The sequence below is a fragment of the Calypte anna genome, chromosome 11 (genome assembly GCF_003957555.1).
Source record: "Calypte anna isolate BGI_N300 chromosome 11, bCalAnn1_v1.p, whole genome shotgun sequence".
Classification (NCBI taxonomy): domain Eukaryota; kingdom Metazoa; phylum Chordata; class Aves; order Apodiformes; family Trochilidae; genus Calypte; species Calypte anna.
Genome location: NC_044257.1, coordinates 17,053,222 through 17,196,468, shown reverse-complemented (window position 1 = coordinate 17,196,468; position 143,247 = coordinate 17,053,222). Strand labels below are relative to the sequence as shown.

At 42.5% G+C, this 143,247-nt stretch overlaps 3 protein-coding genes across 5 annotated transcripts; 1 reads left to right on the top strand and 2 right to left on the bottom strand.

Annotated features, from left to right (window-relative positions):
* Positions 1–78,767: 78,767 nt before the first annotated feature.
* On the bottom strand, positions 78,768–89,300 carry LOC103535304. The gene is made up of 11 exons (XM_030457728.1): positions 89,049–89,300; positions 86,804–86,938; positions 85,586–85,710; positions 84,705–84,773; positions 84,155–84,268; positions 83,221–83,336; positions 82,844–82,899; positions 81,387–81,439; positions 80,659–80,786; positions 80,054–80,210; positions 78,768–79,023 (listed from the first exon to the last, which is right to left on the bottom strand). The coding sequence occupies exons 1-11, from the start codon at positions 89,217–89,219 to the stop codon at positions 78,900–78,902; spliced, it is 1,248 nt and encodes a 415-aa protein (XP_030313588.1). The 5' UTR covers positions 89,220–89,300; the 3' UTR covers positions 78,768–78,899.
* Positions 89,301–94,945: 5,645 nt separating this feature from the next.
* On the top strand, positions 94,946–115,306 carry ZDHHC7 (zinc finger DHHC-type containing 7). Its single transcript, XM_008501348.2, has 8 exons — positions 94,946–95,086; positions 100,074–100,159; positions 102,404–102,726; positions 105,443–105,567; positions 110,317–110,413; positions 110,863–110,944; positions 111,840–111,970; positions 113,050–115,306. The coding sequence occupies exons 3-8, from the start codon at positions 102,421–102,423 to the stop codon at positions 113,224–113,226; spliced, it is 918 nt and encodes a 305-aa protein (XP_008499570.1). The 5' UTR covers positions 94,946–95,086; positions 100,074–100,159; positions 102,404–102,420; the 3' UTR covers positions 113,227–115,306.
* A 3,550-nt stretch (positions 115,307–118,856) lies between these two features.
* On the bottom strand, positions 118,857–140,921 carry LOC103535303 (hepatocyte nuclear factor 4-beta). 3 transcript variants are annotated; one of them, XM_030457783.1, is made up of 10 exons: positions 140,734–140,921; positions 134,818–135,022; positions 132,936–133,030; positions 126,749–126,855; positions 125,602–125,757; positions 125,041–125,128; positions 124,080–124,232; positions 122,110–122,346; positions 121,351–121,464; positions 118,857–120,335 (listed from the first exon to the last, which is right to left on the bottom strand). In XM_030457783.1, the coding sequence occupies exons 1-10, from the start codon at positions 140,846–140,848 to the stop codon at positions 120,199–120,201; spliced, it is 1,407 nt and encodes a 468-aa protein (XP_030313643.1). In that variant the 5' UTR covers positions 140,849–140,921; the 3' UTR covers positions 118,857–120,198. The 3 variants fall into 3 exon arrangements, with proteins under 3 accessions (XP_030313643.1, XP_030313645.1, XP_030313646.1); XM_030457785.1 differs by having other exon boundaries at positions 134,818–134,989; positions 140,734–140,920; XM_030457786.1 differs by having other exon boundaries at positions 118,857–120,120; positions 140,734–140,919.
* Between the last annotated feature and the right edge of the window lie 2,326 nt (positions 140,922–143,247).

The following is a 143,247-nucleotide window of genomic DNA, read 5'->3' as shown; positions in this document are numbered from 1 at the left end:
GATTTTTTTTTCCTAATGTTCTGTACTTGAACAGTTCCCGTAAGAGTGATGCAAATGTAACAGCATTGACAAGCTTGAGTGACTTCTCTTTCAAAACCCTGATTGCACAAAGTGTAACATGGTTTGGAACTCTCACCCCTTTGCATATAATGATATTCCTTCTTTTTTTTTTTCTTCCTTTATTTTTTTTTTCCTTTTTTTCCTTTATTTTTTTCCTTTTTTTTTTTTTCCTTTTTCTTGAATCAAAGGCAGACGCAAACATCACTCTTTCCCTGCCCATCTGAATGCACACACACAAGAACAACTCCTCTGGGCAGTGTAGGATTTGGAGTTGGAGCTACAGCCTCATTGCAGACAGTGATTCGTAGGTAAAGACCCATTCAGGCCTCTCTTCCAAGGCCATCTTTTCAAGGAAATAACTATAGATGAAAAGCACACCATTTTATTTTCTCAGTGTATTTTGCCATCAGTACAAAAATAAATTGTGGTGGAGAAGCAGATGGGGTTGGAGAACAGGTGGTGCTGAAGCAGCCAGTGGAACCTGCTGGATGCTGAGAGGGATTTCAGTGCTGCCAACCTGTGAGGAGTCCAAGGCTCCATTAGGGCTGTGTAGCTTTTGGAGCTCCAAAAGGAAGTGTGTAGCAAATTCCTCCCATGTTGAATGGAGTAAGAGCAAAAATAAGGAAGTGTGGAGTGTTTGGTAGAGGAATACCTCTTGTCCCAAGCATAAAAAAGAAATCAACATGGGAAAAGTAGACTTGAGGCTTTGCATTTCAAAGGGAACTGTTGTAAGGCAGAGAGAGGGTGAACTATTGAATATTTCAGTATAAAATAAAGTTCTGTCTTGAAATTGACACCTGATGTTTAGTGTGGAGAGACTAAGTAGATAAAGCAAGAGGTGTCAAATCAGAGAGCTGCTTAAAAGACAGCTTGAAGGGTGCAGGTGTTGACAGAGGTGCTGCAAAGACAGAGATAGAAATGGGGCCCTGAGGGACAGGAGTTAGAAAGAGGTGAGTTTTGTTGTGTGACAGGTGACCAAGACTTCAGAAATGCTGGCTTGAAGTGAACAATTGGATATGATGAGCAGCTCCTGAATAGGAGGAACAAAACAAACCAAAAAAGGAGGAAAAGCACAGATTGGGATGTTTGTCAGAACAAGAGGAGGCTGTGTGACTGAGTGGGACTTCTAGGTAGGAAGCACATGGAGAAAAACACAAGCTTCAAGGCCTTAGCAAACGTGGCAAGGAATGCTAAATAAGTGATATTAAAAATCCTGGAAGACTCAAAAGGCTGAAGAGTTGGATGAGCAATTCCAAGAGAAACGAGCCAAAGAGGAGCTCAAGAGTATGGAGGAAAGGAAACGCCAGTGGTAGAAAGGGCACAAGAAGGAAACACCTCCATGTCCAATGTTATTTCTAAGAAACCCAGAGTGAGAGCAGAGCCAAAGCTGCACAATGATTACCTACCAAATATTATCTGTGTGGACAGTTAACCACAAACCTAGCAACTAGGAGATCTGAGATCCCAAACAATGTACCCACTGCTCTTACCTCACCATGGCCTGCTGCCCAGGGAAAGGCAGTTTCCCACTGCAGGATGCCAGGCAGACCTGGTTGTTATCCTTGAACATCTGGAAATCCCCAGGAGTGGTACTTGAGGGGTTAACCCCTCCTTCTGTTCTGGGACTGACTCAGTCAGCTCAGTTTATTCTTGTCCCCATCCCTCCCCAGTGGTCCTGTGGTGTGTTTATAAAAATGGCAAACAAATCATTTGGCGGCAAGGGTTGGAAGTAAAAATTAAAGAAAAAAAAAAAAAAAGAAAAGCAAGACATTCTTTCCCTATTAAATTTTGATGGCCTCCCAAAGGCTTTCAATATATTGCACACGTCCAAGCTCTACCACAGAATAACTGAATCATAAAGACTGAATCCCTTCTTCTTCCCTCTTCTTCCCCATGAGTCGGGGAAGGCTGTGGGAGGGTTGGAGAGTAGAGGAGGACATGGCATGGTTGGTTACCTTTGGGTTCCTCCAAGATGATGGGAAAACCATCCCCAATGGGCATCTCCTCTAAAAGTAAGGAGCTCTGCTATGGGTTCAATATTTTTAAAACTAAATTTTTGTTTTCACGTCTTTTAAGCTTCCCTAGAAGCCAGAGAAACAATTTGATCAGCTCACTGTAGGTTATTTTGGGGGGGTACTCTCAGATGAAGTGAGCTGGGACTGCACTGCATCCATGGGAGAGTGGTGATGGATCTATAAGCTACCCAGGGTTGTCCTCCAGTATTTCCTCTTTTTTTTTTTTTTTTTTTTTTTTTTTTTTTTTTTTTTTTTTGACATCATTCTGAGCTGAATTTCAGACTCTGGAAATCAGCATCTGGCTGAGCTCAGTCAACAGACACAAGTTCCCAGATCTGTAGAAGAAAATTGGCTGGAGTCAAGTATTTTTAGGCCTGGGCTGATGTGTGGGTGCTGTATAGAAGCAAAAAGTTGAAAATAACAACTGCAAAGTTATAAAAAGCTGCAGCAGCTGAGTAGAGTGATGCTGCTGCCAGCTCAGTGACACCAGTGGGAAGCCTGGGAGAGATGGAGCCCTCCACATCTTCCACTGATGAAAAGGAAAGCTCACTCACCCAAGCTCACTCACCCTCTTAGATGAACTTGTTGGCTCTGTAAAGGATGATAAATTAGAGAAAATAAAAGCAAGAAAACATCAGCAATTACAATACAGTCAAGAGGATCATTTTCCTTAAGTCCATGTTGGGTAGGTTACAAAGCCAATGGAAGGAGTGGATTCACTGAGACCCCAAATAAAGCCAAACATCTCCAGCTGATCCATCTTTGGAGTGGCTTTGAACTTTCCCTAAAGAAGGAGGGGGATGTCATTTTTACAGGCAGTGTAAAAGCTCTTCACATTAAAACATCTGAGGGAAGCTTTGGCTTCACTCTCAAAGCTTTGGTGCTTTATTCCAGAAATGACAACACCCAAATACAATGTGTTTGCAATAGCAACACTGCTGGTTAACAGGACAACCAAACTCTCTCTCTTTGGTGAGGTGACCTTTTTTCATTGATTTCACCCAGCTAAAAACATGGATCAACAAATGAATATTAATTTTTTTTTCCTTTTTTTTTTTCTTTTTAAAAAATGTATTTACTTATTTATTTACTTTCAATATTTCTGAATAGGAAAAGCCTGGACTTGATCCAAAACCTCGTAGAATCATTTTGTTGTTCTGTTTTGGTTTTCAGGTCCCTTATGAACTTTACGATCGTTTCAAATAAATTTCACCTGTAACCACACACTGCCCCAGGCAATAAATGTTGGATGCTCCATTGTATACAGGGTTAAGCTTTCCTACTGAAGCACTTAACCCTACTAAATGTTGAAACATAACCTAAACACCACCACTTTTCCCAATAACACGAGTGCACTTAACTGATTTAATTTCTGCATTTGTTATCATGAAGTATAAATAATTATAGCTCTGACCTTTTGGGCAGGGACCAAACTTTAAGTGTAAGAGGTAAACACAGTAAATAAATACACGTAAAATACAATCCCCCTGCTCTGAAAACAGTAAGTTTTTTCTGCTTTTGCAAGCTGGTTGTGAGAGAGTTTGCTGAACACTCGTGCACTTCATAGAGTCCCTGGTTTTAGTTACTAGAATAATAATGCAGGGACTGTAAATAGGGTTTATGACTTTTTATGAGAAAGCCATGTGATGCTTTTACAACTCTCACAAGTAATAAATGTCTACATCAATTTGATTGTTTTATGTGGGTTTTCTTCTTGCTTTTACACCACAGAGTGGGTTGAACTTCATTGGGAGTCCACTTGGAGTTCTGAGATTTGGAAATTTGGTTTTGTTCCAAATCAGCAAAAAAACTTTTGAAAGCCACATTTGCTCTTCAACCACATTAAAAAAAAATATTTGGGGTGAATTAAATTAGTCTGTGCTGATAAAACAAAATCAGAACAAAATGCCTTCCTTTTTAACATACATTATTCAAAGCATAAAATTAAATCAGTTTTGTTATGAAATGACAGTTAGTCCAAAAAATCAAGTCATTTCACCCCAGCCAGGCCCAAACACAATACTCCAACTTAGTCAAAACAGTTCTTTCTTTAAAAACTGAAACAAAACTTCACTGACAACAACATATTCTGATCGGAAGTCTTGATTTCCATTGGATGGCATTTTCCAGTGAAACATTGACAGGGAAAGGTTTTTTTCCTGCTAGATCTAATCTGATGTTAACATGTACAGCAGCACTCAGAGTTTTGAAGCCCATTTTAATTCATAGAATCATAGAATTGGCTGGGTTGGAAGGGACCTCAGAGATCATCGAGTCCAACCCTTGAACCACCATTGTGGTTGCTAGACCATGGCACTCAGTGCCACATCCAGGCTCTTTTAAATTATCTCCAGACACGGAGAATCCACTACTTCCCTGGGCAGCCCATTCCAATGCTGGATCACTCTCTCTGTAAAGAAATTCTTTCTAATATCTAACCTAAACTTCCCCTGGCACAACTTGAGACCCTGCCCTCTTGTCTTGTTGAAAGTCGTCTGGCAAAAGAGACCAACCCCTCCCGGCTCCAACCTCCTTTCAGGGAGTTGTAGAGAGTGATGAGGTCTCCCCTGAGCCTCCTCTTCTCCAGGCTGAACAGCCCCAGCTCCCTCAGCCTCTCCTCATAGGGTCTGTGCTCGAGTCCCTTCACCAGCCTGGTTGCCCTCCTTTGGACCTGCTCCAGCACCTCAATCTCCTTCCTGAACTGGGGGGCCCAGAACTGGACACAGGACTCGAGGTGTGGCCTCACCAGGGCTGAGTCTCCCAGAACTTATTTTCTCTGCTGGGCTTTGAGATAGAAGCCTAAGCCATGGAAACTCTCTGTCAGCATCCCAGGTGCTTTCACAGCTGGTAAATTAATTGCTCAGCTACACTTTCCTGCCATGCTCTTAGTCCCACCATGGAATGAAGCTTTCCACGAGGGTCCATGTTTGGTTCCACAGAAGCAGATCACCTCTGGATCCTCTTTTCAGCCACTTCCACCATGCAGTTTTCAGGCCCTGATGTCTTGTCTTTGATATGGCAACGGAGAAGGGTTTCAAAATGGAAGAAGGGAGATTTAGGTGTGTAGAGAGACATTGTCAACCAGGTGCCTCGAATTGCCAGTGAGTGGGTGTGAGTCCACCTGTGCCTGATTAGGACAGGCCCCTATTGGGCATGAGCAAGACCAGGGGGCCAATAAAGGTGGGACACACACCCACAGAAGGCTCCTCAGCTCACTCTGGTGCAAGGCATGGAGAGGCCAGCAGCTCGTTGAGCCTCTGGAGCAAGAAAGGCTCTTCCTGCTACACTTCTACCCTGGAAGTGCTGTGTGGTGGCTGGAGTCCTGGAAGAGACCAGCAGCTCGTCGAGCTTCAGGAGCAAGAATGGCTCCTCCCGCTACATAGGTGAGACATTAGGAAGAAATTATTCACTGTTAGGGTGCTAAGCCTCTGGCCCAGGTTGCCCAAAGAAGCTGTGGCTGCCCCATCCCTTGAAGTGCTCAAGGCCAGGTTGGATGGGGCTTGGAGAAACCTGCTCCAAGGTGTCCCTTCCTGTGGCAGGGGTTGGGAACTTCATGATCTCTAAGGTTCCTTCCAACACAAACCATTCTATGATTACCATGCTTTGCCACAGCAAAGTTCCCATAAATAACTGGGAAACTGGACCACAACCTCTGCAACCAGCAATACAACCTTCCTCTTTCCTCCCACTGGGTGAAGCCCATGAGATCTACCAATAGGGCACTGTGTGGATGGATGATGAGTGATCCTAGAAAGGTTTTACCTCTCATTGCTAGAAACTGAGCCACTGGTTTGCATCAGTGCTTTGCATCTCTGCACTGGCTGACCAGAAAGGGGCTTCACCTCTAAATGGCAACTCATCAAAACTAGTGAGGAGCCTACACTCGTGCAGACAGATGTGAACAGAGAATCATCAGGGTCTATACAAAGATATTATTATGATTATACCAGGGAAAGTGGAATCAAAGTAGGGTTTATACTCTGGACCAAGACCAGTAGGGTATTTGGTGGTTCTTAGCACTTGTAGAGTTCTAACATTGTATCACTCATCACTGGAGACATCTGGCTGGGAAGGAGGCACAGCTGTTTTTATAAGCACACTGTTGCATTGCTGAAAAAAGAATCCAGGAATCTGCAAACCTCTGTGCACCTCTGAGTGCTCACAGAATGTGCTCCTGGCAGTGCTGCTCCTGTGTCTCCTTCCATGCATTAATCTGAGGCTGCATCATGCCAGGTTTGAAACAAGAGTTTATTACTACAACTTGAAGCCTTTTCCCACAGGAATGAAACTCATCCATGCCCACCAGGAGCTGAAGCTGCTGTTTGTCTTTTGGGATCACAGTTTTCTGTGCAAAGGGTGTTAGATGAGGTGACCTTTTGGTGCTGGCACAGCTCCCTTGGCCTCATGGTGAACCTGCTGCTCCACAACATCCTTCACTCTGCTCAAAGGCTCAAAGATGCTTGGAAACACCACAGTTGACCTGGATCACTTGATGAAGCAACTATCCAGAAGAAATATTTGAAAAAATTTGGTAGTCCCAGGTGACCCATTAGATCCCACATTTTCATTAAAATCTTGAGCCCTTGCTCAAGCTTGAGCTCTTAAGATGCCATGAAAGGTACTGAAGGATCACAGGGAAAGATGAGCACTGTGGAGAAGAGAAAAATAGCCCAAAACAAATGGAAAAAAGTGTCAAAACATTTACAGACTCCCTGATAATTAAGCTAAGGTGTGAAGGATCAATTTATAGACAGTGCTCTTGCCTCTCCTCACTTCTCCCTGCGAGAAAATAAATGAGGAACCGAAAAGGAGAGCGAGGGAGAGAGTAAGTTTGGGAGAGAGTAGTCAAGAGTTTTATTACAAGCCTGTTCCTCATTAAAGCCTTACCAGCCTCACACACAAAAGCTAATTACTGTTTTTATGTCATGTTATTTTGATTCATATTTCCTGTCTGGAAAACAGACGGGAGTTTTGGGCAGCTGGCCAAGGCGAGGGCCACAGTATAGCGCAAGCGGGAACCTGCCCCAGCCATGGAACAGAGAGGAGACAAGAGCCTTATTTTTTTGCAATTTTTTTCTTTTTTTTTTTTTTTTTTTTCCTTCTTGTTTTCAGGAGGAAATGGGAACTTTCCATGTAGGCGTAGTTTAATCCCCCCAAATTGTTGTTCTCCAGGGGTAGTGGAAAGAGAGAGATGTCAGGAAGTGTCCCTGCAGACAAGGACGTGGGGATTTTCAGTCCTGGTCATGTCTGGTGTTACCCAGGCTTGGATAAAAGATAAAGTGATAACAACCAGTGCAGTTTTTAGAAAATAAGTGAATTCTCCATGCTATTCTTGTCCCTCTTATCAACACGGGGACACCATGCAGTGCTCTCCACAGGACTTGTGGCTAAATGCTGCTGGGTGAAAAACAAAGCTCAGTTGCCACTGCTGATGCCACAAGTTTCCATGAGGTGGCAGCAAGGAAAAAAAAAAGTTCCTTGAATTACTTCTCCATGAGAAATTCATCCCAGAATATATTCAGAGCAAATATTTCACCCTTATTTATACCCTCACCCAGGTGTTTCCCAAGCAGACCTGAAGGCAGCTTCTTTCCCTGCCTTCAGGGAGCACAGCAGAGTTAAATCAGAATTTGGGAGAGAAGGAACAGATGAAATGAGTTGGCCAAGGCCACATAATTTTGCTTTCCATCCCATCAATTAAAAAACCATCTCAGCCTCAGCAGCACTGGAGCTCTTTTTCTGCAAAATAGTACTCTAGGTAAGTGCAAGATACTGTGGATATGTTTAGAGGCACAAACTGAGAAATAGTGATGTCTAGGAAAATACTGGTTGGAGCTCTTACAGGTATCTGCTTTAAATGGGTAACAATAGAAAAAATCTACACAAATAAAAAGGTGTTGCAATCTTTTAATCCACTGCTGAATGTCACCTCCATTGCTGTTTGCTTATTTTCTGCTTAAGTCTTGCTTAAATTAAATAATTCATTACTCCTGCTAAAAAAAAACAAAAAAAAAACAACCCAGTTGAAACATACAATTCAAAATTTATGGAGTTTTAACTGGACAAATAGATCCCAAGAAAGCTTTGGTTTTGCTTACCTGAGCAGCAGACTTCTAACTCAATAACTTTTAGGTTAAACTTTCCATGGATGCATTCATCACCAGCTCTTACCTTGCAGGATGGATGGCTTGGAAACTCATCCCTTAGGCTTGTGATGAAAAGCAGGCATATGAACAAGTTCTGGTTTAAAAATTTACCTATTATGGACATTTTTCCTTTTTTTTTTTTTTTTTTTTAATGCTAACACTCCATGTCAGAAACTCTCTCAGACTACAGCAAGCATATTACAATGCTTGAGGCAGAAGTGAGCTTTGCTCAGCAGATGGAGGATCAGGATGAAGCAAAACCTCAGAACAACTCACCACAAAGTATCTTGAATCTTCCCAGAGTCTCCTACAGCTTCTTTCTTGTTCATCCTAGGAATGGTGGTCAATGGCATCCTGGACTTTTTGACCACTCAGTTGTGTTGCCCTCATTCCCAGTGTACATCTCAGTGGCCCTGCCACATTTCTACCCTCCTCTGCCCAGCATATGCCAAGATGAAAAAGGTGACATCCAGAAAGGACCTTTTTCTGTAATCTGTCTGTTTACATGTCAGAGTTCATCTCTAGAATTAAACCTTTTGGTTGGTTGGGTTTTTTGCATCTCCCACTGAAATGCTTCAGCTCTGGGGTGGAGCACCCCATCTTTTTCAGTAGGTCCTAGGACAAGCATCCAGCAGAAACCATCAGGCAAATATTTGATGGCTAAAATATCAAATTATCCACCTGGCCAAACATCAGGTGCCATAATCTCACACTCACCCTAAACAACCTGGGAATATTTATTGTTTTGTAGGAGACTGGGGTATGAGCTTTGTTTCCAACTTGAGGCATGGGGATGCAATTGATGGATCACCTCACCCTGCTCCCCTATCAGGGGTGCAATGCTGTCTCTGGCTCTTGTAGATGAAGCTCATCCTTCTTCTTGGACCCTTAAATCTCATGCCTGCTGCCTACCAGGCTCCTGCCAGCAGAGAGAGGTGGTTGCCATGTGTAGAAGAAACATCCCAAAGAGGGAATCTTGGGGAAGAAAGGGTAGAAACAACAAAAAGCTACAAAAGAAATATTGCAGAGATTAAAGCTGCAAAGGTTGCATTGTAAAGATTAATATTTGACCCTTGTAGCTTTTTTTTCTGGAGCCTCTTTTGGAGACATCAAGCTATCTCCCCTGTGAAACCTGTAGGGATGCCATGAAGCTTAATGTGAAAATTGGAATGTTTTACACCAGAGGAAGAAAATAGACTTTTTTTTTTTCCCCCCAGCTGTTTCTGGTGCTCATTCCTCCTTTCTCTTCTTGCTATCTCCCATCTTGGCAATCCTCAACAAATTGCATCACCCTTTCCAGCCTGAGCCCTGCCACCACACTGAGTAAGGAAGTTGCTTTACGAGCAAACTCCAACCCAGTGGAGCATTGGTCTGCAGAAAGAGAAAACTCTGGGTAACTTTAATTAAGTTTGTATTACTTTTCCCAGTAGGACCTCAAATTTAATGGTATTACGTTTTTAAGCTGTTTGGCAAGTCTTGAGAAAACAGTTTAGTGCATTTCACTAATAAAAACAAAAGCTGTGTAATAAACCAGGCCTCTGTTGAACCAAAAGAAGACATTGATCCTTTTGAGAGGGCAGAAATTTCTTCTGAAAGATGACTCTGTTGACTGTGTCCCTGGACTGAGGGCTCCTTGCCCTCTTTGTCCTTATTTTGTCCTGACCCAAGCAAAGTTGCCATACACTTCATTGGGAACCTGACTTGAGAAAGTGGGTAGGGATTTCACCAGCACCTTAGAAAGACCATCTTTATTTTATTTTATTTTATTTTATTTTATTTTATTTTATTTTATTTTATTTTATTTTATTTTATTTTATTTTATTTTATTTTATTATTTATTTTACTATTTATTATTCCCAGCCCTCTAAAAAGTATCCTTTTCCTTGGGATCATGATAAAAAGGGGATGAATAAGGAAAGATGCACTGCTTGCAGCTTTTCCCCCCCCCCCCTTCTTCATACTGGGATGTGAAGAGTAGCTCCTGGAGCTGCTGGACTGGGATGGAGGAGCTCATTTAGAGGTCAGAAATGTAACCACTGGATGACACCCCAGCTATCACCACTTACCCTATACTGGGAACAGGAAATTGCTGGAGGCTTCAGATATCACTTCTGGTAAATGCTGAGTGGATAATGGTGAGTAAGAACCTGGTCTGAAGCCCACTGAAGTCAATAGAAAAGGTGTCCCCTGACTCCAGCGACCTTTGGATGAGTCTCTGAAGTTCTAGAGCTGTAACTTCTGCAACTCTGTTGGAGAGAGAAAGGAGATAAAAGCTCAGCATGAGTGCTGCATCTCTGGCAGTGCCTGGGTATAGAGATTTATTGACCTTGCCAGCAGGTCAGAATGTCTTTATCTGTTGGAAAAGGCAGAGAAAGAGACTTCAGAGCATCACACGACATCTGAAAGTACCCCAGAGTAGTGGCAAGGCAAGGTGAATGAAGATGAAGCTTAGATTTCCCTTCTCCCTGTTTTTTGTCCCTGCTATGCAAGTGCCTCCTGGTCCCTGGGATGCACCCCCTCAGCTAATGCTGGGTTAAGGGAGAACATTTTCTCCTGCAGTGACCTTGGGTCCATCCTGTGAAATGAGATACCCAAAGCTGTGCGGGGCCTGATCCAAAGCTCACTGAAATGAAGAGGAATGTTTCCATTGGCTTGCCTGGCCACTGGATCTCTAAATATTTGGTAACTTAAATCTAAAATGAAAGCTTTTTCTGAAGCTTTAATTAAATTCCTGTGCTAATTCAGAAAAAGGATCATTTCAAGGTCAAGGACACTGCAATTATTTCTTTAAAATCTTGTTGTGGCTGATGGTTTATGGGACTGATTCTTCCTTTTCTCATTTTTTTTTTTAATTTTCTGCAAAGATCCTTATTTAAACTATAAATTGAATTAAAAACTCGCATTTAATATTTAGTTATGATGTGGTTAAAAATTTTATGTGCCAGGCAGTTGCTCTTTTATTTGCTTACAATGTTGTCTTTAATGAATGCCAAAACCATGCAGCTCAAATGAGCAAGCAGATGCCAAGTTATTAACAATTATTACCTTTTACAGTAATTTTTGGCAGCCTTTCACTTTTTTGGTGGTCTAATAATTTCAAAACAGGCAACTTTGAAATATTACACCAAGACCAAACAGCACAGTGGATTGGTTGACTTCCTCTTTTCTGACTTATTCCAACTTGTTTCCTATTGTGAAATATTTTTCCACCCAACATTTGCCCAGCATGGGGTGAGGTTTACCCCTGCAGCTAAAAGCCATCTTCCTGATGAAAAATAACAACTCCAGAGGTCCACAGACCATGTCCAACTACTGTGTACAGCACACAGAAAGGACACAGAAACTGAAAAAGCACAGAGCAGAACTCAAAGGGAGCCCTGAGCTCACTCTCAAAGTAAACAAAGGGGCATGAAATTCAGGAATCCAACTCTCCACCCAAATCCATCCCTCTGCTAAATCAAAGGCCAGAATTTAGAACCCAGGTGAGGTCCTTTTATTCAGCTAAAGCAAAGCAAAATGGCCCAAGGCCAGCACTGGGGGATGCTGCTAAAAACCTGGGTGCTTTTCAGAGGACGAGGGGAGTTTAAAGCTGATCACTGCTCACAACTTTGGTAGAACTGCATCATCTGCAGAGGTCCTGAGGGTTACTTCTCCATCCCAGGTCTTCTAATGCTCTTTATATGGTTTTCAGAACCATTTTTGATAGTCCATTGGCTGGAAGGGGATGAGGACAAGTCAGGCTAAACCCAGAGGTGATACATAGCTCATTTATGTTGCTGTTATTCTCCCCCATGCTTCTCAGTTCCTCACTAGCAATTCCTCCAGTTTTGTTGTCTTTTCAAAGGTTTTTCTTGGGTTGTTTGTGGTTCTTAGATTTTCTTATGGAAACAATGATGAGGGTCCTTAACATGTCTTCTGCTTCCTTTCAGTTTTTCCACCTTCCTCAGATAAATGTTTCATTTTTCATTTCTTCTGGAAAAAAAAAGAAAAAAAAGAAAATTGCTTCCCTGCATTTATTAAATTACAGGCAAACCCACTGGCAGTGGCACCATTTTTAAAATTATATTGTTGATAATGGTCAAAACCCACGAAAAAACTGGAAAACCCCTGGAAGGCTGTGGTGGTGCCATGCTCACCCCTAGGGGGGAGCTCACACGTGTTTGGGTGGACAGTGGTATTTAAAAAGTGGCTTTTCCTTTCTCTCTCCCTTCCATCCTAAATAGCACTTAACATCCCCTCCTTTTGGGACCTGTGCCCAGAAACCTTGCCCACAAAACCACAGCAGAATGAAAAGCAGGATGGAGTGCAATGCTGAAAGTCACCAAAATAGTGGCATTCCCCCATGGATGGCTGAAGAGCTGGTGTTTACTCCTGAAAAACTCAAAAATTGTGGTCAAACCCAAGCGTGGTCCTTATGGGGGCTTCTGAGGTTTGAATTGGGCTTACAGTGTTTCTGAACCTTGGTGTCAGTGATGCTTTGGGTCTGCCAATCTTCTTTGTTGTGACACCAGTTCTTCTCAGTCTTGGGTTCCATAGGTTCCCATAGGTTTTCCATTTCCCTCTGGAGTCAGCACAAACTCCTGGTTCTCCATGAGGTATTCCTACTAGCGTGGCCATTGCCCTAAACAGCTGTGGTAGCAGTCATGCAAGGCAGGATGGGCTCATCCAAAACCTCCAAATTTATCACCATATTGGCAGAAGAAGCTGTTTTAAGTCCTGGTCCATGTTCACAACAGGACTGACAGAAGGGCACAAAAGGAGACCACAAAACAAAGATCACATAAGGGGCTTTTTGGCTTTGGGGCTTTCTGTTTCCACCCATCTTCAGGTCCTGGCCTCTGATGCTTAATGGAATTCTCTTTCTGGGTGTGACTCTTTTATCACTATTGAAATATATTGATTCTATTTTCTTCCTAATGCTCAGACTAGAAGATTTCAGGGAAAAACAATTTTTTAAGCCCTTCACTTTTTAAAGTTAATTTGTCATGACCACAGAGACTAGATTTTTAAGACAAAAACCAGATCATGCATAAAATGAAAATGAAATACTGACCCCTTTTTATCAGCTATCAAAGCTGCTTGTCTCCCTTTTGTCTGTGTCATATTTCACTCTGAAGAGAGGGCACGTTTTATTTATTTATTGCACTTTAAAACAACTCGAGGGGATGAAATTCTGTTCCTCTAACCTAAACATCTGAAAGATGTTTCCTACTGCAAGATGAGGTTGCGTAACCAAAGCAAGATTTAAAAAGTCACCGGGGTAAGTCTGTAAAATTTATGGTGTAATTTATTAAAGGGACACAGTCTGCTACTTTTTATAGTGGTGTGAGTGTGTGCTGTGTACAAGGGTAGCAGTGCCCCAGTGAGCAGCTCTGGGTGGGTATGGAGCTGGTAAACAGTTAGAATTTACATATGGTAGCAGTTTATTAGGAAAGTAATTTATTAGGGAAAGAGATTCAGATATTTAAAGTTCCACTGAGGGTAGCTCTGAACAACCCTTTGCCAGGTTGAGAAGAGGCTTGGTTCCTGGGCTATTTTATCCTATCTGGACTGGATATTTTCCATGAAAATTCATCCTTCCAACAAAAACCTTGTAGGCATCAGCAGGAGCATCCTCAGCAGATCTGTCTTCTCCACAACGTGACGGGACCAACACAAAGCCTTTAAATGAGATCCCAGAGGAAAAGCAGAAATGGAAGCCACTGGGTTCATGGTGTATCCCTGGACATGGATTTTTCTTTTTTTGTTTCCTGTATATTTCTGGAAAGCACACGGCCTGATTTCCTGAGAAACCCTTTCCAAGGTGAAGCTCTTCTACTTAATAACCCCTAACTGACATTGGGATTTTTTATTATCCTGATGCTCATTAATAATAATTCTCTCACACATGGTGTAATTAGTTGCTGTGTTACAGTAGCACCTACTTAATCCAGGATTAAGGCCTCGTTGTGTGAAATGTTGCACGGACAAAAAACAAAGAGGTCCCTTGTAAGAGGTCCTTTGAAAACAACATTTCCTGTTTCCACGCTGAACAGAAATGAGACCACACAAGATTTACAATGAGGGAAGAATTGATTACAGAGCTTAGCAGCCATTTTCATTTGGGGGTTTATTTTTATTGTTATTGTTTTTATTAGTCCGAGGCTAACTAAGTCAGGGGGAATGTACCAAGTCTCACTTGGACTTCCTAGCTCACAAAGAGCTTTTCATCGTCCTGATAATTTGCAGAAGTTAAAGAACAAGCCATACACAGTAAAATACCTACACTTCTTTCACATGTGGTGTTTGCACCCAACCCTGTACCCACTGGAGACTTGCAAGAGGTCAGATTTGGTCCTGGGTAAATTCCTGAGCTTTCCTAACCACTTACAGCTCTGGAGGACACCAAGATTATAGCCTTGACAAGCCTAGAAAATATATTTTAGACATTTTTATTGAAATTGCTCTTGCTGTAATTCTGAGCTCTGTATACTTATGGAGTCATGAACTCCACTGCAAGAATAAAAAAAATAATTTACCACTAACTTCAATAAGGGCAGTATAAAATCAAAGGTTATTGGGGGTGTTGTCTCTCTTGGCAGGGTTAAATGAGAAGGAGTTTCAATAGCTCTGCAGCAACCTTTAAAAGCCTTCTTGGAAACATCCTGCTGAGGATGCATGTTGGTTTTTGCTGTGCTGTGGGAAAGCTCTGTGCCTTCCAGATCCCTCCATACCCCCTGGATGGTTTCCGTGTCTTCCCATGCATTTCCATCCTCATCCCACCAAAGTGCCAAACCCACAGCCTGGTGTTGCTGTGTCCTTCCAAATACCTGGTATCCATTCTCATCCAGGAAGAAACACAGCTTATGTCTCTATGGATATATGGGAGATCCATACTATGGGAAAAAAACTATTTGTGCTGCTACAAGAATGTGAGTTTTTATTTTAAATTTATATTTTCCTGATGAAAAAAAAAAAAAAAATGGAAAAGAAGAAAAAGTTATTTCTCCCACTCTGATCTTTGGGTTCTCAGCAGACAAAGGAATCCACCACACAGCCTGAGCTCATCAAATTTGCTTGAAGAATTGAAATATGGGATGTTTCTACTTCGAGAGACACAGATTGAATTCCCTGCAACAATATAGGAGGATTTGTAGCCTTACCCACAGGGGGTAAATGGCACAAGGAAATCACTACTAATTACTTATTCGTGTCCCTGGCATTTTTCAAAACCCTTCAGAAATGGAACTGCTTTAGAAAGTCACTTGTTTGCAACAGACAGACATATTTAGTGAAAATTGTCCTTCTGTGTCCTGTTCCCAGGTCTGGACAGGAACTTTCTGTCTGAATTGCATTCTTAGGCTGAGCAGCCACACTTTGACTCCACTTCCTTCTTCTTGTCCTGGTTCTTCCTTTTTTTTTTTTTTTTCTCCTCTTGCTTATTTTTGCCCCCTTTTCCAAGGGGAGAGGATAGGAAGGAGAAAAATCTTTTCCAGTGAGCCAGCTATGTCAGATTACAGGCAGAAAGGGAAGCAAAAAGACCGAGTTGGTATTTTTTATAAAGCTGCTTACAAGAGGCAGAGTCAACCTTCCAGGTAGAGTGGGACCCATGACCCCATCTCCCTCCAGTGCTTGGAGGATGTGAAGGGGGATTTCTCCCATCTCAGCAGCTAGGAAAGAGGGAGAGAAGTGAAAGGGCAGCTCTTGAGGAGCCTTACAACAGATTTCTCTAGGGCTGGGTGGTAAATGTCTTATAATGCTGCCCAATGGTGGAAAAATGTGGGGGGAGCCAGATGGAAACATCCGACTGGCTGCATTCAGAGCTTTAGCTGCCAGATGGAAAAGGCTGGCTGCAAATGTACCCAGGCATTTCAAATGGAATAAGAATTCCATCCAGACTGTTCTATCTGTGCAGATTATCCCTGCAAATGGGGAGGAGGGAACTGTTCTGCTGTAAGGGACGTGTGAAACAGCACATCCAGGGTGAGCTTGCAAGGGCAGCTCTGGGTTGGCAGAGTTTGGGACTCTGTTTATGGGACTGGTTCTTCCTTTTCTCGTTTTCTTTTTAAATTTTCTGCAAAGATCCTAATTTAAACTATAAATTGAATTAAAAACTCGCATTTAATATTTAGAAGAAGGCAGAGATGCTGCAGTGATGGGATGTTAACAGGAGCTTGACCTGATGCTAACTGGGAGTATTAAAGTAATTTCTTTTCCCCTGTAAAATGGACACAGCACATTAAGGTTTGATTTTATAGCAGCACTGGTAAAGATTGGCACCTCTGTAAGCAACAATATTGGCACAAACCCACAGGTATTCCAGGCCTTAAATGCTGCACTTAATCTTCTGTCTCTAAAAGATAAAAATGATAGAGAAAAAAAATGAAATAAATTTAAAAAGTAGTGTCAGCTCATTTAGAAATAGGAGCAGAGAGCAAATAAATCATCCAAATGTTCAGGTATCTGAAATCTGTGTGCAGTAGACATTTTTAATAGCAATGCTTGCCTTTGTAAATGACTTCTAAATGACAAATAAACAGTTAGGAGATTTTTAGGTGAAAATAGCAAACATGACTCCAATGTGTCAAACATCAGTTAGGGAAGTGCTTGAAAGAGTCCAGCGCAGAGCTACTAAGATGATTAAGGGAGTGGAACATCTCCCTTATGAGGAAAGGCTGAGGGAGCTGGGTCTCTTTAGTTTGGAGAAAAGGAGACTGAGGGGTGACCTCATCAATGTTTTCAAATATGTAAGGGGTGAGTGTCAGGGAGATGGAGTTAGGCTTTTCTCAGTGGTGACCAGTGATAGGACAAGGGGTAATGGGTGTAAATTGGAGCACAGGAGGTTCAAGTTGAATATCCAGAACAATTTTTTTACTGTGAGGGTGACAGAGCCCTGGAACAGGCTGCCCAGGGGGGTCGTGGAGTCTCCTTCACTGGAGACATTCAAAACCCACCTGGACACATTCCTATGTGATGTGCTCTAGGTGGCCCTGCTCTGGCAGGGGGGGTTGGACTAGATGATCTTTCAAGGTCCCTTCCAACCCCTAGGATTCTATGATTCTATGATCAGTTAGAACCTATCAATCCCCTTTTTACCTGGCAAGTTCTGTGCCAAGTCTTAAGACTCCCAAATTTGCACTGCTGGGGGATAGTTGGGTATTTATGCCTGGTCAGAATAAAACTAATTCCAACTTTTAAGGATTTATTCCCCCTGGGAACAAGGGCCAAACCCCCTCAGCTGCTGTGTTTTTGAGCAGCTCTTGAGTGTTTTTGCAGTGGCTGCAGAGGAAGGGCTGTGGGTAGGAGCTCACCCGTGTATTTCAGGGCATCTTTTGCCTCTCCCTAACCCCCCTCGTGATCTGGACAGCAGCCTAAAGGTACATTACCATTGTTTTGAAGTCAAGTTTTATTATTTTTTTATTTTTTAAGGACAGGCTACTTGAGAGCTCACTTGCTTTTGAACTAGACCCCATCTGGGAAGTAAAAAGATACCATAGATCACCCTGCTAATAAGTTTTCCTCAGCAGTTGTTAAAGTCAAGTGTTAGACTTCAGCTGGAGGCTCATTTAAAAAAAAAAATTATAAAAAAAAAAGAATAATAAAATAAATAAATAGATACCATTGGCTAGGAGATGAAAAGTGTCCTTTCAGCCACATTATAAACTTACCTCCTACCCAAAAAAAGAATTAATACTTCAAGTCATGCAGCAAATGGATTTCAGGGCTGCATGTGGTAGAGGAGGAGGGGTTTGTAGGGGGAATTTAGGTCATTTTAGTTCCTCAATAAAAATATCTTTTAAAGGCAATTCTTCCCAGCAAAGCAATTAAGTCTGTATTAATGCAATTGCTTCTCCTGCAAATCTATCATGTGAAATAACAAAGAGAAAACAGTTTTATGATGAGCAGCAGCCTCCAGTTGAAGGGGGAGAATAGGAAGGTCACTGAGTGAGTATTTTCTTGGAGATGTTGACACATTACAGGTTGGACACCGGTAAGAGGAAAAGATTGAAACCTTTTTTCTTCCAAGGCCTTTGCCACCATCTGATTTCTGATGTGAAAGCAAACACAGTTTTGATCTGTTTGATATCTTTTTTTTTCTCTCCTCCATTTTCTTTGAGGAAAGTCCAAGTTTTTAGTGCCGAGCTGTGAATTCAGTCTCCATTGTTATGGGAACTGCAGGGAAACCTATGGAAAGACTTAGTGAAGTCTCCAGGGTCATAAATCCCCCTCAAACCCATCTTAAAATCTCCTGGTCTTAACATCTTACGCTTCACAGGTTCCCAAGGCACAACTTGGACCCCCTGGATATGGAGCACATTTCAGCACCCCCATAGCTGAGATGATGTCCTTGAGCTGGCTGCCATTCCCTGCTTGCTCTCACTGCTGGTTTGCAACTGAGAAGTGAAGGTTTTAATTATTTTTTCAGGCATTTCAGGAGCTGGGGAGGACTGAGCTCATCTTGAAGAGGAGTTTTGGAAAACAGGATTAATATATAATCATATATAGTAATATATAATACATTATATTAGGAAGCTGAACATGAGCCAGCAGTGTGCCCAGGTGGCCAAGGCGGCCAGTGGCATCCTGGCCTGTATCAGGAACAGCGTGGCCAGCAGGTCCAGGGAAGGGATTCTGCCCCTGTGCTCAGCCCTGGTGAGGCCACAGCTTGAGTCCTGTGTCCAGTTCTGGGCCCCTCAGCTCAGGAAGGAGATTGAGGTGCTGGAGCAGGTCCAAAGGAGGCAACTGGGCTGGTGAAGGGATCCAGCACAGATCCTATGAAGAGAGGCTGAGGGAGCTGGGGCTGTTCAGACTAAAGAAGAGGCGGCTCAGGGGAGACCTCATCACTCTCTCCAACTCCCTGAAAGGAGGTTGGAGCCAGGGGGGGGTTGGGCTCTTCTGCCAAACGACTTTCAACAAGACAAGAGGGCAGGGTCTTAAGTTGTGCCAGGGGAAGTTTAGGTTGGAGATGAGAAAGAATTTCTTTCTGGAGAGGGTGATCAGGCATTGGAATGGGCTGCCCAGGGAAGTAGTGGATTCTCCGTGTCTGGAGATCTTTCCAAAGAGCCTGGATGTGGCACTGAGTGCCATGGTCTAGCAACCGCAACGGTGGTTCAAGGGTTGGACTCGATGATCTCTGAGGTCCCTTCCAACCCAGCCAGTTCTGTGATTCTATGATTCTATGATTCTATGATTCTATGATTCTATATTGCATATAATAAATAATTATCTAACACACATAATATAAATCATATAATATATACTATATAATATATAAATGCATAAAAATATATAGTATATATTATGTTAATGTTCACACACAACCTCTTGAGAAAAGAACCAGGTATTGTCAGGGCTGGAACACAGCTAGAAATTTTCTTTAGGGATCACCCCCAGGACCACCCCAGCATCTCAGCAGGCAGGTTTCAGACATCCTTGAGCATCATACTTCCCCCTTTGAGGACTCCCAGGTTGCTGGTACAGAGAGTTTTGCAGGCTGGGACTTTTTATTAAGCATTTGGGGATTACTATTCGCAGATCTTCTTGAGGATGCCCTTAAATTGAGGCTGGAAATTTCTAGCAATTACAGCAGGAGCCACCTTTCTGTGGAACACTCTTGCCCTCCTTCCCAGATGACCTTGGTATTAAGGATGGTGCTGAGTAAAAAGTGCTGTGTGTAAAGGTCTCCAGAAGGTTTGGACTTGTTGAGTCTAAAGAGCAGCAGATCCAAGGGGCTTGTCCATGGCTGAATTAGGGCTGTAATTAAAACCCAACCTCCTGTGCAAGACAGGCTCATAATTACTGCTTACAGACACATTTAGCCACGGCTCAGGATGTCAAACACGTAACACACACAAACCCCAGCAATCACAGGAGGCCTTTATAGCAACTTGTTTGGCTTTGAAAATGGAAGATGTTGGGTAAAACCATCTCTTCCCCCCGTGAATGGAACAAAGCAATAAATAACATGATGAAAGGATTGGAAAGCTTTCTGCTGGGACATGGCATCCATCGGGCACTGGAACAGGATGGGCTTTTCCCCCTGGTGGGGGGCACTGAGCTTTCTGGGCAGGAGTTTGTATGAAAAAGGATTTGTTTGTATGGGCAGGCTGGGGAACCCTCCTCTTGGCTTAACACAGGGATTTCTGTCTGCTGCAGACAGGTTTCCAAGCCCTGCCTCCATCTGTCACAGATGCTGCCCCAAGGGCCTGATCATCTTCTGAAACTCTTTTTTAGCTGGGGTGGACTCAGGGAAGGAAGGAAAAGAGCCATGCAATAGAAGGCAGACCTCCCAGCCCCAAAAGCATGGAAATCCCAGAAAAAAATCATTACTCCTCATGGGTGCTGCCTCTCTCTGTCCTTGGAAACGTGGCAGCATTCAGAGTACAACATCATTGGTGTGGCCAGGAGCTTCTTCCTTGTAGGTGGGCTATATCTGGGCAGAAATTAATCCTTTTTTTCCCATTTTTTGACAAGAAAAAGTACTAACATGGAGGTGAGCTCTGGCCCCAGTGGTTGTGATGTGGCAAAACTCATCCCAACATCTTCAGCCTCAGTATGAGGAAGGTGAAGGACAATGATGGGTGGCTACAGGGGAGGAAAGCTTTCTCAAGAAAATAATAGAATTCTTTTTTACCTCAATAAACACAGAATGGGTTGGGTTGGAAAGGACCCTTCAATGTCAAACATTTAAATTTGCTTTTCTCCTATGGAGCTGCCTGGTGAGAAAAGGTGAGTGGTACCATTCCCCCTCTGGAGTACCCCCAATTGTCATGGAGTTGCACATACATCAATAAACTTCTCTTTGCACCTTTAATGCTTATTTATTTGAATAGGAAGCCAGCAATATAAGGACTCAAAAAAACATCATCATCTGCACTGTTTTGTGCTGCAAGAAGGCCACCTAGCTCTTTTGGCAGGCTCCCTCTTGCTGTTGGCTGAACCCTGGGGTCCCTCTTAATAGGATATCTCTGTTTATTATCTTGCAGAGATCATTATAAATAGATGCTGTTAAAGATAATGCCACACTGTAAATAAAGGCACCATATGAAATCACAGTATTTAAGCTGCTCTTGAGGTATTTCTTCTCAAGAGAAAATATTCTTTGCTGAGGCAAAACCATCCCAACCAGCTTGGTGACAGATCCTTCATAAAAATACTTCTTTACACAAGAAATACTTCCTTGCACGGGTCTGTTTTTATCCAGTGCAGTGGATGTATTGATTTGGAACCGTCATCTGATAGAAAATCTGTCATTTTTAAAGCAAACCTTGTAATGTAAAGATTCTTCCTCAGACAGGAAAACTGAGGCACAGGAGACATAAACAGGTCAAGTTGGCACCATATTTTCTTAGCAGGCTGCACATTCAGATTTAGATTTATTGGTCGGGAGACAAATGTCTCTTTGGGAGGAATGGAAACCAAATGTGGCTGGCATTCACTGTAGAAAATAAAAACTTTGGAAAAAATAGGAAATAAACCCCCCAAAATTGCTGCTCCATTTATCCCAGAAGTGCCAGACTTCATCAGACTCCCTACACATATTTTTTCTCTTTCTCTTTGGTTCCTAAATGAGGAGAAACCCAAAATTACTTGCAAATTGCCCCTTCCCCAAGATCTGATGCCAAGCCAGGCCAGAGGCTGTGCCAAGGGAGATGCCAAGCAGCTTATTCCCAGGCAGCTCTTCACTTGCCAAAGACACAGACACGATGCTTCAGCATCCCCAGGAGTTCCATGGGATTTGAGGGGTGTAATTCCCACCCAAGGGTCCACAGATGACTCCAGGAAGTCTGATAACACAGAGGGGTTGCAGACAGGACCAAAGGGAGGGAAGGTTAACGCTTCCATCACCTGAACCAGCTCTAAAAACCTCTTTTGGGGTGAACAGAAGATGAAAGCTTGTTTGCATTCAGAGTTTTAACACTGAACTTGAACAGAGGTGGTGGTGCAAATAATGCTGGATTCTGCACTCCTAGCTCAAGTTTGTAGCTTTGGTGTGCAGTGTGTGAAGAAAGGGGTTGGTCAGTGCCTGTCATCTATATCAAGAACATTTTTATGACAAAGGAACAGAGCAAAGCCACCCTGGAACTTCTCTGTTGCTCAGTGAGGAGCTGTACATAGGTAGGACACATCTCAAACTTTTAACCTTGCCAAGTGTTTCCCATCTCAGCATCTGCAGAGACCAAAACCTCCAGCTACAATTCTCTGAGTTTTCAAAGCAGCCCTCAGCATCAGGATGAAGTTCTAATTATGCAGGATGAAGGATTTCACTTACCAGACCCTAGAGGAAGCCTGACTCAGGCAGAAGCAGCAGTATGATAAGTCAAGCAGGGCAAAAGGTCTGATTGCTATTTCCCTTCCAGAGAATGGGAATAGTCATCTGGGCAGGGAGAAGCACTTATTGTCCTGAGAGAGCCTGCAGTTTTTCCCTGTGAAACACCTACCCCAGCAAGAAGCAGCAGATGTTTCATGTAAATCTGCCATAGGACAGAAAAGTCCAGAAGGTCGGATGACCAGATGTACAGATAGGGATGGGGAGATGGAGGAAACTACCTTTTCCCTGGAGGAGCACCAGGAAGGAGTTTTCATTAGCACTTTGGATGCAGGAAATGCAAAGCCTGAGAGCTATTAATAGAAATAGCCTCTTCCATGGATGCTGGAGAAGAGTGGGCCTCCAGGAATGAGGAAATGACAAATCATGATATATCCACAGAGGTTGTTTCACCCATGAGTGGAGCTGCAAGAAATTCCTACCCATGTCCTTCCACCAAGAGAGACAGACAGACCAGGCTGCTGGCATTGAGGTCACTTTGAGAACTCTCCCACTGGTTGATGTCCAGGTATGGAGAAGAGGTCATTTGGCCAAGGAAATGCTCCTGGGAACATTCATCCAGAGCCTGGAGGGCTGACTGGGGCTAATGGAGTTAATGTATTTCCAGATAGGTGTTTGAGTTGGGGAGTGAAGAGAGATTTGGGAGGAATCAAGGATGGTTTTCAGGAATCTCACCAGGAACACTATGGTCTTGCTGACCCACATGCTTCCTACAGCTGTGGATTAATTTGAGCACCAACTGTGGATGGAATTTAATACAAGTTTTTACAAATGGAACAAACCCTTCTACTTTGCCATGAAAACCTTTGGAATGGCTGGGGCTGCAGAAGGGGTGGGACACAAGCAGGTTTGGCTACAGCTGAGTGTACCCTACAACCAATTATCCTGGGGATTTGTGGGAGCCTCCCATCCAGCCTCTCATTGCCTAGATTTCCCTCCAGAGAGATCCATGAGGAGAAATCCATTAAACACAGCCAGGTATTAATTGTCCACTGCTGCAGAGGACTCACCATGCACATTCAGCATCATCCCTGTAAAGGTCCTGATGTGGATTGATGTTGCTATGAAGCTGGAAACAAGCAAAGCCAAGAGAGTATTTTAGCTTACAAATTGTGTAAGGCAGTGGAGCATCCCTTGGGCTTGTTATTTATTCCTGCAGGGAACACTCTGTGCCTCCTCCCAGCTCAAGCCCTTAAGTTCTTTATGATCCCAGAGCTTTACTCTTCTCCTTACTTTCCTGTGAAATAGAGATAACATTCAGCTACTGCACAGATCCATGTCAGGCTACTGCAAGGATGTAAAACACTACTACTACTATGTAATTACATTATTATGGTCCTATAACAACACAGGCAAACCTATTCCATTTAAGTGCTGGCAAGGGGAACATCCCACTGTATGCAAAAGTTCATTGCATTTCTTCCCAGCCTGCTAGAATGGCAAAATAATTTTATTTATTCCCTGTGGCATCAGCATTTCGAGTTGTTAAAAATGGCAAAGTTGAGTGCAAAATCAGGAAAGCAGAGCATGATGTTTTCCCACTACCTACGTTGGTGCTGCTGAATAGCTGGCATTGAGGAAGAGAGAAAGGAAAAACAAAAACACAAATTGGTTGACACTGTCAGTAAAATGTAGATGTTAAAGACCTGCTTGGACAAAGTGTCATCTTTCCCTTCTTCTGTACACACAAGTTATTTCAGACACCTTGGCTCATCTGCTAAGAAAGAGAAAATGACAATTTTATGCCACTCCCAGATATGTCACCATTTCCAGTTGTCACCTGCCTCCCAGAACTGAGTCCACCCACACTAAACCCAAGTGGGTGTCGAAAGGAGGAGAAACATGATGGAGATAGAGAGACCTACACCTCCTCCCAGACATGGGTGGGGGGACACTGATCTGCCCATCACTGTCCTGTCAGCTGACCTTTGATTCACCCCAAGTGTCACCTAGGATGGAAAAAAACCCAACTGTGCAAAGAGGAAAATCTGAAGGCCAGGTTTGCTCAAGTTGATGAATGGAGGGCACCTTCTGCCTGGTTGGTGTGGTTACCTTCACAAATGCTCCTCTGTGCCTCCAGGAGAAAATGGTGACTCATCCAGAATGAACCAAATTTCTCCACCTCACAGGCTGACTCCAGAACAAATGCTCCTTATGGCATGAGAATAATTCCTGATGATTTTAGCAACTCCTTCCCTCGGAAGGGTTTGCGCCGCTCGTTAGCTGTCACCATCAATTAACTGGTCAGGAACAGTCATCAGCTGTCAACTATCAGCTGAATCAAAAGGTTTTGGGGTAATTAGTCAATAAATTTTTCTCTTCCTGATTATTATCCTGGTCATGGAGATGTTGGATGACATTACCCAGTTTGGATCACCTGGAGAAGCCAAATGCTTCTCCGTTGGTGCATAAATAATGCCTACAGGCATGGCATGGAGCTGATTTATTCTCTCCTCCAAAATGCCACCTCTACAGGCAGAAAGAAATAGGTCTCCTTCTCCCTTAGCCTGTTAAGTCTTACAGGGAAGGTTGTTGTTTGAGTTTCTTATTAATAACAAAGATTTATTTGAAGTTTCAGAGAAAAATCTTCTTTTACATCTTCTCCTCCTTGCTTCAGGCTGTGAATTACACTGATTTGAGTTGCTGGTTTCTCCAGGCTCTCTACCTGTTTGTCACCTCAGTCTGTGGCATCTTGAGCCTTTCCAGGGGTTCTCTGGACTTTTGATCAACTCCGTGAGTAAATGACTGAACTGCTTCTTTAGATGCTTCTTTAGATGCTCCTGGGTAAGGTCTCATCAAAACCCTGCTGGAACCAAGGATCTCTGAGGCAGGAAGTTGTTTGAGGAACACAAAGACTTTGGCATGGAAGCTGGGATATCTACAGAGTCCATTTGTGGAAAACCTTCCCAGGTCACTGAGGGATGGTGAATCCTTTCTCCAGAGGTGTTTGTCCACTGAGGGCTGCTGTGGTTTCACCTGAGATGGTTGCAGTTATGCATCACTAAAATATACCTGTAAAGTCTGAGCATTCTGCACTCCCATTCATGCCCTGGGGGAATAAAAAAAGTGGAGAATTATGGCTGATCTTAGGCAAAAAATAGACCAAGTATTTTTCCATCTTGGCCTGGCCCTCTTCAGAATGTGTGATTTTACTGGCCTATGCCAAGGGCTCATTTTTTGGGGGTTATTTTTGTTTGTATAAAGGAATTTATTTCACTGTTAATATTAGAGCAGCAAAGCAAGTCTTTTGGAAGAGACCTAACATGTTTGGTTGCTGGGCATTATATCTGCTTCTTTACCTTGCTTTCTATTTCTCAGCTCTCTCACTATGGGAAGCCACAACAGCTCTCATGCCACCACCCAGATTTCTTTTTCTCCTTCCTGAAGAGCTTGAAACCTTTTTCACTGTCTTCCAACAACTCAGTGCCACCAGAAGTGAAAAAAGCCTTTAATTATTTCCTCTGGTGGGATGATTGAAGAATGCTCCATTCAAAGAGGCATCACCCATCATCTTCCTTGGGTAGCTGACTGACATGGGCATTGTCAGCTCCAAGCTGGTCCCAGCTGGAAAAGCACCTGGATTCACCTGCACTCGAGGAACAAGCTTCAGTTCTTGACAGCTTCAGCCTCATTAGTGGAAGAAGGGTCATTAAAGAAGCAAACTGCTGGCTTGTTCTTGCCATGACCATGCTTTGCATGGTCCAACTCAAACAAATGTCCAAATGGACATTCCAAGCATAATAAAGAGGTTTCCATATCCGTTGCACTTTCATTGCACAACACCCTTCAATAGAAGTGTTCAGCTAATGGAAAACCTAAATTGCTCAGGGAAAAAAAAAAAGAAAGAAGGAAAGAAAGGAAAAAAAATCTCTTTTTAACATCCTCTTTGCTTTCAGATGAGGAAGAAAAGGAGGATGGAGAGAAGAATGTAAAGAGCAAACATCTTAAGATGCCAATGAGTGTCTTTTGGAAGCTGGTTAGAACCATTTGTGTGTGGTCAACAAAAAAACAAGAAAAAAGAAAACTGGAGTTTGAAGAAAATGGAAAGGAGACAACCTCTGCTCTGTTCTGAGTCACAGGGTGGGTGCCAGCATTTCTTCTGACTTTACAACTTTTTCTTGGCCTATCTGGGTGAGAGGCTGATTAAAAATGGGGGCTGAGATTGCTTGTTGAAAAACCTCCCAGCTTGCAATCCCAGCACAGGGGCAAATGGAGACTTGCAGTAAATAATTCCTGGCTGTCTGGATCACTTATCAAGCACAGGGAACAAAGACAGTCATGGCCATAGGAAATCCCACGTCCCACAGCATGTTCCTTGCAAGGGGCAAAGTTTTGCCTTGTATTCAGTGGGAAACAGGGAGTAGAAAATAGACTGAATTACAACTGGAGGGGGAAAAAAAAATAAAAAAAAAGTAAAACCAAAATTTTTCTATTAAAAAAAACCATAGGCATGGATGGAAAGAGATTTATCTACTCCAAAACCATTTTTCCTTCAGTGGTGTCTTAGGTAAAATGAAATAAACCAAAAGGATTGAATTTCACTGGGAGAATGACTGTGAGGTCTGCTCTGCAAGCCAGATTTTCCAACCATACATTTAAAAGTGGTTACTCAAGTTTGGGTAAAAAAAAAATAAAAAAGAAAACACAAAACAACAAAAAAAACCCCAACCCAAAACAAAACACCCAATTTCCGAGCAGTCTGTGAGGTTCAGAGATGCAGAGAAACAGAACATTTATTTACAGCTCTCACAGAGATCTTTCCAAAGTATGATGGTGGCAGGAGGTTTTTTTTGCTGACCTCCTGACCTCTCCAGGGGGTTTGTGTTGTGCTGGGTTTTATTTTGTCACCATCAGAGGCTTTAGAGAACATCGAATTCCTTTCCCCATTAATGCTCCCAAGAAAAGTGGGCAGCCAAGACGAGCTGCCAAAGGTCTGCCTGGTGCAAGAGCCATGAGTAGTCTGAATTACTGGAGTACCAGTTAATCAAAGCAGCTCAAACTGGAAATATATGTGCTCATGGTAAATTTAGCATCCCTTACCCCCACTAGTAAAACCAGCAGCAGCTGGGAACACTGGAGAGGGAAACTTAAACTTCAGAAACCAAGGAATCTCATTCAAGAGGAGCATCTTTTATAAATGCAAGAGGGTTGACACCTGGAAAGGGTAAAGCTGAGTGCTCCAGGAGCATTGATTTACAAGCTGAGAGACCTGTGGAACATGGGTAAAGGAAAAGCTTTTTTTATGCTGTTGATTCTAACAGGATTAAAGAAGATAATTAATTTGCTACTACTTCAATAAAAAGACAAAAATTAGAGATTTGGCCTTCAGAACTGGAGATGACAAAGAGGCTGGGAGCTAATAGTGATCCAAGGCTCAGACATTAAAAATTACCTCTGAGGTCTATGAAATTTTTCATGAGCAGTTTCTAGGAGCAGTAGCTCAGTCACACTGGCTAAATATTGACCCAAAAATGGAATGGTTAAAGCCCTGATGGAGATTTCAATCTATGAAACCTTATTAGCTGGAATCTATTTTAATCTGGCATAACAATTCCCCCCAGAGCATCAGTGTCTCTGTGTGGACCAGTAAAAAAATTGGATTAATTTTTCTGGGATGCTTTTTCCCACCATACCTGGTTTTTATATTTAACCTGACCTTCAGCAGCATCACCACAGGTTTTAATTTTTGTGCTGAATGTTTATAACTATTCAGCACACCATAATCTCTTGGCACACCCTAGGGCTTCTAAATAGTACTAATATAAATCACTCTTTAGCCTTTTTAATTCAAGATGCTTCAGGACTTGACCTGAAATAATGCAGTTGCTCAAACTACCCAGTGGTACAAAGCAAAACTGGAGAAGGGGAAAGTATTCTTCATGTGCTCCTGTAATATCTTGTCCCTGATTCCTGAACTGCTTGAAAAATAACCAGAATGCTTGAAATTTGTTTGCTATGAGCAGAAACCTAGCAAGGAGAAGTTCTCAAAACCTTTTCAAAAAGCTTTCAGCAAAACCAAAAAAGGTTTTCAAAAGGTTCAGCAAAACCTTTTGCTCCCCAGATTCTAACACTTCTTAAAACTTCCCTTAAAGAGTGGTGAGACAACAGATAGGCTTATCAGACATCTTATTTAACTTATCAGCATAAGTTTAGATGCTTTTCTTAAAAAAAAAAATTAAATTTAATTTTAACATAGCAAAGCAGGAGTAACCTGGTCATTCTACAAGCAGGGTTTTTTTTTTTTCAAGCAGAGGCAGAGCCTTTTATTTGTGGAAAATCCCCCCCCCTGTGTCAGACTGACACCTGGAAATGCTTTAGATGGGAGGACTGTCCCTCACCAGTCCTAAACCCCCACAGATCCTAATTTCTTTCATCAAACACAGCCTGGCATCAATGTGCCTTACTGAAAGAGCAGGTGGGGGGGAGGTTTGCAAAGTAATTGCCCCTTGCACACAGCTGCATTCATGAGGAAAAAAAAAATATAAATAGAAATCAGGGCATCAGCTTTCTGCTTTTTCTCCAGAATTTCCAGCTCCTACATGTGGACAGGGTCTGTATAAATTTGCTCAAGTCTCTCTGCCCAAAATAGTGGGGATGAAGTTGTGCTGCTCCAGGGTTACCTTAGTCAATACTGAGTTTTTTTGGTTTTTTTTTTTGTCTGAGACTCCCCTTAAATTAGTGCCAGGTGCCTTCTCCAGGCTCAGCTGATGAGGAGCTCTCAGGAACTGGGTAAGAACCCTCTTTTCCTTCTTCTTCTGACACAGGCACCACTTCTACTTTCTGTCTCAAAGGAGGAAGCTTTATTATGATGTAGGAAAACTATAGCTTCAAGAAACTTTATTTTTCTGGAGATATTTTGTCTGTCTTTTCAGTTCAAACAGGCTGCAGCAATGCTCTAACAACCCCTAATGTCTTCAAAAAGAATGTTATTTATTTCTTTTCCAAGATTCTTCTCTTTTGCTGTTAGGGGAGTGGGGACAGAACTCAAGCTGTATCTCTTCATCTTCACTCGAAGGAAAGAAATCAGACAGATAAATTACAATTCTTATCTTCTTCCCTGTGTTTCACACGTACAAGATGGGAGGGAAATTTCAGTTCAGGGAACGTGCTAAAAGTTAAAGGAGGATAAATGTGCCCAGGGGACAGAGATGAGATGAGGTCTCAGCTGGTGGCTGCAGAGAGGCACAAACCCAGGGCTGGAGCAGGGATAACCTCAAATGATTCTCTTTTTATGAAAAGGAAAGAAGCAGCTGCCACTTTTACTCTTTCCCCTTTTCCAGCTAGGAAAAAAAAATTGCTTTTTCTCTTCTTAATTCACTGTGAGTGCAAAACAAGGCCTCTCAGCAAATAAAATGAGGGAAAATATTGACTTCCCCAGAAATTCTGCTGATAGGCTCACCTTTGGTGATGAACCCTAGCAACATCCTGTTCCCTTCTTTTCCAACCTTTTGGCTACAGAATTTGGCTTCTATTAAATGGACATGTGTGAGGCTTGCAGTGATCCTGGAAAACAAGTTCTGTCCATTGTCTTAATTCTACAGCATAAAACCCCTCCAATGCTGTGTGTTTAAAGCAAGCCTGGTATAAAAAATAAAATAAATCAAATTTTTTTGGCATGCTTTAGGATTGTGGCATTTATTCTGCCTGCCAGCTCCAAAACACCCTGATCTCCATAACAATACCCTCTCAGCACTGTGTATCCTATACACCAGGTTTACTCTCCTGAGGACTGATATCTTTGTTGCTGCCTTTTTTGAGGAGAGAAAAATATTTTGCTAAGAGATGCTAAAGTTGAGCCTCCAGTGTTTTTTTACTCCCTTGCTGAGAATTCAAGAGACTTTGTTACTGCTGAGGGTAGGGGGGGGGTGGTGGTGGTGTCACAGACATAAACTGCAAAATTATGCCAATGTTGGAAGGATTACAGGGTTTCCACCTTCTTTTTCATACCCTGTTACTTTTGGAGTCTTCATATCAACTGTTTCAGAGCAATTATTCTAGAAAGGGGGTGAGAAAGTGGCAGGAATTAAAACACCCGTGTGCAAAAAGAAGGCTGATTTTAATCTATAGGAGGAAAACCACATCTCATGTGAGTTCTTGCTTACTGAGCTCTGTGTTATCATGTAGGAACCTGATGGAAAACTTGGGATTTCTGCAACAAAGGTGAGACAGTTGTACCAGATGAGTATTGCTGCTCAGTATCTGGTTTGCTTCCAGCCAAGGTGCCCACAAGTTTTCCCTTCCTCTGATCTCATCCTCTTACTGAAAGGTGGATCCATCCATATTCAGCCTCCTGTTGGCTCCTTGGAGTCTCAACTTCCCACCTTTGGCAGGAGCCGATCCTGCTGCCAACTCTTGCATTGACACAGATGGGAGCTGACAGCAGTGGTGATAATTTTCCAACCAGTTTGACACCACCCATGTTTGCAACCAGCTGAGACTGCTCCCCATCCTCCAAAGGCAATGAGATCCCTTTTAAAACAACTTCTTGGGCAGTAAAAATCCTTTCCTGTGTTTATATGGTACCTGAGATAATTACCTTGAGACTCCACCTCCTTAATGTGCCAGCTGCTGACTGCTCTACCCCTTTTTATCCCTTTTCTGGTTCAGGAGTTTTACCAAGATGTTTCTGGTCTGTAATCAATATAAACTTCCCATAGAAAATCTGGTGGAATGTTCTGATTCCTGACTAAAACACCCAGGGCTTCATTGTCTGCCTAATTTAACATTGCCCTGCTTTAGCTACACCCCTGGAAATGAGAGGAGTTTCACAGCATCTTTTGTCATCTCACATTTCACATAGGATGGAGCTGGCAGGTATCAAACAGAGGCCAACCAGCACAGCTGGAGGATTTAGGAACCAAAATGCTCCTCACAGCCTTATCAACACGGGCAGCATCTCAAACATGTTCATAAGATTCACTTTAGGATTCTCTAGTGCCAGAAAGCTGTCAGTCTCAGAGGGTCTGAGGCACAGGAAAGAAGTTATTTTTGTGCATAAATCCTTCCAAATGAGCCCCTCTGTGTGGACACAGATGATGGGGTTTGGTCTTGTTGTCACTGTCAACAAATGAACTAGGAATTAAGCAGCATTAAAAGTATATATTGGTGCTGCCCTGTGTTTATCTACAATTTCTTACAGCACTTCAGCATCATTTTATTGGTAGACACACTGGCTGTTTCATGGGGTGGTTTATTTGCTGGTATTGCCCAGCCTGACCTCTTGGTGTTTGCAGGTGTGCAAGGGTGAGGTGTGAGCAAGGCATCCCTGCAAATAAAGAGCACAAATTCAAGCAGTGGTTTGGAAATGCTTTTGGCAGTGTCAGGAATACCAGGCTGACTTAAACCACAAAGCTGTCTTTGCACTTGACTCTTGGAGGATTTGGTGATGTGGATCAATAGACAACGGGGAGTTTTGTGCTTCCTCAAAGGAATAAATGCTCTCCCAGTTTAAAGGACAAAGGCACAGAAATGCTTTAAGAGCTATCAAGGTCCCTAGCAGTGATGGTCACCCAGAACTAGCACAAATTTGACTTTTTTTTTTTTTTCTCCTGGGTCTCAAGCAAAGCACCCAACCTTGCAGAAGTCTCTTGACTTGAACCCAGGCCTCCCAGCTGCAAATTCAATAGAAATTGCCTGGTTTTTTTTTTTTATTGAAAGCTGCTTAATTGGCTGCTGTTCTTGCTCCTCCAGCTGAATTTGCATTAAAACAAGACCTGCAAGCTTTGGCATCCCCCATGCAACAGCTCCACATTTAGAGTATGGAGCTGGCAGTTCTCTTAACGCCCACATCTGTCTCTGCTGGCCACAGCTGATTTATGTTTAATATCTCCAAGGCATGTGGTGCCAGTCCCACGTTGAGCTCTGGATTGTGGTGGTCTGTCTGTATTTGTTGAAATTGGGCCCAAAGAAGCTGGCTTGGAGCAGAGACTGCAAGGAATGTGAGCCAGTGGCCGGCCAGACAGCTCTGTCAGCAAGCTCAGGAAACTGGCTGAAAAATACTGGGAAGAGGCCCAGATTTCAAACAACCTGTGGAGCTCTCATGAGAACACACTGTTTTAAAACAGAAAGTTGAGTGATATTCTTAATTACAGGGTTTTTTTAAAAAAAAAAAAAAAAAAAAAGGAAAAGGGAAGGTTAATGATGCCCCTTGCAGAATGCAAGGCATGTTCCCCAAATCGTGCTCATCAAGCAAGCAGCCTTCATCCTCTTGCATGGAGATCTCATTTTCATGCACTGCATTAAAGACTTTTTAATTCCTAGGCAAAGAGAGAGATCAGGATGCTCTTGGGGTGCCCCAGCCATGGGCTGACCTCTTTAGAGCAGCATTTTCCTTCCAGAGAAATCCTGGGCTCCCTGTGCAATCCCCTGCCAGCTCTCAGTGGAGCTGCTGGTGGGTTTTGCTTGGTGAGGCTGCCATCCCATAAAAGAAAAAAGTTATCAGCATGAGAACTTCAAGCCCAAAGGGCTTTTTTATCCCCTGAGCCCCATGGTCTTATATTAGGGACAAGCTTTAAATCTCAGTATTGGAGTAATAAGGTGAAACACAGGAGATTGTTGTGTTTGCTGGGTGATCTAATGGTTCATCTTGCTATTAAATTTGATGAATTTAGGTCCTGGATAGAATCTGGCATATTGTGTCAGTCAGCATCTAGCCTGAGAGAATGAATTACTTACATGATTTCTCTTGAGAAATCCTTACTGGTTTTTTTTTTTTTTTTTTAATTATTTATTTCTTGTGATTGGGTCAGCACATCTGGACCTTGGGAAATTGCACGGATTTAATATGGGGCTGCAATTAATTATATCTGCACGTATAAACCTCTATATGTTGGGAGAAAGTTTCATTAGTTTCTCAAGTCAGGACGTGGCTCTGATGTATCCTGACTTGCCCAGAGCTTGCAGAGGAACATCAGTTCATCTTGAGCTTTCTGGGTTTCATTTGCAGCTCAACTGATTAGAGAAGATTTTATCTCAATTAAAAAGTACTCAGGAGATGAATTTTAAAACACTGAAATGTTCATAATATGTAAATTGGGAAAAACCAAAAGCAAACTCGGTTAAGAGTGAACTGTTTTATTTAATTTGAATATATTCCATATGAATGGAAAGTGATTTTTTTTTTCTGTGCTTAGAAACTGATCTTCTCTTTATTATCCCACGTGTCAGTGCTCTACAAGCTTTTTGGGATGTCAGTGATGACATTAGGAAGAGGAGTAAACAGAGAAGAACACATTAAAAATAAACTCTTGATAGTGACTCAAATGTAAACGGGATAAAGCCTTCCTTGTAGTATTTGTTGGAGGCTAACAGGTGGCTCCCTAAAAGTGTAACTATCCCTGTGTTTAACAAAAATTATCTGTTAAATACATGCTTCTTTTGGTCAGCAGCTTGGTGGCAATGATTTATGCCAACTGGCCCAGAAACAGTGAAAATCAGTCTATGGCTCAGTCCTGGTTCCCTCTTAAAAGTGTCTGTTTGAAAAGAGCAGGGTTGGGAGGGAAGGAGGGGACTTCAGAAGCTTCAAGTGGAATGAAAACCCAGAGCAACAGAGCACAAGGCTCTTTAATACCTATATTTAGTACCTCCTGATCCCTGATGGCTGTTATACAGACAGGTATTAAAACCTGGCCTTGGTGGAGAATTCTGCACAATTTAACAAGCTCTGGACAAAGCCTCAAATTACTGGTCCAGAAATAAGGAACTGCAATGAATTCCTGGGGTCTGTTTCCTCTTTTTAATTACTTTGCTCTTTACTCTGCTACTTCTGCAGGAAGCTGGTTCCAGAGCCTCTTGCTGCCAATGGAAACGACTTGGTCTGAAGAGACCACCAAATTCAGCAAACTACAGGTTTTTGGATCATTTATTTTCCTTTCTCATCCCATAAATACCTTTCTGGCCAGCCTGGGGTGTAGGTGCTAATATTGCTCTTTATCCAGAGAGTTTGTCCTCCTCACAGGCAGGTTTTCTTGGATGCAGTCTCAGGGGACAGTTGTGTTCCTGCTCCATCCCTGCTTTGCGAAGCTAAAGAGAGCAAGATCCCTATTCCACCAAACATCCCATTCCTTCCACTGAATTCTTTATTCTTTAAGGAATGGAATGGAATGGAATGGAATAGAATAGAATAGAATAGAATAGAACAGAATAAAATGAGTAAACAGTCCTGCAGAAATTCTCATTCCCTCAACTTCATATCTTCCAGTCTGTAAACCTAATATTTCTTGTATTACTTCAGCCTCCAGGGTCCTCTAGTTCTTTTTAGGTGCTATGCTGAACCTCTTTTGTAATGATCAGGCCTCCAGGCTTAATTTTGCTTTTTTGTGGAATCTTGTCTGGATTTGGGGTTTTGACCATGATGTTCTTGAGAACACCACATAAAAATGGGCTCCAGATGGAGCCTTGGGAATTGCCTGTAACCTCTCACCATCCAACTTTTCCAGACAATGCAATTGTCTCCCATGTAGCAGGTTATTTACTGGGTTACAATTTGATGCAGGTCCTCATCTCCTCCACTTCAACCAAGGACTCCCTCTAGAACTTTCTAAGCTCTGCTTAGAGAGTACAAAAAAATCAAAGGATGATTTTATTTGTGTACTACCCCAGGTAAACTCCCATTACACTTTGTTTCTTTTTTTACCTTGATGTCATCACTACCATTTTCTCCATTTTTCCTTTCCTAAAGCTTTTGAGAATACCCAGGACAGCTGCAGTCATCTGGAGTTGCTCAGGTCACCCCAGTTGGTTACATTTCTTTCTATCCTAATGGTCTGTGCCAGTTTTTCCACTATTCTGGATTTTTTTTTTTTTTATCCCTCTGTACACTGATTTCAGCACATTGGGTCCTCTGAGCTTCAACCCAACCCCAGATGTGGAAACTCATGAGATGTGCAGCTTTTACCCCATATTCTACCCACTCTTCCTTACTGAAGGCGTATGCAATGCAGTCATCTAATTTGGGGAATTAGACTCAGTTTCTTTTAATCTCCACACCATCCTTCTTGCACAGCAAACCTACGCCTTCTTTTCTGCCTCTCCTTTTATTCTTTTGCCTAAAGAACCTCTGCTGTTTATTTTAATATCCTTTGCAAGGTCTAACTCAGCTTGACTTTTGGCAATTCTCACTTCATGCCTATGCTTGCTGACCTCTAAAATGCAGTTGCCTTTGCAGATTAATTTCTTTTTCCATTCTTACCCCTAACAGACCCTATTTAGTGAGCCACTTAGCTCTAAATCCTTCAGATTTCCCCTTCCTTCTTTGCAATGTGAATCCCATGTCCCTTTTCCAAGCCTGGTGCAAAGAATTATCAAACCTCCTGCAAGGTCAGTAAAAGCTGAGCTGGAGCTGATTGCCCTAATTAAAGCCTTGAATAATCAGGTGTCACTCTTTGAAATAAAAGCCAGCAACCAAAAAAAGGTTTAAAATGCTTCTGACTGTGGTTTTCTGGTAAAGGGATCTACAGGTAATCACACCTCAGGTCTTGCCATTATTAGGAGATTTGTCCTCCCATTTGTATCAGTTGTGGTCTCACATATTGAGCCAATTCCTTGTGATGTTATATTTTCTAATCATATTATTTAAGATCTTTCTTCAAATCCTAAAACATGAATAATTTTCTGGGAATTAACAGATATGGTTAAGAGAATTAACAGATATGCTACCTGGAGCTTGACACTACTACCACAGGTAGCATGGGGAGCCTTAAATAAAGGACAAGGTACAACAAGGGAAGGAATTAGGGTGTTAGAAAATGAGGAAAATAAAATTATCTCTGGCTGAGGAGCTCACCAACAAAACTGAACAACACCAGCAAAATTGAACCTGATATTGTTCATCTGCTCACATCCACTGTTAACTTCAATCCCTCTGTTTAGAGAACAAACAAAGTTACTCTCTAAATCTCCCAGGCACACAAATACAGCAAGACCAAGCTGTGTAATTATTAACTTCAGAGGTGTTCTCACTGTCAGAAAGGCTGTCCCAATGTCTGGAAGCAGGAACAACTTTCTTTTTTTCTTTGCTTGAAAGAAATCTCTATGATATTGTCTAAGGGTTTGATGCTTAAAAGGAAGTAATTAAAGTTACTCACCACTTGCATGGCCAGAAAACATTTTTCCAGACCATTATTTAACCAAAAATTAAAGGCTTTAATTCAGTGAATTTTTCTAAAAAATGCCTGCTTTGGTTGCCTTCAGTTTTCATGAGAATCTTGCAAGGTTTCTGCAAGAGATTCAATGAAAACTGAAAGATGGGGGCTTTCTTAGCCATATTTCAACTTCTGCACTTCAATTTTTGCACAGATTTGTTTGTTCTTTGCAAAAGTTTCTAAATGCACGAGTAATTTTTTGGAAAACAATTTTTTTTTTTTTTTTCAAACATGCCCATGGGATAATAATGTGTCCTTACCCAAATTCTGTACTGAAACCAAGTGAATTGATACAAGCTCACACACTGCTGAACAAAATGTAGGAAAACATAAGAAAAAGCAGCTCCTGTCTTACAGAAACCCCAAACTGCAAATGGAATTGAACAACTGAAACCCCCATTGAGATCTATGGGGGCTGAGGTTGCACAATCATGACTTAATCCTATGTTCCTATTTGTCTTCTGCTTGCAAAATCAGAACAAATATCCAGAGATCATATTTATTCAGCATCTCTGCCACAGGATGGTTTGGAAGCCAAAAGAATGCATTTAGGAAGGGATTAGAGAAATTAAGGGTGGATAAAGTCACTGGTGGCCACCAAACAGGGGAGTCTGGATGCAATATCTGGTTTGCTTTGTTCCTAAGCTGCTGGAAGGACAAACAAGGGAAAGGATCATTCTGTTCTTGTTTTTAACCTCTTTTCCCAAACTGTCTGCTCCTCACAGAGCATTATTTTTACTACTAATATTGCAAATGGTCCATGTTTAATTTAAAATTAGAAGTAACTGCTGCATCTTCATATCTCATGGCTCTTGACCATCTGAATTCCTCCAATCAAGTCCACGTTCTTCAATCAAACATAATTTCATCAAGGAAAAAAAGAAAATCACTCTCAATAGCACACTAGATAGCATCATAATCCCATCTGACTTCAAAATATCTGTTTCTGGACCTTCATGCCACATAAATCATTTTCATCATTATTCACCCATGGAAGTGTTTAGATGAAGTCCCTTCCTAATTCTGATGTCATCCAAGCATTCTTGGAAGTTACCAATAAAGGACTGACTCCCACAGCTGTTATTTACCTCACTCCTTCTCTCTTATGACTGCTTCATTAATTTTACTTCCTCTAAGAGCTGTTTTGGGATGAATTTCTCCTTGTCCAACTTGGACAGTCACGTTACCATCACACTTCATTTTCAGCCTCACTTGGTTTGATCTAAACATCAGTATGCAGTGGAATTTGTTATGATGGTGAAAAGTCTCACCTTTTTTAAAAAGGACTCTTTAAGTTGGATAAAGGTGGCAAGCGTGTCATTGCTGTTTGCTTTTCTTTGTTATTCAGAAGCTGATATTAAATATGAATATAATAATTGTTATAATATTAATAATGTTAATATTAAAGAGGAATCAAAGTCACCAAGATGCTTTGGAGGGGGAAATGCCCTTTTTTCACTGGGGTAAGTCCTTTAAACTAAATTTCTACAGACATTTAAAGTGAAATATCTCTGAAGCACAGAGCATTTTTTTGAGGTTTTTTTTATTTTAAAAGGACATCCAATTAAGTGGGATTTTCCCCCCTAACTAGTTAGAAAATATATTTATCCCTTTACAACATTCTACCCTATAGCAACTCTGTCAACTAAAAAGTAGAGGCACTATCCAAACCCACTGGAACTGAGCAACAGCAATGCAGAACCCAAGGTAGTTTAACTATTCAAAATGGATTAGAAAAGAAAACAAAAAGGAAAATGCCCTTTTTAAGCCAGCCCACACAATCCTATTGGCATCAGTTTCATTCTTTCTCCCCAAACGCAGAAACTTTTGCAGCACATTACTCAAATTATTAAAACTGCTTTCAGACTGTATCATGAGTAAGTTGGTTTCTGGTTTACCAGATAAAAACAAAGGAGAAAGCAGCTCCTTCATTTCTAACCAACTACCAACCAGCCAGCCAAAACTGGATTGATGGCCACAAAATCCCATTATCATCAAATCTGAGATAAACAAAGATTTTTTTTATTTATTTTATTTGCTGTACACCACCAGTAATTTTATGCCCAGATGAAAATTAACAAGAAATACCTAATACATTTTGAAATGTTTTTTTGTACTGGTGCATGGAATATCTGAGAGCAGCTGGCAACACCCTTGAATCTCTTTGTTCCCCTGCTTTGGCTGATGCTGAACTATATGGATATTTTATTTCATCAGCCCCTAAGTTTCTGCAGAAATGTTGGAATTAGAACTTTGCTGCTCAGTGCTGACACACCACAGAGTATTTTTCACTGAAAGAGCACAGCAAGGATATTTGAACCTGCAAATTTAAGGTCTGGTTTCTATAATACCTTGCAAATTGCTTTCCAAAAATGTTTTCCCAGTGTACTTCAGTTCTTATCACAAAGCATTCAATTCTGAAGTTTAATTCTTAAAGCAAAGTGCTTAGGGATTTATTTATCTTTTTTAGATGCTGAACTCTGTTGATGACCAGGAGGTGGACTTAAGAACATGCTTAAAGTCGAGTGCATAAGTAAATACCCTGCTGAATAAGCCCAGATGCTTGCAAAGTGTAATATTTTTCCCTCTCTTAAATTTAAATGAATACTTACAGAAATATTTTGCATTCATTTCCTTCTGGGTGTTAGGACAAGCAAGCAGGGGGGCTGCAGAGCTGACTGCAGCTACAGGTAAATACTGCAAAGAAGGTTTCGTGCTCTGAACTTATCCTTCCCAGGGGAAAAACCTTTTGGGAATGGGGAGTCCAGAAGATTTTGGCACCAAGGGAGCCTCCTAATTCCTAATTACCTGGCAGTTGCTTGTTGAGGAACATCAGCTTGATCCAAAGAAGTCACATCCAAAGATTTCCATGTAGAGGAAAATGTAAATAATAAGAAGGCCCATATAAAATAATGGCCATATGCATTCTGAATTATTGAGGTTGCTTCTCTGGGAGCTAATTATCATATTTCCTAATGTTCCTGTTCTCTGGACCATTGCACAGGTGATGGAAAACTGTGCCCTAACAGAACTAAAATCTGTAAGTCAAAACTATGTGGTTCAGGGTGTAACTTGATGACCACAGGCTCTCTAAGTTCATTTTTATTCTGGTCAGTTTTCTGATGTCTCAGGAGAGTGTTTTGCCTAGGAAAAGAATAATTAAGAGCTTGAGGATCAAGTCTGGGGTTGATCCCAACCAGTTCAGTGATTCTTTTTTGGATGACTTTGTTTGCTGCACCAGCAGCATGGTGTTGCACTCCCTTTGTGGAAAGAGAGCAGGAGGAAGGATTTATTTCTTTTTTTTTCCAGAAAATGAAGGATTTTCTCCAATCTTTTTTGGGTCAGTCATGCCCAAAATCTGCCAGGTCAGCAGCTCCTGTGCTTTTGCTGGGCACTGGGTGTTCATTGCTTGATGAAACTGGAATCCATCCTTTATTAAACTGGAAACCGTGGTGGGCTGTTGGAAAAAAAAAAATAAAATGGGAAAGGGGTACTGGGGAGGGGAGGGTGAGCATGTAAGAGAACCACATGTTAACGTTGCCTGTGTATGAACAGCAAGCTTTCTGGCTTGACATTTATTGAAAAAATAGATCTTACACTGTATCCACCCAACACCTGTTGAGAAACACTGACCCCATTACAGAGGTTGGATTTACACTGGCTCTGTATAACACCCTATAAAGGAGGCCACTGGTGCAAAAGATTAAAGAATGCTGTTAAGTAAGTTGTTTTATTTCTTTTGAGACTGAAAGAAAGCTGCAAAGTGAGAGAAAGCTTTCCTTGGTTATTTACTCTTCATTACTGGGGATCTTGAAGGGCCTTGTATAAACTGCTCTAGTCGGGTCATGACAACACTTTATAAGGTGCAAATGTTGAGGTGGAGCCAGTGCTATACTGCAGGGGAAGCAAATGGAAAGGTCCCTCCCGACTAAATGGAAAGTTAGTGCTAATAAAAGCTCATTACTTTGGCCCAGCTTCCCAGGCACAAGGGGCCCATCAACACAGGTTTGCACCAGGACTGTCCAGCCCACAGCAAGTGCCCCTCTCCCAGCCAGCAATGGGGACACACTGCCCTTGGTGAGGTTTCTCCATGGGAACTTCATAAAGTCCTTGTTGGAACTAAAAATCCAATGTTTGAGGGGTTTTTGGGGAAAAAAAAAAATAAAAATCCCTTCTTTTTTACTAGCTGCTGTATAATGAATAACCCATTTCAAGGAATGTGTGAGTTCCTCTTAGGGCTGAGTGAATGCTGCAAAATATTTTGCAGCCAACATGTGTCCCAGTTCTCAAACAAATGGCTTTCTGTGTATTCACTTCCCTCTGCTCTCCTCCCTGGTCATTTGTGGCATCTGGTTCTACCTGGGCAAAGGAGATGGAGGCAGCTTGCCTGCCTGCACCAGCTCTGGGATAAGGCTGTGCCTTCCTCTCACCCCCTTTTCATACTCCAGATTTTTTGGGGCCAAGTAGACTGGAAAGTGAAGCCAGGATATGTCCAAGTAAGGCAGAGAAGAACTGACCTTGATCCAACCATAGACTTTTGGGGCTCAAATATATTGAGACATCCTGAAATATTTGGGGGACCTACAAGGGGCTGCCAGATTTCATCCAGAACCTGTGGGAGACACATATCCTGCTGGGGCCAAAGCAACCCCCTGAGGAGATCCCAAATTAAATTAAACAGCTCCATGTGGCTGATAACTTGAACCCTTTAATCATCCTCTGTCCCAGGACTGGCTGGAAGTGTGGACAGTCAGAAAATCAGCAAAGTTGAAGACTCCTCAGAGAGGTGAAGACCTCAGTAGGAGATTGTTTTGCTTGGTCATCATTCAACAGAAGCCTGGAGCTCTTCTTCATTGCCTCAGAATAAGCCTTTTGCTTCAGAAAAGATACCATGCAAAGCCTGAATTCCTTCTGAAAAAAAAAAAAAAAAGTTGAACCACAGCTAGAAAAAGCTCTGGAGAAGTGGGCAAAGCAGCTCAGAAGCCTCCAGAGGTTCCCTGCTGCCTTTGGGATGGCTTCCATCAAAAGGGACACTTTAGGCAATGGCTCCTCTCCCTCCCTGAGTTGTTTCTGTCACCAAACACTCTCTGGCTATGGGCAGGGACCAGTGGATAGTGGGCAGCAGACATCAGGTTGTGAGAAAGTCTCCTTTTAATCCAGTGGACCTTTGAGGAGAGCTGCTTTCTCATCCCACCTTTTCCACAGCTGTGTTTGGACACAAACACGATGTTTGTGGAGGAATAATTTCTTCGTAGGCAGGAAACACACCCTCAGTGAGACCTTCTTTAAAAAAAATAAAATTATTTAATATTTTTTTTCAGTCCCTCTGGGCTGGGAAGAGTCCCTTGTTTCCCATGTAGAGATGTAAGGGATGTGCTCTGCAATGGGCAGAGCAGCTGCATGGAGCTCATGGAGCACAGAGAACCAAGCCCTGCAGGTTCAGTTTATAGATTTTGGAAATGAACCAAGGCCTGACGATCCCCAGGCTTGTTTTAAGAGAAGGAAGGTGGCTGGTGGAGAAGAATTAGACCTGCCAGGGTCTTAATGCAGCTGGGACACCCAGCGAGAGCCTGGAAAGCCAAGAGCCTGGAACCTGTGCTCTGATGGCTGCCAAGGCAAGAAGTCCCTTTGCTGGGACAATAAACAACCAGGAATGGGCTGTGCAGATGAATGGCTGCTCTTTTGGGTTGCATGGGCTGTAAAATCCATCTGCTTCTCCAGTCACAACCCCCAGCATTTAGCTCTGAGGTCTTAAATGAGAAGGATGAACAGAAAGCATTTCAGAGAGGGGGGTTTATATATTTAATTTTTTTTTTTTTTAAATCCCCAACGGTGTTTTTCAAACATTTAAGGACTCATTAAATTAAAAAATCTTTCCATTACTAATTTCAGTTAATTACCATCTTAAACAAATAAAGACCTTGCTTAGCACGATCAAAAGCTGGTGCTTCAAACTAAGGCAAGTTCTCTTGAAGTCACAGATTTGGAAAAGTGCCTAAAAACACAGTGTGGAGCTGGCAGTGCAGAAGGCCAGGGAAGGTGAGGACCAGGAGAGCTGATGGGAAAGACAGATTCATCCCCACATCCCTTTACCTGGAACCTGGGCATGCTCCCCTGATGTTTCCACCATCCAGATCCAGAAGAAATCATGGGGCTCTTTCTCTGCTGCTTGTCAGCTCTGTGTTCCTCTTCCCATCCTTCCAGTTAAGCCTTTTGGCTCTAAAAAAACCCAAGGTCAAAGTAAAAGGTACTTGGTTGCTGATGACTGATGACTAAGTTGGGGTGAAAAGTCCTGCAGAAGGAGTTTTCCACCCAAAATCTTGAATTCTCCACTCTGGCAGTAGAAGTCCATTAAAAAAAAACCAAACAAACAGATTTCAGGATAAATCAATTGAGCAAGAGGATCCTGGTTGAATCTGTAATTATATCTGTACAAGCAGCAAAAAACTAAGAGGGGGAGGCAAGGAAGGAGGAACAGGAACACTCTGGGAGGACTGGGGAATGCACAAGGTTTTATTTACCAACTCTGTTAACTTTAAAATACATCCAACTGGAATGCTAGGTGAAGACATAAAAATTAAAATAGAAAACATCCTGGGCCAGGCTCTGAGAGGATGCAAATTGGCATGGGACTTCCCATGGCTTCCAGCAAAACCTCCTGCACTCACACCAGCTGCATTCACTTGCTTGCAATGAAGTCAAAGAAATTCAGCTCTGCTGGGGATGCTGCAAGGAGAGAGAGAGAGAAATGAGGTCTCTGAAGAACCTGGGAGTTGAAGCATTCAGGGCATGGAAGGGCTGAATGAGAGGAGAAATGAAGGAGAAGCCAACATGGGTCAAGGAGCACAGGTGTGCTCCAGATCTGAGCAGAACTTTGGGTCACTGCTGGTCCTGGGTGGTCCAAAGGTGTAGTCCCACCAAGGGCTCCTGGCTGTAAACCCAAGCCTTGCTTCCTGGACTTGCCATGGGCTCAAAGGAAGCAAGTTCAAGGGAGGTCAGCAGAAAGAACATGGTCATTGAGTGGTAACAATGCAGACAAAGTACCAACAGGCTGTGAAATCAGCCTCAGTCTGTTAAAAAAATGCTGAAAATGAAGGAAAAAAAAAAAAAAAGAAGAGTACAGTTCAACTTCAGCTGCCCAAGAGGTGTTGTCGAGGCCTTTCTTAAAGTCTGTGTGATATTTGTTGCACTTTATTTATCAGGCATTGATAGGGATAATCCTGTGTTTCCTTATTGCCAGGATTAATCCCTTGTTGATGCAGGGACCAGGCTGGGAAGGAGATCAGCAGGGAAGGAAAAATGCCCACAAATCCCTGATTTGGGTGACAACAAATGGTCAGATCTGCAACTGGAAATGCATTTTCCTTTCCTTCAAACAAGGAGTCTCCAAAGAAGCTCGAGGTGCAGAGAAACCATTTTCTGCAGGAAACTGGACTGTAAATCATGGTTGGTCCCATCTGGGCATTTCAATCAATTCATAAATAATTTGTTCTCCTAGCAAGGAGCTGGAGAGCTTTTTCCCAGTGAACACATGGATTTGTCTGGGTTATCCAGTATTAGCCAGGTGCCAGTGGCTGTGAAGAACTGAGATAGAGACCCAAAGTCCTTTCCCAAAGGAAGCCCCTCTAGTTTCTGGGTTGGGAAAGCAAAGCAACACCATTTAAAGCTGAACAAAGAGGTAAGAAATAGAATATTTACACTGAAAAAAATATAAAATACTCTCAAATGAAATTATAGTCAATGCACATTTGATCAATTCTTTCTGCTTAAGGCACCTCTGAAGAGAAGAGCCAGCCAACCATGCTTGCAAAAATACCATCACAGAAAAACACCCCAGTGAACTCTCTCTGAGATAACATCTTCAGTGATCTTTCCTCTGTTAAATAAACAGCCAGAAAGGAAAACAAGAATGGATCCAAACATTCATTTCTCCCTAGAAGTTGTGTTTTAGGGAGTGGAATGGTTCTGGATAGAAGATCCTCCATATGGCTTAGCTGATGTATTGTGCTCCAAGGGCAAACCTTCCAAAAGAGAATTTTAAAATGAGGGCTCAAAGAAGAGCCTTTCTTGTCATCATTTATGGGCTGGATGCTTGCTTGAGGAATGCAAATAATCTTTAGCAGACTTGACTGCCATTGACATCTCTGGGAGCTGGCACTGCAACAAGGGAGCTGGGGTTGGGCTGCTGAGAGAGATTAGAGAAGTGCAGAGCCATGTGGTGGTGCCTTTAAGGAATCTATTAGCTGAGGAAGAGAGTCCCATTTCTCTAATTTTATTAGTATTGGCCAAATCTGGGAGTTCTCACCTAGCCTTTAATTGGTAAAAAGATTTCTCTTGGAGTCAGCTGGAATTTGCCTGAGTTTGGGGCTCTGTAACAGCTGAAAAAGGTCTCCAGCACTAAAAGCCACTGCCCTTTCTTCTACCAGATGCTCTGATGAAGTGTCAAGAAGTCCCCACAAGGCAGTTTATAGGCAAAGTATCTGGGCTTCAAGACACACAACCACTGTGGCTGACAGGGAACCGTATTTTCCCCCCACATCTGAACATTATTAGGCAGAACCAGACCTGAAAATGTGAAGCACAAGCAGAAATGTAGATGGGGACATCTCTGGGTCTGCCAAGACACATTTCTTGGTGTTTCATCTCTGCTTCTACCATTTTCCATAAAACATGTTCACTTATTCTAGCCCTTGGGGGGGGGGGGTAAGGTAGAGAAATAACCTCCATGAAAACTAAGAACTAGAGGAGCAACAACAGTGTTAGTTTTTTGGCCTATTTTTTCATGTTTCATGTTTTAATCTCTGTGCTGAAAAAGCAATCCCTCCAAAGAAGGCCTTCAAAGGAGAAGTGTCCAAGAACATCCAGGACCTTATCTATATCCATGGTTATCTGCAGATGGAGCAGAGATTGCTGCTTCTTGGGCACATCTGTAGAAGAGGACAGCATGTGAGGTCCATGATACACCCAGTCCCTTCAAGGATTCCTTCTGAGCTGGATCTGGGTCAAGATTCAATATATTTAGGACCGAGCCAAACTCTCAGCCATTTCCCTAAGCAAGATGCTGAAGTGAGGAGTGTTGTGTGTAAGTGAAGGCTCTAAAATCACAGCACGAGTAAATAGAAGTTCAAAAGTGAAGAAAATTAGGCATGAAATGCCTACCAAAGAGAAAGCTTGACAAAGCCTGGAAAGAAGATTGGATAAAAATGATCAAGTTTTTCCTCTTTTCTCACTGGAAGCAGTGATAGTTACATATATATATATATAGTTATATATAGTTATAGACAGTTATAGTGCCTTCCTGGAAGCCACTCACATCTGAGATTTGAGGACCATGGAAAACAATCAGCAATGAATCCAAACAAACAAAATTTGAAGGGAAAATTCAACAGGTAGACTTTGGGACTTGTGAGGGAATTTTCTAAGATCTTTAAAATGATGATGGGTGCAGTTTTAACTCCATTAAGCTGTGCTACTTACACCACTTCCATGCTTGACCTTAGCAGCTGTTTGATAGTTCGTATTTCAGCATGTTTCATCTACTCTTTTTTCTTTTTTTTCCTTTTTTTCCCCATAGATCCTTGCTATAAAAACATTGGTGCATGTGTTTTGATTTAAAGAGCTAAAATGCTGCTTAACATTGGTTATTTGAAACAGTTGAGGCTTGTTTAAATACATGAAACTTTCATTTTCTATGGAAACTTGTAGTAAATGAAGAAAACATTCTTACCTTGGACTCCTTAAGCTTATATATGTCAGGGTGGTGGTCATGTATGGGTGTGTGGGCATAGATACATATATGTGTATGTATGTGTGTGTGTGACTGGAGAAGAACCCTGAAAATATTGGGAATTTCCTACCAAGAGAAGTGCTGGGTTATTTTTCTTAAGACTTTCATTGGGGTCTTTTTTTGGGGCTAAGGTGTGAAAATTGGCAGCTTCTTGCATTTTCTGACAGACTGCTGAAGATTGGCTAATTAGGAATAAAGTCTGCTTCCAAATCAAACAAGTTGAGGCCACTAAGTCTTCGTAGGATGTTTGTCTGAAAGGTTTTGGTGAGAGCTGACATTTTCAGCAAGAACAATATTGTTATCCCATGTCCACAAGTGCAATGCAGCACTTGTTCTAAAGCAAAATTGCTTTCAAATCTGCTTTATGTGAGTGATCAGTCTTCACACTCCTTCCAGCCAGGAAATAGAGCCTGAACCATATGATTTGTTTGTTATTTATGGGAGTGATAACATGGATTTAAGTGCAGCAGTTGGGTTTTTAGCAAGGGCTTGATGGTTTATTCGGTTTCCCAGCTGGGGGGGATTAAAGTGAAAGGATTTCCCAAAAGGTCACAAAATCCAGTGATCCACCAGCCCCTGTAAAAGCCCCCAAGCCTCCACCTCTTGCCATTCTGCTGACTCCTCTAACAAGCACCACACCAGTGATGCTGAGGACAGGATTTTGGCCCTGTTTCCTCCACCTTATTAACATCAAATCACTCTTCTCCTAAATACACACCACGGGCTTCACCAATCCACATTTCCACTCCAGAGACCTGGTAGACAGTGAAATAATTTTCCCCAAAGACCTGCTGGAAGCTTCATAACTCAAAGCAGGCAGAATTGGGTCTGACAAAGGCACTGGTGGGAACAGAGTTACTTTGGCAGAAGAAGCCAGAGTTGAGGACTTCACATAAAATGTGGTCTCATGCACCATTATTCACCCTCTGGTCTTCAGACCATTGGTGGTCCACGTGGCACCAGGGCATGGCCCAAATTTCTTTGGTGTGGGGTTTGGTTTTTGTTGCTGTATTTCTATTTTTCACATTCTGAAACAGAAATAAATGATAAGTGAGAAAATGCTAGCCCAAAGAACTTAAAACTTAACCTTGTTTTCGCTCGGATGTGAAACCCTCACACAAGATGGGCCTTGGATGTTACATCCTGCAAAGGAGAGGTTGTCCATGGATTTAAGGATGCTGAAAAGAGGCAGCAGATGATGATGAAGACTGGAATGAGGGAAGCCTTCTCCTTTCCTTCTGCACAGGGACTGCAAGCAAGTTTCCCAGATGATTGGATCATATAATTTCTCCTTTCTGTGTCATACCAAGGTGTTGACTACACTACAGGAGTTGGGAGTTCTGCTCTCTTCCCACCACATCTGCTTTCACCTGTCTTGTCATCCCACAGGATTTCTTGTGCCTCTCTCTGCTTGTAGTGAAATTGGGATCTTTTTAGTGAAGGTCAGATCCTTCTACTGTCTTGAGGACTGTCTGCATGGTGCAAACCATCTGCAGTTGCCTGAGATGCTCTTGGAAGGTCTTTATGGCCCATCACAGCTGTTTATGAATGATGCTGGATGAAAGGTTTGGGGTGAATCTCTGGATTTAGTGGCCACAGGATGGGTATTATGAAAAGTGGGATTCTTGTGAACAACAGCTGTGACAATTTACATTTTGCCACAGACATACAAAGAAATAATTTCATTAGTTGTGACACTACCTGGATTCACAATACCAGAGGAGGTTATCCTAAAGAATTTTAAGGATGAGAGAACACTATGGAAGAAAGCAAAGGGGGCAATTCTTTGTCTCTGAAATCAGCTATTTTTTATTCATTCCACACTGAGACTGAACCCCTACGCAGAAAAAAAACATCCATTTCTTTCTACTGCTCAGAACTGTTGGTTTCCTTAGGCTTTGTAGATGAGCATGATGTTAAAATGATATTAAAATGTCTGTGATTTCATGGCCACCATAGAGCCATGCTGAGGTGGCTTCAGAGGCAATCTGCATTCCCAAGCTGTGTGGTCTGTACCACGCAGACCTAATAATGCTCTTTGTGGTACAAAAGTGAACCTTAAGCTTCTTTTATTTATTCTGACCATTTAAACCATTGTCTCTTTTTGAACGTGGCCATTTTTTATAGGCTGTGGAGATCATTATGTCTCCAGCTAACTGCTCTCTTTTTTGATTTTAACTGTTTTTCTTATATACATACGAAGTCCTCGGGATCCAGCAGAGTTCATAGAGTACAAAGGCTTGTGCTGGAAAAAAATATTTGCCTTTCACTCATATTCAAGAGAAAGGTCAATAAAATAAAGCATGATGAGAAATCACAGGGTGAAATGCTGGCCCCACCATAGTCAATGGGAGCTTTGCCACTGACTTCAATGGGGGCCAGAATTTCACCCACGTTGCTTCAGATGCGGTGAATGACTCCTTTTTGGCCACATATTTTAAGCCTTAGGAGGCAAATGGAAGAGAAATAAATCAATATCCCATCAGAAAGGCAGATTTCACCTTGTCCTCTATGTTTCTGAGTCCATAAAACATAAATGCAGGGCAAACTTTGATCTCTGTGTTAGGAATTTTTTGTTATTCCTCTGCATTTCAGGAAGGTCGATGCTGACAGAGGTTGCCTGGATGGGCTCTATAGGTGGAACAACCTGAACAGCAGAAATGCAGAGAGTTCCTATAAGATGAAAGCATCCCTCATATAGATCCAGGACTGGACAGGCTGTCTGCTCCACACAGTAACAAAGACTCAACCAGATTGGCGTGGTGCCTGATATAACACTAAATGCTTCCCTGTGGCTTTCTACTCCTAGGGAGAAAGAGCAAAGAAACCAGCAGGGAGACCAGTGGAAGTCATGGTTTGACAACATCAAAGAGCAGCTTGGACCCTGTTCTTATAGAGAGAAAAAAGGTTGCCAGGATCCCATGAGTTGGCTGACTAATCAGTGAAGTGCTGCCAATGCTCGGATTCAGGATGACTTGGGGGTGACCCAGTGAGTGATGGCTGCTGCCAGTGGAAGAACCTAACAGGGGAAAAAAAGAAGAAAAAAAAGATCAGGGAGATAAAGAAAAATAACAAAGCAAATACAGGACTTGGGAACTCAACACAGGGGGAGTCATCACTCGAATCAGAAATGTCTGTGTTAGTAGGAAGGTCAAGAGGGAGTTCTGAGAAGGCATTTGCAGCCTTCCTTGCTGCTTCCGTCCCCTGACAGAGACACATTGGTGTGGGGGGATATTTGTCTTGTCCAGACTGGTCAGGATAATGGTCAACGTTGTGGGGGGAAGGAAGAAAATACATTATTTAAAAACCAGGATGGCCAGATGTACGTTTGCACTGGGATCTGACATCTCACAGCTGGGTCAACCCCTGCTAGTTATTATAAATGATCTCGTGCTCCTTTATGAAGACCAAGTCCCCAGGGAGGGCTGACTGACTTGATTTGCTCTTTTGTGTGAGAGAAAGCAGCTACAGAGTGTGGTGGTCCAAGATCTGCTGCTATGGATGAGGGGCAGGCAGGCTTTGGGCAAGAAAAGGCTTAGGGGCTGTTTGTTAAGGCCATATAGAAACTGTTTCCTAGTACTCCAGAGGTTGGAAAAAATCTATAAAATGGATTAAAAGTATTGTAATCTTGAAGTTTATTTTCCAAAAATGAGACATTCAGAGGAAGGAGATGAGCAGGGTGGCTCCTGGTTTGCTGTAAATCATTTCTCCTTCTGCTATCTGCCAGTATCTTCTGTCCCTGCAGCAGCTCCTGAGCTGCAGCTCATTCTGAACAACATTACAAGACTTTATTTTCTTCAAAGAGGATCCCAAGGAAATATTAAAATCAACATTTAAGAAAGAGGAATGATTTTGGCCACAGCTATGCCTTTGGCAGCTGGGTTTTGTCTTTAGCTGGATCATTGGGTAACCAAAAAGCAATGGGGAAGGAGAGCTGTTCCTAGGGTTTTTTTGTGTGGTTTTTTTTAAATTTTATTTTTGGCAAATCACTTCCCTGCACTTCCATAAGTCTGATTTTTGCCTCAGCTGTGTAAATTGCCAGAGAGGTTTTGTACAGCACCTATTACAACAGGACCCCCAATCTCTTCTAAGGCCTCTCAACACTGCAGTAATATAAATAATAAGAAAGCATTTATCAAAGCATACAAAGGAAACTCTCTGTGCTTTGATTTAAAAGCATGTAAAATGAGTCTTGGAAAACATTCCTCCAAAGGAACAGAGGATTAATTAACACTTTTCCAGCCCAGTGTGACCACAGATAGGAGATCTCAGCACCCACTGATGTCCCACCAAGATCAGCTTGCAGCAAGACAAGGAGCAGGCAGCCTGGCAGCTCCTTGCTTTAACTGGGCTTGCTTTTCTGCACAAGGATCTCAAAGAAAATAAAGGGCTACAAAATGATGTCATATTTAAAGAGATGAGGAGGGAATAGTTTAGCATCCTTGAGGCTTGGAGTGCTTATTGATAAACTTTGATACGTTGCTGCACGTTTGATTAACCATGACCCTCAAGAACTGAAATCAAGGACATTTCTGGAGTGAGGAGCTACCCAGGGGTGTCCAGCTGTGTCTTCCCAACCACAAGTTGGGAGACAGATGTCCCCATATGGTGACACTGAGCAGGGGGACATCAGGGCCCTCCCAGCTACCCAGAGCCAAGAGCCCCACCACCCTTTGGGACAAGTTCATCAGTCCTCTGAAAGTTGGAGTTTATCATCTCAGCTGGTTCAGATGGCAGGGCACAAGAAGGGAGAAGGGTTTTTCAGCTTTTAAGCCAGAATAATTTGTTACCTCATTTTTTATTTTTTATTTTTTAATTGCAAAATGGGTTTAAATCCATCAAGTCTCTCTTCAGAGTTACAGAGCTGCAATAAACCTTAATCTGCTTGGACTCAGTTTCTGATTATTTTTATTTTTTTTTTGCCCAGCACCCTAATAAAAGTGGATTAATTTAAAGCTATGTGGAGAAACTATATATAGAATTTTACAGCAGCTGTTTCTTTAGCTCTTCTTGTGTGTGTGTGCATGTTTGAATCATTATAATAGCAATACAAGGAACTGGTAATTACACTGCTTGTAAAAAACCATTAGCAGGGATGGAAATTTATCAAACTCCATAATTAGTGGTAGATGAATACACACACCCAGCTGCACATATGTAGTTGAAAAAACATTAATATAGAGGATAACTATGGGGAATGGGATGAAAAGGGGACTGCTCTGAGGTTTAAATGAGTGATCTAGGTCTGTGGGATCTTGAGGAGCCTCATAGGTTCCTTAAAAATGAAATTCAGGCTGTGCCACCCCCAAGCCCATCCCTGCAGCAGATTCCTGGCAAGGAGCAGTGTGAGGGGATGGATTCAGGGTGTCCTATGGAAGTGTGAGGAGCATCTTACCCTGCAAAGCTTGCTGGATGGGAGTGGTCATGTACACAGCAGACCCTGAGAGCTGGATAGATGGGTTAAAAAGAGAGGGAGAGGCAGGCAAGCAGTGGGTCTGAATGAATAGAATTATAGAATGTTAGGGGGTAGAAGGAACCTGTAGAGATCATCCAGTCCAAGCCCTCGGCCAAAGCAGGATCACCCAGGGCAGGCACACAGGAATCCATCCAGGAGGGTTTTGAAAGTTTCCAGAGGAGACTCCACAACCTGTCTGGGCAGCCTGGTCCAGTAAAGAAGTTTCTTCTCATTGCTCAGATTGCTAAAATGAACGTTATAGAAAGCTATGGATGCCAAGGCTTGACATTTATTGTCCACAGTCCCCATCACTGTCTCGGATCAGGGACAGCAAATAAACACTCCTGGCTTGAAGGAATCAGTTGTCTGCAGAGACCTGAGTGTCTCCCTCTGGGAGTAATAATGAAATCCAGAGTGACAGCTTCCCCAGACCAACAAAAACTCATCCCTTGGATAATCTGGGAGCAAACACAGCCTGATCCAGGCTTTTCCAGCCTTAGGGAAATTAAAAGTTGCCATCCTCATGGGTGCAGTGTTCCAGTGTGATCCTGCTGAGCCTCAATTCCTACTCTTCCATGGGGTCTTCCTGGCATCGTGGTGATGGGAAAATGCATCCCAGAGTTCCAGATAGGGTTCCAGGAGAGGAAGGTGGGAATCTTGGGAAAGAAGAATCGTTGTCATCTCTGCTTAACTATTCAGCTTCCATCCCTCCCAGAGAAACACGCTCAGAAAAGATGGGAATATGGATTTTAGGGAGGGAAACTGGAAAGAGATGGGATCCCATCACCTGGGAGCAAAGCAGGGAGAGATCACCAGGCTGCACTTCACACAGGTGGTGTGAGCCAGTCTGAGTGGATACATGAGAAACAAAAAACCCAGGGGAGAAAATCATCCCTGTTTCACTCAGCCACCACAGCACGAAGGGATTATTCTTAAATTTATGCTTTAAAAGCATTGTCAATCCTTAAGAACAATTATTAAGTTTTAAACAGAGCAGCAGAAGCTCAAAAGTTGAACATGGGGGTGCTTTTACACGTTCAGTTAAAAGACAATTAAAAAAAACCCCGAAACCCTCAAACTTCAAGAAAAATAATCTCAAACAAGCCAGATTTTCTTGCCAAATTAATTCAAAGGATTTTTTTTCCCCTCCTATCAGCTGCTCTTGTAATCCAAGGACAATGTTATTTTCCCTTTTTTGGAAAAGCTTTGGACTGCCATTTGTTTAGAAGATCTTATTAGAATTTACTCAAATATTTTCAGCATAAGACCCGTGGCATCAATTCATCTTTCCTCACTAAACCAATAAGCACCATGCCTTGGCCTTCCTGTTTACATCCACAGATGGCAAATGAATGCCTGCTCATTCCCCCCATGTATTAATCTCTCCTTTTCCCACATAATCTGCAAATCAAGCCCAGATGGAAAGAATTAGCTTGAAATCCCTCCCTCCTCCTGCAAACCCCCCAAAAAAATATTAGGAAGGGGGATTTGGTAGCACTGCAAAGTTGTTGTGTGATTCCTTGAGTTCCTACATCTATGACCATCTCCTAATAGCAATTTAGGATTTTACAGCTGGTATAATCCAGCCCATGATGTATTCTGCTCCCTCCACTACTTCTCTGCTTATAATTCCAGGCATATTAAAAAGACACCACTGAAATCTTTATTGATGATTTAGATGAGGGGATTGAGTCCATCATCAGCAAGTTTGCAGATGACACCAAGCTGGGGGGAGTGTGGATCAGCTGGAAGGCAGGAGGGCTCTGCAGAGGGACCTGGACAGACTGGAGAGTTGGGCTGATTCCAATGGGATGAGGTTTAACAAGGCCAAGTGCTGGGTCCTGCACTTTGGCCACAACAACCCCATGGGGAGCTCCAGGCTGGGCACAGAGTGGCAGAAAGGGACCTGGGAGTCTGGATTGCCAGGAAGCTGAACATGAGCCAGCAGTGTGCCCAGGTGGCCAAGAAGGCCAATGGCATCCTGGCCTATATCAGGAACTGTAGTGAAATGAGGCAACCAGGTGCCACTAATTGCCAGGGAGTGAGCATGAGCTTGTGTCAAGCCCACCTGTGCCCAATTAGGGCAGGCCCCCACTGCGCATGAGCAGGACCAGGGGGCCAATAAAAGGTAAGACCTAAGACACAGGCTCAGCCCACAATCTCAGCATGCTCAGCTTTAAGTGCTGCTTTCAGCACTGCACTGCCTTTATTGCTCCACTAGAGCTCGTTGCCGACAGGGTGAGGCTTGAGTGGTGAAGCTGGCTAAGCACGTAACTACACACCCCGAGCAATGCTGAGGGCCGTGGGTTTGAGACTCCTCAAAGCCTTGCCCTGTCGGCAATGAGCTCTAGTGGAGCAATAAAGGCAGTGCAGTGCTGAAAGCAGCACTTAAAGCCAAGTATGCTGAGATTGTGTCTTAGGTCTTTTATTGGCCCCCTGGTCCTGCTCATGCGCAGTGGGGGCCTGCCCTAATTGGGCACAGGTGGGCTTGACACAAGCTCATGCTCACTCCCTGGCAATTAGTGGCACCTGGTTGCCTCATTACACTACAAGGAACAGCGTGGCCAGCAGGTCCAGGGAAGGGATTCTGCCCCTGTACTCAGCCCTGGTGAGGCCACAGCTTGAGTTCTGTGTCCAGTTCTGGGCCCCTCAGCTCAGGAAGGAGATTGAGGTGCTGGAGCAGGTCCAGAGAAGAGCAAGGAGGCTGTGAAGGGATCCAGCACAAGTCCTGTGAGGAGAGGCTGAGGGAGCTGCGGGTGTTGAGGCTGGAGAAGAGGAGGCTCAGGGGAGACCTCATCACTCTCTACAACTCCCTGAAAGGAGGTTGGAGCCAGGGGGGGTTGGGCTCTTTTCCCAGGCAACTCTCAGCAAGACAAGAGGGCAGGGTCTCAAGTTGTGCCAGGGGAGGTTTAGGTTGGAGATGAGAAAGAATTTCTTTCTGGAGAGGGTGATCAGGCATTGGAATGGGCTGCCCAGGGAAGTAGTGGATTCTCTGTGTCTGGAGATCTTTCCAAAGAGCCTGGATGTGGCACTGAGTGCCATGGGCTGGGAACCACGGGGGGAGTGGATCAAGGGTTGGACTTGATGATCTCTGAGGTCCCTTCCAACCCAGCCCATTCTATGATTCTATGAAAATGTATAAAGCAAGAGACACCAATCCGAGCTCAGTGAATTCAATGAAGAGTTTTCCAAACAACAGACATGGGGCTAAACTTTCCCAAGTCTTACAGACCTGGATGTGGTGTGGGTTGTCAGCTCTTTCTTTATGTGCTTTTGACAGTGATCTTGCTGGATACAGGTTTATATTCTCGATTCCTTATTTTTCAACTTCTCATGAGATGCTTCCAATGCCTTTTGTAGAAATGTAGAAATCTGCTCTGACAGCTTTGGATGGTGGTTTCTGATGGTACTTTTTATAGGTGACAAGCTATAGAGGTGAGTGCTGGCCTCTTCTCTCAAGTAAATAATGATAGAAATAGACTAAATGGCCTGGACTTGCACCAGGGAGGTTTAGATTGGATCTTAAGAAGACTTTCTTTCCTGAAGGAGTAGTTAAAGCATTGGAATGGACTGATCAGAGAGGTGGTGGAGTCTCCATCCCATGTAGGTAAGGCACTTATCTACATGATACAGATGTTGATAAATAGTTTTTATTTAATTTATTGAAGGGGGGAAGATGTTTATGGTTGGATGTGGTGATCTTGAAGGTCTTTTTCAACTGTGACAATTCTGTGACTGTTGTGATTTAACCACAACAGCATTTTGAGTTGTTTCTCTGTGTATTTCCATCTAGCAGTTGACCAGACTAAAAGCACAACTACATGATGGATGCCTTCCTTACATAGGTAGGAAGTGGAGGAATTACAATATACATTAAGAAAAAGGATCAGGGAGTCATGTCCATCAGCCTCTTCTTCATACCAGATTTCTTCTGCCTGTCAGGACACAGCTGCCTTACTAACAATATTCACCACTTTCTAGGTTTCAGAGGCATTCCTACATCTCTTGGTATCCTTTGCTCACTGGCTCCATGGGTTTTTTCGGGGGTTTTTTGTGGTTTTTTTAACTTGAGAAACAACCCTCTGTGTGAGGAAGCTGAGAAATTTGTGGAGGCAATGAAAGAAACAGATCTGAACTAAAAGCAAATGAAAAATTAAAACCAAAATGGCCAAATTAAGATTATTATAATATGGAGATAAACCAAATTTAATCATGAACTTGACTTTAAACTCCCAAAAGAGGAAAAAAACACCCAGACAATCAAAATGCCTGAAAAAAACCATTTTGCAATGCAAATAGTCATCTCAACCCCATGAAACACAGAAGTAGGGTCTGGCAGAGGGTTTGTTCTTTCCCATCCCCAAAGGCTCTGAAAAATCAGAGTGAAAGAAAAGAATCACCCAACTTTAGCAGTTACTTGTTCAAGGAAAGAGTTTCCTCCAAGACTGATAAATACCAGAGGTTATTTCAAATAACTGAGTATTAAATCAAAGAGAATTGCTGTTCCATTACACAAGGAAACAAAAGTGATTTGCAGAACCCTAAATGTTTCTTCATTACCCTTAACCCTACAAGTAATGAGGAACTCTGATAAGGCTTTTAGATAGTAAGGAATATTATGGGCATTTTTATTTAAAGCATTTTCTGTTAGTGCTCTGGGTTTACATTATAATGAAATACTGTAAATGCTTTTATGAGGTTGTAAGTAAAAGGAACCTGTAAATGACCCCAAAACTGTAAGCTTTGTTTAAAGTTGAGAACTGTAGCAAGTCATGCTGCTGTCCTGGATTAAAAAAAAAAAAAAGATATGCATATTTTCATGTATATTTTAATATTCAGCATATTTAAAACAAACAAGCTGTTACTGTCCAGTGGCACACAGAGGATATTCAAATTGTGGATAACCAGAAACCAGGTTTTTGTAATCAGTGTAAAGACAGAGGAATAGAGTTCTTTGAGGTTTTAAATCACAGGTGTTAATTATAATTTTGAGGCATTATTCAGGCACACAGCAAAATAAATCTGTCATATACAGGTATGTACAGAATGACTTGTGAAGAGATGGCATGGCTAATAGTGGATATCCCAGGATGGAGATCACACCTATTTTTATATGGCCCAATTGTGTGTGCAGCCCTAGTGAAAATGTTCATTTATGATCCACTTATGATCTATTTATGTCCATTTTTTGCTACAGACTTAATGACATGATCATTAAGGGTGATCAGACATTGGAAGGGGCTGCCTGGGGAGGTGGTGGACTCTTCGTCCCTGGAGACATTTAAAAAGAGACTCGATATGGCACTCAGTGCCATAGTCTAGTGACTGTGGTGGTAGTTGATCAAGGGTTGGACTCAATGATCTCTGAGGTCCCTTCCAACCCAGCCTATTCTATGATTCTATGACATCTGTGCTGGCATTTTCACCTGTGTGACTGCACACGTCTGCATGCAGAGACATGGGAAGGGAATTCAAAGCATCAGGAGATGCTCTGAGAAATTTTCATCATCATGATGCTTTTCTCCATCAAAAGGAGATGTTGGATGTGTGATGAGGGCTGAGCTGAGCATCTCCTCCTCACGCAGCAAGAGGGGAGGATGGACAAATCCTGCTGACTGGTTACCAGCAGCAAAATGCTGCCTGAGCAGACCTTAATCTGGGTAGTTTATAAAACCCCACACTCCCTGACTTGGGGAACACTGCCTTAATTTTTCTGAACTGGATTAGAAGAAACACAGGGTAATAGAGGGGTTGCTGTTAGTGCAGCTGCTGGATACAACCCTGAGCAGCAGTGACAGCAAAGCCATAACTCACTGCTACCAGTGAGCCTTCTGCTATTTATTTATTGAGTTCAGCCAACAGATTTCTAAGTGATTTAGATGTTCCTGAAGATAAAAACTGTATAGTTGTCAGGATTTTGTACAAATCTCCCATTGCGACAGCAAAGGAAAGGGACCAGGAGGGAGGAAATGACTTGGGTGTAAATGGGGATGGTTTAGTCTTGCTGTCCAGGAGGTTTTACTGCTCTTCAGGTGTGTCTTTTATTTGTTTTTACTGCAGAAAAAGGGATGATATACATATGAAGGGTTGGAGTAGCACACTGGCGGAATGGTGACAGGTCTCTGAGATGCCAAGTAAAAAGAAAAGTAATAAATGGCAAGAATCAAAACAAGGGAGGCTCTGGGAATGGAAAAAAAAAAAAAAAGAACCACTATAACTAAAGGGAATTCAGATGTCGCTGTCAGAGGATGACAGGAATTCCTAATGCAAGGGATTTAGCAGTGAAGGACAGATTCCTTTTCTCTTTTTTTTCTCTTTATTTTTTTTAACTTAAAGGCAAAATACAAGCTCTGAAAAGCATTTTTCAACTTTGAACTCTCTGACCTTTAAAGCCTCCAAAATAAACCCCGGCAGACTCCAAAGAAATGTCAGCAAATGGCAGAGTGGGTCCCTTGGGTGGCTCTGGCCACACACCCATGGCATCTTTTGGCTGCATCCTGCACCACCCTGGTGGCAGCAGCAGCTCTGCAGATGGACAGACAGACAGCAGCCAAACTCTGCTTCTTTTTTTTAGGAATAGTGCAGCACTGCAGGAGCAGGTGAAAGAATTAGGATGGGAAAACAGACTGCTTACAAAGGATACCACAAAAGTCACATTTCGCCCCAGTTTGCACCTTTCCTCCCTTCCCCAGTGTGCCTGAGTGAGGTTACAACATGGGATTAATCATGGGATAATTTATGCCAAGGTGGAAATCATGTAGAGCAGTTTACTGACTCTTACCCTTCCCATTTTTCTCTCACTCCATAAACCACTGTGGGCCTCTGAGGGATAAAAAAGTCACTCCCTCTAGCTCCATTTTAGCAGGTTTCTGGGAGGAGATGAGACCATCCACAGTGGTTTGCAATGATCCAATTATTTTCTGAGCATATTTAGTTAGAGGTGTTCAACGAGCACATGAACCCAGCCCTGCCTTCAGGTGGCAATGAGAGCTTAACACCCCAGGAACCCTACATGACCTTCACTGAGCAAAAAGCTCATTACAAGCAAAGGGAAGAGGTGAAATCGTGTGGAACAAAACCCCTCACCTCTTCAGCACTCATCTTGGAGCAGCATTTTTGCTCTGGGTGAGAAAGAGGAAATTTGGATTTATAACATCTAAGCTTAACAGCTCCCTCCCTCCTCTGTCCTTATAAAATATAAAATGGTGCCATCTACTGATATTGCATCTTAATGCTCTCCCTAGATGGTTGAAACAACTCCTGTGAACTCAGCCTAAGACCTTGAAAGCCTATTTTTCTCTCTTCTCCACTGTATTACTCTCTAACAGGGTTTTTTTGCTCAGATGGCACCAAAGAAGTAATAAACTGATACAGGGAGAAAACATCCCAATGCTAGCAGGGCTGTTGCAAGGGACTGGACCTACTGGTGTCAACCCAGAGACCTGAAAAAAAGGCAAATATATTGTGGAGGTCTGGATTTTCCACTGGAAAATGCAGGAAGGTGTGATGGGGATGCAAGGGTGGTGAATTGTCCCCACCAATGCTGGGGGGTCCCTGCCCATGGTAGGGCATCGGAATTAGATGATCCTTAAGATCCCTTCCAACCCAAACCATTCTATGATTCCATGAAAATTCCTTAAATTCCATCTTTCCTGCATTTCCCTGTGCTGGGTGAGGTGCACCTCTTGCCTACCAGCACGTGGTCTTCCTCCAAACCTTCCAAATTCCTTCTCCTCATCCTTCCACCCCTCTAATTGCTCCGGACTTTGGCTCCTTGTCCAGAAGCCTCTGAAGTGACAAATGAACCTGCCAAACTTTCCATTTACCAACCTCCTCAAAGAGGATATGCAAGCACTTGATTATGGCCCTTTATCAGATACCAGCACTGGGATTTTCCCCTCTCCTGTTGTTTTTAGGATGATGAGAAGTTGTTACAACCTTGATTTTACAAGACAGCGCTCAGCAGCCGGGCTGAGGGAGCGGGGTCGCTGATTGCTCTGACTTCCCTGCAGGTATAAAAAAGGGTGATTTATGGCAGGGGAAATTCATATTAACCATAAATATCTTAATAACTAGCCATCTGGGAGAGAGAGGGAGCTGTGCATCCAGCCCCAGACTAATTGTTGTTGCATGGGCAGCATCTACAGCACTCCCTCAAACAATGCTTTTGGCAGGCGGGTCTTGCTGAGGTTATAGAAAGGGCTTTTAATCTGCAAGAGGAAACATGCCAAAGCCATGCAGACCACTGCTCTGCCTCAGCCCTGCTTGCCTGTGTCCCACAAAAGCTGATTAGCTGATATTAAACACAAGAGATGCAGACCCCTGGCCTACAAGAGAAAAAAAAATGGTGGTGGAATCTCATTTGTAGTTCTTCTGGGGCTTAAGTCTTTCTCAGCTGTTCTTCCAACTACACCAGGCTTTACCTTTGGGAAATTATTTTATTCCCTCTGAAGAAAAAGCCAAGGATGAATTAAAATAGGCAGTTTGCTTGTTCAGAGACCAAGGACCAAGGCATGTATTAGGAGGCTAAATTACTGGATTTTCCAACCTTGATGATTCTATCTATTATTATCAACTGGACCTGAAACACCCAGGCCAGCCTCCACCTTCCATCTGTGCAAAAGAAGACTCACATCTCCAGACCTCAGGATCATTATAAACTCAGCTAAAGGCTCACTAAAATTTTGGGTCTCTTTCCCCCAGAAAGGCTGTACAGGTAGCTTGGTGCTAAGCTGGCGGGAGAGGTGGAGCGTAGACACTGGGACACCAGTTTTCCATATGAGTTTCCTGCACAGTAAAGGTCTGGAGGTCTCCCAGCTCTGGTTGACCACCCTGAGGGCCCCAGGTCCCAAAAGAGCTGCTTCTTACTAGCCTACCCATTGCTCTTTTGTTCTTAACCCAGAAGAGAGCACTTTTTGGAGCAATGCCCTCCCCCAGCATCGACCTCCCTGCTCCTCTCTTAACTCAAACTTCAAAGGAACCAAATCCCTGTGGCACTTCTGCTGAGAGGGGAGATAAATGATTCTGAGGACAGTTCTCTTTTTTTATTTTATTTTTTTAAATGTAAAACCCACAGCCTTTTGGTTCACAGGGTCTCTTTCAACCCGTAGGGAGGTTTCATCTGTATCGCAGCCTCCACAGAGGTCTCAGCCAAAGGACCTCTTGGGGTTTTCCACCCAGCAAAGGTATTCAGGAAAATAAAATGACCCTGATCCAACCCATGGTTATGCCTAGATGTAGGATCATTTACAGTTTCTTTGAGATCAGCTGAGGTCTGGCAGGAAACACTGCTCATGTATTAAATATGTCTCCTGCCTTTCTATTTGGGATTATTGTTATGAGAGAGTTCTGCACAGAAGTGAGTGATGAGGAGCCACAGAAATAGTTCAAAGGTCTGGCCATTTCCCTGCTTTGCCTTGCTATTTGATGGAGTGTAGCTGAGAACATTATTAAAGCACTGCTTTAACAAAACTCTTCAAAGTTCCCTGGACCAAGAGGCAAAGCCCAATTCCACCAATCCTCCTTTTCTTTACTTCTGATGGATTTAAAAGCAAGAGCTGTGAAATACTTGATATAATGGTTTTTGGACTTAGACATGAAGCTGAAATTCTGGAAATAGTCTACAAAAAGATTGTTTGGGTTACCAACAATGTGAAAAGTAGACCCTGAAAGACTAAAACCTGAGGTCCCTATGGAGAAACAAGTCCCAGCAGAACATGCCCTCCCAGGTACCAGGTTTCTTAAAGCTGATGGTCAAAACAAGGCATGCCCAAGGCATACAGCAGTTGGTGAAACACTTCTAGAAGGTGACAAATGCTCCTTGGTGCTGTATTAATTCCCCAGCCCAGCAGCAAGTTGGTGTCACAGCCACCCAGCTCCTCAGAGCACATCCTTGAGCACACCCAAGCAAAAACCTGGGCTGCAGATGCTGCTGCACACACACACACCCAACAAATCCCTTCCAATAATTACAGAAACCATGGAAATGTTGCTCCTCCCTCTCCATTTTTCTCTTTTTTTTTTTTTTTTGCTACTTGTTCCTCAGTTCTCACTCAACGCTTTCACTTGAAGCATTGGTATTGACAGACCAGGGTGTTGGCTGCAGATAATTATAATTGTTTGGGTGTTTAAACCCTCTCCCAATCTCCTCAGCATCAACCAAATGCATTTAACGTGTCAGAACCTGATAGGGAAATTGCCACATTCATCATCACACCATATGGAACCAGCCTCATCCACAGCCACCTGGAAAAATAAAGCTCAGATCCCATCTGCCCAGCACAAATCAGGGATATTTCCTGCAGTGCCTCGTGCTGCACTCTGGAACTCTGGCACATGGGGTGGCAGATGCTGCCACACTTCAGTGCTGGCTCCCATGGACTAAAAAGCAGCTTTTTTCAGCAATTCTGGGATCAGGATGCAATGCAAAACCTCAGCAAGCTCTGACTTCTCACCTCCAGGACCAACCCTCCCTTCAACCCCTTTTTATGAGCCTCTAGGGGCAGAGTTTACTCCACAGAAACACTGGTTTTTCTCATCTCCATGCTGGTTTTGCAGTGGGACAGCTCATGTTTAACCCAGGGGACTGGCAAACCAACACCACCATCCTCCCCATCCAGGACAAAGACTGAGAGCTGGAGTTTTCCCAAGCTCTTATTTCTAGATGTCCTCCCAAATCCATGTCTCAGCACACCTGGAAGCTGCTTTCCAGCACACTGCCTGAAATTCCAGCACATCCCAGTTATCTTCACCACCTTTCCCTTGGTCCTGCAATCAGTGCACAGCAAATACCACCCCCTGCACTGCACTGACCTCCCCACAATTTGAGCAATTTGTAGCCCACACCTTGTTTTCCTCTTCAAAATGATTCTGACTTGAAGAATTGCTATGATAAATAAACCAGCAGATCCATGGCACGGAGGGCAATCCCTCAGAGGGATGGAAAGGATACAGTTTGGCAGTAAAATGCTGGGCAGTTGGTACATAAATTTCTCACAAGCATGAAGACAACTGGCAGGCAATGTCAAAGGCATTAACACCTACCACGGAGGGTAATTATTTCAGTCTGTTACCAGTCTCAGGGTTAAGATGCATTTCAAGAGAAATCCAAGCCTGGGGGGTCTGTGCAAGCCATTTCAGGAGGCTGTAAATTTTATTTTAAAAGGAAGAATTCAGCATCACGTATACAGGGAAATTTTTTTTTTCTCCCAAAGACCCAAGGATTTGACAGCAGGAACTTTAGCCAATAATCAAGTTGTCTTTCCTGTTACAAAAATCTTGAGATTCAAAACTATATGCCCAGCTCAGCAGAAAACACCTGCAGTTAAGACTCAAACAGGAACAGAGAAAGCTTTAAGGATGTATCTCTTCCCACATCCATGCTTTTCCCTTTAAACACAGCATGTGGACTGTGATAAAACCCATTTGTAGATGTTCTACTCATGCAAATGGCTCCCATTCCCCAGAAATATTACCCTCAGACACAGCCAAACTCAGCTACTCAGGACCACCAGGGACTTCATGAGCAGCCAGCTCAGGAGAATTCCTTCTTCCAAATAACAGCAAGTATGAGATTTTAAAAACAGCAGTAACAGGAAAAACTCCATTGGTGGCTGGAGGGAGGATTATCTACACTGGATCTCCACCATGCAGGGAAAAGTTACTCTGCTGTCACTGTTTTGCATTAGTTTTCATCACCTGGAGTCCAGCTGTACTTGGAGTAGGCTTTAGAAGCCCTCTGAGATGTGGGGTAGGTGTTCTGAAGTTTAGCAGTTCCAAAGCTGACACATTTAAACCTAATTTCACCGTGGTCACACCCCAAGGACTTCTGCTGTGACTGTGATCTCAAAGGACTGGAGCATCCATCTCCTGGAGGACAGAGAAATGCCCTGTGGATATCCCATTTCTAAGAATATCTTCTTTGCTCTCCTTGCGTGGTTTTTATGGAGATTTTGAGATTTTGAAAGCCTGGGGATCTGATTTTCTAGATTACAGTCAAGCTTGGAAGAGCATCCTGTCACTGCATCAGGTGTGACAGGCAGAGGAACCAGGGGTCATCAGGTGCAGAAGGCAATGGAAAAGGCTTTGTTTTCTCCAGGGAAAGGAAAAAGGAAGAAGGAAGAAGGAAAGGAAAGGAAAGGAAAGGAAAGGAAAGGAAAGGAAAGGAAAGGAAAGGAAAGGAAGGAAAGGAAAGGAAAGGAAAGGAAAGGAAAAAGGAAAGGAAAGGAAAGGAAAGGAAAGGAAGGAAAGGAAAGGAAAGGAAAGGAAAGGAAAGGAAAGGAAAGGAAAGGAAGGAAAGGAAAGGAAAGGAAAGGAAAGGAAAGGAAAGGAAAGGAAAGGAAAGGAAAGGAAAGGAAAGGAAAGGAAAGGAAAGGAAAGGAAAGGAAAGGAAAGGAAAGGAAAGGAAGGAAAGGAAAGGAAAGGAAAAGGAAAGGAAAGGAAAGGAAAGGAAAGGAAAGGAAAGGAAAGGAAAGGAAAGGAAAGGAAAGGAAAGGAAAGGAAAGGAAAGGAAAGGAAAAAGGAAGAAGGAAGAAGGAAGAAGGAAGAAGGAAAGGAAAAGAAAGGAAAGGAAAGGAAAGGAAAGGAAAGGAAAGGAAAGGAAAGGAAAGGAAAGGAAAAGGAAAAAGGAAAAAGGAAAAAGGAAAAAGGAAAAAGGAAAAGGAAAAGGAAAGGAAGGGAAAGGAAACAGGAAATGGAGATTATCCTTTGCTCTGAAGGATAACAAAGGATTATTTCTGAAGAAAGTTCAATTTGGAAGTGACAACAGCCCTATTAGAGATGGGAGTGGAGCCCAGCAGCTCCAAGCAGGAATTTAAATGGTGTTTAATAAGCATAAACCTAAAGGGAAAATGGTCAGTGGTCAGGGGAGACTATTTTTTTAAAAAATAGGGATTTTAAAAAGAAACCCATAGTATTTTTCCTTTGTGAATTTGCAAAACAACCATCCTGAAACCTTTTTAGTAACACATGCTCTTCTCTTGGTTTCTCCATTCCATTTCTACCACCACTCGTCTCTGATCTCCACAGCCCTGAAGATGCCAACTCAAGGTTGTGGCACCACCAGTTGTAACAACCTGGATCCATTCATCTCCACTGAATTTAATTTCTCAGTGCCAAACACATTTTCCCAAGGTTCAGAGACAACTTTTCCAAATCCCAGTTTCATTGCATTTTCTTTTTTTTTCTCCCCAGCTTAGGACAGCAATCTGGCTGCACTTAAAACACTTTGCTTCCCAACTTTTAGCCCTTGGAAGGGACTGGGAAGGTTTATTGCATGCTGTGATCTTATCACCAGCTTCTCCAGCACAATCCTTGGCAGGAAGGGGGGAGGGTGTCCAGGGTGTCCCAGAGCAGCTGTAATTCCACCACAGCATCTCTGCAAGGGCTCCTTTCCCACCATGAGCTACTGCCCAATACATCTTCACCTTGATTTTTATGTAAATCTCATCTTTTTTCCAAGCAATCTTGGCAGATTATTTCAGCACCTAATGGGCAGTGGAAACTTTTGATGGGATATTTATGAAGGCTTTAATTTCTTTGGCATAATAATGGTGATGTTGTTCCTCACGCTGAAAGCTCTACCAGCTAAAGGCTGCTGGGCACTCCTTGAGCTTAAGGAAGCAAAAAGAAATTAATCTCCTTTTTAAGATGTTTGGGACATTAATTGTTCTGCCACAGCCACTGGGCTGGATAGCTCTCATGTAGCAGTCACCCAAGAAATGGGTTTAGTGTCTAAGGAGCAAAACTCAGGAAGGTAATAAAGTGACTTAAAAATTCTCTTTTTCACTGTGTTTAGCACCTCCCCAAAATCTGTTTATCTGGGGGAGGATGGAATTTCATGTTTTCCAGTGTACAGACTCACCAAGGTTAAACCCTTGTCTTGCTGGAGGCCAACTTCTGTGGGGTAACACTGATTTACACCTGCCAGGAGTGAATCCTCTGAATCCAACCAGCCAGCTTCTTCAGATCCTCGAGAAGAAGAAACCCAACAAAAATTAAAAATAAGAAATAAAGAAGTAAATATATAAAACCAAGAGATAAAACGACACACGGGAGAAGAACCAACTCCCCCATCCACCCAAAATCAAAGCTCAGGGCCAAAAAGCAAGGGTATCATTTAGGGGCAGATGAAAGAACATGGAAGTTCAGCATGATGTCATGGCTGTTTATGCAGTTAAATCCCTTTTTATCATACCCCAGACACATAATGACTTTCTAAGGCTCCCACTGGACGGATGGTCCGTCTCTGTAATAAATGTTGACAAGTTTTATATAAAACTGTATATCATTTCCAATTCCCAGTGCAGCCATTTGAACCTGTGATTAATAACCTCGCAAATCTTATCTGTTTGAAAATAAGAGGAGCTGGGTTTGTTTCCTTCAGATTAGGGTTCAGGGCTTTAACAACAGGAAAATAGCCTGCTGAGATCACTCTGGTTTTCATGGCACAGAGGAGTGAAAAGCAAGAAAATAGAATTTAAAAATACGTTAAACATTCATATCACAAAGCAAATAAGATACTTCACGAGTCGTGATAACATTGATTCATGGAAGTCTGCAACCAAACAATTGTTTTATATCAGGCAGAATAACTGTGAACAGAGAGATAGGCACTTGTACATTTAAATTAAAACACTAATTGGCTGATAAGATGTACCATGGAAGAATAATATCCAGACCCAAACTCCTTGGTGGGTTGTCAAACTGAAATGACAAAGCTTTAGGCAAAGATAGAGAGCAAAATGGGGCAAGAATTTGGGATTCTTGTTTGGCCTGGGTAGAGCTGATACTCAGAATTAGCAGCAAAAGGGAGGGGAAAAAAAAATAATAATAATAATAATAATTTTAAAATCCCACTTCTACATTGCTCCAGTCTTTCCCTGATGTCTGAAAAATACCCAGAATTTTCTTGTGAGAATAAACTGCTCAGGGACAAGAATAAATGAAAAAGTAGAGCTAAAATGATACAGGTAAAGGAGCTGAGTGGAGTAAACCACTGACTAGGGAAATTTCCTCTAAAATCCACTTTGAATCTGCTTAGAGCACGATATGTAAAGCATTCCCAGCACGGTTTGGGAGAAGGACAGCAAGGTGGAACCCCAACAACTTCATCCTGAGCTTCCCAATCTCTCCATTAGCCCTTTGCACCTGCAACCAAGGCCACAAAAGATGATGAAAACTCTTGGCACCTCCTTTCCCCCAAAGAAAATACAATGAAAAAATGAAAAGAAATTATCTAATCTCTGGTTTTCCCCTGGAAAAAAAAATATAAAGGTGGATTCAACTGAACTATGTCCTGCTCCTTTGGTTTTCAGCTCACCAGTACAGTGACATTTTTCCGATGAAATCAGGCGCCTCCTGCCAAGATTTTAATTTATTTTTGAAACGTAGCTTTCTGTCCAGAATTGTCAGCAGATTTTCTCTTAAAATATTTTAGAGTTATTGGAGTATTAAAAAGAATAATTACCTTGCCTTTGACTTCCACACAGTGGGCTGCTCAGAGAGGTTGGAGATAAGCACCGAGAGCCGAGCGCGCTCTTTAATTACTTCTCCTTCCTAGAAAATTTTTTGTCTGTCTTTAATTTTATGGCATTTCCAGGCAACACAAGGGCAGGGAAGAAACCAGGAATTTCTCCTTATGCTTTTTGTTAAGTGAAAAAATCAAGGGTCATCAATAATTCACCTAAGCGAGGAAAAGATGGAACTGGAAAATGAGGCGGATCGTGGAGAAAATGGAATAATCTCTGGAGAAAAAGCAATTTATCCCTGCACTGACAGATGGATGTAGACATGGGGATTTTGGTACAACACTCATCTAACAGGAGGAACCTCCCCAAGCCTGGACCCAACCAGGTTAACACATTCCTCAGGGGAAAAAAATTGAAGAATTTTGGTTAGTAAATAAAAATGGAATCGCTTATTTTAATTCTTCTTTTAAAGTGTTGGTTCTCAAACACTGGCCCCATCTTGCTAGCCCAGGGAATGCTCAGTAACCCCCAGATTTCTCTCACACTGATGGAAATTTTCTGTGTTGTGACAGGAAAAAAATGTCAATTAAAAAAGTGGTGGAAAGAGTTAACAGAATCAATGTATCTTGATGGGCTTTTGGGATGAGAAAAAATACCATATTCCAAATCATTTAGAGACAACATTAGATACTTGGGAACAAATGTAGCATTGATGTTCTAGTTCTTCCTCTTGCAGATTCTATGTTGTCTAACAGGTATATATTTAGTATATTAAGAATATAAGAATATTAAGAATATATAATATTAAGAAAAAACAAACCCATTCTGGTCAAGAGCATTAAGGCAGATATGTAAATCTGAATTATTTTCACTGCCATATATCACTTCAGAACATGGAGAACCTTAGGTAAAAATAAATTCCAGGACAAGGCCAAGTCAAAAAGTCAGTACAAAATATTCCAAATATTATTTGCTTGATCGTCATGATAGGACCAGAATCATCCTTTTTGGCATCACAGACAGCTGATAATACTCAGCTGGGGCAAGGCTGGAGGAATAAATATAATTTATCTCTAATGCAAACGTATAAAATGAAGGAATCAAATGTGTTTGTCCACAAGAGGTCTCTAGAGCCCTATTTAATCACAGGATATTTCCATGTTTTCCTCTTCTGCTTTGAAAGAAGACTGGTTACCCTGGGGGCTCTGGGAAAAGTGTCAAGTCCTTTTTTAATACTTTTTAACTGGAAAACTCTAATATGCTGGAGGTTTTTTGCAAAAGATGCTGTCCTAACAAATGAGTAGTCAAGTTAGCAACTTGCTGAAATAATGGGAATTCCCTACAAGCTGTGGCCCTTTCTAGATTGACCCAGTTTGTAAGAGCTTGCACAGCTTTACTATGAAAGCATTAAAATCAATTTTGATAAATATTTGTCCTGATCTTGCAGACCTCGTATAGTAACTACATTTTGATTGGGAACAATCAGAAATCAAGTGAAATTATGTTTTGATTGCATAAATCCCAAGTACTTCTGCTTTAGTTAGTTACTGACTAGGAAGCAGAAGAATTCCCAGATACTTCTAGATGTAAATCCCATTCCAAGAAGATTTTGTAGAACAAATATATTCTGAAAGTGTTTATAGATGATTATGGAGAATCTATGCTCACAATTTGACAAAAAAAAAAAAAGATTATGTTTCTTTCTGTTGTTCTAAAGAGTAAGTTGTAAAATTTTGGCCAGTCCTGCCCTTTACATTCTGGGGGATTTCCCCTCAGTTCAGGAAAGATGTCGAGGTCCTGGAGCAGGTCCAAAGGAGGGCAACCAGGCTGGTGAAGGGACTTGAGCACAGATCCTATGAGGAGAGGCTGAGGGAGCTGGGGGTGTTCAGACTGGAGAAGAGGAGGCTCAGGGGAGACCTCATCACTCTCTACAACTCCCTGAAAGGAGGTTGGAGCCAGGGGGGGGTTGGGCTCTTTTGCCAAACGACTTTCAACAAGACAAGAGGGCAGGGTCTCAAGTTGTGCCAGGGGAGGTTTAGGTTGGAGATTAGAAAGAATTTCTTTCTGGAGAGGGTGATCAGGCATTGGAATGGGCTGCCCAGGGAAGTAGTGGATTCTCCGTGTCTGGAGATCTTTCCAAAGAGCCTGGATGTGGCACTCAGTGCCATGGTCTAGCAACCGCAATGGTGGTTCAAGGGTTGGACTCGATGATCTCTGAGGTCCCTTCCAACCCAGCCAATTCTATGATTCTATGATTCTATGATTTTTTTTCTTCAGTGTCAGTAACTGCTCTGCTGAGCACAGGAACAAAACCCAGTCTATAGATTTAATTCCCACAAAACAGAATCACAGAATAAAAGAATGGCTTAGGTTGGAAGATTTACTATTACTATTTAGAGATTACTGTTTACTATTTATTTTCAAATAATTATTTACTTATACATTACTTTATTATACTTATAAATAATTATTTATTATTCTTATAAATTATTTACTATTTATTTTCATTTACTCCAACCTCCAAGAAGAATTTCTTCCTAGGATCCAGCCTAAATAGATCCTCTTACTGGAGAGCTGGAGCATCCTCAGCACTTGGCAATTTCTTTTATCACCCTGCAACCAAAGACTGGAGCAGAAGACACCAATTAACCAGCTCAGTTAATGGCAGCAGAGATGTTTTTTGGAGGTCTTGACTTTCCTGCATTAATCCCAGTGACTGAGATTTGCAGAGGGTATGAACAGAGAACACGAAGAGAAGACACAAGCTACAAAATGCTGAATTAACCAAGTTTTACCAAACACTTCTGAAAATCCCAGCGACCATTTTCAGCTTGGCCAGCTGCTGTTAAGTCTCACCAGAGGATGTCAGGAGGACAGGAGAATCCTGCTCCAGGAGTTTTAAAGAGGAATAAAATAATTTTTTACCTCTTCAAACACGTTTCACCAGATCCCCGTTGGCTGCCATAAGCAGGGCATAAATCTCCATAGCTAATACCTTTGCATATTCTTCCTTGAAACCCCCTTTTTTTTTTTTTTTTTTTTCCTTGCTTCCTTTACCAAAAAAGGAAACTTTTCCCTGAAAAATAAACACTGTGTGCCTGGGAGCTCAGCACCCCCAGGTCTCAGAGTCGGATCTCAGCACAGACTTCCTCAGATCATGGCCCCATGGAGCCTTCCCGAAGACAGCAGCCCCCAGAAGATCTGGGCTTTGAACAATGAATGCCTTAAGTGTGGTTTTCTACTTTTTTTTACTTTTTTCTTTTTTCTTCTTTCTTTTTTTCCTCCTGATTTGTGGACCATTAAAAACGTTCCAGCGGGGACACAGGATACCTTTTAAAATATGGAGATTTCTGTGTAGCATATGTGAACTCTTCTTCCTTACTCCCCTTTCATGGAGCCCCAGGGAGCCACTGGAAATGCTGGCCCTGGGAGATCAAACAAGCTCAAGCTCTGTGAATCAGACAGGAGAAACAAATTGGAGAGACAAAGTCCTCCCGGAAACACCCTCTGGAGTCGTTTGGGAAGACAAATTGGAAGTCCAGGTCCCAGCAGACTGAAAGGGGAGAGACAGCAAAACCATCCCCACCTCCTGAAAGGAGAAAGCAGTGATGTGAAGTCAGCAAAGAGGCAGCCAGGGTGATGCTTTCCTCTGGGACAACAATTCCCATGGATGTAGAGACATTCCCAAAGAGTGGCTGCTAGGTTAAGGCACCTCCAGCTAATGTGGAAGGCAACAAAGACATCCTGGTGTTTTGCTCCTCCTGACACAATTTGTCCATGGATTTGCACAAAATTATCCAGGGTTCTTGTTCCTCAGTTGCTGAATTAATAAAGTGCCATAAATTGTATTGTTTTCTATGAAATACTGCTAAATAATGCTAAGAAATCACATTTAAATCATATGACTGGTGTGAGAGAGGAAAGGTTTCAATAAAATAAGTGCAGAAAAGAAGATCCATGTAGTGATTAGACAATTTTCCCTTGAGACAGACCTAGCCAAGTCCTGGTAAAAGAGGGCGAAGAGTCCCAGCTCCCCAAGAAGCTCAGAAAGCCTGAGGGAGAATGAAGAAATTGGTCTTCATCATTCAGCTTCTCCCAGTTATAGAAGAGCCTCAAACATCAGCAGAGCTATTCTGTGGTCCAGCACTTCCCAAATATTCCACAAGCCTTTGAAGGGCTTAGTCTTGGAGAGTCAGGATCTAAGAGTTGAAACCAATTTCCATAACCACTTCCCTCAATTAGGGATTCTGGTTATATCAGGACTGGCTTGGCCATGGGAATCTAAGTGTTTTGGAGATCCTAAGGGTGAATGCAGAGTCTGAATCTCCTTGTGAGCATCACTCCAGGCCTGACTGTTTGCAAGCACAACTGGACACTTTCTGCAAGCTTTGCCACAGTCTTCTTTTCTCTCTAAGACAAATGTAAAAGCATGGAAATTATGTTTAAGGAACATTTTATCCATAGCTCGTTAAACTCAGGGATAACTGAGCTAATCATGACTCATTTCAGTGCTTTTTCAGCATTTCCAGAATACCAGATTAATCAGGAATGAGGTGCTCCACTCAATACCCAGATAATGCTGATTGTGTTGCTTGAGCTGACCCAGTTGTGGCTCTGACCCCAAAGAGCAGCAGAGATTTGAAGAGAAAACTCTGGTATCATCATCATGGCATCTTCACATTGGATAATAAAACTGAGGATTCCTCCTAGCCACTGGGCTCTTCACAATCCAAAGCAATAATTTCCTCCCCATAGCATGCAATACAACTGCTAAAACACTTCACCCCATAAAGTTTTCCCTTCTTACTGGGGGTGATTGCACAGCATTTACAAGACTCAGCACACATTGGGTATCTACAGGGGGTGCTACCTTGTTTTCTTCATGAGTTTAATTTCTTTTTCACACTTTCCCTTCCTTCTTCATCTCTCCTGCTCCACATCCCACCCCAAAATGAGTAAAAGCTGCTGCAGGTTTGGGCAGAGCTCCTGAGAGGCTGGCAAGGCCCATGGGAAGCTGTGACAAACGTGGAGCAAACTCTTGGGTTTAACATTTAAAGAATGCTGCTATAGAATTGGCCAGACAGTTTCTTCCCCAGAGTTTTCCCGTGGGTAAAAGACAGACTGGAGCTCTTCCTTCCCATGAAAAGCTCTTTGATCTCCCTTGATTAAATGCTTTATGAATTTGGGGAGCTGAGCCTAATTGGCTCTGATGGCTCAGGGCTCTTCCCCATCCTCCAAACTTCTCTCACTCTGTTGGTTTTTGTTCTGAAAGCCTGACACAACACCCAGTTGTATTAAGTGCAGGACACATCAAGAGGAGCAAATTTATGGTTTGGAGGAAATCTTATTACAGAGCATTTAAAATACTCCTTCTTCATTATGGAAAGCATTTTGGGTGGCTCTTTTGTCTGAAAGGGAATCAAACCCCACGTTGTCAGAAAGCTGCCTGACATGTACATTTAATTAATTATCAATTGCTCCACAGCAAGGATCAGCTGCAGAAGGATCAGTCCTATCTGATGGGACTCCTGGGCTGCTTGAACCAAACATTATGTCACCTCTCCTGTCACAGCTGAGGGTTGCCAGCCCAGGAGATCATGTCAGGAGAGCAGAACATTTCATCCCCATCCCTGGGATGCACAGATACATCTTAGCTTGACCTTCACCCTCAGCATCTCTTATTTTCTCACCTCCCCCTGAGTTACAACCCTTGCTCCCAGCTCTTGTTTTGGTGCAGAGAGGATGGCAAACAGGGCTGGATCTGCAAAATCCCTTATTTTTTTAATCAAATAGAGGAAGGTAAACATTCCTGGCATTATGGTTTTATCAGCTTATAAAAAGAAGCCTACATGCCTTAGGATAACAGCAGGAACAAGGCTGGGAAAGGAAACATTGGGATCTGGATGCTTTAGGACAGACAACCAGCAGTGCAGTGCAGTTTGTAACCCCAGAGCTTTTCCCATTCCTCATCTCTGCAACAGGCTGTTCAATATTCTTAAATTTTTAGGGTCTTTAATTGATTTTTTTTAATCCCTTGTTGATTTATTCACCAGTCCTCACTTGAAGGCCATACAGGATTGAGAACAAATGGAACAAAGAGTGGAATTTCAAAAGGAAGGTTTAGAAAGTTAATTGAAAAATGCCAGCTATCAAGTGTGCATAATTTGGGTGGCTTTGCAGAAGGAAAATTTCCAAGAAAAAGAGTGACAGGAGTAAAAACCATCATTGTCTCCTTGCTTGGAGAGTTCCTACTTTCCTGGCCTTTAAAGCAGAGAAAAAATAGGAACTAATAGGAATATCATTTTTAACCTGTACAAATATCTAAGTCAGGTCCCAGTTGTCCTCAGGGTCACTTTTTCACTGCTTAGAGATGCTTACACAATCCTGGCTGTGCTGGTGCTTGGCACCATGCCTTCAACCATGACAGAGCTCTTGGTCCTGCCTTGACACTCTGGCTTTCTGGACAGGGAAATGTTTATCCTGATATAGAACTGCACAGTCCTGTCTGGATTTTTTGTATCCTATCCCTCTTGCCATGAGATCTGACCAAACCCAGCCTCAACCAACTCTAGATTTGATGATTTCATTCCTCCTGAAAAAGTTATCCACCCTTTTCACAGGTTCTCAGCATATTCAGCTGCCCACAACACCACTTTTTCTGCACCATGCAGAATGTAGATCTGTCCCTTCAAGGGGCACACAGGATGAAACCAAAGGCCTTTCATCCTTTTTCCCATCCTTTTCTTCATCCCATCCCAAAGCATCCATACATCCTGACACAGGGAAGCTGGCTGGGTTTGGTGAACAAAGTCACATCAGGGTTAAAACCCTCAGCAGCTGTAGTGAGACAGGACCAGGTGCCCTGAGTTATTGATGAGTGGGTGTGGGTTCACCTGTGTCTGGCCTCCCTCCTGAGTATGTGCAGGAGCAGGGGGCCAATAAGAGAGCAGCTGACACCCACGGAGAGGGCTCTCACTCTTCAGTGAGGATGGAGAAGCCCACAGCTCGAGGAGCCCCAGGAGCAGGCAAGAAGGGGTAGATCCCGAGGCCTCAGGAACAGCCCTAGGACATTGTCCAGGAATGGGCTAAACCCCAAGGCCTCAGGAGCAGCCCTAGGAGCAAGAAGGGCTCTTCCCGCTACAAGCAGCTGTGCTGAGGTTGGTTTGCTTATGAAATTCTCCATTTTTAATGCTTAGAGGCACCACTTTAAGGCTCCTGTCATCATCTGGGGCTGTTTTCTCCTTGTGTGGGTGGTTTTTTCACCAATGCTGGAGTCCATGCTTTGGCAGAGGTTGGCTAAAAGCCCCTTTTCAGCCCTATTTTGAAAAGTGAAACTTTAAAGGGACATGGGCAGTAGTTAGTACTCACAATTGAATCTTAATTAGCTTTTTATAAAGCCAGTTTTATGGGGGAAGCTCTCTACATGCTGCAGAAGGTTCCACCACAATCATTAGAACTAGAAATTTACAACATATTTTAGGAAAAGACAAGCAGATGACAAAAAAAAAAAAAAAAAGTTGGGAGCCCCAGATGTGCCCCTGAATGGGGAAAACAGTCACTTGGCCACATAGCAAAGACATTTCCAGTTGGTTGAGTCTCTTCAGACAAGTAATAGCATTTTATAGAGGTAAAACGTCTCTCCATCATGCCCCAGCCCCTCACACCCATCAACATCTTCCTCCTTCAGCAAATCATTTTTCTAAAAACTTTAGGCACCAGAAGTCCCTCATCAGTCCCAGAAGTCACTGGGGATGTGACAAGGACTTCAGCCATGAAGTTTCTGGTGCACAGGGACATTTCTAAGTTGCTTTGACCAAAGGATTTGGGGTTAGCACTTAAGACATGCAATCTCACCTACAGCAACCAAGCAATGTAGGTGACCACTCCTCCTTTGCCTTCTCTGTCTTCCCTGGAAAATATGAAAAATATGTGAGGGAAGCTGCTGGGATTTATCAGATATGGATCTCCACCTCTCTACTGTGGATTAAAAAGAAAAAAAAACAAAACTCATTCACTTCTCAGCATCTTTGGAAGGTCTCTTGTGCCCAGAGCAGACACCTCAGCTGTCCCCCTCTCCCTGATGTTATTTATAAGTGGACCAAAGAGCTTGTTAGGCTAATTGCTCCTGGAGGGATTTAATTCTATGGAGAAAGCTTGAACAGGGCTCAAATGTTCCAGAGCATTAGCTGCCACTCCTGCCTTTGATTTACACCCCTCATAAAACTTTATGGCCAGATTAGAATGAACTTCACTTGCACTGTGTTTTTAGTAAGTTGTTTCTTTGGGGTTTTTTTTCCTGAATAAAAGCAAAAATCAATGCTGTAACTAATTGCAGCCTCAAGCAGGAAAGGAAAATACCTCAAAAAGGGAGGGGAGGACCCAAAAAGCTCCCTGGAAGGGATCCCTTTGGAGGCCTCAGACACCTGAGCTCTTGGTCTTTATGTTTGGAGAACAGCAATAATAACCCCACCTCCCCCCCAAATTCAGGGAAGGGTAATTTTGGTTGGAGAATGACTGATGTGGCTTTTTATGGTAAAAAAGGGGAGTCAGGGTTCCAGTAAATGGGAGAAGGGAGTGAGTGGTTATCAGTCATTTTGTCTGGAATGTCTTGGAGCCATTTGGCTGCTGAGTTTCTTCTTATGGAGGGAGAAGTCTACTTTGGAAATAACTGGTTGCTTTGCAGAGATAGCTCAGCCATAGAGTGGTTTTGTTAGTGTTTGGGTTTTTTTTTATATATAAATTGCAGAACTCCCTGGGCTACACTTTGCTTCAGCAACTGTAAAGCTGGGCCATAAATCCAAACAGGAAAAAAAAAAAGGGTTTTTTTTTGCTTCCTTCCTTTCAGAAATACAGTGTCACTGAAAATGGCTTTTATACCTGTATGGAGTCACATGAAAAACTGCAAAAAAGAAGGAGAATAAATAAGCCTAGTAAAATATTTACCATTCTAGACATTGGTAGCCAAGGCCAGATTGATGGGAAATGCTTAGTTTGGGGCTGACAGCCTTTAAATGACCTCTTCACAAGGGCCTGAATCTTGAAATTCAACGTGCATGGGAGCTCCAGGGGGATGTGGAAGCATTTTGTGCAAGTATTTTGCCATGTCAGGCACTGGCCCCTTGCCAGCAGCAGGAATTACAGGTGTTCAGGTCCTCCCAGACGTGCAAAATGCAGATGCTGGAAAGCAGCTCATCCCAACAAGGCTCCAGCTGCCTCCCTTCATGCTGAACGAGAGCAGATAATATGCTACATTTCACTTCTGGCCAGGATTTGTCTCCATTTACTGCTTTTTTTTTGCTTTTTTGCTTTTTTTTTCCCCCTCAAAATTAATACTTTTGGGCTGCAGAAGCTTTTCCCAAGATGGATTTTTCCACTGAGAAGGGAGCCACAAGAGAAGGACCACTTCATATAGTCAAAGCGTGGGGCTTGGTAGATTTATTTTAAATTAAATAAGTTATTCCATGTGTCCTGGACACAAGCTCACTATAAACTAATTTGAAATCCAGGGAGAAAACCCCTGGCAGTCAATTTTTCAGTCCTTCAAGCTGAATTACTCTACCAGTAGTTCATCACCTGGCAAATAAACCTGCCAGCTCCAAACTTTATTAATCATTTTCTGTACCCTGCTTGAACTTCTCCAAGCTGAACTCCCCAGTGATTGAATTCTCCATCCACTGGTAGAACACAAAAGAAGAGCAGTGAAGGCTACATCATCATCCTCTGCCTCCTTTGCTGCAAGAACATGAATTTCAGAGACTGAAAGCTCCAGGAGATACCTTCCATTTACCCCATGGCATGTCCAGTTGGAGCCCAGTTTGTACCAGTAAGAAACAACCAGACCAACCTTGCTTCAAGGGGTAGATTTTTTCATTTTTGACCTGTGCAGGGTATATTTTTGCAGCAATTGCTTGAATATTTGTTCCAGAATAATAATTAACATTATTGACATCATCTGATACACCTAAAAACCTTGCTTGATCATGTGCCTGCATTGCTTATCCCAAATTTTACTGGTTTTGTCTTCAAGGAAAAGAAAAAAAAAAAAGGAAAAAGATGACAAAAACTCCACAGAAAAAAAGGAACAGATGTTCCTGAGATCATAGCAAAACAAGCCACATATTTAGCAGGAACAAAATGTGATGTATAACATAGCTATTTTTCTAACCTTTCTAAAATTACCTATTTAACTGATTTCTTATGTGCAAAAAGAAGCATAAGGACTTCCTTCTGTCAAAGTACCATTGTCCCCAGTAATTCAGAAGCTCCTTGTTCCAGTGCATTGAGACAGTGCAGGGATTTAAGACACCTCTCAGTCTGTGCCAGACTCACAAGAATGTATTTTTAATACCGTTGTAACTAAAGAAGTGTTTAGAGAAGTCCAGCTAAAGTCCCCAAAAACATGACTATCCCAAAAGAAATGCAATTATAAGCCTTCTTTGCACCCAGAGCTGGTGGTTTGGGTGCAAACAAATCTGGACACAAAGATCTGGATGTCCTGTAAGGTGCAGGTCTTGTGCACAAATGCAGAACAGGGATCATGATATTGATTAGGGACTGGGAATCTCTCCACCCTATTGCACAGCTGCAGAAGAGGCTACTGATAAAATCAGTTTGCTGCATCATATCAGGCTCTGTTCCTTGCTCAGCAATGCAAATTTGAACATAGAGTCATTGCCTTGATATATATATATAGGCTGAATAAATTGACATTCTGCATGTAAGAGTTACTGGAATAAGTGTAAGAACTATCTCAGAAAGGAGAAATTCTTTAAAATCTCCTCCAGCAGCAGCCTAAGTGGAAATTATAAATATATAAATATATATACATACAGAAACAAACCCAAATTTCACTATTTTCTTAAATGGGATGGAGATGCTATTATAACACATCCTTATTATACTCTCAGCAGTTGCACAGAATTGCTGCCTGGCATAAAGAACAAGGAATCTTTCCTTAATTCCTTCTGCCCAGATCTTCCATGTAGTTATTTTTTTCTTGATATATGAAGTATGCTTCATTTTCAGATCAGGCAAGATTCATCTAAGCAGGGAATGCACCCTATGATGCCTTGGGCCAGCAACTATCAGGGACTGGCATGGATGCTGCAATTAATACAACATTAAGTGGAAGGGAATGATGAGAAACTCAGATTGGCTTCTAAACTGGACTACCAGTCCCTGGCTTCTCTTCAGACAAGAGAAAAATGGTTTTGTATCACTTATTTCTGGTCAATAATGCAACCCCTACAGGGCACCTCATTTAAATGTGTTTTCTCCTCCTTTCTCCTGTCCAGCTTTCTTATGGTCTCAGACAAGACTACCAAAGCAGTGAGAGCTCCTGTCAAAGCTATTTCCCACTTTTTAATGACTCTCATAACCAGAGGGTTCTGAAAGAAAGAGCTTTTATTTCAGGAACAAATCAGAGAGAACAGAAGAACTGCTACATTGGGTCAGAGATCCACATAACCCAGTCTCCTGCTCTTCCAAGTGGGGAGGAGTTGGCAGCTTAGGAAAAAAAAATCAAAAAGAGAAAGCAAATGCTCCTGGGGGAGAACCATCAGTCACAGAGTGCCAGGAGGTAAAACTGGGTCCTTTGGCTTTTGAACCAAGCTGCAAATTCAGAACCAGCTGGGCAGCTTCATCCCTGCAAGAAAGAAGAGCAGTGATGCTGAGTTGGCAAGGGGGGGAAGAAGCAGAAACCCACCCTTAAATTCCTAATGTGGTTTTGATTGGGAAGCAGGTATGAGATGGGACCTATCTCACAGTTTAGCATGGGGTCAGCAATTCCTAACAATAGGAATTTTGTTGGCATTGACAGATTAAGCCTTTTTGGAGGTGATCTAGAAACATCCAGGACTACTTGAACTTGTAGAGGGTGCTTTGTTTGGGTTTTACTTGGGTTTTAGCCAAAGAGTGGAGCAGCAGCTACAGGCCAAGGTTTTCAACCAGTGGCATGTGGGGGTTTAGTGGACTGGTTTCTGTGCTTTAAATGCAACTGGTTTGCAGAAGAAGCTGAGCTCTCAACCTCCTAAAAGTCACCTCCAGCCTGCCAAGAATTTCACTTTCAAAAACCAAACCAAATAACTTCTCTTTATTTCAGGAGAGAAAGGGCTCAATAGCAAAAAGGATTCCAATCAAAGACTGTGACAACCACGTGGCAGGAGAAACAGGACTCTACTGAGCAGCCCAGATTTTGCTGCTCTAATGCTTTCCCCTAGAAGAGGCAAATATTTCTGTATTGATTTTCTGCACCTTGATCTCTTCTGTCTGACAAACACTTGGGTGAGCAAATTTCACTCTGTAAACAGTCAGCCTGCTGTGTGGGTGAGAGGACTCATTATTTTTATAAAGTGACAGATTGCCTAAGACAGTCTCCAGAATGGACTCATAAACCTATATGAGATCCATAAAATCCTGCATAAACCTCTATAACAAGCAACTGAACAAGTGCTCATGGTTTATCTGCAAGTATAAAGGGCTTGCACAATCCTTTTTTTTTTTTCTTCAAATAGTATATATCATGTTTGCCAACTTAATAAACCCAGTAAGTATTAAATGAACAACTTTACACCAGACTCTGCATTTCTGCTTCAAGTACATACACAGCTGTAGCCACATAGGTCAATACAGAAGGAAGGGAATTCTTTACCTCTTCTTGCCTCTCATTATTTTACCTGTAATAAAACTCAACCAAGCCCCAGCCTGGAGTTAAGCCATTCAGTTGGAAATCTGCAATGCACTCATGGAAAACACCACTGCCAGTCAGGCCATTGTAGACCACGGGGCAAGCCTGCTTATCCAGTCTTGCAGAGACATCAAAGTTCTTGCCACCTTTGATAAGAGTAAAAAGGAAAGAATGACTCCAACCTTCAGTAGTATTTAATCTGAAAAAAAAAAATCTCTTTTTTTCTTTTTCTTTTTGCATGGTTGCTTATGCTTTTCTAAAGAGCGATCGTTTTCCCATCTGCTCTGGAAATTAAATAAAATCTTTAACCAAGTGGCAGCCCCAAAGTAGCTGAATCCACCTCAGGAGATGATTTGAGACCTCAAAAGGATAAAATCACATCATTTCTCCAGATTAGCATAAGCAACAATTGCCACAAGTAGAAACCATCTGGCCCTAACCCCATGATGGACACACAGAGTTTCAGGGTGTTAAGATGCTCTAATTAGCATTTAAATTTACTCAGAGGATCACACGGAATTTCACTGAGCTCCACCACATCAAACACATGCCAAAAATCCCAAACCTGATATAGTTGGGCTCCATATAGCTCACCAGCAGTAAAACTGACACCATATTCATCCCTGATGATGCCATCATCAGCAATCTCAGCCAGAGAGGCATTGGACCACTCGATGCCAGATTTCCTCCCATCAGGGAAAAAGACATAACCTACAGTGAGGCTGAAGGGGAGAGAAATGGAGAAGAAATAAAGTTCAACCAAAGCTCAGACAGACCAGCACATTCTCCTAGGGAAGCTGAGCATGCTGAGCACAGCCTGGAAAGCAGCAGGAATAAATAAAAAAGGTGATATTGTGAGATATTGGGAATGCTGAGGGAGGGAAGCCCTGCTTGTGGGGAAGATGGGGCTTGCAGGATGGATTGTGGGTTTGGGACAGGTCACTTGGTCCCTCTTGGCCATGAATGTTGGTTTTAAAGCTTCTGGATACAGAAGGCACCAGTTGAGAAGGGAGAACACCCTGCAAAATGCTCCAGTACAGATGGACACACCTTCTGAAAGAGCTGGAGTTGCTCAATTTGTACTTCAGCTGCATCAGCCAAAGAATAATTGAATGAGAAGGAAGTAACTGAAGGTAAAAGCTGTCCTTGTGACTAATTGCAAATGGAAAATTAGGTGGAGAGAGAGAGAGGAGCAAGAGATTGTGGGTGGAAATTGGGCCACAGGGATTCAAAGCAAGAATGTGCAGAGAGGCATCCTGCAGAGCAGCTTCTGCCACCTTTAAAATGTACTTCTAGCAGCATAAACTTCCTTGGTTACTTACTTAGTTGTGGTAGCTGGCATACTGAGAACTGTTAAATGTGCTGCAGTCCCATCCTGCATGGGAGAGGGAAAGAGAAACCAGATTTATTAGTGTGGACTCATTTGTGTGGATCATACACTGACCTGGCCAAGAAGATGCTGGATACAACCCAAGTGATGCAGTGTTTGAGGACTTTATCCTCTTAAATCTTTTCAATACACCTTCCATGAAAATCTGGATGCAAACAAGAGTCCAAGACTACAAAGCAGACCCATTAAGGACAAATTAAGGACTTGAAGGACAACAGAAAGTCCACAGCAAACTGATATAAGAGGAGGAGGGAAATAAAACATGCAGAGATGTCAGCAAGCCATGGTCAAAATTGATGGGTAAGATACTAGAGCTGGCCCTGCTTTGGCCAGACATCTCTTGTAACCTAGATTATTCTATGCCTGAGAGCAGCATGCAGGTAAAGTCCTAAATAAGAAGGAAATGGGATCTCATGGTTTTCATTCATTTCTCTCCCATCCTTGAGCCTGAAGCCCCCTGTGCTCCATTTTTGGCTGCTCCAAGGCAAATTTAAGCCTAGGCTGTGATGTTAGGGGATGTGAAGACACTCAAGAGTGTGAAGACTCCCAACTTCAATCAGGGATCAACTTTAAATCCTTTTTAACAGAAAGTCAGATGGCTTTTAATTAGGAAAGAATGAGCTGTAGTTATGTTGAGTCCTCAATAGCTCTGAAGGGGGAGGTTACCACCTGATTGTACACATTACAGCCCAAAAGTACAGTCTGATGAAAAGGAACCCAGGCAGCTGCTGGATCTGCACATACATGGGATTTTTCAAGGTGTGAACAAGATATTATCTGGGAAAAGAACTTTTATTCTGCATTCACCCTTAACTCCTGCCATCCCACCTATAACAGAGAGTTTAGATTTCTTCATGCCTGTCTTGGCAAAGGAAATGCCTGTTCAGGAGCATCTGCTGGGGTTGTAACACCAGCACTCAGCATTTCCCCAGGCTCTGTGCTCCCAGCAGCCACAGCACTGCCACTCCTCCAGCTCTGCCACAACAGCAAAGCCAAGAATTAGAGCTGAGCACAGGCAGAAATATTTTCCACCTGCTGTCACGAAGGCTTAGGATGCCTTCAGGCACCTCAAGCTCTCAATGAGTGTGAATCAGTACAGAATCACCTCCACTGTGTCCTCAGTGCAGCTGAGAATCTGCAATCTCATTTTTCTTTAAAAAGCCAGAACAGTTTCAAGCTACCAAAACAATTTTTGGTTCAACCAGTGTGGCAAAATCTGTTTTTTACAGACATAAGACTGTGTGCTGATGATGGCACCAGTTTGCACTCCTGATTGCAGACCTTGGATGGTCCCAATTCCCTTTCTCTGGATACTTAAAACACAACTGAAAAGTTCAGAAACACCCCCAGTTTCAGGGGTCAGTAGCACCTTGATGTGTTTCTACCAACCTCAAAATGTGCCAAAATCATGACATAACGGTGAATCTCAGACCAGTTCCTGACACCTGCAAACAAAAAGAACAAAATCACCCAACCTAAACTTCACCATTGCTGGGAAACTTGAATTATATTAATTATAAGTATAATTGAATTATATTAATAGTAGCTGACTTGACACTAACTTTGGGGAAAGAGATATCCAGTGATTGATTACATGATGAGCATATGCATGTCCCTAAAACAGGAGTATTTCCCCTGGAATGTCTTAACTTCATAGCCAGTCATGGAATTGGTTATTTTTAAAGATAATCTTTAGTCCCAGTGTCCTGCCAGTACCAGGCATGGTGAAGGCAGCCAAGGGAGGGAATTATTTCTGGTGCAGTTACCATAAGAGTGGCTCCGAATGCCTTTGAGGGAAAGTTTGGTTTTCTCTCCATTTTCTATTTCAATTTCTCCAACAGCCTGGCCCCACTGCTCGTGTCGGAAATGTTGTTCCCTTTGTCTGAGAGAAAGAAAAGAGGGAATTGACACAGGCAAAATCAAAATCAGGATGGCCACAATGTCACTTATCTGATGGACTTGAATCCCAAGAGTGAAGGAGAGACTTCGGGGTTGTGGCTATGGCAGATTTGACATACTAGGAATCACTTTTATATTTCCCAACTGTTGTTCTATGTCTATGAGATTCCTGAGAATGAAACAGCAGCAAATTCCCACCCTGAGAAATTAAAAAAATGCACTTTGTCTGAAAAAAAGGCTGTAAAAGAGCTGTTAAAAAATGCTGTAAAAAAAAATGCTGCTAAAGAGCTGCTGCTTACAATTCAGCAGGAACCACCAAACACAACATCCTAATGATGCACGTTTTCTGCTACTATTAAACAAGCCCTATTGTTATTCATATTTTGTTGCTGTATTTTCAGCTCCCTGAACCTTGAAGAGTAATTAAAATGCCCACTTTAGCCCTCTTTCACATGACTCAATTCAGTGCTTAGACATACCTGCACTGTTTTGGAAGAGGCCTACACCAGGTTGCTAGCAATGAAAAAAAAAAAAAAAAGGGACAAAATAAGAAATATTCCTAATGCTCAAGGTTTTATAAACCCAAACTTTGGGCAGGACCCTCTCCTGTGTATGAGGAAGATCCAGTGTGTGGCCTTAGAGGTTGCCAGGTCTGCTGGGAGGAGACACCAGGCAAGACCTGACAGGAGTCATGTCCTCTATTAGATCACTTCAAAATAAGCCCACCTTCTAAAATCACCCCTGAAAAGATGTGTAGAAAAGTTACTAGTAACCCTAGAAGAAATTAGTCTTGCCTCTCACTTTTTGACCCTCTGGAAGAACTTGATGGTCCAAGGTTCTTGGGCAAAAGCAGGTGCAGATGTGCTGGGGTGACTGTCAGTATTAAAGTTAAAGACTTCAGTGAAGTTCTTCCAGCTAGAAGAGGGGAAAAAATAAAAGACATTATTAGCTTTTGGGTCATGCCAGGCCAAGTTGTGCACTTGCTACTCTGACAATGGCAATCTTTGTACATTGGTATTATAGGGAAGTTCTGATTTTTGTCATTTTAAATGTTACTGCTTTTCAAGAAAGCAACCAAAAGGAAACCAAGAAAAAATGGCCTGCACTGGTTAACAGATTTCCTAGGAGGAGAAGCTGCTTTCTCTCATGGAAGTTGGTCAGAGGTACCAAGGCAGCATTTCTACTACTTTGTCAGCAAATCATTTTTTATCAGACAAATGGAGTCCATAAAGAAGAAGAAAAGGCAATGGCTTCATGTGTAACTTTATGCACATGACCCTTTGAAAACAGTAACCAAATCATTAACAATGAACTCCCTAGAGACCCCAAAGCAAAAGGTAAATTCTCTTACTGTAAAGAGAATTTCACTGGTACAAGTTCACCTTCTTCTTCACTCCACTGCTGCCTGTAGGGTCCTTTTCTGCAAGGCAAAGCACTGGAATTTTACATCACTCCTAAACAGACAACAAAACATTTTTTCCATGTTATACAGTAGGAAACACTGAAGGAGAATGATGCTATTGTGTGCAGGGTAGCAATGCTGTGTTACAAACCTACAGCTTGTAGGTAGGTCTGGATCATAGAATCATAGAATTAGCCAGGTTGGAAGGGACCTCAGAGATCATCTAGTCCAACCCTTGACCCACCGGAGCAGTTGCTAGACCATGGCACTGAGTGCCACATCCAGTCTCTTTTTAAATGTCTCCAGGGACGGAGAATCTACCACCTCACCGGGCAGTCCATTCCATAGCCTGATCACCTTCTCTGTGAAGAAATTCTTTCTAATATCTAACCTAAACCTCCCCTGGCACAACTTAAGACTGTGTCCTCTTGTCTTGTTGAAGGTCGTCTGTGAAAAGAGTCCAGTTCCCACCTCGCTACAGCCTCCTTTCAGGTAGTTGTAGACAGCAATGAGGTCTCCCCTGAGCCTCCTCTTCCTCAGGCTGAACAGCCCCAGCTCTCTCAGCCTCTCCTCATAGGGCCTGTGCTCAAGTCCCTTCACCAGCCTGGTTGCCCTCTTTTGGACCTGTTCCAGGACCTCTACATCCTTCTTAAACTGAGGGGCCCAGAACTGGACGTAGATATTACAAGCTGTAGTTTCATTCCATAAAAATCCACGTGTGCTATTGCTAACAAATAGGTTTTGGTTCCAATCAGTTAAATATATTTCCAGATAGCATTCAAAAAGCTTTGGTCTTAAGTGTAGCTAGATGAAACTCAAGTGCTGCTTACCTGAGTAATCCATTGAAACTTATTTTCCAGCTTGCTTGGGGCTCTAAGTATTCAATAGTGAGCCCTCCTGCACTCCAAATCTCTTCAGAGTCATCACTCACCATCATGTTTGGATGCTGTGGGTGCTGAAAAGACAGGAAAACATTTGTTTGGTTCATTTGTGGGAGGCAACACAGGTGAATTCCTGCTTTGATGGTTCTCTGCAGGAGAAACATTTGATTGAAATGGCTTCTCAGTTCTACCTGCAGGTATTACAGAAGGAAATATGTACCTAAAACACCTGAATTATTGGATAACACATTATTGTTTCAGACAATAAAACGGAATTATTTGTGCAAGAGCTCTGCTCCTTACACTGGTGAGCCTGGAGCAAAGCTGATACAGGGTTCTGGGGAGAAATTTATTTTTATACTGAATTTTGTGAACTTCTGAAATGATTTAAATTTTTAATGCATGCCAGGTCCCTAAACTCTTCAGCTGTTTTTTGAAAAATATGTCTTGATTCCTACAGCTGCCACCTTTCTGGAAGGGAAGGATCTGAGAAGGTCCTGAACTTGGCTGGCAGTTCTAACAAAGCCACAGTATTTAGTGTTGTTATACTAAATGTTACCAGAAAACCAAATAACACATCAATTTTCTTTGTTTTAATTTTCTACAAATAGGGAGTCTCCAGTCTTTTCAGATCATGACTTCTTCAGCAAAACACATTTATGGAGATAGTTGAGTTCAAAGGGATTTATGTCAGATCTTCCTCCTTCTTTACTCTGCAGTTATTAAAATGAAAATCCACAATAAAAATATATGATTAATACTGGTTTTTAGCAAGACCAAAGATGTACATTCTAAAAACTTCTCTTTTTCTTTGCAAGAGGCAATTCCACAATGATTTTTTTATAGTATTAGCTCATTAATAAAGGGAAAAAAATCAACCATAATCATACAAAGTAACTTACTATCCACATGCTGCACATTATGGAGAAAAAAGGGACCCACTGCCAGACACCTACTTAAAAAATGAGACACAACCAGTAATTTGGTCAGTTCTACTACTTCACAGCACCAACATCTCCCTGTCAGGATGTTAACACCATGATGATGAACACAATGATGATGTTAACACAATGATGATGAACATGAATTTTTCCCTGGGATCCCAAGGCAGGTTCAAGACAAGAGTTCAGCACTTCTCTTGGATGCCATCCCACATCCAGCACTTACTTCAAAGTCTCCTTCTCCATCCACCCTCAGGAAGAGCCACATCTCACACGTCCCATTAGGACGTTTGGCAAGACGAGCAACCACGAAGGTCTTGTTGGTCTCTGCAAAGCCAGTGAAGTAAACTGAATCCAGTGCCTAAGGAAAGGGAAAGTTGGAAGGGGGAGATGGTAATTGTTTGGGTTTTCCGTGGGTTTCTTCTTAGGAATGAAATTTTCCTTTCAATTTTTACTTGCACCAAAGAGCCACGGAGTTTTGGTCTCAGCAGTGAAGTCTCATTCATGGAACAGGACAACCCAAGTGAGTCCAGATTAAAACCAAATTAATCTGGTGTACAATACATCATTCACTGAGCCAAAAGCATTTTTTTCTTTCTTATTTGTCCCTTTCCTTCTGCAAGAAAAGAGGGAGGAGAGGAGGAGCAGCTTTAGAGAGGGAATATAATTACTGCATGACAGCCATGGACCAGAAAAAATATTCTCTGAATTAAGATGAATAATTTACAATGTTAAGTTCCCTAGATCAAAATTCTTATTTAATGTGTCCTCAAAAATTGAGTGTCTGCCAAGGAAGAAAATTATCCCCAAACATGCTGTTTCCCCAGCTAGCTCCAAATCGTGTGTAGGATGATTTAAACTTGAGGGAAACATAGAATTAAAAGGGAAAATTAAGAGAAAGAAGGAAAGCCATAGGAAACCCAGCACTTTACTAACATGGTTAGGAGTTAGGCTGGTTTAGGGCCAGTTAAAATCCCAAATCTCAACAAGTGTTAGGCACAGAAGTCCACAGCTTCCAATTCAGATGGGTATTTTCTCATACTTGTGCAGAACTCACTCAAAAGGAAGTTTTAAAAGCCAGAAGGTGGAAATTAAAATTTATTGGGGCACGGATGAAGTTCAGCTTCTAAATTATTTACTACAAAATGCAAAAAAGGTCCTAAAATTAGCTGGTTATTGGCCTTGTGCATAGATATAAAAGGGAATTTTGAGGGCACAGAGTCTGGGAACACACAAATACATTGGATACCAATATAAAAATTCAAAGATATAATTTCTGGAAGTATTTTTCAGATTTATTTTTAGACCTTATTTGTAGGTGTTGCTCCAGTGCTGCTGCTTGTAGGAACACAGAGGAAATCAATGCCTCCTGGGCTATATCTGAAACTCCTTTGGGTGTCAGTTTGGTTTGGAAGGTGGTGCCACTCCTGCCCTATCAAATTTGGTTCAAGGTTGGCAAAACACTTCAAAATACTCCAAGAAGCAGCTTAATTAGTAGAAAGGAAACACTAAAGAAAACAGCTTTTTTTTTTTTGCTTTTTTTTTAAGGTTCATCAGAAGCCTCTGTGTATTTTGTTAAATAATTTGACTTCTGGATTCCCAGAAGGCTGCAGGAAAATGTTACCAAGAAGTTGATTTTTCACAAAAATGCCTTAGGATGCAAAATCTGAAAGGAAAATCTTGATGAGGAGAGGAAAAGCAAGGGAAATCCTGTCTCATCAGCCTTTCTGCTTTCCCTTCTCACCAAATGACACAGCAAAGCTCACCCAAACCTCCCTGTTAGGCACAGTGAGGATTTTTTGGGGGACCATAAATACACAAGCAAGGTACAGGTTGTTGACAGAGGTTTTATTATTTATGAAGCAGAGAGGTAGAGTTGGAAAACTAGATTAAATTCACCAAGTGTGATAAAACAAAAGGCTTCTGTGCCCCATAATGTGCCTGCTTTTTCCCCCAGTTATCACCTGGTCTGATCTGAGGCTTTTTTTTTCCTCTGGAAGGCACAGCCAAGGTGACATCCCCACCCTGCCCTCCTTGGGATGTGTTGGATGGGGGAAGAACTTGGGATTCATGGGTGAACTGAGGATTTATGGGTGAGGTGGCAGGGAGTGCTAGGGGGGCTCCTGTGGGATGCAGGTCCTGGGAGGGGATGGGGGGTGCAAGGTCCTCAGGGAGGTGGGTTCTGCAGAGGGAGGGGGTGTAGGTCCACGGGGGTACAGGTCCACGGGAATGGGTTGTGGGTGAATGTGTGTCCTAGGGAATGAGGGGTCATAAAAAAGAATCCTAGAATGTCAGGTTGGAAGGGACCTCAAGGATCAGCAACTGGGGGCTGAGGGTCCTCGGGACGGTGTCCCATGGGGAGTCAGGGGTGGCAAGGATGGGGGAGAGGGGTGTCCTAGGAAGGACCCTAAGGAAGGGGCTGCCGGGGAAGGGGATCCCAAGATTTGGGATGCCAGGGGAGGGACACTCACGTGGGGGTCGGGACGGAGCGGACGTGGCCGCCGGGGCTCGGCGGGACTTCCCCCGGCCACCCGCTGCCTCCAAGCACCGTGGAAAAGCAGGAGCCAGCCCAGGACCCAGCGCTTCAGAGGGACACAAGCGCCGGGGCCGCCCGCCCGCCGCACCCCGAGCAGCGTCCGCATCGCGGAGCGGGGCGCGGAACGGAGCGCGGGGAAGCGCGGAGCGGGACCGCCAAACCCCGCCTCGGGGCCGCTCTCCGCCCCGGGACACGGGACCCATCGTTTCCGTTTCGTGTCCCGGTTCTTGGCGTGATGAGGTCATCCAGGGAAATTGCATTTGTTTTGTTTTGTTTCGTTTTCTTTTATTCCCCCCCCCCCCCTTTTTTTTTTCCCTTCTTTAACTTTATTTTTTTTTATTTTACTTTATTTTATTTTACTTGATTATATCTCATCTCATTGTACTTTATTTTTTAATTTATTTCTTTCTATTTTTTTTCATTTTGTCATTTTACTTTGTTTTATTCTATTATTTGTTTTTTTTTCCAATTTGTTTGGTGGTTTTTTTTCCTGTTTCATTTTGTTTTCCTCATTTTAATTTTTTTTCTTCCTTTCCTGAGAAACTCCATCTCAGTGCACCTTTCACCCAGCTGCATTGAAGCCCAAGAAGAAGTTCAGGCACTTCCCCAGGAGACACCCAGCCAAGTCACTAAGAAATCCCCAAGATTGGATGGGGGAGAGATTGGGTGCAGGAGAGGTGGGGTTTGGGGTCTTCCCCTTAGAGTTACTGGGGAGGGGTATGAGGCTGAAGGTTATGGGTGCTCCCAGCTCTTTGGATTGCAGTTCCTATAGGTTTCTGACCCAGTTTTATTGGGTTCTCAGCCCAAGAGGGTTTTTTCCTTGTTCCCACTGCCAATGGGCAGGGCACAGGCTTGGCAGCCCATGGCACCAGGAAAAAAACTAGCAGCACACACTCTTCAGCATCTCTTGTGGGTCCCATTTCTAGAAGCCATAATTTTTGAAGGCTTTTGGCCAGCTGCACAATAGATCTTTGTGTTCCTATTGCAACCAGCAAGCATTTAGCCTCAGTTCCCTGCAATAACATAAACTCAGCCTCTCAGGACTGGTTGAAATGAGGCTGATCTTGCGTGGGAGAAAGATGGGGCTCTTGGAATCCATGCTCTCTTCTGTGTGTTTTGACTCTCTGTTAGCCCTACAGCCTTCCCACAGGATTTCCTGTTATTTGAAAACTCATTTATTGTCTGTTTTTATGCTTTCTCTCAACTGTCCCTCAATCCTCTGCTGTGGTTTGTGTTTAACAGCTCCATGCCTATGGTTCTTTCTGGTTTTTTCTGAATGGAGCTTGTTTTTAATTACCTCCTTTTCCCTGATGCTCCTTTTTGTCCTTTACTGAGGCTTGTGATACTGATGTTCACTCTCTCTGCCTCTCTGATCATGTTTTTATGTACCCTTCAAAAGCCTTTAGTGGCTTGGGATGTTCCTTTTACCTTCTTCTTGAAAACCTCCCCTTTTCTGAGACCAGGCACAACTGTTCTGTCTGGCTTTACTGCTATCCACGGACCAGATAAAATCAAAAGTAGAACTAAAAAGCAGAAGGATGAAGGCAATGAGGTTCAAAATTATCATTCCTTCAGCCAGTGTTGAAGGGGCTCATCTCAAAGTCAGCCACGCAGAGCAGGCAGAGAGCCAGAGAGATAATGAAGTTATTTTTCTTCCTTAAATTGTTTTGTGGAGATACCGAAAATGGCCTAAAAATAGGAGATGTGTCACAATGTTATCACTCTGCACATGCAGCACAGCTGAGGTGAAGTCCAGAGAAAGGCTGCAAGGGGAAGGTGTTGTGAAAAACAACTTTTATTCTTAGTTAAAATGTAAAGAGAGTATTGACACCAAGCAAAACTCAAGGGGAAATATCCACGCCAATGACAAACCTTTGGGACTTTACACAGATGCATAATTGATCCCTCAGCAGCATCTCCTTGAGATGTATGGGTATATAAAAAAGATTCTTGTGGATTCTTCCTTTTTTTCCATGCTCCAGTCCCTCAGCAGCTTGACTGGAAGCCTTGGAGTCTTTATACAAATCCCTTGGATTTCAGTATTTGCATTTCTGAGGGGAGGATAAATGGGCCATGAATATTTCATATGTTCCTCTGATATGTGAAGTATTCAAAAACTCCCATAGTCTAAACAAGGCATTGGTTAAGGTATTGTGGCTGTCTCTATGGAATCTATAACAGAGATAAGCTTTGTTCCTTCCTACCAGGACAGGAAGCATGGAAACAATTTGCTTCAGGCAGCATTATGTTTCAACATTTCTTAGGTAATTTGTTTGAGGACTTGAAGTTATCTCTGGCAAACAATTTATCTTGGCAATATTGTTTGCTGTGGAAATGGATTCCAAACCAGCAGGACTTGCAGAAGAACCAAAGTCCTGACATGTCTGGTAATGTTTTGAGCATGGCAAAAGACAACGCTGTGCATATATAAAATAAGTCTTAGATCTGCTCCACACGCTTAGTGAAAAATTGAGGAGGAAAATATTCAACTGATTTGTTTGTTTTTAAGTTCAGGAGGAAACGAGGAGCCTGCAACTGATGCCTGGCACTAAAAATACAGAGAACAAAGCTAGATGAATTTAAGATTTTCTGGTTAGTATAAATTTGTGAACGTGTTCTTAAGCATCCCCAGTACTTGCTGTCAAGCTTCTCATTACATCATGAACATTTTAAACAGTGTTGCCTCTTCTAAATCCATCTGCCTGACAAAGGACTTTTGTGTGTTAGCACTTTATTCCACCAGAATAAAGATTTTGGCACTCTCAGAAATCAAGGGCCTGCAAAATCAGACTATGTTTAGCTCTGAAGCCCAAACTGGTTTTCCAGATCTTTGTGCTGCAGTGAGCACTGACTGTATTTGCTGTGTGGATCTACCCAGTCTCTCTCACAGTGTTTGAGCAGAAATCAAAGCCAGGAGAAAACCACCATGACCTCTCCTCCTCAGAGTGCTGCAAACAAAACTGATTTTTCAGAACCACATCCAGAACTAAGTGCTAGACTCAGAGCTGCAGCATGAGACCCAGGCATGTCGGTGCTTCAGGAAACTTCAAATCCAGGAGAGAATCCTCTGGCTGCAGCCTGGGTTTAAGTTACATGGCATTTTATGTGTGATTAAAAAATTCTCAGATTACTGCCTTGTCTGTACACCTTTCCTCCCTGCATCAGCACCTGGGGATATGTTGTTTGCCAGTGTCACAGGGGCAGCATCATTAAAGCTATTTTGGGTGCCCCAGGGCTGCAGAAATAAATAAACGATGCACCATCCAGTGGACAAACCCTGTGCTACACTGTGCTGACAAGTTATTAAATATCAGTTCCATCTAAAAAGACTGCAAAACATCCACGGAATTGGAAGCTCTTCCTGACAAGGCACACTTGGGAACTGCTGAAGCAGACAACCTCCTGGGTGTGACAACAGGCACAGTCCTCTGTGCTTGGGACTGCTAAAAAAATGCAACATAGCACCTCATCTTTTGGCAACTTCTGGGTTACTGTCAGGTATTGGCCATCAACACACAGGGAATGGGACACATTTGGGTTTTCTCAAGGGTTATGTTCACTATAACTGGCCCTGCACCCCCATAAGGATGTGTCCCCCCCAAATCCCCTCCTTCATTTTGTTTTTATTGCTGGATAAATGACATATTAGTTACATTCAGGGAAAACGTGGAGGGAGAAGGATCAGCTCTGGTGATTTTGTGTCTATAAATGTTTATATACTCTGAGTATCAGGGACATTGGCACTGACTAATTTCTTTCAGTATATAAAACCCAGCTGATGGGAAATAGAAAACTGCACAAAACCCCAAGCTTTTCTGAAGTCCCTGATATGCAAAAATGAAAAGAAAAAAAAAACCAAACCAAACCAAAAAAAACCAAGAACCAAACAAGAAGTGGAAACACACAGAGACACATAGAAAGCTGGATTTTATTGTACTTATGCACCATGCCTTAGGCACTTGCTGCCTATGTCCCACTAGATGGTGGTCATGCTGCAAGAAAAAAACAAGATGCAGAAGCATGCCCCAGCTGCTGTAATTTCTGTTTTTCTTCAGCTTTTTTGTCTTTATGTGTTTTGAATGTATCATCAGCTCACACACTGCAAGATTTGATATTTTGCATCTCATTTTTACAGCTACTGGATGCCTATTTTTCCTAATACGCAGTGAAAAACACTGAATGATTATCATGGAGTAGTATTTCTACTAGTAGTACTTCTACTAAATTAATAGCCTAATTCAAAGACAGATGATGAAGTCTAGGTTCACCAAATCTAATAAAAAGCCACAGAACAGGCTCTCAATTTGGGGCCCACATAAACCTCCTGAGACTCCCTGAAGTGATGAGGGACCATAAAGAAATATCACTGTAAGACTGAGTGTAGGACATAAAGAAAAAACTCTTCAGGGAAGGACTGAAGTAAAACCCACTGGATCTGTATTTTTTTTCAGGTGTGGGTAGATGTTCTGCTGATGGATTGTGCAACACTGCTGGGGATGTAAGCTTGAAAGAGATGGAGGCAGGGATGTGTTTCAGGTGTCTGTGGCTGAAAAAATTCTGTGATTCTGTGGCACTGATTCAGAGAATCATTTTGGTTGGAAAAGACCTTTAAAACCATACAGTCCAACCCTTAACCCAGCACCACCAAGGCCACCACTAAACCATGGCCCTCAGCACCACATTTACACACGCTTAAACACCCCCAGGGATGGAGACTCAACCAGCAACCCTTTCCATGAAGGAATTGTTCCCAATGTCCAACCTAAACCCCTCCTGGCACAACTTGAGGCCATTTCCTCTTGTTTTATCACTTTTAACTTGAAAGAAGATGCTGGCATCCACCTCCTTACAACCTCAGCTTACAAATCCAGTTTTATACTAAAATCGTGGTTATTTGAAAAGCTGAGGTGGGGGGGAATGTCTGTTTGGAGCAGCTGTCAGATCTGGGGATTCCTTACAGCAGCTTTCAAGGACCTGAAGAGGACCCAGAGGAAAGGACTTTGACAAGGGCACAGAAAAATGGCACAAGGAGGAATGGATTTAAGCTGGAAGAGCAGAGATTCAGGGTAGACATTAGGAAAAAAGCCTTGACAGTGAGGATGGAGACACTGGAACAGGTTGTGGCTGCCCCATCCCTGATGTTTCAGGCCTGGTTGGATGGGGCTTGGAGCAACCTGGGCTGGTGGGAGGGGATTGGAAGTAGATGATCTTCAAGGTTTCTTCCCAAAGCATTCCATGACTATTTGATGTAGCCCAAAAACCTTTGAGGAGGCTGAGAGGAGACCTCGTAGTTCTCTCCTACTACCTCCAGGGAGGTTGGAGCAGGGAGGGAAACAACAGCCTCTGCTCCTTAGTGAATGGATGGAATGGATGGAAGTTGCACCAGGGTAGGTTTAGGCTGATGTTAGGAAATATTTTTTTCCCGGGGAGGGCTGTCAGGCACCGGGACATCCCAGGGCAGTGTTGGAATCACCATCCCTGGAGCCATTTAAAACGCGTTTGCACCTGGTTTTTAAGGACATGGTTTTGTAGCTGACTGCGGTGTTGGTCAAAGCTTGGACTGGATGACCTTGGAGGTCTCTTCCAACCTAAAACATTCCGTGATTCTGTGAATCCCGGGACTCTCCCTCACCCGCAGTTCCCCCACCTCTGGAGGCGCCTGCGCGTCCCGGGCCGTTCCGCCTTCCCCGTCTGCAGGCGCCTGCGCAGCGCTCCACCTCCCGCCCGCCCCGCGCCTGCGCCCCGCGGCTCCGCTCGGCTTCCACCTCCTCTTCCTCCTCCTCCTCTTCCTCCTCCTCCCGCGCTGCCCTTCCCGTTTCCGGGTGTCCTCGGCTCCGCGGAGCTCTCGGCCACGGGCACGGTGGCGGCCCCGGTGGTCCAGCGGCGGGGGCTCGGCCCCGGCTCGCCCCACCGCGCCGCCGGCACGGCTCTAGCCGCAGCTGTGAGGGCAGCGGGGCCGCTGCCGCCGCTGAGGTAAATCCATCCCCTTCCCGGAGCCGGTTCTCCCTCAGCCTGCCCGCTGCCGGGCCCCGCCACCCCCCGCCTTTCCTTCTACTCTTCCCCGGCCCTGTGGGGCAGGAGAGCGGTGTCCTGAGGAGAGGGAGCGGGGAGCAGCCTGGGGATGAGGGGTGGGCTCCCTGGCAAAGCCTCCTCCCTGATGGGTGTTGGGTGTCGGGTCTTAGTGGGCTTTTTTTTTTTTTTTTTTTTCTCTTAGGTCTTGGCTGCGCTAATGACTCGTTTTTTAAAGAAAAAATAATAAAAAATTTAAAAGTCATTTGTCAGCAGCACAGCTGCGTGTCTCAGCTGCTGTGGGGAGCTGAGAGGGGAGGGAACTGGAACCGCTTTCCAATAACGCTCCAGCACTCTGGGGAGTTTTTCTGATTTGTGTGCTGCTGGTTTTCCTTGTTTTCAGGAGGGAAGTGGGAATGCAGATAGCTCACTCTCTGAACAGCGAGCTCACCTAGCTGAGCTGTGCCATTAAAAAAAAAACTAAATCCAAACCCAAAGGATTGGGAAGTCTTTGGGTGTTTCACGGTTGTACAATAGTATTGGGATGCTGGATGGCAGTGATGTAGCTGCTCCCTTTGCTGGAGACATAATTGGGTTGAAGTCACTGTGACTTCACATTAAGGGATTTAAATTAGATCTTTTGAAGTGGATGCTCTCTGACTTTGAAAATTTACAGATAAAGCAGAGCTGTGCTGCTTCATTAGTAGATGAAACTGATGTAAAATTATGTCGGGTTTAGATCAGAGTTAAATAGCTGAAAGAAATTGTGGCTAAAAGACATTGATAATAGTTTTAATCTCTCTAAAACTTCCTTGGTTTTGCTCTAATGTAGTATATTATGTGTCATATAAGCTGGATGGATTTCTTTTTTATGCCTTTTATTAAGACATCGAACTTAGAAGGAAACTAACTTGATAGAATTCTGTAGTAGCCAAAGGGCTGAAAATGAAAAATAAAGAGGAAATGTGAGATTTTATGTGTGTCTGATATGAGGAAGCATTGAAACAAAGGCTTTAACACTCTTTTAATCAATACTGAAAATTTCAAGTGTGAGGAGATGTCTTATATTAATGAATGCAGAAATTAGAATTCAGAGATTATACTCTGAAGTAGAATATTAATCATCCAGTTGCCACTGGCAAAGGAGTAAAGCTTTGTCTCCACATTAACAGTGGTGATACTTATTTAAGAAAATCTGTCTTTCTGGAGTCTAATCTGAATTTGAGTCTGTGGCCCTGTTCCAGGAGAGGGAAGGTACAAAGCCCAGCCATGGATTGTCCTTCTCCCAAGTAAAGGTTATTCTTTAATGCAGAAGTGTTCTGTCCTTGCTGTTGCAGCTCAGTGAACTCCTCATGTATCTGACTGTTTGTCTTCTCTTGGCACCAGAAATATTTTTTTCTTTGATTTCCACATCTGGGGGGGGGAAGAAAATGTTATCAAAAGAGATAACCTTGCTGGACATCTTGGATGTTATTTTTGTGCTTATGGAAAGGAGACTTAGAAACTTGAATCTGTTTGGGTTATTACTGATAGCAAAGCTCTCTAATACTTTATATAAATATGTTTTGTGACAACATGCATTGATTTTATTATTTTGTTTTGCATAACTTGCTTTACTCTGAATTCTCATTGCTCAGTTTTGAGGACGTTTATAAGGATGCTACTGGTAAAAAGATATAATTAATTAGAGTACCCAGTAAGTCACTCACACTTAAGTACTGCTATATACACTTTTTCAGAGGTTATTTAAAAGAAACATCCTCGTTTTGCAGCAGAAAAACAATTCCAGTGCTCCCCTGTGGCCTGGCACTTGTTTAGTAAGAGAATGGTGGAAGAAGAATCATTACAATAGCTTAAACCTTCACTGTGTTAAATCTGTACTCACTGAAGATCACATCTTGAATTTGTTGCCAGGTGTTTGTATATAAACAGCATCACATTATTTATGTTTCCACTGTTAAGTGTCAGTGTGTGCCTGGACTAAAGCCAAGATGGCTCAGAAGAAAAAAAGGGCTTTGATGCATAAACAAGAGAAATATGGTACAAAATAGATGGAGTTAGAGCAAAAGCAGTCAGGATTTAGAGTAAGGATGAGCTGTGTCACTGAGGGTATGGGACAGATTTGGGAATAAGCTGATAGCAACACTGGGGTTGTTTCATGGTTTTCTATCACAAGCTGTTTCAGCTGCTCTTTTCCAGAGTTGTGTCCACTGTGTCTGTCCAAGTGCAGTTGCTGGTTGCTGTAATTATTGCAGTGGTTTTATTTGCTTGCTAGATCAGTCCCTGAGAAGTTGAAACAAACCTCAGTTCACTTCTTAAATGGCTTTGCAGTTTGAATTGCATGTATCTAATAAAAAGTATCAGGCATGATTACATCCAGACATGATCTGATTGGTATTTATCTGTCAGAATTGAGTGCTCTGAATTGCTGATGGCCTTGGATGCTGTAGTAGGTGTGGCCATCTGTTTTACTCTGAATTTTTGCAGTTATTGAAGTTAATGTTTATGCTGTAATCCTGTAAGGAGACTACAGTTGTGGGGTTTTGATTTCCCACCCACACTGTGCTTTCTAGGTAGGACTTAAATCCGTTGTATTTTAAAACTGCTGGATTGTTATTCTAGTGGTCAGGAGCTGTTAGTGTCCTTGCAAGTATTGGCTTCTCAGAAATAATCAGAAATGTTGAAATAAGAGCATTCTCTTTACTGTGTTGTAACTGATATATGAAGAATCTTAGGAATTGTCTGTTGCACGGATTGGAAGAAAAAGCCACCCAACAAAAGATTGAGGTTTTGACAGTTTTTTAGCCTATGTATAGATTTTTATCTTCCTCAAAAAACTAGAAGGGAAAAGGGCTGTGATTAACCCTGGAATGCCCTTTTTTATTTAATTGACAGCACAGGAGCCTCATGATACAGTAGCTGTACTCTATCATTAATCTTCCTAATGCCCTTGGTAACCTTCTTCCAGTAAACTTAAGATCTGCTGTTGCTGTGGATCTTCTTTAGGCTCCCCTAGAAAAGCAGAAATATCTCTGGCACAGTCATTTTACAAAACCTTCTTTTAATGATCATGAGTTTCTAATGTAACTTATTCAAAATTTTTTATCACAATAATATATCTGTGTTTTGGGCCTGTGTTTCATGAGCAGCAAGGTGCAGGTCAGATGATACATTCATTCAAGTAACATTTAAGAGTGGAATTGCATCAGTTTGGGTTTAATAACCACCCCTGCAAGCAGATGACATTTGGCATGAAACATTGAATAATTTAGTGTTATCTTATAATCCTAGGTAAAGACTTTTAAAAGTTCAAGTTAAAACCTGTTGTGTGGCATATAGAGGTTGAAATGTCCTGCTTTGTCCTGCTGGTTTGTGCTTTGTGTACAACAAAGACTTGAGTGTAAATGTAAATTTGGTTAGGACACACATTGAAGGAAATAAATTAACAGGCTAGAGGAAAGCTGTGAGCATCTCAGTGGGGATGCTCAGCTCTTCATAAAACCTAAGTGGGTTTTCTAACACTTATCCTCTTTGCCTTGAAGGGGACCAAGGTAGGGGGGTAATGGTGTAGGCAGCTAGAGAGGAGTGCAACCTACAGGAGCAAGGGAAGGAAAAATGACATGAAAATGACTAAACCTGCAATTGTCACAAAAGCTGAACTGAGGTGACACTTCCATGTGAGCCAGAAACTGATGAGGCTGCACTGAACACTGAAGTTTTGCACAGCTGGATGTAGGATTAGGGAACTGAGTGACCAAATCATGGCTCTGCCTTGTCAATTAATTCTCTGCTGACAATTTCAAGTGATCACTGTCTTGAATATTTCACCTGCAGAAGCTGAGCCTGCCTGTTCTATTGCTTGTCATCTTCAGCTCAGAGAATGGGTGGGTGACACTGCAAATTACTGTGATATGCACAACCTGTCTTCTTTTTCTGTTGTTTCTACTTAGTTTCTACAAAATGCCATACCCATGACAACTTAATGATTATGAATTTCACAATATTGTGAAAACTTGTTTAACAAAAGTATAAAAGCTTATTTAGGAAGGAAAACAGAAGGCAATCAGGAGCTTCATGCAATTACATGTGCATAATAAGCATTGCATTACCTTTTAGGCTTGCAGTAGATTATGGGAGATCATTTAAATAAGACATGAGCCTTCTCAGTTTCAGGGGGAGTCTGCATTGGTATAATTCTCCTTGAACTGGGAAAATGTGAAGATTTATACTGAATAACCCCATCAGCAGGGTTGCATTTGGAATTTTTTAATAACAAGCTTGTTTCAGAAGCTTTCCATTCCAAGTAAATGGCTATATGTGTCATATCAGGTGGTCATTATTTACTTATATGGTTGAATTTCTAGCAAGGAGGACTTTATAAGTGTATATTCTCCTTGGCATAGTTGTGAGCCATTTTCTTTTATGTACAGATTCTGGGAGAAGCAGCTTCTTTAATTTAAACCTGCTATAGCTTGGTCTAATAGTTGCAGTGAAACCAATTTTTTTCCTATGTCATTTTACAGTTATAAAAACAATATTAAGACTGCATACTTGCTATTAATAACCTGCTACCAAAAACCTTGCTCTAAGCTCTGAAAGCAATAAAATAACTTTATTATTCTTTTTATATTCTTCTCTCTTAGTCATACAGGAGTGGCAAACAGGACAAAGAAGTAGATCTTCAGATTAATTAGTATGGAATGCTAAAATCTGTGTATCCAACTTAAAAAAACAGTGATCAAGACAGGTATAATGTTATTTGAAGCAGTGTTTAGAGTTTTTTGGGTTGTTCTTTGGCTTAATCTAAAACTTTTTTCCTTTTGGTCAGAACCTTGTTTGTTGTACATACCTGCAGTGTATTTCAAGATACTTCTATCCATGTATATTACTTGTGCTTAACACTATTTTCCTGATGAAGTAAAAGTACATTTTGTTAATGATATCTTTTCAGATTACATCAGATATGACTATGTGAATAGCCCAGGATAGCCCAAAGGAGGGACATGATGTCAGAATAACAAACACAGTATTTGTGAGGTATGTGAGTTTTTCCTTGTTGTGCTAACAAGTTTCTTGGTTATCTCTAATAAACCAAAATGAAAACTGTAATATTATGCCCTTTCATGTGCATGATAAAGGAGTTGCTTGCAGAATTCATCTAAAAATCAAGTTTTTGATATACACAAATACTGATTTATTTTGTTTTTCAGAGCCTTGATGCCTGTTCTGGTTTAAGTTAACTTGTTGATTTGAGCAGCTGAAAACCTCCCTTGGTTGAAAAATAATTGCATATTTTTCTTCTGAGATATTGTACCTTAGATGGCTGGAATTCCAAATTTGTGTTCTGGAAGAAGCTTCAGAATTGGGAGTTTGTTTTTGGTTCGTTCAGTTCTCTCCAACAAATGAAAACAACTGTAAAGCAGCAGGTCTTGAGGGAGTAGGGCTTCTAAAAAGAGAGAAAAAAAGCAAGACAACACGTCTTTACAATTTTATGTGCCTATTTTTGGTGAGATAATAGCTGATTTGTTAGGTTATCTTCATGTTCCAGCTGCTAACTATGTAGGCTTCATGAAGCTTCATTTTTATTTTTTTTTTTTAACAAGCCTTGACCACAGTGAGTGGTTGAAGCCCCTAAAATACTGTTGAATTTAATAGGCATGGATTGTCATTTTAACTAAATTTTCAGAAATACTACAATAACTTCAAGCAGTCAAAAAGAGAAGGCCTTTAGTTATTCAGATTAAGTTTGAATTGCTTTCAGGAGAGGTTAAGTTTATTATTTTCTAAGTTTGTTGGTTTTTTTCTAGTGTGTGGCTACCCTCACCCATAGCTTAATAGCCACATTCTAGTAAAGAAAAGTGACTTGTGTGAAACTCTCTGGAATTTTTACACCATAATCTCCCTACACTTGTTTTTATTTCTAATCTCATGGATTATTCCTGCCTGAATCCCTCATTAACACATCTTAGAAAGATTTACTGGGCAGAATGCATTTATCTGAATTAATTCTTGGTAGCTAGGACTGAGAGGGTTTTTTTAAAGGATTTAAAAATACATAGCTTCATCTGGAAGCTCTCTGTGTGAGTCTCTTTACCTAGTAATGGTCACTTGGACCATTTTAAACTAACACAGTGATGCTGTGCTCAGGGTCTCAGGATGTAAACTCAAGTGCCCTAATTCCTCCCAGTCACATGTAAGCTGCCATTAATAAGGGGAAAAAAGCAGAGACTTCTGCCTGCCTGTCATCAATCAATATAATGCTTTCAAGGTTATCTCAGACATGGCCTTTAATAGCATGAATCAATATGATTTTTAGAACACAGAATACTTCAGAAGTAGCAGGCTCTTCTTAATGCACAGTGTTTAAGCTTTAATTTGTCTCCTGTTTGTTGATAGCACTTCAGCTCTGCCATTTGCTGTCTTTTCTTTTTAGAGATGTCTGGGAAATTATTCTGGTTTTATGAAAACTATTAAGGTTTCAAGTCTTGTTTGTGTTCTACATGGGAACAACAACAAAGCCCTAAAAGAGTGTTCATGAAATTAAATTAATTAATGTGTTCTTTGAAAATCTGTTTCATGTAATCCATTGCCATGCTAGTAGAACAGGGTTTTTTTTTTCCCCTTAAGATTGGTCTGATATGAAACCATTTTGTAAGTTTTTCAGTTTATCTTTGAAACAGTTTTTTGGGTTTTTTCAACACAATATCACTTCTGTCAACAAATTTAGCAGTTTTTTAACTTACTCTGTTGTTTTGACCAATGTAGTAGAACAGCTTTATTTCCAGTCTGTTTTTTTCTTCCTGCTCTTTGCTAGGTTGCTGGAGCAATGTGAAAAGTCAACAGTCTGGTGACATAATTTTCTGGTTTTTGAGAAACATGAGCTATAATTTAATGAAGATTTTGCCATTTAAGATAAAAGAAAGAGATTGCATTGTTAACAAAAGGGTATTAATAGTTTACAGGCACAGCAAGATGGAAATGAAACCATTTTAAAACCCCTTTGCCAAGCATTGAAGTTGCATGATTACAAAGAAAGTTAAAAGATTCTAAAACCCAGTAAATGTCTTAGAGAGTTGTGGATTAAACTTTGTAAATGAGTGTCTTTTGCTTACAGAAATGTTTTGTCTTTACAGAGTCAAAAAATTGTCGAGGTTTTGGTAAACAAACAAAAAAAAATGTGTTTTGAACCTGATTATGTTTTATCACACAGAAATAAAACCCCCAAAGCACCTGTATTTCCAGTGAACTCCTGCCTTACAGTGATCCCTTTGTTTCCTGCAGGGTGAGGCCAGAAAACCATGCAGTCATCAGGCCACAGGTTCCGGGATGTTGAGCACCACCCACTTCTTGCTGAAAATGACAGCTACGATTCCTCTTCCTCAGAGGCTGACATGGCAGAGAGGGTTTGGTTCATCCGGGATGGCTGTGGCATGGTCTGTGCCATAATGACATGGCTGCTGGTTGTCTATGCAGACTTTGTAGTAACTTTTGTCATGTTGCTGCCTTCCAAAGACTTTTGGTACTCTGTGATCAACGGGGTTCTCTTTAACTGCTTGGCAGTGCTGGCTTTGTCATCACATCTGAGAACTATGCTCACTGATCCAGTAAGTATGGGAATGTTCCTTGGTGTTGGATTCTTCCCTGGTGTTGGATGCAGAACCCTCAATTTGAAGCAGTGGTGTCTGCATTTTTCTTGTTGTTCTGCTAATGAAACCATAAATAAGTTTTGACTTTAGGAGCAGGCAGTATAAAATTAATTTATAAGAGGGGTATAAAATTAATATATAAAATTATAAAGAATAAAATTAATTTATAAAGGGGAGGCTCATGAGAAATACAGTTTATTTGTGAAACATCAACTCAGGTTCTGAAGAAGGTAATAAAGCTTTGGCCTTTTTTGTTCTAATTTTTCTTTTTTTTTTTGCCATATATTCAAAACTTCTAAGAAGTTGTAGCTTCATCTTAGTGATTAATTTGAAATGTGTCTTCATTTATGGCACACAAAGAGCTTTTAGAGGTGGACATGCTGAAAAACCTCTGTCACATACTGGCATAAAGTAAGAACTGCTGTGCTTCATGATTCACACTTTTCTGTGTTTGGGTATTTGGAGTCAGTGGAAAGGGAGAGTTAAGTTGAACCCACATAGGAACGGTGTAAGAGGTCCTGGAAATGCACATTTCTTAGGACTTTTCAAGAGTGCAAGAGATCAGATTAGTTGTTTTGTATTCTTTTTAGGGAATAAATCAGAGGAGAGAGGGTGAGGGGGGAAAACATCTGTTTTCTCCAGATTTTTGAGATGCTCAACAGTGGATATAGAAGTTCTGGGAGTGTTTAAAAAACACAGCAGGGTGTTCTAGTTAATGGTTTGCTAGGTCTTTGATTTACTGTTGAGCCCACACCCAGTGGTGAAATGTTGCAACTTCTACAGACTGTGACAGCTAAGAAAGTTTGTGGTTTAAGAATAGATTGCATTAAAAATATGTCCTGGAAAAACTGTGTGTCTTTCTAGACCAATTTTGTTCATTATGGATAAAACATGATAGGAATTGAAATTAACTGCTACCTTTTTTCTTCCACTCCTTTCCTGGTGACTCCCAGATTGGAAGATAAAACTCTGTGATAGAAACTAAGGTTGAAGGAAAAAGGAATAATCTGCCTGCAAATATATGTGAACTAAATTTATTTCTATAATTATAAAAGTAGGGTTTATTTTTTCACTGAAAGGGACTGGTGAACATCTGAGACTAGGAAAGATATTTTTGAAATAGAGCAAATTTTTACCAGCAAAATGCTAATAGCATGGCCTGAGGTTGCTGCCCTCAGTGGCAGGTGAATAGGTGAATGTGAGTTGTGTTTTGTAAGCACAAATTTAACTGAAACAAGGTGAATTTGTGCTTTAGGAGTTCTCTCTGAGGTAATTCAGAGTGTTTACACCTAAGTATTAACGATGAGAATTTTCATCTTGCAAAGAACACTTCAGCAATACAACAGGAGTGTTTCAGAAGCTCTCAGTACTCCAGCAAAGGTCATATGGCTCCAGTTTGAAGCACCACTTCACCAAAGAGCTCATCTGGGGCAGAGCTTGGGCTCTTTCTCAGGCAATACAAACTCAAGATTGTTATTCCAGGCCATAGGCAACAAAATCTTCCTGCCTAAGTAGATAAATGTTTTGCACTTGAACCTGAAGTGTCTGCAGGTTTCTTAGTTCTGTCCCAAAAACTCCTTTACCTGAAGGTGTTTGTGGAAAGTGATGATGTTGCCAGTGGGGTCTTTCTGAATGAGAAATAATTACAGACTGAGCTGGTGAATGCTGTCCCTGTGTGAAACAAGTGCTGGTCTGGAGGAGCTGATACAGAAAGACCATTGCACTTTCATTACACATCCTGGTTTATTTCACAGTTTCTTCCTGTCACAGACAAGCTTTCAGCTCCATAAATAAGCAAGGTGACAGTGGTACCTTCCATTGTTTTCTTCTTGCTAATCCCAAAATGGATTCTGATTTTGGGAGGCTCTGGGTTAATATTTTACTGGAAGAAGCAATCCTGGCTACTGTTCCTATCCATTCATCATCTTCCCTGTTGTCTTGAAGGCAGCTCTGTGGTGAACAGCTCAGAGAACTAATCACCAAAAAATCATTTCTTTTCCTGATGGGTTCTTTTTCTACAGGATAAATTCCTTCAACTGTTTTCCATGTAGTTCCACCAGCCCTCCCAGTAGCTGGGTGCCAGATGTAGAATAAAAAAACCAATAGTGATTCAATGTTCAAGCCAAGTGCTGAAGTATTGATGCAAAAAGAGGCAAACTCTTGTTTCTGAGAAAACTGGGAGGTGCAGGTGGCTAAACCTTGGGTTTTGAGAGTTGAAATAACAGTTGTTGCTGATGTATTTTTTGTGGATGGCTTGGCCTAATAATTAAACATCCCCATGAACACAAGCTGCTGTAAGAAAGCTCATTTCTTGGTAGTGCTTGTTCAGAGTGATTTCTCAGCAGATATTGTACCTGCAGAGCTTGTATTTGCATGTAAAAACATGTCTTCCTCCCCATTTTCTGTGTGCTACTGGCAGTAGATTCTATCAGAACTATGCTAAAGCTTGGCCACGGATGGGTCTTGCTTAAGTGAAATTGCATTTAAGGTCAAGCAGAGGTAATTTATTCATTTGGTAATGATTCTGGCTTATGATGGACTGGCTTTGAATAAATGAGCTTATTTCAGCAATTATCCTGATATTACTGGTACAACATCTACAAAATGCATTTTTAAATGCTCTCACACCATTTAAGCAGCTTTTTTGGTTTTTTTTTAATTGAAATTATTTCAGGGAGCTGTACCCAAAGGAAATGCCACTAAAGAATACATGGATAATTTGCAACTGAAGCCAGGAGAAGTGATCTACAAATGTCCCAAGTGCTGTAGTATCAAACCTGAACGTGCACACCATTGCAGGTATGCCATGGTTTTCTTTAAAGCAGTTGTGCAATATTGAGTTTTGGAATTAAGGTTCCTGATATTTGTGTTGTTTTTTCTCCCTCACAGTTTCTTTTGGTCTCAAATATTCAGATTCATACATTGCAGAGTATTTTTTAAATACAGTATGCTCTGCCCCAAAAGGAATGTGGATGAGGGGAAAGAAGCAAGAGACTTGAATTTTTAAAAACATAATCATAATGTGGTGTCTTAAATAAATGCTCTTTGAGCTGTGGATATTTTTTCCTGTGCATCACTCTAATTATTTTACTGTAGATAATGCAGAGCAAAGAGAAGAATTTCTGACAGGAAATTTCTGGTAGCAGCTGATTTATGAAATGACCCCTGCAGCCTTAAATTAAGAAGCTAGATATTAGTTCCAAACTATCATTTTAATTCATGTCAATTTATCTTTGTAGTGTGTCATTTGAACTTAAATGTGGATTGGCAGATTATTTCCCAAGGCTGTATGCATAATTGGTTAAATGCACTTCTGCTTATTGAAGATTATTTTTAATAAGGACAGAAGTGCTGATAATTGGAACTAAATGTGCTATGGAAAAGTTAGTAAATATATCAAGTTTTTAATTCTCAATCTCCTGAGTTTTCAGGCACTATGGGTTTGTTATGTTTGTTGTGCAAGAGTTGAAAAATAGGTATGCCTGTGTAATTGAGAATTACATAAATATGTAAATATTTTTGGTGGTTCTCTCTAAGTGTGAGGAGAGATGTGTCTTGAATTGTGTGGCATATCAAATTTAAGGCTCTGAGTTAGTGTGCCCATCAAAAGAACAGGGTGAAGTCTTGTCAGGACTCAAATTATTCTTTAAATTGGTGGTTTCTAAATGAAATGTCTCAGAGTATGTCACTTGTCTGTGTGAGAGTTATGGCTGAGAAGCTATTTCCATTATAAACACTCTGCCTTGGCACTCAAATCTTGTTCTTCACTCAGATGTGAGTGGGTTTTTGTGTCTGGAGTGGGAAGGGAAAAATTTCATGTATAAATAGTCAAGAATAAAATGATCTTTTGAGTTCAGCTGTGGTGTAGGGCAGCTCTTGCACAGATGCAGGTAGCAGAGCTGCCTTCAGGTGCAGAGCTTTGGGTCCTGGCTGGCTTTTTTAGCTCTGGTAGAGTGTTAGATGAATACAGCTGGAGGGCTTGGCTCAGAAGGGCTGAGGGTGGAAGCAGTGCAGCTGCTTTTGTGTGGCAGAATAAAAACTGCTCCTCTCTGGGGAGCCAGAACAGCTTTGTGCAGTCTGTTCAGTTGTCCTGGCATTGAGTTTGTGGTAAAAGGGACACCTCAGAGCTGCTGCTGGCTGGAGGATGGAGCTCTGAAAATTATTTGCATCTCAGATTTAGGCTGACTTCAATAGAAGCTTTGCAGGTATTTTTGTAAAGTGTTTTCCACATCCTATCCTGATGGGATTTACTAATTTGGAAGTAGCCCTAAATGAAGACATGTTGAACTCTACATAAGAAGAATAGAAATAAGCTAAGTAGGGACTTGAAACAGAATCATAGAATCATAGAATTGACTGGGTTGGAAGGGACCTCAGAGATCATCAAGTCCAACCCTTGATCCACAACCATTGCAGTTACTAATACATTATTTATAAGAAGAATTTGAGTGGTGTTTATTGTTTAAGCAGACCAAGAGTGTATATGGTCTACAAGGAAGGAAAACTGTGATACTTTCAGCAGGTTTGTTTTCACTAACCACTGGCTCAAGGACATGGCTTTTTAGCATCTCTTGGGAGTTGTTTTACTTTTCTCTGCCTTTGTGAAACACACAGTGAGATATTCTGCACAAGGGAATTTGAAAGCCAGGGCCTGAAAGTCTCTGCTGTCCTTTTTTAAGCCTGCTGCCATGGTTTTATCAGGAGTTGGATATATGGTTTACTTGTCTTTGTTACTCATCCAGTACATGCTGTTCAACTTAAGTTAAACAGAGGGGTTTTGTAAATTTTTGAGTGCTGAGCACACACTGCATTGACCACTTAGCAGAGTCTGATTCTCTGCCATAAATTTAGCACTGCAAAAGTTTACCAAAGAGAAAAAAGGGTTTGTTTGATTATACTGCTACTTTTTATTGGCTTACAAACCCACTCCAAGGACATTAAAAGGATGGTCAAGTCCCAGAGAGTCAAAGTGGCAATTTGCTGATAGAAGAGACTTGAAAATGGAAATTCAAGTTGGTTCCTGTTGGGAAATACTTCCACTCAAAGCTGCAGTGCATGCTTTGAGCAGTAAATTATTAACAGAAGAGACTCTTATGATGGAGTTATGAAAATTGTTGTGCAACACTGCAGCAGAAGTTCTTTGAGGAAGAAAAAGACTTTCATAATACACATTAGTGATGGGAAAAAGAAAAAGAAATTACAGCTAAATATCCAGCCCCAGTGAAATAGATTAAACTGAGGTTTAACTAAGCAGTTAACATTTTCAGCATAAGGAAGAGGCTTATCCTGAGTAAATGCTATTTCTCTTTCACTGGGAGAGCACAGCTGTCATTATTTCTAGCCTCTTCCAACTGCCTGTGTTTATTTGTGGGGAACTGTTATTCAGAATCAGGTGGCTGAGATGTTTGCATCAATCTCCCTGTCAGTTCCTCTTATCCAGACCAATTTATCTTAAGCCATTAGCTGTGTCTTCCTGAATGTTAGCTTTGATGCTGAAAACTAATTCCACCTGCAGTTTTGCTTGAGTGCAGTCTGCAGCAATTCCAACCTGGAGAAGACCTTTCCATTGCCCACAGCTGCTCCTTCTTCTTGTGAAAGGTGTGAGTGTTCAAGGAACAGTGAAACATCCCAGCTAATGGAGTGAACTTCCCAAGTTCTTGCTGCAATAACATCTGTGCTTGGACAGAGCAAGGAGTAGAATTCAAGTAATGGGGATAGGAAGAAGGCAGAACCAGTGTCTGAGCATTGCTCTGAGTTGGTTGGCTGGAAGTGTTGGTTGAATTCTGGTGTGAAATGAGAAATGAAAGCAGAGTTCCAGACATTTGATGTCTTGAAGAGGTCTGTGGGGGCTTGTGAGAAATACTGAATGAGAAAAAACAAGTCCTGCTCACCTCCAGCCTCCAGTGTTTGGCTTGATTGAGCCTCAATGGGATTGCACTCAGTACTTCACATTAATATTCTTTTTAGAGTGAAAGTGTATATTTGGTGTTACAGGCTGAATTTACAGGCTGTGAAATGAAAATCTTTTGGAGAGCCTTCTGAATGCCTTCCTGGGAATGAGCCCTGTTTCTTCTGCCTTGGAGAATGGGTGTAGTGTTTAGTTATGGTGTTGGGATTTTCAGGTGTAACTGACACTGTTTAAAAAGTAATTTGCATCAGAGGATTAATGTCCAGAAAACCAGATGCAGTGGGAATGTAGGGGCTGGGTTATGATAAACTCAGGGCAAAGGGAGCTTCAGAGGAGCAGTGAGGAGTGTGGGATTCTGTCCTATAAACTGCAGAGGGAGTATGTTCTGCCTTCTGCTGAATTACCTTATCGTCATGCACATGCAGTGATTTAAAAGTTATTTTATGCCTCAGAGCACTGATTTATTTATTTTTTTCCCCTCCCCACACACCCCCTGTTCTTCTCTCTAGTGACAATCATCTGGCTTTGCCTCATGCCTTGTCACTGCAGCACTCATAGGTACCATACATAGACAAGCATGCATTACAAAGGGGTTTGAATAATAGGGCCTGCATTTTTTAGGCTTATTTGGTTTTGTAACTGAAGAAATGAGAACACTTGATATTTCAGCTGTTCTGAAGGAAAATCTGAAACCCTCTGAGTGGATGGCTGTCCTAAGTACTAAGCTAGGAAGATGAAGTACCAAGTATAAATACTTAAGTTATTGGTTTATGGGAGAACTTCAGCATATGTTGCAACTGTTCTGTTTCTCTTGTGGAACCTTTTTGGGTTTGGCTGCAGATGGACCTGAATATAAGAGAACTGAACCCTCTGATGCTGTATGGCCTAGTGCTTACAAAATGGGATTATGGAAATATTTGATTTTTCTGGCAATAATCTTGAATGAAAACTGTGCAAAAAAACTAAGCTAGGTGCAGAACTAGTAAAGAACAATAGTGTTTAAATATTACATTAGCAAGCAGGCAAGGAATGTGTGTGCTGCTTATAGTTTAAATATTTTTGTTCTATGTTGAGGAAGTAAGATGTGACATTTAGTTGAGATTTTGATTGCATGAGTACAGAATTGTATGGCCAGTTGAAACCTTGAAAGTGACAATTTCTCTCTTGAAGACATGAATTTCTTTCCTTTTTTTTTTGTTTTCTTATTCACAAACTAATTTTACAACCTGAAAGTCTGTTAATGTGAAATAATTGATTTGTCTAAAACTTCCCCAGAAGGGAGGTTTGGTTTTTTTTTTTTTAATATTGAATTAAACTAAAGCTTTGCACATTCAGTGCCATAAGTGTCTAAAACATTACAGGATTTTCCTGATTGTGTGTTTGGATATGCAGTGGTTCTCCTATTAATACTGTTTTGCTTCCATGAAGAATATTTTATATACACAGTCAGTTTTTTACCAACCAAAAGCTGAGTTGTGAGCAGGCAAATAGCTTTTAAAAACATGCAAATAAAAATCACTGTTCAGTCTGTGTCAAGAAAGTTTTCAGCACATCATCTTATGACCATTGGATACCCTTTTTTTCTACATGAAAATGCAAAGTTTTCTTTCTCAACAGAAATCTCCTTTCTTTTCCTTCAGTATTTGCAAACGATGTATTCGGAAGATGGATCACCACTGCCCCTGGGTGAATAATTGTGTGGGGGAGAAAAATCAGAGGTTTTTTGTTCTGTTTACGGTAAGTGAAGATCAACAGCAGCTTGAGCTCAGTATGGATCTCCACTGATTATAAAAATTTTGATTATTCTTAGTTGTAAGTAATGGCTTAAGGCTGAAATTGCTCTGTGTTGGTGGGGTTTTTTTCCTTCTGTGCAAATATTCTCCAAGCAGGAAGGCATTTTTAGTCCCTCTCATTATCTTTAAAGTGCTGTTATTTTAAACTGGTTTAATTTTGCTGTGTAGTAACAATTAGTAAAATGGTTCTGTGATTTAGGGAGCTAATCCTTAGGCTTCCATCGCTGCCCACACTTATAGACTCAAACTTAATTAGAATTTGTTTTTACATCCTTGTATTGCTTTAAGAAGAGAAATGGGAAAGGGGTGTGCAGTGGTGAAGGCTTGGCTGAATGGAATGTCTGGTTTGCTACCTGGCAGCAGTCAAAAGTGAGCACTTTCTCTTCTTTCCAGATGTACATAGCCCTAATTTCAGCTCATGCGCTCGTCCTCTGTGGGTTTCAGTTTTTCTCCTGTGTCCGAGGGCAGTGGACTGGTAAGAAAATACTTCACTTTCACTGACACAAATCAGCAGATATTAAGAGAAGGTCACAGTGTTCCACTTCTTTCAGCCCCATGGATGAAATATTCCAGGACTTCAGTCTTTTTAAAGTGAGGTCCTGTAGAAAATAAAATTTTCTAAGATGTCCCTCTTGGAATATTCTTAGTGCTCCAGTGTCCCAAAGCTCTTTCTGATCTCATGCTTTTGGCAGAAAATGGTTGATCATATTTTCTTCTTGGTACCTGATGCAACAGGGGCATCCATGTGACTGCTTTTTGCTGAAGATTCTGTTAAATGAAATCTTAGTCCTTTTCATACTTGAAATGTTCTGCTTCCTATATAACTATACCATTTCTTCTCTATTAAATAATAATTTCATTAATCAGTTGATTGGGGGATCTCCAGAGGTGTGACTGTAAGTGTAACTCAGAACCTGATCATTTTGTGTGGTGAATTAAAAAAAAATAGAGCAATCACAACAAAATGGAGCACCTGGATTAACTAGCAAGTCAGAGCTGACACTGGTGATGGTTTTTACAGTTTTTATCATGCATGAAACTTCAGTTTCCTTTCATCTTTATGTGTGCAGTTCCCAGTACTTAAATCATCTCATGCAAACATTTATTTTATACCCTTGAAATACTGAGGCAGGATTGTAATGACACAACACCATGTGCTTTATAGGAAGCCAAAAAGTGTTAATTCCTTAAAATTCTTCATTTCTTTGGGCAGCAAGTGAAGGTGCTGCACTGCTAGAAATTAGAAGTTTGCTGTAATTGTGAAATGTTGTTTCAAATGTCAGATATTTGTTTGTTGAAGACAGGATCTCTTGGTATGAACAGACTTTATAGATTTATTTTTTTCTTAAGTACATATTTTTTTTTCACAGAATGCAGTGACTTCTCCCCACCTGTAACTGTGATCCTGATGATCTTCTTGTGCCTTGAAGGTTTTCTGTTTCTCACTTTCACTGCAGTCATGTTTGGCACCCAAATCCACTCAATATGCAATGATGAAACGGTAAAGACCTCTGCTTTTAGCAACTCTACTTTTTAACTTCTGTTATAACAATTATTCTAGGAAGATGTGATGAGATAATGATTTACTTGCACGAGGAGAGGCTCTAATTTTGGGAAAAAACCCTAGATCTGAATTAGCTCATCAGTTTTAGTTTCTGCAGTTGTAAGAACTTAAATTGTTGTAAGTTGTAAGAATATAATTTGCTTTTCCAACATGAATTTTGTAATGAGCTTTTCAATGAGAGGCATTTCCCAGCTTCTGACTTCAGTTTGGGCTTGCACTTCTCTACTGTCACAAACTCCTGATCCATGTAATGAGAAATGTTAACTTTTCTCAGGTTTACACTTAAACCTGGCTATCTTGTATCAAACCTTCACTCTTTCCTCTACTTTGATACCCTTTATTAGGGTCTGATATATATGTATATATATATCATAATTTATATAGCCATAGTTTGGACCTTTGACTCCCTTGCCCTTAATTCTACAGTGATAAACCTTGAGAGGATGTTTTGCAACAGGTAATTAACTGGAAGCATAAGGAATTTGAATCTTGTGAATGTCCAGAATTTTCTCGTGGTAGGCTCTTTAGAAATGTACTTCTGTAACTTTAGAAAACAATTGGTAAATATTTAGCCTTGATTAGTGGGAAATACAAAAAAAAAAAAATATTCAAAGCATTGCATTTGGGAGAGTAAGTCCTGCTCCAGTTATTGCAGTACAAGACTTTTCCTGGAAGCCTTTTTGTCTGGTTTAATTAGTGAATTTCTGGTGTACATGGCCTGCAGATCCTTTGCCCTGAAATCAGCTTATTTGATCATTTTGTCTTTTAGTTTGAGGTGGGGAAGAAGTAGAGGTAGAGCAGCCTTCTTGTACCCATTTTATCTTCTAAGACTTCTTCCCTGTACCCACGAGGTTCCATCATCCATTCTTACTTCTTCCTTGCTAAGTAAATTCCCAGAAGAAACTCTCAGCATCTTACACCTTAAAAGAATCAGAAGAGGTGTCAGTTTGGGGAATTACTAGACTTCACTGAGCTGCAGATTTAAAAGTGCATCACTGCATGTCTTTTCTATACAGGAGATTGAAAGACTGAAGAGTGAAAAGCCAACGTGGGAGAGGAGACTACGTTGGGAAGGCATGAAATCAGTTTTTGGGGGTCAGCCTTCACTCCTCTGGATCAACCCTTTTGCAGGATTTCGGATCAGGCGACTCCTGCTGCGAGCAAAGAAAGGAGGACCCGAGTTTTCTGTTTGAGTCTAATGATGCTGGAACTTGCAAGGAATACTATATAATATTTATTTGGGGCCAGAGGAGGCTGTCTGCATATAATCTGTGACCAGGTGAAACTGATATCAGACATTTGCTTGTAGCAAGCAGAGTTTTATACGTTTATCGTCACAGACATCTCATTAACTTTCCAAGACATGAACTGGATCTGTAATGGTCTTAACAGCAAGATAATAAAGGAAAAAAGCACGTGGTCACACTAAAGAAGCCAAATGTTGTCATGCTACTGTAATTTATTTGATGAGATTAATTACCCATTTTTGTTAAACCCTTTTTATTTGGTAAATGTTTGGGGAATTACCTGTGTGTTTTTATATTAAAAAAAAATATATACTTAGGTGCAGTTGTCAATCATAAGGAGGAGCATTCTGGTGAAAGTTGATCTCAAATGAGACCTAGCCTTCTAAATCCAGGTTTCAGGGAATAGTGGTTTGTTCAGTTTTAATTTATATAGCAGCTTGTCCTAATAAGCAGAGCTGTACTCTTGTGTCCCACTTCAGGCACACATTCCTCATATGCAAGTGATTCAAAGGACTGGTGCACACAACAGCTTAACACGTCAGAGGCACTGTTACACCCCTGCCAAATGTCTTCCCAGGCTCACAAAAGTCTTGTGTTTGGCAGTATTAATCCCATTTGGCACTTAGGTAAGCTCTAAATCTTCAGTAAACAACCCTTTCAGCTGGCAGCTGTGGTACAGATTCTGCCCTCAGAGCTGCATCTCCAATTCTTAATTTTTTGCTTCTAGGGGATCTTGAGCTGAGGTGTTTAAGGACTGTCTCTAGTCCTTTGTGCAGGGGTAAGTGGGACCAGTGAAAATATCCACCTGTCTGAGATAAAAACGAGTGTACTGCAGATTGGAGTCAGTTTAAAACAGTTGTCTTTGTAAGGTCTTGCTCTGCCCCTTTTTTTTTTGGTTGTTGGATAGGCTTTTCACAGAAGGAAAGCTGTTAACTTAGTGATCCCTCAAACACAGACATCAGAGGAATGAGGGAGGTTGCCTTTGGCAAGTACAGGAGATCTTAAACGTAGAAAGATCTGCAATAGATGGAATTATTTTTGAATCTAACCATTTCCCAACCAAAATTACTTTCAAGGAATGAAAGCAATATAGATCTAGAACTGCTTTATGCAGGCTTGACAAACAACAGTAGTGCAAAGAAATGTTTATAAACCTGCAAGTAATAAAATTCAGCTAAAAGTGAATTCTTTAAAACGTACATTTAGACTATTTTTTTGTATTCTTGTTAATCTATTCTATAAATTACTGACAATATAAAGGATAAAGCAGGAGCCTTGATGCATAGCTTGAAATCGTGCCTAGAAAGTAAATAGCTCCCTGTTCTGGGACTTGCCTTAAAATTGTCCTGTTCTTGCTTTTGCTTTGCCAGTAGCACTGATGATCTCTCCCACCTCAAGCAGCTCCAACATGCTGAAGAATCTTACATTATCAAGTTTATGTGCTACAGAAGCTACACTTCCTTTTTCCAGTGACCTGCTGCTCCATTTCTTTGTAACTGGCATCCTAATTCCAGCTTCATCAGGTTTTATACCATTGGGTGGGGGAAATTCCTGAGGGATCCATTTCTTCTCTCTGGCCCTGCGAACAAAACCTGTGCAATACAAGGTAATAATCTTCACTTTGCTTGGGGGGAGATGATGTGTTAATACTGGAGAATTTCTAGGTGGACACAGCCAGTAAAATTGTGGTCAGATGAACAAAACTACATCTCGTGTAGCTGAGGGGAAAGGTGGAAGTTCCACAGGAATCTTTGTGTATTTGGTTGCACATCAAAAAGATTGGGAAGGGGGGGGGGAGGGAGGGGGAGGGAAATGTGTCTGGCTTTGTCATGAGGCTCTTAATGTGTATGTTGAATAAAATCTCCTGATGAAAATCAGAAAACATCACTGCAAGCCGTTGGACCCTGTGACTTAGCAAGTGTGTGCGTGTGTGAAATCAGGTTTACTTGGCTTTTCAAACCCTTGTTAAGTTGTAATTTTTTAATGTAAAAAAAAAATAAAGTAATTCATTGAAGTCTTAAAGTAATCAGCTCCTCTCTGTGCCACTTTTTTTTGCACATGAATGTGCATATTCACATATATTTAGATACATCTAATGGTCTTGTGATTTATTTGTATATCAAGTAACAAATGATACTGCTCCAAATTAAAGCTTCTACCCTGCTTATTAAGAGTTTTAAGCTCTGCTAACTGCTTAGCTGCTCTTGAGCATTTTCTTTTCTGCATCTTCTGTCTTATTAGTACTTCCTGTCTTATTAGTACTTCCTGTCTTATTAGTACTTCTTGTCTTATTAGTACTTCTTGTCTTATTAGTACTTCTTGTCTTATTAGTACTTCTTGTCTTATTAGTACTTCTTGTCTTATTAGTACTTTTTTGTCTGAACACACAGGAAGAATACTTCTTCCTCTTTGAAAACTAAATAGGGTATCTCAGGCTTTGCACATTGAAGGTACTCGTGTAAAATGCAGGTTTACCTTCTCTCCACAAATGTTGCTTTTTCCCACAAGTTCTGCAGCTTCAGATGCAGAGAACAGAAATGATGTGGCCTGGGGAGCAGCAGTTTGGGCCACGTTCAGCAGAACTGACCCAGCAAGGGTGAGGATGAGGAGGAACCCAGGTGTACAAAGGAGGGAAAGGATGAAGAGATGGGAAGTAGGTTTATTTCCCATTTGTACAAATTCATGGGTACCCTGGGTATAATAAGGCACTTTTGTGCCCCTGTTTCTTGTATTTTTAAGCAGGTTACTGATTTGATTCTATTTGTATGTCACAAGAGTTAAGCTGTGCTTTATTTATGTATTTTTTTTAAGAGCTTGTTTACCCTCCAAATGAAACAGACTCTGCAGATGGGTTCTGCTAATTTATCTCCTTTCTGGTGTCTCATTTCATTTCTAGTAGTTCTGTCAGGTTGTTTCATGAAGTGTTTCTGAAGTCTTGGACTGCAGCAATGGCAACAGAGAATTCTTTTGTGGACTTCTTTGTGCCCACCCTGCGTGGGAGTGTTGTGTTTCTCTGACTCTTCTCACTTCTTTTTGTTGGCACTGCCTTCATGTGTGGGTGTGCTCAATGCTATTGCTGAAAGTAAAGTGGCCTGGGAGGTTTAGAAATACAGAATTTGGACTGCAAAATGATTCTTGAATCTCTTTAATAACACTAAAATTAACTTGACCAGTTCTGGATGGGTTTTAAACAGAGTAATGGTTGGATTCATGCTGTGTACTTTGTGCTTGAATAGGGATGTGGGAATGTTAATTGGTTATTTTTTAATTTTTGCTTGTGTCACTTCCTCAGTCCTTTTGTGTGTGTGTGTGTTCCAAATTTCTTTCTGGAGAAATCCTGTAATTCAACTTGTGCAGTGTTTCCTGGCTCTGTTACAGCAGTGGGCATACACACACACAGAATCACAAGGAATCCTAGGGGTTGGAAGGGACCTCAAAAGATCATCTAGTCCAACCCCCCTGCCAGAGCAGGGCCACCTAGAGTACATCACATAGGAACGTGTCCAGGGGGGTTTTGAATGTCTCCAGTGAAGGAGACTCCACGACCCCCCTGGGCAGCCTGTTCCAGGGCTCTGTCACCCTTACAGGAAAACAATTGTTCCAGATATTCAACTTGAACCTCCTGTGCTCCAATTTACACCCATTACCCCTTGTCCTATCACTGGTCACCACTGAGAAGAGCCTAACTCCATCTCCCTGACACTCACCCCTTACAGACTGGAGAGATGGGCTGACTCCAATGGGATGAGCTTCAACAAGGCCAAGTGCTGGGTCCTGCACTTTGGCCACAACAACCCCATGGGGAGCTCCAGGCTGGGGACAGAGTGGCTGGAGAGCAGCCAGGCAGAAAGGGACCTGGGAGTCTGGATTGACAGGAAGCTGAACATGAGCCAGCAGTGTGCCCAGGTGGCCAAGAAGGCCAATGGCATCCTGGCCTGGATCAGGAACAGCGTGGCCAGCAGGTCCAGGGAGGTGATTCTGCCCCTATACTCAGCCCTAGTAAGGCCACACCTTGAGTACTGTGTTCAGTTCTGGGCCCCTCAGTTCAAGAAGGATATTGAGGTCCTCGAACAGGTCCAAAGGAGGGCAACCAAGCTGGTGAAGGGACTCGAACACAGATCCTATGAGGAGAGGCTGGGGAAGCTGGGGCTGTTCAGCCTGAAGAAGAGGAGGCTCAGGGGAGACCTCATTGCTCTCTACAACTCCCTGAAAGGAGGTTGGAGCCAGGGGGGGGTTGGTCTCTTTTCCCAGGCAACTCTCAGTAAGACAAGAGGGCAGGGTCTCAAGTTGTGCCAGGGGAAGTTCAGATTGGATATTAGAAAGAATTTTTTCACGGAAAGGGTGATCAGACATTGGAAGGGGCTGCCTGGGGAGGTGGTGGACTCTTCGTCCCTGGAGACATTTAAAAAGCGACTCGATATGGCACTCATAGTCTAGTGACTGTAGCGGTAGTTGATCAAGGGTTGGACTCGATGATCTCTGAGGTCCCTTCCAACCCAGCCTATTCTATGATTCTATGATTCTATGGTCACCTTGGAGTACACATGGGAGAAGAGCCAGTGGGCAGCAAAGCAATCACAGTCTCAGCTGCTTAATAACAGCAGTGAAACTTCTGCACTTTCTCTTACTACTATTGTGCAGAATAAACCTAAAGTAACATCTAGATTCAATGATAATAAATGCTATACATGGCAAGGAAAGAAATAACCATGAGAGAATTAAGACTTTATTACCTGAAGTCCATGTTGTTCTGGCAAAGCAGTTCTAGGATCTTGCCAGACAGCCAAAATCTTTTTAAATTATGCTTTTGAACACCTCTCATTAACAAATTCATGGTTCCAATAAAGCAGAAAACAAGTCAAATAGTTGCTTCCAAGGTATTTTTGCATAAGAATATTTGTTTGCTTTGGGAGGGGCTTTTGCTATAAGGAAGCCAGAAAGATTTTTGCAATCTATCTACTCCAGCCCTCGATCAGACCACGGGCAAGACAGTAAATTCTTGCTGTAAACCTTCACTAGATTAGCTAAATCCTGGAGGCTGAGGCTGATATCTTCTTGTTCCTGGGCAATTTTATTTTCTTCTATCAGATAAGCTCTTAGATTTTTAATTACATGTCTCTTCACAGCTGTAAGTGATTCTTTTTTATGGCAAATAAATCCCTAAGGTGTTTAAATCAGAGAAATCAGTAGAGAAACTTGAAAACTTGGTTTTGAATAAAAGAAAAAAAAAGCAGCAAACTGTCCATATGAAATATAATATGGAATTTATTTCCCCCACAGATTTATTTTTTTTTTAACATTAATGAATATAATGTACATTTAATTTATAGAAAAAATAATGGAATCTACATGATGGAGGAACTGGAAGCAATGTTTGGTAAGCAGAGTTGCATCTGTCATGCAGCAGGAATGCTTGTAGTGGGACCTGGTTTCCAGATACAACCTTTTCAAATCTTAAGTTATCAGCATACAATGTCAGAACAAGTTCATCACAGGCAGTAGAAAAATAAAACCCTGTGCCCCAATGTGAAATTCAACCTTCAGTGGTTTCCAGATCTCTCTTGTGCTCTAAAATCTCTCCCCAAGAGCTGAAATGCCAAGTAATCCCCTTTTTTATGAGGTTCAGATGCGCATCCCAACTTCTCTTCCCATCAGTAAGGTTCCATTTGCATAGCATCCTCCATCTGAGGATCTCAAAATGCTTCCCAACCATTAGTGAAATAAAACTCCCCAAGCCAGGCCTGGGCACCACCAACCATCTCATTTTTGCTGTCTTTGGGGATGCACGTGGGGAAGAGAGATTTACGTGATGCAGCAGAACTAAGACTCTTGTGTCCTGCTGCTCACCAGGGCCTCTTGTGCCCCTCAAGGGAACTCATTGGTCTTCAGTGCAGATAAGGGTAAGTTTTCCATAAGTGCTTTCTAATAAAGTTCAATTTATGCAAAATCAACACCATAACACACTTGACTGCACTTCAAGAAAAGTCTGAGGTTGTATAGTCATCTATTGGGATAACTTTAAAGTTTTTTAACATATTTATTAGTTGGTTACCTACTGCTGGTTAAGTTTTGCATTAATCCCTCATTTGCTTCTCCCCAGTAAAAGTTTGCAGGAGAAACAAAGCAGTAACTTGATAAATCAACACCTGGAGCTTCCTGACAGGTGTTGGGTTTTTTTTTTCTAATATTTTTTTCTCTGGGTTTTACCAGATCCAGCAGCCACAACCTGATGCAGAGCCCCTTGCTACTGTCCTGGAGTTGCCTTAGGCATGCACACAAAGGAGATGATGCATTGGCTCCCAGCTGGACCCTAGATATACTGGAAATTTTGGAAAAATAACCATTCCTGATGACAAGTAATAACTGACAGGCAATTAAATGCTGGGCTATTTGGGGTTTGACACATCCACGTGGAATCAAAAAGCATTGGGCTGCTGATTATGGAGATGCTGTTCCTAAAGCTTAATGGGCAGGAGGAGAAATGGGAGTGTCACTAAACTTTTAGTGGGAATAGACTGATAATTCAAATACAATCACCAGGTAAGGCTTTTGGTTTTATGAAGATGGTGGCCAAAGGCTTTAAAAAGGGACACGATGACGGCAAGTGAGGTGATGAGTGATTGCAGTCAGAAGCCCTGCCCCAAAGAGCTTTGAGTCTTGGTCCTGCTGCTGAAAAGAGCATTAACCCAAATAAATCACTTGTGACAGGAGGGTGCTGGTGGTGGGAAGACCCCTGGTGAGGCTCCTGCTGAAGTCTGGTGGGACCTGGTGGTCAACTTGGCCGGGAAATGGGGTGCCCAACAGATGTGGCTGCAGGCAGGGGGCTGCTGTGCTTTGCCTCTGCAAAAGAAAGGGGCCTGTTTCACTTTCTGCCCAGGTTTCATTTACATTGCTCCCAGCTTCTCCTTCCACCTCTCCCTATAAAATCTCCTGCTTGGGCATCACTGTCTGAGGCAAGAGCTGTGCTACGGCGTTGGGTCCTGTGCTAGAGCCTAGTTTATAGTCTTCACTGCCTGTGCTTGTAGAAGGAGATGGAAGGGATGTTTCAGGAGATGCTGTGGAAGAGAGAGAGACAAGAAAGGGAATTAACACAGACCTGAAAGTTGTTCAGTAGAGCAATGTCCCCAGAGATGCAGCAAACCAGCCTAGGAAGCAAGGAGCAGGAGCTTGGGGCTTGGGGATCCAGCCTGAATTCAGGCAGGGTTAGGCATAATCTTCCTTCCTGGTTTGTGATGAGGACTGATAAGCATGGATTAGCTCCTCTCAGTGGTTTGCACTTGGGAAATGCCCCCAACTGGTTTTCAACCCTTCCTCTCCTTGTTGGAGGACTCTCAGCTCTGCTTCATTTACAGAACACAGCATCTCTCTACTCTCCCTCACTTCAAGGTGGCTCAAACAAGCCAAAACAAAGCAAAAATAATAATAATAAAGAGGCTAAAATACTAAATGTCAACATTTATATTGCTGAGAAATTGCAAAACATGCTACAAGAGGTAGCTTATTGCAGCTGGGAGAAGAAGACTGTGTGTGCTGTGATTACACATTAGTGGCTGCTAAATTGCAGCTCATCTTCTACTTCTCTTTCCTGAATAACATGGTCAGCTTGCTACTACAGCAGAGAAATCCCTGACCTGTAGCCATTGCCTACAGAGTGGTTGGAGATGGTTTTGTGTCCAGGTCATATTGTGTTCTGGTTGACAGCAACCAAAGCATTTGCATCTTGGAAACTCTTGCCACTAATAACTGCGTGTGCTGCTTTGTGGTATTTCCCAGAACTGCCTACATTCACAGAAACATGCTGTCAGCAAGCTGGATTTCTTTTTTTCTTATGTTTCTTAATCTCATGCTGTAAAGAAGCATCTCAAAATCCCCCTAGATCATGCTGTTACATGACAATTCCTGCTTCTCTTTTGGAAACGTGTTTCAAGGCTGCATAATAAAGGATTCAGCAAGGAGGGCTGTGAACTCTGATTCAAGCATAATCCTTCAGCACATAAATAAACCTAAAGGTCTTCTTATTGAGGGTTGCTCCTATTAAGGCCCTTAAGTATATTCAAAATGGATACATACGGTCTGGAGCAGTGTGAATCACAGAGCTCATGTTGCTTGGCATGACATGGCCTGGCAGAGGTTCCAGGTTGAGGTTGGGAGGTCCTGACTGGTACTGGAGATCAATGGTTGTTCCTGCAGTGGAAGGGGGAAAAGACATCACTCTTTGCAGAGTTACCAAGAAGCCAGATGCTCTGAGCCAAATCTTTGGGTTTGGTTTTTTTTTTCAGAGAACATGGAAGACCTCTGTGGGTAGGGGTTAATGTCCTGGCTCATCTTTCCTTCTTTCCTTTCTGCTCCTCTGTCTCTCAACCCTTCTCGGTCTAGGGACAACATCTCCAGCTTGCTGGGCTTTCAGCTAATGTCCAACAGACAATTCCTGCTCTTATCAGGGTTGCCAATATAGTTATAATTTTTCATATTGCTAACAAAAAAAAAACAAAAAAAACAACCCAAAACATTGTTTTCTTGCAAACTGCATCAGTTTGATAGGTTGCCCCAAATTCAAGTTCCCCCCTGGTGCGAAGCACCACAGGGAGTACCCATTTCTATAAAATCATTCCTGGGCCAGATTTTCAGAGGTAAAGTAGAAAGAAATGACTTGGGGATTGGACTGGAATGAGAAGGACCCATGTCCAAGCTACAATTCTACCTGAGCTTTCCCCTCCCTCCTCCCAAGACCAAGTTCTCTCTACCACACCCCCTCCAGAGAAGGCCACAAACCCTGTAACAACGTGGAAACCATGCAACCTCACTGCCTTTTCTCAGCAGGGCTCCTACCTCCCAGCAGCATCTCCTGAAGCAAGCTGTCAATCCTGGCCACACCAAAGAGCTTCACAAACTGGACTTGCTCTATCATCTGCCAGGTGATGCTCTGAAGAGGGGGCAGGAGGAGGAGGATATCACTGAACCGGCCTCGGGAGTCGTACTGCCGGTCGTTGATGTAGTCCTCTAGGTTGACCTGGACCTGGAAACGCATGTTCTTCACCTTCCCAGGCTCACTCAGGCCTTTGCAGTCTGGGAAAAGTAAAAATGAAGTTAATCCCTTGCCCACAAGCCAAAAAAAAAAAAAAGGTTACTTTGCCCCTCAAGCTCTGTGGAGGGGAAAGGGTGAACCGGTGCTGATCCTCTGGCTGTTCGCTCTCAGAGTCTCCAAGTTTTCTGACAGATTAGCATTGGGCTGCTATCATTCCCTAGCTCATATGGAACAGGGAGACAGAAGGGGAATTTGAGGGGAGTGAGTAAGAAAAATAAGAGCTTGCTTGAGATGGATACTTCTGGCTGGTGTCATTAGTAGAGAGGATTTAGGAGCTGAGCTGTATTTGGTCTTCTAAGTGCCTGGAATTTCCCCCTAAAAACTAGGAGTCCCAGCTACTGCTACTAAATAATGCAGATCTGGTTCCTATCTGATGCAAATAACACCCCCTGTCTTGACACCTTGTCTTTGATCTGTGGTTGACCCATTTTTCATGGATCTCTTGTCCAGTCCTGCTTAATCCTCAAGCAGGTGTGCACCCTGGTAGGGCAAAATGCTGGGATTTACACCTTCCCACTCCTATCTCTCCTGCAGTCTAAAATTGAGATTTTGGGCTCACTGATCCTTTTCCTTCACCGTACAAAGAATTCAGAAGCACCAGACTCTAGAGACCATCATGCCAAGAGCCCAGATGAAGTGGTTAACAAATTATTTAACTCCACAGACATGCCTGCTCCTTAGCATGAACAAATTTCCCCTCTGTAGAGCTTCACCCTTTTTCCTTTTAGATGAAATGATGGCACCTCACTGTCACACACATCTATAGCTTCCCTGAGATACTGATCAGCTGAGAAGGTAATTTGTCAAACTCAATTTACCAACTTGATCCTTACTCAGGTTTGCAGCAAGCTCTTTGGCAAGCCAAAGCTCCTGATGTTTGTAAAACCCCTGTATCTTGATTTCAAATCAGCAAACGTGGCAAAAAAACCCCCAAAACTAATGGAAGCTGCTCTGATTTCCCTGGGCTAATTGATGTGGAAGACAAAAGGCCATTGTTCTGGCCTTGGAATTGTTCCTCCATCTCTCTCCAAGCTGCAGGGCAACACACACCAAAGGGACACAAGGGTTGTAGTAAGGGGTTCTGTAGGCTCACAGAAACAGGAGTGTTTTTTGGGAATCCTGGGCTGAGACAGAACTCCTCATCTTTATGGAATGAGAACCCAGCAAAGGTTCAACACAAGCTTTCATTTCCCTCTGGGTGTTTCCCAGTTCCCCACCCTGGGAGGATCAGCCCTGCCCCAGACACCACTGGCTGCCAGCAGGATCCATTAACAAAATCCTTGGTATTTCTGGGTACTCCCAACAGCCCAGCTCTCTGTGGTTTTTAATGCTGCTTTCTCAGCTCTGATGGATGCTCCATGCTGCTGCTCTGGCTGGATTGACTCACTTCACTTATGCATAATTCAGTCCAGATATCCATGTCCTTATCTCCTTCATTTCAGACTGATGGGCTGTCCTGAAGCCAAGCTACAGAAGAAGCAAAAAACTTCTCTAGGGTCTACAGAACCTTGCACATCACTCTGGCTGGAGTTACTACTAAAGTGCTAAGTGTTCAGGAACAGGTTACCCATTACATGTCCTTGCTGCAGTGTCAAGTATTGCAGAGAGAGGGGGAACCAGGGCTGCTGCCAAGGGCTTTTTCTGGTGATTGAAGAACCCCCAACTCCTTTTCAAGGCTCATGTTTGGAAAGGAGGAAGGAAGAAGGAAGCTCACCTGGGTCAAAGAAGATGATGGCTTTAAGGCAAGCATACTCATTGTCATCAATCTGGATGTCCCTCAAGGGCTTCACCAACTCATCCAAGATTCTGGTGGCCACACGAGCAATTTCCAGTTCTGGACAGTGCATTGGGATGATGAAGTCATTCCCTGGGGAAACAAGAGAAATTCCCTCTCAGATTTGCACTCTTATTCTGCAGACATGGTTCCACCTACAAGTTACATTGCCAGATAATCCCAGTGCCCTTGTGCAGCAGATTTCCAGTGTGCAGCTTTACACTTGGATTCCCAGTTGAGAACCAAGCCCTGGACCTCATTCTTTGGTCCTTAATCATCATGGCTGCACGTCTGGATGCACCCACCCTATACAAAAAGTGTGTTCCACCTTCTGCTTTGCTTTAACCCTCTGCAATGCCCAGCATCTGCTTGCACCTCCTGTTGCATCTTTATTTTTGGTGTGGGTTTTTTTTTTATTTTTTTATGTTTTAAAATCCTAAGAAGTTCTCCCTCCCTCTCTAATATGTGGTTTACAAAATGAGTATTCTCATTATTCCACGAATAATCCCACCTGGTTTTTTGGTGACAGAGAACTATCTGAAAAGGAAACACCTCTTTGCACCAACATTTTTAATAGCCCTTTTTGCTAAGTTTTTAAGCCCTGGTACCCAAATCCCTCCTTGCCTTTGTCCTGGCAACCTCAGTTAAAAAAAACCATGCAGTGTGAGATGCCATTCAAATATTGTTGGGTTTTTTTATCTCATCCACAACTTCACAGCAGTAAGGGAATGGTTGGAAAAGTCCCAGTGAATTTGCTCACATTTTACAGACCTTCCCAAGCACTTAGTCTTGAGCCAATTGTGCAGACCCTGCCCAGAGGTCCTGAGGGGATTAGAGGATACTTAGCAAGGGCTCATGTGTGTGAATAATTCAAAGCAGGAGGGTACTTCACCACTTTTACCTAATAACAGAAAATCAGTGTAGGGTATGGATCTCTTGGCTACCCCAAGGAGCAGATGTTCCCCTGCGTGGGCTCTGAGCAAGGCAACCTGGAGAGGAGAAAGCAATCATATTAGGCTTGAAAACCCAAGAGACAGAAATTATAGGTATATGATCATGTTTCAGAAGGGCTACATTCATGGAAAATTAAATAAAATTAAATAAAAACTTGGTTTTGAGTGAAAGAGAAAGAGGGGTTTGAGTAACTTGAGTTCTTAGGAAATAAATGGCTTTTATATCCAGCTCTCAGGTATAAAGGGAAATAAATAAAGGGAAAACCAGCTCTTTTTGAGTGGGTCCTTGTGCATCCTGAAGTCACCAACTCTATTACACTTCAGGGGATTTTGGCTACTGGGCTAACATTAATCAATCCTTCATCCTCTATTACTCTTCCTCTGCTGCTAGCTTATTGCTCTGCATGGGGTGAGCTAAATGCTAACGTCAGATTTTCCTGCTGAAATGTCCAGCTGGGAATTCCTATCAAAGGTGGTGTGTTCCCAGGGAAGAGGCATTTCCATTTTACCTGGTCATCAAGTGGGAGCTCACAAAATGCTGGGATGTATTTTGCCCACTCAACCAGCACCAGAAGCTGCTGTTTCATGGACTCACACACATCGTTGATGGTTGCCACCTTCTTCATTGCAATATCTGCACTGTGCACTGGACTCAACGATGAATACTGAAAGAGAAACAGTCCAGGTGGTCTGGGACCTGTGCTTTTCTTCATCCTTGAGAACAAGGATTTATGATAAATAAATTATCTGAAGGAATTAACCTCATCAGGGCATAGGGAAGGTGCTCCCTGTTGTGTTTGCAGATTTATTTTTACACTGCCCATGGAAAAGCTTCCACGAGGTGGTGCTCGGTCCCAACAGACACCCCTCCCTCCTCCTCCTCCTTCCCCACTCTCCAGGCTGGCTCAGGAAAAAAAAAATCTGATTAATATTCCCCTTGCTAGCAGCAGCCAGCAGCATTGGGGCTCAGCTTCCCATCAATCACTAAAGCCAGCCAAAAGCATGGAAAGCATCCTGCCTTCCTCCCCCCTGTACCTGTTTGGGATATAAAACACCCTTTTTCAGTCTAAATAGGGAGGGAAAGGTTAAAGTAGTACTTTTTGAAAAGGAAGTGGATGCATTGCTGCATGTACTATGCAACATCTGGAGAAGATGTTCCAGTGGAGAAAGGATATTTGCATAAGAATTAAAGGGCATACGGGGAGAAATTCATTGTGGAACACAAAATAAGAAAGAAATGGATGCTAGTTGAAGCCCAGCAATTTTATTATTTATTTAGGGTTTTTTCCCTGGTAAAGGAATACCAAAAAAATACATCATTGACTGTGATAGGAACATTATGTCCTGGGCAGGACAGAGTGCAGGAAATGCAATGAGATTTTAGGGGTGCAGCACCTGTCAGGCTGGGGGTAGAGGGGTTGGAATTTCAGCTTTGCAATTCCCACAACCAAATCTGCCCTTTGCCAGGTCATGTTGCCTCAATAACACACCCATATTTTTTAGTCCCTGCTTTTTGATATCTCAAAAGCATTTTCTTCCCTGAGACTTTGTGCAATGGAAAAAAAAACCAAACCCACCCTTGCTTGGTTTAATGAGTTCATAACTCTCTGAGGAAGAGCTGAGGGAAGTTTGGAGGGTTTTTCCCTCCTCTGATACCTGCTGTGCCATGGCCTCAGCCTGGGTGAGGACACTGATGGAGAGTGAGCCATTGTCCTCATAGCTGCTCCTGCGGATGCTGATCCGGTCACGCTCGTTCTGCACGGCTGCAATGAGAGAGAGCAGGGCTGGTGACACCAGGGAACTTCTGCCACAGCCAATGGCTGCTGGTATTTGTGGTCCCCAGACACTCCTCTCTGCCTGCAAGACCCTCAATTCTTCCTGGATGCTGGAATAGGATTAAATTTTGGCTTAGAAGAAAGCTGGGGAAGGACTTCTTATAAGGGCATGGAGTGATAGGACAAGGGGTCATTGGTTCAAACTGAAAGAGGGGATGTATAGATCAGATATCAGGGAAAAATTCTTCACTGTGAGACCCTGGCCCAGGTGTTCAGAGAAGCTGTGGCTGCCCCATCCCTGGCAGTGTCCAAGTCCAGGTTGGATGGGGCTTGGAGCAACGTGGGCTGGTGGGAGGTGTCCCTGCAGAGGGTGTGGAATGAGATGAATTTTAGGGTCCCTATCAGTGATTCTGTGATTCAAAGCAGGCACTGGGGTAGGGGAAAAGGCCACCTGAGAGGGAGAGGACCAAGCACAGGAGCAATGGAGGGAGACAAGGCCATTAGGCCAGTTAGGGGATGTTAGCTGGTCCCAGTGGGGTTGATGCAGCTTGGGGGGAGTTTGGGGATTTGCTGCCGACCCTTTTCACAAAGCAATGTACTCACTCTGATGGGCTTCTGGCCTCTAATACCCTTTTTGCCATGTCTACACTGAGGACACCTCACCTGAGCTCTGGGTAGAGCAGGATGCTCCTGAGGTTACACCAAATCTTAAGTACCTCCAGGGATGGCAACTCTTCCCTACCCTGGGCAGCCCATTCCAATGTCTGATAACCCTTTCAGTGGTGACATCCTTCCCAACATCCAACCTAAACCTCCCCTGGTGCAACTTGAGGCCAAAGAGAGCAGAACACATTCCCCAGAGCATAGGAAAGGGTGATGGAAAAGGCTGCTCAGATCCCCACCAGTTTAAAGGTGAAGATGATAAGAGGAACCCTAACCTACGATTGATCTCCAGAATAGATTAACTCTTCACAGCTTTCTTTTGGAACACCTGATGCATGGGCACGAGCATCCAGCATTAGGAACCAGCCTGCCTGAATCCATGTCATTGCTAACACCTTTGGAAAGTCCTCACCCAACTTTCTATAGGGTTTCATATCTATCTGATTTCATATCAGCTGCTCCCCCACCTAGTTCTCTGGATGTGATGGGGCTCTTTTTGCCTCTTTACAGGGAAAGGTACAAATTTTACCTCCCAACCAAATTACAGATTTTAGGCAAGTCCTACCTAAAATCCTGGTCCTAGTCCCTGCTGTCAGACTCCTTTAGGAACCTTCAGCCTGTTGTGTCTCCCCAGTCCTTTTATAGCACATATTTCAGTGCTTCCCTCATGCTTTGATAAGCTCAATCTTCAAGTGTAAATGGATGGTACAGACTGATTTTTTTTTCAAGGTGATTTGGGTGTTATCGCTGCAAGTCCCCAAGATGTGATGGAATCAGATACAGAAGGGAGTTAATGTTTTACCTGCCACACAATTAATCTATTACTGTGTGGTAATTATATTGCTATATTTATTGTGCTTGTAAAAGGGAAGGGAAGGGTTTGGTCACTCATGGGGAGGCTCGAGGGGGTGTGGTGGAACTGAGGGTACTCGGATCTTAGCTTTGCACTCGATAAAACTCAACAAATTTGCTGGGAGGAGTAAAATCCCAGGGCAGGATCCCACCGTCCCCCAGGGACTGCTATTTCCAGTAGATGCCTGGCAAAAGCTTTGCTCACTCATTTGATGTCTCTAAGCCTGTTCTCTGCTCACTGTTCCAGTTCCCAAAGCCAATAAATGCCGGGAAGGGTCCCGGCAGCCTCGCGCGAGGAGACGTCAGCGGGAATGAGCCCCATGATCCAGAGGGTCTCCTGGGAACTATCCACTGCTAGGACATGTCCTGACTGTGGGAAGAGGGTGGGAAAACAAAAATATTCCCCCTCTGACGTCGAGGAGCCTGTTGGAGGGGCTGTGTTAGCCAGAGGAAGCCTGAGCCCTTCTGCCAGGAGCACATCAAGGATGCCGGCGAGCGGGCGGGATGCAGAGCGAGCAGGGCAGCTCTTGAGCAAACAGTGGTGTGTTTGTGGGATTGCAACAAACCCCTGTTTCCCAAACATTTTGTCCTTGCTGCTTTGCCACATAGGTGCAGAGCTGCTGATGAGGAACCTCCAGGGAGTTCAATAACTCCAGGCACAGGCATTGATTGGAAGGGAACAGCAGCTAACCCATGACTTTCCGTGGCAATTTAGGAGGTTAAAACCCTGCTTGCATGGGAGTGACCATTTCTAATTATTATTCCACTAAAAACATCCTCATTTAATGCCAGTGGAGTTGAAAAATGTATTAAGAAATGACATAAAGACTCCAGTTGAAAGAGGAGAGCAGGAGGAAAGAGGTGCAAGTGCCCCAGCATGGTGCCAGCATGAACCAGTTCTGTGTTTCTGTCTTCCCTTCTGCTGCCTAATTAATTTATCTGCACAAATTATTTTTTCCCAAGTTACCTCCAATTTTATAGGTGTGATATATTTTATTTGCAAATAAATCCCAATTTCACAGGCCTGATTTATGACTGTCACAAAGTGGGGAAGATCCTTTAGCTTTTCCACTCATCTTTGCACTGACCTGCAATCTCAGCTTTCTAAAAGCTGGCAGAAGAGATGTGTAAACAAAAGGTATGAAACAAGATAAAGGTCCTGTGAAACACTCATATAAACTGTCCTATAAACCTGTCCAATTCAACAAAAATAAACAACAAAAACACCCTCAAATCCCCCCACTGTGTTGTGGCCATAGGTGATCCAACAATTCTGTGTAAAACTAAAGGTATTCAGGTACATTCATAAATTACCTTAAAGGGGATGAGATGTTAAATATTAACCCCTTTTTTTTTTTTTTTTTTTTTTCTTTCTTCTTTTTTCACCAGCAAACTGAATCCTGACAGCACAGTGCTGATATTTCAAAAGATTTCCAGGTTTTCAGATACTCAGTCCATGTGAGTAGATGACCTGGCTCACTTCAAATAAAAAAAATCACACCCTGATAATTTAGTCAAAGTTAAACATGATCTCAGTAAGATATTAAAAATAGCATCTGGTGCACTCTTCAGTCACTGATGCTGAAATGACCAAAAACCTGCCTGGTAGGATTGTGCAAAAAACAGAAATCAAACCTTCTCCTATGCAAGGATTGAAAATCAGAGAGAACAGCCAGAAGGCCCCCAAAACACTCTGACCACCATGCAGTACAGTACCAGCCTTAACCATAAAATAAGAATAAAGTAGTGAATCTCCTGTAAAAAAAAAATCTAAAATCCTGATCATGGTGGTGTTTCAGAAGTTGATCTGGGGTTTGTCTTCAAGAATGCTTTTTCCTCTCCCTTCATCTCAATGTCAATGATTTCTTACTTGTAGTCATTAAAGTGAATTCTTGATACCAATAATGTAATTGGGATAGGAGTGTTTCTGAATGAGCTAATTTCTAGGAAATCTGGGGACTGGGGTTCCTACAAGACCCAATTTTTGGCCCTTTCTTGTTCTTGCTGGTGCCAATGGAACCTGGATCCCATCTCAACGCACAAGCTGGAGGCATGGGGCTCACAGGGGGGACATTCCTGGTCCTTCTGAGTGCAGGATCAAATTCAGAGTCTACATCCAATCTAAAGGACTCTACTGATGCTTTTCTCAACAGCTTCTGCCCAGCTGCTCCAAGCCCAGAGTGAACCTATAGCCCAACTACACTGTGCTCCCAGGACCAGCTATGCTCAGACCCTCAGCCATACACCTACACCACTGGTAAATATAAACCAAATAGGTCACATCATGTCATACAGCACAGGAATATTGGAAACAAATCACTCTGGATCCAAAATACCAGTTTATCAGTTAACTGTGGTGGGGAAAAACAAGTTTTTCTGATCCTGCACACACAGCAGTCAAGCTGTGGGTCAGTGGGATGTCAGCAGTGGGTAATACGTGAGGGTGACAACCCTGCCAACCCCACCCCAGGTGTATTGTCACAGGCAGGCTGGAAAAAGGATCATTTCCAGCTTCTTCCCCTCTCCTGTTAATAAAGAAATCTATTATCACATCCTGGAAAGTCTGACTGCTATTATATGGGCTGGCTGAGAAGTGGTGAGCCAAGAGCAAGAGAGCTTCAAACTCTTGTGTGCCAGTGCTGGGACAATAGGACACAGAGTGTGGATGTTACACCTGTGGTCTCCCAATGTGGACCAGTGCAAGGAAGAAAAAAATTATTTAATACTGTTATTATTATAATATAACTAATATTGGTGTCATTCTCACACTGCTTTGACCCAAATGATGGCTTCTCTTGTTCCCTTTGCAATGCTGTTTAATATTAATCTAGAACCACCCTAAAGCAAATAACTGTGTTCTTTTTGTGCACACAATTGTGCAAGAAAGTTTCTTTCACAGCCCTGCACACAGGCTTTGGATATAGCTCTGGTTAGCTAAGGTAATTTCTGCAAAGCAGTTGCTCAAGGTGCTTTAAAAACCCTCCTTACCAGACACATGAGCAGTTTGTGAGCACACAACCTGACTCTTGGCTCATAAAAATGTTTCAAGGAATGTGACTATGTGGAAGTTGCCAGGAGCCATCCCCAAGTAAGGGATCAATAATGAAGAGGTGAACCAAGGTTTTATAACATTCATCAGAAAACCAAGAATAATTGTTCTTCAACTCAAAGAATGGAGCTGATAACCAGATTTCAAGCTATGGGACTTGCTACATTGGCATTGGCTCCATCTCCAACTAGAACTGGCTTTGGTTTGCCCTGAACTACTTTGAGGGCTCTTTTTTTCCCTTATCTATTCTATTTCTTCAGTTTCTGCTAAATTTAACCAACAGGCATTTTTGTTACATCCACAACCTATGCCAGATTACAAGACACTCTTGTTCTCCAGGAAAATACATGGTCAGAAGGCTGGAAAGTTGTTTTTTTTTTCCTCACCAGTGAAATCTTATGAATTACCAGAAATCAGTGACAGATTTCCCTCTGGTTGCAGTGACTGCTGCAAGGGGGGTGGTGTGGAGAGAAGCTCTCAAGTTTCCTTCTAGCTCCCTCACCCTTTACCTAGGTGAAGAGTGCTGAAACCATCAGCCAAATACTTGCACATCGTGGGGATCTGTGATCTGTGGTGAGATGGTCTCAAGTACTCAAGAGTACAAAGAAAGTCTCTGCCCAGAAGGCTTGGAGTAAATCAAATAGCATCACCCATGTTCCACCACTATGCAAACACTGAATAATCAGAGCTCAGAAATGCTGTGACAGGTCCTCAGGGAAACTGCTTGTTAGGAATTAAGGCCTCAGTTAACAGGAGTGGGTTTTTTTCTCCTGTTTAACACTGAGCCCTGTAACATGTGGTATTTTGTTTAGCCCATTGGAAAGGCACATCCTGATGGTGACTGGTACCCAAATGCATTCCCCCTGCCTCTTAATACAGCCAACATAAAAAGCAGCAAAAGGCACCAGCTAGAAGTGGATTGGTCCTTCAATGCCTCTCCTAATGCTTGCTCCAAAGTCATGCTACACCCACAAAGAGGATGGTGCTGCCAAAGGGCTTGATTGACTCAAGTCCCAGCTCTGGGGGCACAGGAACCATCTGCATCTGGAAGCTCTCACACCAAAAGAAATGCTGTTAGGGATGCACCTTGCCCTAAGGGTTGCACCAAGTCCCACCAAACGTCCCTCTGTAGTAGTCAGCTTTTGGCATTGATGAGACTGAGGATGGCAGAGCCTCCCTGGGGGGATTAGGAATCACAGGAGCAGGTATGTAGCAAGGGAATTGTGAAATAATTAGAGGTTAAATAAACCCTGAGGAAGCCCATCCCTTTCCCAGTATAAAAATATCCTGAAGAGACCCACCTCCCAGGATGGCTGTAATGGAAATTCCCATCTGATAAGATACCAAATGGGGCTTTCAGCTTCAACAGCAAGAAGCATCTCCCTGTGACACATGAGAATCAATCTCTCTGGGCCAGGGCTGCCACTGCTCTCCTCCATGCTCTGCAATGGAAACAGGGCCAGAGAGGGCAGGAGGCAGTTTTGGAATGTCTCTTTGCACCCACCTTCCTTCTTCATGCCAGCTCTGAAGCATTTCTTCAGCCTGCAGTACCTGCACTGGTTCCTCTTGTCTTTGTCTATCACACACTGTCGGCTGAACCTGTGAGGAGACAGGAGATAAGACAGAGCAACCAGCTTGGCATCTGCACCCCCCTCTACCCTGAGCAGCCCCAAGTCCTCCGTGAGCTCCACATTGCCAAAGGTTTGAAAGAAATGGGTTAAATCAACGTTGACTTCAACCAGCTCCACATCTTCTGCACTGCTGCTCCTGCCAAGGAGGAGCAAAGTGATTTCAGACCACCCACCCTGAGAGGATTGTGATGCTTTTGGCTGTGAAAGTCTGACTGTGACTCAAGTTGTGCTGATGCCTGCCAGTGGAGGAGCTCCACGGCCCACTTTCCAACCACTGTTGGGTGTTTGGTTTTGGGGCTTGGTGGATCCAGCTTGTTAACCCTGCTTTGTGCAGAGTAATGACACCATAGACCACGAGAGGTTTTGTGTCCTAGTTCTGAGGCACATGGCCTCCTAATTCTTATCCCTTCCAATGTAGGATTTAGGAACCTAAATGCTTTTCAAGGAGTGGCCCACGTAGACCTGGCAGCTCTTGCCACACTGGGTGAAGTGATGGAAGAAGAACCTGTCCCACAGAGAGGAGATGGCGTGGGTTGCTCTGGGACCAGCATCAGGTTGTAAAAGCTGAGGCACTTTCCCAGGCTGGCAAAAAGCCGAAGGTACAAAGGGCCAAAGAGTTTCCAAGGAATTCACGTCTGTGCTAAACAGCAGAGCTCCAAGTTGGGCCAGAGACAGTGCTGCTCACCAAATAAGGCTCTGCAGACAAGCAAACATTTGCTATTTCCTTGGCTTCGATGCTGTGGATCTTCCCTGGGCTGCCAAATATCACAGAGATTCATGGGGAGGGGCAACAACTCTGCTCCCAGGGAACTGGGAGCCAAAATTTCAAAGAAATCAGCAGTAGCTGTTGCCTCCTCCCGTGGGGATCCCACAGTTCCTGGGATGGGCACCGGTTGGGTGGACACTGCTGTCACCCCAGGTGCCTTTCATGGCTGCTGTGTCCTGAAGTGATAAGAACTCCAGGAGCATTTTGAACAAATGTGATGACTGGCATTGAAAAAATTTGGAACACCCTTCAGTGCTCTGGAACAGAAAGAAAACTTCCAGGTTTTAATTAGAGATGAAGGGCTGAGTGTATTCAGGGACTTTTTGTCTCTCTTCCTCTTGTGCAAAAATAAACCATTTTTCTAAGGTCAGCTGATAGCTGCTGTATAATTTATAGCCTCCTCCTCATAAAAAAATTCTCTCAAGTGAATACCTGTGTGCCAAAGTGGATGTGAATCATCCCTGGTCCACAGCAGGTTCTCAGAATGGCTGTAAAATCACCAGTGATATGCCAGTGTACACAGTTTAGTGATTTCAAAACAAAAAAGGAGACAATCTGAGGGAGGTGGAAGCTTCAGAGATGGCAGGTTCTTGGATGATTGTTGCTTTTGACTGGGAAAACCAAGAAACATGGAGCTTGAGATGAAACTTCTGGAGCTTTGGTCCTTTGCCACCTTGGCTTTCCTTTGCTGGGCCATGTTAAGATTACGGTACCCACCCCAGGCAAACCTCAGGTTTCCTGTGGGGAAAACAGTGATGCTGAACTCATGAAATGCTCAGTGTCACAAAACAGTTTCAACCTCCAAAGATGAGCTAGGACACAGCTCACTCCTTAGCTCCCTGTCTTCCAGCAAGCAGCAAACCAGCAGCATCCCCACCAGAATTCAAGGCATGGAAATCCAAACATTTGGGATAGGGACCCCGTGGTGCAACCTGATCTCAAATCCAAGTAAAAAAATTGCATTTAATGATTGCAGAGGGGGGAGGTACCTGCAGGAATAGACGTGGTTCTTGCGGACACTCCTCCTGAAGAAGCCTTTGCAGCCATCACAGCTGGATGCTCCGTAGTGTTTGCCGGTGGCTCGGTCCCCACAGATGGAGCAGAGAGAAGAGATGCCATTGGTGAGCAGGTTGGGGGCTGCTGCTTCAGCTGTGATGGTCTCTGTGGGCAGAGAACAGAGACCATTCGAGCTCTCTGTGATGGAAACCAAAATCATCTGAGAACAAGGCGTGGGGTTTTGGTTTTTTCTTTTTTTAAGTTGAAGCAGGCGCTGACCCAGCCCCACGCACGGGTGGGTGCATGAGATGTGTGTGTTGCTGGCTAAAGCTTCCAGATTGATGGTCATGTTCTCCTCAGCTTGCTGGTTTTTTTCCTTTGCTTCAGGGAACAGATTTCAAGCTGCATCACCCAGCGTGCTCATGAGAATTGAACACTTACCCCTATTTTTCTTGACAGATGCAGAGAAACCTTACCTGGAGGTGAGATGAGGGATGGGGAGCCACCTCCCCAGTTAGACATGTGGACAGTTTGGTTCAAAACTGGTGCCAGAGAGGACAGTGGAGAGAACATCATTAACCTCAATAAGTAGAAAGCAGAGGTGAAACAGCAGAAGCAGGGATGATGAGCTACATCATGCAGATGACAGAGGTGCTGGAGACAAAAGGCTCCTCTTGAGAACTCCTCTGCAGCTGGAAGACACAGACAGCAGCTCCCACATGGTCACTTTAGTCCTAAATCTGGTTCCAGCTCCAAATTACCCTCTGAAGAGGCTCATTGCTTTCCCCTGGGAAGCAATAGAGGGGTCCCTTCTAAATTAGGGACCTAAAATTAGGTCATATGAATGCCCCCTGTCATGGCCTCTGCTTGCACCCACTCATTTGGGGCAGGAATAGCTCAGCCCCTGCCTGGCCTGTGTATACACTGCTGAAAACTCCCCTTCAAACTTCTCCCTTGGCCTTAACCACCAGACTCACTGCCCTCTTAACCCCTCCTAATTTGAGGCACAGCTTGGGGCAGGGGAAAAGGAAAAAAAAAGGGAAAGAAGAAAAAAAAAAAAAGGAGACATTTGAGAAGAGGCAGATGACAGTGTTTACATCTCACCGAGGGCAGGAATGTTTGTGGAGTCTGTCCTGACCCAGGCAATCACTGCAGGATGGTTTTATGAATTTTTTATGGATTTATCACACCTCTGGGAGCAAGGTCTTTGCTCCAGGGGAGCTCATCTAATGCTCTGCTGAGCATCCTGTGGTGGCAGGGAAAGCTTAGCTGCTGTTGGACTCAGCAGTGACAAATCTTACAGCAAATTACTCAAAGGGGAGGAACTGGCATCTGACCTGAAGAGTTTAGAGAAGGTTTTCTGATGCATAATGGATAAAAATATCTTTGGGTAATCCACACACAACATGTGTGTGTACAGAGAGAAAGAGAAAGCTATTTTTGTGTAGGAAAACACATCAAAAGTTTAGAGTGAAAATATTTGCTAGGTCATGAACATTGTAACCAAAAGCCAAAAAAAGAAGAAGAAAAAAAAAAAGCCAATAAAGATTTAGTTTCTCAAAAACTGGAAAGTTTTTTAGCTAAGGTGAGTAAGACGTTTTTGGTACTTCAGAGATGCAAAGGTCAGAGTTCCTTTCACCCCCTTAAAAACTCCTTTTTGATCTATATTTCACTTTCTAGTGTTTGGGTGAATAAATCAGCAGGTAGGATAGGAGCAACACAAGAAGAAAGAATGAGAGCATCAAAATCTTTCTTATGTCATAATGACAGGAACTAAGATGTACCTGATGCTAAAATCCATGTAAGGGTTTTTTTTTTTTTTTTAATGTTGATTCTTAGCTTGATTTTCTTGATAATTCAGTATGAAACGTACTAGAATATTCCCTTGAGAGTAAATGTCCTGCTAAATATTCATGCATCTGTTGCTCCACCTATTTGTTTTTAAGGAACACATGACCATAAACACACCAAATGTGCATTTTAAAAAAATTACATAAAAAAAATAAAGATAAGAAGGTCAATTGTCTCTTTGCTTGACATTGTGTGGATCCCAGGCTGAGCTGAACCTCCATGGCTGTGGCCAGACCCCTTGCTAGGATTGTTCTGGACATTCATAGCTAGAAAAATCTGAAGTTTCAACCACCTTTATGAGTTATATTCAAGCAGAGTTCAGACTGGGAATTACAAACTGCCTGATCTCAGTGAGGATGCTCTGGTTTCCATTCAGAGCTGGAGCTTTGCAGGATTCCTGTCCACTGCAGACTTCTTTGCTTCTTTTCTTTTCAGTTCCATCATTGGCTTCTTCTAGAAGTCTATTGTACAAGGGAATTACCTTGTCATTCATGGCTTTTTCTTTAGTCTAGCCAGAAACCCAAGCCAGTCTTGGTGCACATCATTTTCCAGCTTACAAATCCCTGAATTACACGTGCTGAGACAGAAAGAGGTCAGAATTGTGGGTTTTAGGGCATGCACACACATTCAGACTTGGTGGCCAAAGCCAGCGTTGCAAAACCTCTGCATACAAACATAGGGCTGGGTGGGGGCTGACACCAAAGCCCTGGCCATGTGCAGGTCAGTGGCTTTCTACCTCAGCTTTGAGCAAATAGAGGGGGAGTTTTTGAGAAAAAAAACCAAACAGAGCTTTGATTTTGTGTTTCCAAATCCTACAGTACCAATGACAAAGAGGCCAGCCAAAAAAAAAAAAAAGGCCACAGCTCCTCACGTGCAGCCTGAAGGACAGTCAGGAACCATAAAAAAAAGATCTTTGATGGCTTTTTCATGGTCTGAATTGGGTCAGACTGGGCTGGGAAGGTGTTTTGTCAACCAGGTGCCAAAGTTCCAAGGATCAGGGTGATGATGTTTGGGTGCTGAGACAGGAAAAGGAGCACAGCCGTGGGAGCAAGTGCCCAGCGATGCTTGGCTAAAGAATTCATCTGATACTTCAATAATTTTCAGCACAATGTCAACTCTGACAAGAGCCTGAGGAAGTGGATATTAACAGCATAAAAAAAAACCAAAAAACAAGTGAGAATCTGATCTGTGATGCTAAGGAAAGGAAACAAGATTGTACCAAATGGGAAAATTTCTGCAGTTGCAGCACATGTTGTAGAAAGAAAGGATTAGCAGTGATTTCACTGGTATCCTTTTGCTGTCCTTTCTATTAAAAACAGGTCATTCTTTATACTCCTCCACCTCTCCCATAATGGATTCTATTCTTTATTTTGAACTAGTCTCCAAATACTTGGCAAATGGTGGACTCCTTCAAGGGAGAGAATTCAAAACACCTATCTAGGCAAATCTCAAAACTTCAGCAGCTTTCCAAAGCAGAAAGCTTAGCACCACAAGTGCTAATCCACCCAAAATTTTGGTGAGTCCAAAGAAGGAAACAGTTGGTTTCAAGAAAGCATGACCTTCATAGAATCATAGAATCATAGAATCCTTGAGGTTGGAAGGGACCTCGAAAGATCATCTAGTCCAACCCCCCCTGCCAGAGCAGGGCCACCTAGAGCACATCACATAGGAACGTGTCCAGGCGGGTTTTGAATGTCTCCAGTGAAGGAGACTCCACGACCCCCCTGGGCAGCCTGTTCCAGGGCTCTGTCACCCTTACAGGAAAAAAATTGTTCCAGATATTCAACTTGAACCTCCTGTGCTCCAATTTACACCCATTACCCCTTGTCCTATCACTGGTCATCACTGAGAAAAGCCTAACTCCATCTCCCTGACACTCACCCCTTACATATTTGAAAACATTGATGAGGTCACCCCTCAGTCTCCTTTTCTCCAAACTAAAGAGACCCAGCTCCCTCAGCCTTTCCTCATAAGGGAGATGTTCCACTCCCTTAATCATCTTAGTAGCTCTGGGCTGGACTCTTTCAAGCACTTCCCTGTCCTTCTTGAACTGAGGGGCCCAGAACTGGACACAATACTCCAGGTGCGGCCTCACCAATGCAGAATAGAGGGGGAGGAGAACCTCTCTTGACCTACTAACCACACCCTTTCTAATGCACCCCAGGATGCCATTGGCCTTCTTGGCCACAAGGGCACATTGCTGGCTCATGGGCATCCTCTTGTCAACCAGGACCCCCAGGTCTCTTTCACCTACACTGCTCTCCAGCAGGTCAGCCCCCAACCTATACTGGGACATCTTGTTGTTCTTCCCCAAATGCAAAACTCTACACTTCCCCTTGTTGAATTTCATCATGTTTCTCTCTGCCCAACTCTCCAGCCTTATTTTAAAATACTTTAACAGTCAGTTTTATAATTGTTTGGCATGTAAGAAACAGTCCTGAGTCGATTCAAATAAAGATTGCATCCCTTCCTGTCTGTCTTTAGAGAGGGCAAACCTGCCATTTGATTTAGCAGAGGAAATAATACAGACAAATCTTGTATAATGAGAGAGATATGGCTTAAAACAAGCTGGTATATTTTTAAAAATATCTAAATGAGATTATTTCTTGATTCTAACAATTTAAGATATGTCTAAACCTACAGAGTACCCCCGTGAACTCTTATTTTGAGCACTCTGCTGGTTAGCAATATTTTTCCATGCATGGACATTTCAGGTCTTTTTTTTTTTTTTTTGAAGTTATTTTTACAAACTGTAGAAGAGGACACTTACCCAAGACAAACAAGCTAATTTCAAAACAGCAGGTTCCTGAGAGAAGTGGTTACTCATTAACAGCTAGGCAAATAACACAATACCAATCTAGATAAACTTCAGAAAAAACCCAACCTGTCAGTTCCACTGTAGGAAACAACAGAGGGTTTGGAAGTTAATTTTCAAAATATTATTGAATTCTGAGGGAATTTATACCAGTCTTGGAAAGCAAAGAAGTTGTCCAGCAGCAAACAACCAAGAGAAACATCTGCATTAAATAACATTTCTGGAGTAGGGTGGAAATCATTTGGAAAGAATAAGAAATAAGATGCAGTCTGGAGCTGGTGAAAAAAATTATAATTAAAAAATTAAAAAAGAAATTGAAGATCTTCTATTAAGATAGAGCTTTTCTTGAAGTCAACTTTAAATTCAAATTTATTTGGGCCTTTAAACTTCATTTGCCTCCTGATACTCCTCCATGTCCCACAGTGATCAATCCAATCATCCCATATTGTATGATAGTATGACTGAAATGCTGAATTTTTCTGATGAGACAGCTAAGGAGCAAATGTGAGACCCTGGAAATCCCATCTTAATTTCACTGAGTTTCTTAACAAATTAATGAAAGCTGCCAGAAGTCTCTAAGAGCTTTGCTGAGGTTGGAATCCCATTTGGTTACATTATTGGTTTCATGCTATATGACTAAAATGCTCCTCATTTTTTGCACAGTGAGCAGCTGATCACAGACAAGTTCACTTTACTTTCGACCACTCAGAACTTAAATATCAGGCTGTATTTCTGTGAACAAAGCAAAAGTCTTTGCATATAAACACACACCCCTCACGGCCAAGTTCTTTGTGCTCTGTAAAGGCTTTAAGGCCACGTTGGTAGCCAGAAAAAAATAAAATAAGGCAAATAATTTAGGTATTTCTTCACAATCTAAATATGGGTAAGTCTTATAAGGGAATGGAACACACATTTTAAGGAAGAATTATTGGTATTAACTCATAAGTCACCCAGGGGGACAAACCCATGGGGCACCACGAGGAGCTCTCCCAGCATTTACAATACCTTGCGGGCTCTTCGGGACACGATGCTCAGCCCAAGAAGGAAAAATACAACTCAAAATAGGACCAGCAAATGAAGGGGTCCCGTTTCAGCCCAAACACAACCACAGATGCAACAGAAGTTGACAGGTCAGCTGCTTAAACATTACCCCTTCCACCCTTTGCCCCACACCTCCTACCCGCCTTTCCTAGGAGAAGGCAGTGGAGGGGGTTATTGAGGAGGCAGCAAACAGAAAGCTCACCTGGGTTATTGGGGAGCACCCGAAGGTTGTCAAATTCCAGCATGGTATAAGAGGAATCCAAGGAGTCAACATAATCAGGCATATCCATGTCCATGATGGGCTGACAAAGCTTCATTATTACTGTCAACAGCAAGGGAAGAGGCAAAAAAAAAAAAAAAACCAAACCAAAACCCAACCGGCCCGGCTGTCAATCACGGCCAAGGTTTCCTCTGCAAAGAGAGACACCCAGGTCCTCACATCAACAAATCATGACCCAGCTCTGCCCACTGTCCCCTCCCCATGCCAGGACAGGAGGGACGGAGCCGTTCCCTCGCGCCGGCGCCGTCCCCTCCCTTCCCGGGGTGCATCTGTGCTCCCTGTCTCCTGATAACGTGAGGTAGATAAGGCCCAGACTCCAACGACTTGGATTGCATCTTGGGGTCAATCCAGCCCCGTTTTATGGCCATCCCCGTGCAAACATTTTGAAAAAGGCTGTGGGGAGGTGTTGGAGCTCTCTGCCAGGAGGGCAACGTGGTGGTGATGCCAAGGAACACCTGTGCAGGTGCCACCTTCTTTGGCTACCATTGGGAAAAGGCCAAATGATGGCACTGGAAGCTGGTGAAGACAACAAATCAGTGTCCCCGTTGGGTGAAGATCACCGTTGGGTCAAGGTAGATCAGCACTGAGGACCTGAGGCTTTGCCATGAGAAACCAACAGTTCTGCACACCAGATGACACCTTCAGTCACCACTGGAAGAGAGAAATGACCCTTCCTTACAGCCCTCTACACGAAGCCCCTCCAAGGCAGAGGGGTCCTATCCACCACTCAGTGTTCCCATCACCTGTGTCTTCTCCCTCGTGACCCCAGGCAGCCCCAATCTCCCAGAGTTTCCCAGTGAGCTCAGCTGGAAGGATGGAAGTTGTTGTTAAGGAAGAAGGTTTCAAGGGGTGGCAAATGATGAAAATGGAAAAGGGAAATGGAAGGGCCCTGGCAGGCTGGGTGGCAGATGTGTGGTGGTTCATTTCACCCTGACCCATGCTTGTTTTTTCTGGGAAAGAACCATATTGCAGAATCACAGTTCCAGTTTTTCCCCCACAGGACTGAGCTGTGTTTGGTTTGGTTGATTGTTTTGTTTTGGTTTTGTTTTTTTTTATATAATTTACTGAGTTTTTCACAGTTCTTTCCTCATTAAGGTTCATGAGCTGTACTGCAGGTTGAAGTGGTTGTTTTATTCCAAGTTTCACCTTCCAGTTGCCTTCCCTGACATTACAATTCCCTTTCCAGTGACGTCCTTTTGTGTCAGAGGCCTTTTCCTTTCCATGAGCTGTTCCCTGAGATCCAGTTCAACATCCTGCTGAAGCTGGAGGAAAGGAAAAGTCTTGAGAAATCAGGAGAGGTGTTGCCAAAAAAGAAGCCTTGGCCAAAAGAAGAGGATTGCCAGACTGCCTGAACTCTCACTGAACCCAGGAGCTGGGCGGCCCCATGGATCCCAGTAACCTCCAAATAGCAAGAAACACACCAAAAAGGAGTTTTGAAATGTCTTAGATATACTCATTATAATTTCTTTTATATTAGTTTGGTTTTTTTTAATGGATTTTTCCATATCCTGGGGACTTCCAGTGAACATTGCAGTTGGCTAAGTCCAGATAGGCTTTTCCCCCCCAGAAGGACTGGGTGCAGGAACATTTACCTTTTTTTCCTTATCATTTCTGGGGCATAAAATCATTTCATGTGCTATAGATATATTTATTTTTTTCCCCTTCTTTCCTTTTTTTAAGAACATGCTGTAACTACTGGTGTACAAATGACTCCTTGGTTAGATAAGACATTATGTTTTTATCCTTGGACTATGCCCCCAGACTTTCAGTAATGCCAGCATCAGCTAAGTTAGCATCTGATTACTTGTTCTTGCCTCTTACTCAACTTCAGTCTTGATTATGCCTATTAACCTGGCACATTTTCTTTGAACTGAGCTATGGGCACAATCCTGCCTCGTTCTGTTGCAGCTGAGAATACTCAGTTTTTACAATCAAAGGTGTACAGTTTGTTTTGTTGGGTTTTTTTCTGGGGGGGGGGGTTCTCACCATTAAAAAAGTCATCTCTGTATTCACTATTCTTTTGGGAAATTGTATCCCAGAGAGAAAGCAGCTGGGAGATGTCACTGTCCTGATATCATTGGCTTTAGAGGATCTTCAATGTTCTGTCTCTCAGCCTGAGAATTAAAGCTTATTTCCAAAGGAAGCTGAGAAGTTGGGATGCTCTTGGACATTTTTAATTCTGAGAAAGAGTAAAGGTTATAAAGCATATTTCATATTTCATAGTTCAAGAGCAGATTTCAACATCCCAGCCCTATTGATAATCAGGGCAGATTTGTTAGGGAAGGTGGTGTTGGAGTCATCCTACACAACATTTCCATCTACTTCAAACAGATGTCAGTGCCCTGTTCCAAACCACACCAAAGCAACCTTGAAGAGCACCAAAAGTTTGCTGAGGGCTGAACAGTTTCTTCTTTCTCCCTTTCCTGCCTTCTTACA

What these genes read in the sequence shown, in the direction of transcription:
- LOC103535304 (XM_030457728.1), bottom strand. Translation starts at nt 89,219, where the DNA reads ATGCGGACGCTGCTCGGGGTGCGGCGGGCGGGCGGCCCCGGCGCTTGT. An exon ending in ATGCCAGCTACCACAACTAA is followed by an intron (nt 80,787 to 81,386) that starts GTAAGTAACCAA and finishes TCTCCCCTTCAG; the next exon opens with CCTCACTGTAGGTTATGTCT. An exon ending in TGGTGTCAGTTTTACTGCTG is followed by an intron (nt 80,211 to 80,658) that starts GTGAGCTATATG and finishes CTCTTATCAAAG; the next exon opens with GTGGCAAGAACTTTGATGTC.
- ZDHHC7 (XM_008501348.2), top strand. Translation starts at nt 102,421, where the DNA reads ATGCAGTCATCAGGCCACAGGTTCCGGGATGTTGAGCACCACCCACTT. An exon ending in GGTTTTTTGTTCTGTTTACG is followed by an intron (nt 110,414 to 110,862) that starts GTAAGTGAAGAT and finishes TCTTCTTTCCAG; the next exon opens with ATGTACATAGCCCTAATTTC. An exon ending in TGTCCGAGGGCAGTGGACTG is followed by an intron (nt 110,945 to 111,839) that starts GTAAGAAAATAC and finishes TTTTTTTCACAG; the next exon opens with AATGCAGTGACTTCTCCCCA.
- LOC103535303 (XM_030457783.1), bottom strand. Translation starts at nt 140,848, where the DNA reads ATGAAGCTTTGTCAGCCCATCATGGACATGGATATGCCTGATTATGTT. An exon ending in GGTGCTCCCCAATAACCCAG is followed by an intron (nt 135,023 to 140,733) that starts GTGAGCTTTCTG and finishes TTTCCATCACAG; the next exon opens with AGAGCTCGAATGGTCTCTGT. An exon ending in CTGAGGCCATGGCACAGCAG is followed by an intron (nt 125,758 to 126,748) that starts GTATCAGAGGAG and finishes TTTCTCTTTCAG; the next exon opens with TATTCATCGTTGAGTCCAGT.